The 138629-nt window shown below is 38.6% G+C and overlaps 7 protein-coding genes across 13 annotated transcripts in view; 5 read left to right on the forward strand and 2 right to left on the reverse strand.

Annotated features, from left to right (window-relative positions):
- The window catches only part of LOC127437280 (GTPase KRas), an 11634-nt gene extending 9969 nt beyond the window's left edge, over nt 1-1665 (reverse strand). Inside the window, exon 1 of one of the 3 annotated variants that reach the window (XM_051692116.1) lies at nt 1273-1665. The gene's annotated coding sequence lies outside the window, so the exon portion shown is untranslated. Of the gene's footprint in view, nt 1-998; nt 1214-1272 lie in introns of those variants that run through there. The other 2 variants (XM_051692118.1, XM_051692117.1) reach the window with 2 other exon arrangements.
- A 7824-nt stretch (nt 1666-9489) lies between these two features.
- Nucleotides 9490-44801, forward strand: LOC127437277 (ras association domain-containing protein 8-like). The gene is made up of 5 exons (XM_051692108.1): nt 9490-9741; nt 35818-36021; nt 38188-39152; nt 40357-40501; nt 44106-44801. The coding sequence occupies exons 2-5, from the start codon at nt 35919-35921 to the stop codon at nt 44225-44227; spliced, it is 1335 nt and encodes a 444-aa protein (XP_051548068.1). The 5' UTR covers nt 9490-9741; nt 35818-35918; the 3' UTR covers nt 44228-44801.
- Nucleotides 44802-44957: 156 nt separating this feature from the next.
- LOC127437279 (cytosolic 5'-nucleotidase 1B-like) lies at nt 44958-50700 on the reverse strand. Of its 4 annotated transcripts, XM_051692114.1 has the most exons (8): nt 50525-50700; nt 50247-50371; nt 49987-50118; nt 49756-49888; nt 49529-49651; nt 49200-49363; nt 48763-48976; nt 46594-46739 (listed from the first exon to the last, which is right to left on the reverse strand). In XM_051692114.1, exons 2-7 carry the CDS (start codon nt 50259-50261, stop codon nt 48767-48769), a joined length of 777 nt encoding a protein of 258 aa, XP_051548074.1. In that variant the 5' UTR covers nt 50262-50371; nt 50525-50700; the 3' UTR covers nt 46594-46739; nt 48763-48766. The 4 variants fall into 4 exon arrangements, with proteins under 4 accessions (XP_051548072.1, XP_051548074.1, XP_051548075.1 ...); XM_051692112.1 differs by lacking the exon at nt 48763-48976 and having other exon boundaries at nt 44958-46739; XM_051692115.1 differs by lacking the exon at nt 48763-48976 and having other exon boundaries at nt 46601-48301.
- A 5347-nt stretch (nt 50701-56047) lies between these two features.
- LOC127437278 (synaptotagmin-2-like) lies at nt 56048-73134 on the forward strand. Of its 2 annotated transcripts, XM_051692109.1 has the most exons (9): nt 56071-56181; nt 60377-60455; nt 60559-60826; nt 61063-61232; nt 64573-64740; nt 66095-66262; nt 70277-70394; nt 70626-70759; nt 72126-73134. In XM_051692109.1, the coding sequence occupies exons 3-9, from the start codon at nt 60703-60705 to the stop codon at nt 72387-72389; spliced, it is 1146 nt and encodes a 381-aa protein (XP_051548069.1). In that variant the 5' UTR covers nt 56071-56181; nt 60377-60455; nt 60559-60702; the 3' UTR covers nt 72390-73134. The 2 variants fall into 2 exon arrangements, with proteins under 2 accessions (XP_051548070.1, XP_051548069.1); XM_051692110.1 differs by lacking the exon at nt 60377-60455 and having other exon boundaries at nt 56048-56181; nt 60673-60826.
- A 3965-nt stretch (nt 73135-77099) lies between these two features.
- Nucleotides 77100-89122, forward strand: LOC127437312 (uncharacterized). Its single transcript, XM_051692161.1, has 6 exons — nt 77100-77235; nt 77839-77911; nt 78375-78463; nt 81822-81908; nt 84933-85114; nt 86254-89122. Exons 1-6 carry the CDS (start codon nt 77100-77102, stop codon nt 87124-87126), a joined length of 1440 nt encoding a protein of 479 aa, XP_051548121.1. The 3' UTR covers nt 87127-89122.
- Nucleotides 89123-99228: 10106 nt separating this feature from the next.
- LOC127437281 (troponin I, fast skeletal muscle-like) lies at nt 99229-108937 on the forward strand. The gene is made up of 7 exons (XM_051692119.1): nt 99229-99313; nt 105573-105605; nt 105790-105826; nt 105950-106078; nt 107436-107525; nt 107615-107791; nt 108560-108937. Exons 2-7 carry the CDS (start codon nt 105598-105600, stop codon nt 108653-108655), a joined length of 537 nt encoding a protein of 178 aa, XP_051548079.1. The 5' UTR covers nt 99229-99313; nt 105573-105597; the 3' UTR covers nt 108656-108937.
- A 529-nt stretch (nt 108938-109466) lies between these two features.
- Nucleotides 109467-120819, forward strand: LOC127437282 (troponin I, fast skeletal muscle-like). The gene is made up of 7 exons (XM_051692120.1): nt 109467-109556; nt 111492-111520; nt 112215-112251; nt 112376-112504; nt 112613-112702; nt 112783-112959; nt 118655-120819. Exons 2-7 carry the CDS (start codon nt 111513-111515, stop codon nt 118748-118750), a joined length of 537 nt encoding a protein of 178 aa, XP_051548080.1. The 5' UTR covers nt 109467-109556; nt 111492-111512; the 3' UTR covers nt 118751-120819.
- Nucleotides 120820-138629: the final 17810 nt, after the last annotated feature.

The raw sequence follows: 138629 nt of genomic DNA on the forward strand, positions 1-138629 counted from the left end.
CAGACGATAGACTATACAGGATAACAGTTTGTGACTTTTCAGGTTATATACCATTATACATGGCTGTATAACTTTACAACATGCAGTTTTCAAATGAGCTTGTAGCTATAACATAACGAAAACAATACAGAATATAACTATATTAAGGCGTTATATGCTCCTCTAACTGTACCATAGCTTCTTGTGTTACTATAGTATAACATATCGAAACCAAACAATCAAAACGAAACTGATTCAACAAATGATATACTACGAAAACCGTAATTTTGCACCCTTTGAAGTTATATACAATATTATATACTCTATTACTTTGTCAGCTTTTTCCTACAACTTTATTAGTGTAAACGAAATTCAATAGACTGTCAGAATCCTGTGCACTTTTATACCATGTATAAAGAGAAAGGTTACATTCATCATTAAATACTCTAAAACTTCAGCTCATTCCGTCGGTATTTTTTTCCCATGACTTTAACAATTAATCGAACCGATTAAACTGAATCGATTTCACAGATGATCGACTATATGACAGAATAACACAATTTGAGACTTCTTAAGTTATATGTCATTACATACAGCTGAATGACGTTACCACACGCAGTTTACAAACGAGATTTGCAGTTTACAAAAGTAGCTAAAAAAATAAAAATCGCGATGAGTTTATTTAAAGTCAATCGATTCAACAGACAATCGACAACAACACACTACCACGATTCGACACCCTTTATTTATTGTTCCCTCCGTCTCAAACACAAACGTTTGAAGGTAAAATCTATGTACGAAATGAAAATAAACTTATTTAGATTAAAATGTTAGTGTTATACAGAAACTCGAGCGCTATTCCGATGCAGGGCCTGAATTTCCACGGGAGTGATATGACCAGTAATGCACTGACATTTAAACAAACAACAGTTAAAATTGAATCGCTTATAAGCTTCTTCCTTTATATAAGCGTTTATAATTATCAGTATTTAGTAAAAGCGCTTTGCCATTGTTTTTACCTTTTGTGGTTGCAGTCAGTTCCGCGTCTGAAAAAGCCTCAAGCGTTTATCATGACCTTGCTATTATGTTATTATGCACATTTAAATATAATGCATAAGCCCTTATAGCCGTTGACAGTCACAACAAAATGGTGCAAATAATTTATCCGGTCGGAAAAAACCAATATCACAGGGAGTAAACATATATTCTTGTGCTCTTGGCCTCCGCGCGGAGGCTGCGCTTTACATATATATGGGCGGATACACGGTTGCGTACAGCTATATGATCACTTACCCCAAAATTTAAACGATTTTCAGCTGTTCACGAGTATTTTCAGTAGTTGGAGGAGGTTAAAAGGATTAGTGATGCGGAGTCAAGCAGCCTCTTTCGAGCATCAGCATGCATCTTGCATTATTAGAGTTGAAACATCTGTAGAAACAAACAATAAATCCAGATCGGCGTCCTTTCAATGAGACGTACAGGGCGGCGGGCTTGAGCAATAGCTATAGCTTATCAATAATAAACGCAGCTAATTCCAGACTGAATATGGTTATGAAACGCAAATATAAAGGCAGTTTAACTGTAGTGTGATTGAACACGTCAATGTGCTACGACATACTCAACACTAGACAATGACCGGCTTTTGACAAGCGCTACGGGCAGTTTTGGTACTGACTGGCTTGGCGTTTAAATAGGCCCTAAATATAACCGGAACGTGCACGTGCGTACGTCGTCACGTATGTGGATTCTTATTGGATGCTTCTCACGTCAATCTCACTGGGGGTGTTTGCATACCCTGTGCAAGTAGCCAATCGCCTACAATTATCGACAGACTATACAAATCACTTGCCCTAGATCTTTTCTGTTTGACCCAATACTTCACACTCCATATTTAAAGAATCATAAAAACACTGGGGCGTATTACGTGTGTAATCTGAAACTATAAATAGTTTGCCATGATGAGTAAAATACGTTTGTTTCCATAAATTCATGCTTGATGTTCACTCCCACAAACAACAAGGTCTCTAACAAAGTAAAGTTATGAAACTATCACACAAGGCCATTTACACAGATGGTGAAAAAACAACCTTACATAAAACATATTTTGACTAATAATTAATTTGGGATTATTTTAAAGGTGCGATTAGTCGTTTGTTTCCTCGTTTAAAAAGTTTCACTCCTAAAGAAATAAACTGTCGTTTTAAAACATATCAGTGACCTTATAAAAGTGGTTATATTCAACATGGAGAGGGTCTCCTCATTGGGGGCTGCCATGTTGGGATCACATGACCAGTCGAATGTTACTTGCTTAATCTAGAGACTATTTAGCAGAGATGGGCTACTTCTAAAAATCAATGAGAGAAATTGAAACACCCGAAGGTCAAAAGTCCCAACCTACAGTTAAAAGAGCCAATCACCTTTTAGATCCAGAAATCACCTGTCAATCAATTCGAGAACGCACATGCGCATTAGTTATATGAGCAGGGAAAATTTCATTTTTTAGCATGATCTGAGGAAGAGAAGCACAATTTATGATACCAGTTTTGTCAGATTTTTCTGCTGATCTGAAATATATTCTTGATCGTAATCTTGACCAAGGATGTAACCACATGTTCAGGATTGTGTTATTCTGCCATATAGTCGAACGTCTGTGGAATCAATTCAGTTTAATCAGTTTGATTAATCGTTAAAATTATATTATTGGAAAAAAATAGTAAGAGGAATGAGCTGATGTTTTAGAGTATTTAATGATGAATGTAACTTTTTTTAAAACATGGCATATAAATTAACACTATTATAAATATTTTTGGAGATTTTGGTCTTTCCCCATTCAAGCAGATAGGAGCTGTACATTTATGCCCCTTATTTGTATAGAGAATAGCTGCCCGGGAGCATTCCAAAGATGGCCGTCAAGTGACATGACTTGCTAAAAATACTTTGCTTAATCTCAGTAACCCTGTTATTGGACACTTTTACTCATGGAATAAATTAATTATGGCTAACTGTTGATAGTGATTTTTTTCAATGGCATTGGTAACTGAAAACTATTGCGTTTGAATGATGTTGCATCCACACCCCTCGTGTAAGTCCAAGATGACATAAACACAAAAATTATTTTTAAGTGAGATTAAAGCTTTAGGTAAAAAGTAAATTTAAGACACTAAAAGGCACTATATTCATGTGTTTGTGACTGTTTGTAGCTATTTTTTTCAAGCATTTTGACATCAATTTTTTTTATAAAGTGTTATCCAGATCTGAGCAGGCTTTAGGTTTTATTGGTTTATTTGTTTAGGTATAGACTTACAGAGCTGAGATATTCTTGCAAAAATCTTCTTTTGTGTTCAGCAGAAGACAGAATTTGAGTATCTGTTCTCACCCAAAATCGATTAAATCGCTTCAGAAAACATGGATTTAACCACTGGAGTCTTATGGATTACTTTTATGCTGCCTTTATGTGCTTTTTGGAGCTTCAAAGTTTTGGTCACCATTCACTTGCATTGTGAGGACCAACAGAGCTGAGAAGTCGAACACATCTGGGATGGCATGAGGGTGAGTAAATGATGAGAAAAGTTTCATTTTGGGGTGAACTATTTATTTAAATGTGAATATTTTGTGTGTATGTGTACAGTGAGGTTCAATAGTCTGAATATGCTTCTATTTTGTATTTTCTAATTTAACTTTTTTTTAATTATTATTTATTAATTAAATTATAAGCATAACAATTTGAATGAGAAGTTGAATTGAAATATTAACATGAATTTTAGAATTTCTTAAAGTTTAGTGTCTTCCTTTTTCTTGGTAATTATTTCAGATAATCCATGACCTTACAGAAACACTTAGCTAGAAATCTTCAACATTTCCTTTTTTACATTATAGCTTTGCTTTGTTAAAAACAAATTTAAATTCTAAAACTGTTTAATTATTTCTGAGTTTAAATGTGCATTTAAATCCTTGCTAACCAAATTACATGGCCATTACGTAACTGCAACGTAATTTGATGACCAAACTTTCGTCATGGCAATGTAATTGACTACATTGTGACAACTGGAAAAGTGAAATTCCTGGATTCGTTGGCACAGCGTAACTTTGAAATGGTGCCAGTCTGTCATGATGATGTTGTGACAACATTGAGGATCAGTAGTTGTTTGTTGGTAACCAGTTGGTCATTTTTGCTTTTAATGATTATTCTATGGGCAGACATGCAGTAGTCTAACCTTAATTTATGTCCTCATTTGCCCAACATTATTTTAAAGGCTATTTAAACATTTGAATAATGAATGCAGACTCAAAGTTAATGTAGAAAAAATGCAACAATAAAAGAAATTGAAACCTATTGCCACAGAATTGCAACGAAATTTGAAGCCTAAATGACTTTTGTACTTAGTCCAGTTTAACACCTAATGCCTTGAATTACATTTGTTAATTTAATTTAAAGCAATTTTAAGGATATTTAAAAATAGTAAATTACTTCATTACAATATAATCTTTAGATCTACATATTTATTGTCCAATAAATAATCATATTAAACTATAGCAAATATGTAAAATTAATCAGTTAGCAAAAAATTTAAAATGAATATAGATAGATAGACGATAGATAGATGGATGGATGGATAGATAGATAGATAGATATCCTGTATAATACACTTCTGTTAAAAACATTTTTCTTAATGTTAGCGGACATTTCAGTTGATTAAAGCTGCCAAATAATCACAGAACTTCAGAACTTAACAGAACTTCAACTAGAAGTTAATGATGTTAATTTTGTTTTGTCCCCTTTTCTCCCAGTTTGAAAATGCCCAATTCCCACTACTTAGTAGGTCCTTGTGGTGGCGTGGTTACTCACCTCAATCTGGGTGGTGGAGGACAAGTCTCAGTTGCCTTCGCTTCTGAGACAGTCAATCTGCGCATCTTATCACGTGGCTCGTTGTGCATGACACCGCGGAGACTCACAGCATGTGGAGGCCCATGCTACTCTCCACGATCCACACACAACTTACCAGGTGCCCCACTGAGAGCGAGAACCACTAATCGTGACCACGAGGAGGTTACCCCGTGACTCTACCCTCCCTAGCAACCGGGCCAATTTGGTTGCTTAGGAGACCTGGCTGGAGTCACTCAGCACACCCTGGATTCGAACTCGCGACTCCAGGGGTGGTAGTCAGCGTCAATACTCGCTGAGCTACCTAGGCCCCTGGTAATGATGTTACTGAACTAATCTAATGTGGTTGTTGAACTTTGACACGGAGGAGCAGCTGCTGTCTTCTCCAATTTGGGTTTGGTCTGGTTGCCATGGCAACTCCACTGCTAACAGTACAATATAAAAACACGTCTTTCTAAAGGTCAAGGAACATTTACACACACAATAATTCCATACGTTTTTAATAAAATTTGTTTATTTGTTGTGTGGTAATAAGTGTTTTATCTCAGAAAAACATGCTCTCCTGTCAAACGCAGCAGAAGTAAAAAAGTGCCTCAGAAACAGGCTACGCATTGTCCTGTTAATCTGCTGTCAGATGAGATTCTGTCAGGCTTTATGTAAATATAGAAATATTCTAGTGTTATTTTCATAACTTGGGACATTTTTATATTGTGTTGTGAAAGAAAACGTGTCTTACCTCCAAGGGCATAGATTCCAGGGGGGATGGGGGGGGAGGTAACCCCCCCAATAATTAAAAAAAGCTCAGTTCAGATGATGCGCGCGCACCAGTGCAGGTGGAGGCGCATGCTGTTATATTACAGTATGGGCGAATTCCATATGGAAGTGAGCATCCCTATGCCCTACTCCCTCCGAAGGGCTGAGCCCTTGAAGTGGGAACTCTGGAGGGAGCAGGGCACAAGCATCTCATGTATGGCCGTTTGGAACACCCCTGATGAAGGTAGTAATGAAAGACATAGGTCACTTCCATGAAAGACATACGTCACCATGACGATGCAGCACAGCTGTTCTAACAACAGGAATCTTTTATTTATTGCTGTTAATTTGTTGTTGCAAATAAATATACTTTTTGTAATAGCTTTTTTTTTCTTCAAACATTGCCTTTTGTGTATTATTTAAAATTGCTTACTGTTGCTGTTTTAATAATAATAATAATAATAATAATATATCTGTACATAAATGAATATAAAATACATGAATAAACATTTCCCGCCGAAAGTTATTTGGTGCAAGAGAGGTCTTAATAATAAATAAATAATAAACCACTGGGTTTTGAGTAGCCTACTGTAAAAAATGGACCCTGTTTTTGGAGTATCTCTCTGCTTATGGCTGTCTACTATCTTATGTATGAGGACGAATGTAAACTGCAGAGGAGGAGACGTATCTGTTATAAGAGGGCTATAGCTGCCCGAGTGTTTGAACATGTAATATGTTCTGATTGACAACCTTAAAATATATCCCGAGGACACGCCACCCAGAGTCATGTGATCATAAATGGTAAAATTACTTCCTCGAAGTGACCATCGCATGTACCCTTCGCTAAGAGCCTTGTGTAAGGGCCCTTCGTGGAGGGCTTGAGTTGATCACTTTCATTTGGAACACCCAACACCCCTTCCTGCAGTGCCCTTCAAGGGTGCAAAAATGCCATTTGGAATTCCCCTATGTGTATTTACCATCCATCACTATATTAAAAGATCATTGTTGATGCGTATCATGTTAAATATGTTTTAACTTTGCGAAAAGCAACACATTCTATCTTCAGAGAGATTTTCTTTTTCTACGTTGCGACTGGAGGCGTTTTATACATTTTAAATAACTAATTCTGGTCATCTTAACACATTGCAAAGTTATTGTGGTTTCAATTTGTTATTGTGTAAATATATAGGCACTTGATTTATGCACATTTTGTGGATGTCTCCCAACAGATCTAATTCAAATCACTGGTATTTTTATTTTTATTTTATTTGAATTTGACATGCAGGCTCTTATATTATGCAGAGGATTCAGAATATTAAATGTACAAATAATTATTCATCTGAGACTGTAAAGCAAACAGATATAAAAGCAAATGATACATGAAATACTAATTAGTATGTAAACATTTTGTTTTATAATGACACATTTTGAAAGATTTCATGTCCACTCAATCATCCAAATAAATTGTACAAAACTTGAATGATAGCAGTTATTATACTGCTACAATACAAATCTGTAATTGAAATGCAATTTTCCTGAGTTGCGACTGGACCTATGTTTTTTTTTTTTTTTTTTTTTGGATCACACAGGAGCAGGGCTGTAACCACCATAGACATTGAGGGGGACATGTCCCCCCCATTCTTCATAATAGTGGTCTACTGATATGGGTTTGTCCCATGTTTGATTATTAAATAATTACATTTACATTTATATGTTACGTAACTGGACCATTCTGGGTAAGCTTGCAACATTAGGAGAACGTAAAGACGACGTTGTGAATTGGTCATATAATTGTAATGAAATGACGGACCTGTGACGTTGCCTGTTTTTAAGTCATGAAATTACCAAAAAGGATGAATAAATTACGTAACTGGTACATCGTATGTTAGCAGAGTTGATTTGTCAATGTGGTCTCAGGCTTTTGGACCACTTTAAATAACTTCTTGTCTACCACAAAAATACACAAATTTACATACACTGACTCAGAAAGAATGTTGTTTTAAAATAGACCTTATTCACGCTAGCGCCATCTTTGATTTTTAATGGGCTGTGAGGAATAGACTTAGGGTGCGTTCACACTTGGTTCGATTGCTTGGACCGAACCCAAGTTCATTTTCTCCCCCTCCCCCTGCCCCCACTGGTCTCTGTTCAAATCATATTTTTTTTGGGTCGGAACCGCAGTCCGATTACTTCATCAACGTGAATACAAGCAGCAGCTGTTACAACTGTAACTAGGCAACAACTCAAGAAGACATCAGCTTCGCTGTGTTATTAAAGTATTCATCTCTTTGGATTTACCACCAAAACTTTACATGTACAAAATGACAGTTATGCTTGGCTGCCACGGATGCATTGAATGTGCAGTGATGTGAAGAATACTAGCGTTTGTCTGCCACGAGCCAGCGGATGCGTTGCAAGAGTGAAGAATGTGAGCTGCTCTCTGAAGGTGATTTAATCGTACACAAGCTGGTATAAGAAATTCATTAAACCATAACAATTGCGATCGGGAGCCTGCAAAGACGTGAATTATACGTAATTAATAAGGGTTCACTTCCACGATTTGGTACATTGCATTCATATTACCAGTGAACCACACTGGAGTTCACATGAACCGTACTCCAGACCCAAGGGCATAGATTTGGCTTGCACATTGGCGAGGGGGGTGGGGGGTGTTCTTACTTGTTTTGTTTCCCCCCATCCCCCCTGGAATCTATGCCCCTACCCAGACCACCTTTTCAAGTGGACTCAGGTGCGGTTCGCGGATGCGCACCTGAATTCGGAAATCAGCGTTCACACCACCCAAACTGAACTTTGACATCATTCGAACTCGGGTGTGCACCAAAAGTGCTAGTGTGAAAGCACACTTACAGTCTCTTTAATGGGCTTTACTGCAGTTTAAAGTGTTTTTGGATCATTCTGCAGACAAAACATTGATACAATATCTGTCCAAGAACAGTCAGTATAACTCCAGATAACATGAGTTGTGGAAAATCAGATGTGATTTAGGAGCTTTATACAGCTTTATACCGTTCGTGCCATTGAATAGATGTTAAGTCTATCCATCACAGCCTCGTTGATTCCCATGAAAAATCAAAGTGAATAATGTCTATAGCCCATGATTCCTCCATGAGCTGGAACAGTTCAGTTGTTTCTGTGGTGTTGTCCCCCACATAAATAAAATGAGGGGGTAGAGCGGCACTTAGCAAAAAAAATACAGACTTAAAATAGGCAGGGCTTGGCGACCCAGACGTTTTCTCTCATTGATCATAGACCATGGGTTTAAACAAATTGATGTGATGTTTTAAGTCTTCACAATGCATTTTCAGTGTAATGGTTATTAAAGTTTCTCAGAGGCATTATTCAGATTCAGACGTACTGTATCAGCTTTGCCATGTGTAACCTTTTACTTTTCTCACCGATTGTCACGATGGACCAATCACGATCGTTTGTGCTTACTCGCCTACTTTTTTTAATCGATTCTGCTTGGTTAAATTTGCATTTGTATGTCATGCACTAATCTTTTTAATTAACATATTTACATGACTATACATTTATCGTACACGTGTTTACAATAAGATAATAAAAAATAAAAAAAACTGCGATTTGAATGCACCCTAATGGAGGATTCGTCTATTCGAGCCGTCGTGCGCCCCCTGAAGGAAGACCACTTCGTGTCTCATAGGTAACATTGCAGCCCAATGTTTTTCTCACACCCGTATTCCGACAAGTCCCGCCTCCTGCAAACTGTCCGTGAATGGACAGTTGAGAAGCCCTTCAATGAGTGAGCAAATCATAGCAATTAGGGATCACATTGAGGGCGGGACATGTCAGATTACGGGTCGAAAATATCAAGGCTGATCAGATGGTCGGATTTTTCTCGTGTCGGATGGACTTACTGCAGCACTGCGTGAAAACTTTTTCCTGTGGGGCGGTAGGCTCTATACGGATGAAATCCGCGCATTTCCTAGGACTAACGAACATCTAGCTTATAGTTAACGAAGCTTTATTGTGAGAATTTGAAAACAAATGGGAATGCTACTAGCATATTAAAACAAACTTTAGGCAATGTAACGTCCGCTCGAGCGAAAGTGGACAAATTCACCGTTTTTCTACATTAAGATATAAAGGTAAGAAAGTAGCTTTTTTTGCAATATATATATATATATATATATATATATATATATATATATATATATATATATATATATATATATATATATATATATATATACACTATTATTTAGTGAGGAAATAAAAAAAATAAACAACAACAGTAAAAGTTTATAATCTGTCTATTATTAATCTTTCAGCATCACAAGCTGAAACATTGGCGTTTGATAATGAAATATGAAGTTTTGATTACATGTAATTAATGGATCACCGGTAGCGAAATCAGCGAATTATGTTATTCTATTGTAACTACTTTGTTATTAAGATTTTATAACTGCATTATAACAGTGTTTTTAGTTTCAGTATACAGAGCAACATACCAAACAACATCATCACGAAGCATTATGATTTGAGTTTAAGAGTGTAATCAAAAACGCTTGCAACACAACTGTGAATAGTTCAAAGTGGTTATCTCAATAAATCAGTTAAAATCGAACTTTATCTTTGATAATGAACTGTTAACCACTATACCTAAAAAAATGTAGTACATAAAGGTTATATACATTATAATAGATGTATAATCTGCTTTCTAATGTTCTTTTCAGTTTTTTATTGCCAGATAGCAAGGTTTACCAGGTTTGCATGTTTGTATTTAAAGGATCATTCCACTTTAAAGTATTACTGTCTATTTGTAGACGTTTTTACATACAATATGAAGTAATATGCAGTAATTCTGTGCAATGACCCAATTATTTTCGAGCAATTTGAAACATATTAATACTCTCTTAATTTTATTTTGTTAATAAGCATGCCATGTCAAATACAGCTATAGCAAGTTTAACAAAATATATATATTTTTTATATATTTTATATATATATATATATATATATATATATATATATATATACACACACACACATATTTTGTTATGAATAAGTTCCACTGAATTGAGTAATATTTTAATAACCTACATTATTATGAATTAGGCATAAAAGTGAAGCATTCACGTTTAATTAAATACTTCACATTATGCTTGATTCAATATGTACATTTTGTTAAACATCACTCAATTCAGTTTGATGGAAATTTGTCATACAATTTAAATGCGTAAATATGAAATATTTTTTTTATTGTACAGTGGTGCTAACAAAGAAAAGATTTTTCCTCAATTGTACTTTATATTGTTCTTATATCATATCATGTTCTAGCATTTATTATTTTGCCTACTGCACAATTGAAACGCTATTCAATTTTTATGTTGATTTTTGATTTTTGAGTCAATCCAACGAGTTGCATACTTGTAGTGTCTTTTTTTGTGCACTTTTTATAATGACTCCAAGTATGCAAACGCTTTACGGGGGAACGCGTCACAACTTCATTATGCTGTAAGTGGTGAGATGAGAGATGATTAATAAACCACTTAGTCACATTGACACTTCATCCAGTACCTCTGTAACTCTGTTTTTTGGCTGGTTCTTCAAAGCTAGCCTGCTAATCACAACCATGGCGACAGAACAAAGGCTGTATTATATCCAGTTAAACATGCCATCCAGATGTTAGCGATTCTGCCAGTCTCAACGTCCTAACTGTGGGTGTGGAGGTGGGATATGGGGAGGAGGGCTGGTGTCTATTCTCCAGTTTATTAATGCACCTCAGCTAAAACTCTACAAACTCTGACAAATATTTACAAGAGTGGGAACTATGTTTAAAACTTTTTTAGGTTTTATTCCCCTCACGGTTCCCCAAAAGGTTTGTCTTCCTAAGAGTACCTCCGATTAACCTAACGATTATTTTTTATCGATTAATCTAACGATTCTTTTTACGATTAGTTGATTAATCTAACGACTAATTTGCAGATTATTCTAAAGATTTTTTTATAATTATTACTTGATTAATATAACAATTAATTAACCCAAAATAAATAAAAAACTTGTCTCATTAATATTTCAATATTTTATTAAATCATCTTCTCTTAAACACAAACAAATGTACAAGAAACAAAGTGTGCACTGCAGGGCATTATTCTGCAACTAAAATAACCCTGTTTTAACTGGTAATCTCTATTTTACAGTCCAACATAAAATCTCTCCAAAATAAAAGTAAGAACTTGTTCAATTCATGTAAAAGGAAAGTGAAATCTACATTTAGCAATCCAACAACAAAATAAATGAAACAAATGTAAAATTCAAGTCACTTTCAGGAGGAAAGAGGATTTTGGTTTTCCAAAAATATTTATTTATAACATTCTTTTGAATGTCCATGTACTAAAATAAAATATTTGATGCCATGAGTGTAACTTCATTTGCTATTACTATTATTTTGAATGGCCATGGAAAATGAAGCAAAGTGATAATTTTACCTGGTCGCAAAAAGTAGTCCATTAATTTACCTGATGAACTTTCACCTTTTGCTGACCCTTTATGCTTCGCAGAGCTAATGTGTGCTTCTAAATCACTTGCACCTTTATTAGCAGCTGACACATAAGAGCCAGCTTTACATGTCATACATTCTGCTTCCCACGGATCTCAACCTGGACGAAAGCATGGGAATTTTGTGCAAATCTTCTGTAAATTTGCACTTTCGTTTGGGCATTGTTTCCACTCAGCTGTCATTTGCTGCTACTGTCAAGCAACTGTTTGATGCCGAACACAACAGCGCTTCACGCATTCGCGGAGAGATTGACAGGCAGGAATTTGGCCAATAGTTGCTGCAAGCCTCTTATAATTGACCAATTGGTGTGCGAGAAGGCAGGACTTACAAAGAGGGGTTAAAGTAATGCAAATATGTGCGCACACACAAAGTATTAGACCAGATGCACATCATAATGCAACTAAAGCCGAATCCCGGACATTTTCGCAAATTTAGAAATCCCGGCCGGACGCTTTTTTAAGGTCCGAAAAAGAGGACATGTCAGAGAAAAAGAGGACGTATGGTCACCCTACGTTAGCAGCGGTGCAGAAATTACTTTTAACATGGGGGCGATGAGGAAACATTTAGAAAATCAATTTAAAGTGACTACTACTAACAGAAACACGTGTTGTAATACTAATATGTCATGCTTGGGTGGGGACAAAAAGTAAACAGGACTTACGGTGCTGCCTTGCTGCCGTCCTGACAAAGTGCTCTGGGATGCTTTTGCTTCAAGTGTTCATTCATGGCGTTTGTACTGCTGTGATAAACCATTTCCAATTTGCATAGCTTACACAGCACCACACTGTTGGGTCTCTGGCTAAAATACTCCCATGCTTTAGATGACCGTTGGGCGAGTATTTTTTAGCTGCAGCTTATTTTTCGGGGTAATCCATGCTTAAACCGGGCGCTGCCATTTTAATTACTCCATTGCTACGCGCCGACGCATGTTATGCAAGATGACTTCGATTATGTCGATGAATCGTCCCAGCCCTAGTCTTCTTGTTACCGTCCATGAAAGCTCTACATTGTTTTCACACTTAGAGGCTGAATGTGCCAAACTATTTGAGGGAATCAAGCATAGGAAAGTACATTTTAGGACACCAAAGGGATTTACGAGCAAGTCTTTTAGATTTTACAGTGAATTGACTCACTTTTATGTAGGTTATTGTTTTACTCGGGTGAGGAGAGAAAGTTTGTTTTCCTTTCTCTGTTTCCAGATGGCAGGTTTGGTGATGACAGATATCTTCTGTGTTGAGCAGAACAGTATGTAGCATTGTTGTTTGTGGACTTTGCATTTGATATTCTGCTGTTTTGCACCTACAATTTCACTTGGGAATCAGTGGAGTACAAAAACCCTGCCTGCATTTGATGCCAGATTCTTTGAACTCCTTGTCCAGGTTTGTATTTTAATATAAACAAATTTAGTTTAAACCAGCTAATGAAAAGAATTCAGCAAACCTTTCCTCCAGTTTAGTCCATGATTGAGAAGAAAAAAATTTGGTTTTTGCTAAGGCATGCTCTAATTTAGGATTAGGGATCTTAACAAATTCTAAAGGCCGTAATAACATAGAGACTAGAGATGGGCTCTTTTGACTTGGGCCTGTAAGCAACCACCTAGCAACTTTCCAGAACACCCAAGCACCACCCACATTTTCGTTAGAAAGTGTAAAAATCTATTTTGTTATTTAAGTATTTGGATGTTTAATTCTAGAATTATTCAAACTGATTAAAGTTGGGCATTGATGGTAAGATTGCAGCCTGATCTTATGAAAATTACGTGACTGTGGAGACATTTTTTGCAAAATTATATTACGTGTTCATTACACGTATCCCAGCAGTTCCGAGGTGAAATGTCCACTGTGGCGTTAAAAGAGTTAAATGTTCTCCTAAACAGACAGACGGATCTAACAGTGAAATTGGAAACAGTAGGTTGTCTTTTTTTTGTGCTAAAATCGGTCTGTTTGCTGAAATGCGAAACACTGCCCCCAGTGGTGAAAGTAAACTGTACCCCCCAAACCAAACCCCAAACCTAAACCTAATGATCAGTGGATGAAAAAAGTAACAATATAGGAGAAAATGCAAACTCAGAATTGTGCTCGTCACAGATTATGCGAACACGATAACTTCCTGTTTTCAACATGGGATCCAAACTCGACAGGTCTGACAGTTGACAACACACAAAAAATGTCTGATATGATGCTTGTCAGTGGGTCGGATTACATGGTCAATCCTAGGGTTCTGGGAACTCTCAGAAACAACATGCGCACTTCCCTTGTGATCATGTAAAAACAGATGAGGTTTTTAAGGAAATTGCTCCATGGAAATAAACAAAACTGACCTCCCTACTTTAAACCTAATGGGTAGTGTCATAAAAATCAAATGTGAGATGGAAACAGATGACTTTTTTGAGGTTAATACTGTATTAAGTTTTAAATCAACAAAACCGACATCCCTACCCTAAAACGTTTAAAACCCTTAAACTTAAACCTCACGATATTTTCATAAAAAGCAAATGCGAGGTGAAAATTGCAATTGCTGAAGCAACCACGTCAATTTGTGGTACTTCTATGTCTCTTTTGGCTCAGGTGTCGACTCGCATGCTCTTTAGGACTTGTACCCTGGTCTTTTGCATCGCAAATGCAATGTTCTATCAGTTGAGCTACTGCACGGTTTTATCATGCTAGAACAAGCATGTAAATGTAGTTGGTTATGTAATGTAAACATTAAAATTTATCGCCCTACAAGTCATGCGCTATAGTAAAAGTGTTTAAATGTCATAAGATAGCATTGTGTGAGGAACAGGGTTAAATGTGTGTGTTAATGAACTGATAACCTGCTGTTTTGCTTATGATTTGATTGAAAGTGAAAAAAGTAATTGTTGTTGTAGCGCCTCTGGTGTTGTTTTCACCAGAAAACTGCCGGGATATGTAAAACCAGATAAAAATAATTTTTGAGAAATTTAGGTATAGTAGCATGAGACCAGGTTCCAAGTTTGGCGGAATGAAAATTCAGTCCTAAAATCAGGAAACTGAGTAGTTCAGAATAGAGAATATGAGGAAATATCAGAGTTCCTCTGATTTACACAAACAAATTTTAGCTTTAGTATCAAACCAGCAATGTCAAAATTACATTTAACTTACATAACTCTTTATCCAAGCCATATAAACCATTTTCTGTATGATAATCGTGAATTCAGGCCTTGCCAGTTAGAGAGAGGGGGCTAGAAATGTCTTATCTCATTCAGGGCTCACAGAATGCCCAGCTGTGTGGAATGTGTAACCTCAATGTTATCATTTTCCATGGAGTACAATCTAGGCCCATGTTGGATAACCTGCTGTATGCTTATAAGCCTCAACAATGGCTTAGTTACTAGCAAATCTGAGATTTATTTTAAGTGTTTGGGAAGCTACTTTGAAACTGTAGTTTGCCAAGCTACAAGTACGGTAGTTAATACAGTCAGGCTTAACACAGTCTCATGACAACTTGTAATAATTTGAACAAGATGGCGAAATCGTATGATACGAACGACTTGGCTCATACAAAAAGGACAACTTTTATTCCCATTGATAACAACCAATCAACACACAGAATTTAAAATTAATGCAATACAGGCATCAAATTTTAGCTAGCCTCCTATCCAACACTTTATATTAGAAAGGAAACGTCAGTGAAAAAAATTGGTTACTCATTCAATATTTACAATATATTTGCAATACAAACGACTAATGTAAAGTATGTCAATAGCTACCCTCATCTTGCTCCAAACCCAGATGTTTCTCTTTCTTCTGTAGTACACAAACCTTATTTTCCTATTAAAATCATAGTTAGGTTTAGGTTTTGGGTAAGGGGTTGGAGTTTCATTGGAATTTTGAATTACAGTAGGTGTTAAACTAAGAAAATCTTAATATTGTTTGTGCCATTTTTTCTTCCTGGGAGTAAAAGTTTTATCCATCCATCCATCCATCATATCTAAACATCCATTCATCAATCATATCTAAACATCCATCCATCCATCCATCCATCATATCTAAACATCCATCCATCCATCCACTCACTCATAGTGCTTCCTATCCATACATTTCTTCAAGTGCTCCTTTCACTCTTGGAACAGTTTCAGCAATGGCCTGCAACCAATTACTGCAGAGTGCATAAATTGTTAGTAATTACATGTAGCATGGCAGCTAGTACAAGCACAAAAGGAATAAAAGTTCAGTCCAAAATAGCTCTGCAACAGAAACACCACACCATCATTCCTTTAGAAATTAGCTAATTCTCTCTGGTTTTGAATAGATGCTTTTGTTTGTGCTGGAAATAAAATCTTGCATTATTTGTTTTTAATTTAATCCTTTCCCCCAAAGGCTTGTGGCTTTAGTCTTTGTCAAGAGCTCACTTGGTTCTAGACAACCAAAGTAAGTATTAGTTGGACACATGTTAACTGCCCATGTAAAGGAATGTTGTGAGGGTTTGTTATTCTATATAGCCCTTTAAACAGGCTTTGCTTTAGCCGAATCTTGAGTACTGTTTTGTATCACAGTAATCAATTACTAGATTTGTATTTTTCCTACATCTGAAAAAATGTGAATGGTGCTTTTTTTGTGCAAAAACTCACCACCATGATGCTAGGATGTTGTGGCTGGTTGATAAGCTGTTGCTATGCAGTTGCTAAGGTGTTCTGTGTGGTTGCTAGTTGGTTGCTTACTGGCCCAAGTCAAAACAGCCCAGCCAAGTCTTTAAGATATTGATGGTCTCTAGATATGGCTCGGGTCCTTCTTTCAAGTTAATAGAATTTTATTCACCCGTTTTATCATCCGCCAGGTGAAAACCATAGGTCCGATTGCTTAGAAAAGTCATCAAGTTGCACAATTTAAGGTATGATACATGTTTGTAGCACAAGCATACAGGATGAGTTACACTCCGTCGACACCAAAGTTCAGTACTTAGGTTTGGGGGTTTGTTGAAGTCTCTAACCCTAAGTATGAGCAATAGTAATAATGATGCTTGCCTTGCAAACATGAACAATGAGGATAATAATACTCAAATTAGTTCATTGTGATATGCTTTTAAAGTTCATGTATAGCTTTAGAAAATCTCACAACAAATCACAAGACCAAAGACAGTGGAATTTTACAAGCTTCTTGATTTCTGTCTGCAAACAACAGGCTCTGACACTTTTATAGCACAAGAGCCTTATCTTCACTCAGTACTGATGGTATGAATGCAACTAGAGTATAGGTAATCAGAATGAGCTTTATTGCCAAGTATGCTTCCACATTCCACATTTTGAAACATCGAGATAAGGAATCGGGCTTGATGTTTTTGGAGCCCAGGCGATACGACAGGTTGAGATAAAAAATGTGTAAAATACAACGGCCAGTGAGCCTGCTTAGAGTTAAGACGTTTAGCGTTACGGATGTACCCTAGGTTCTTGTGATCAGTCCAAACCACGAAAGGTATCCCTGAACCCTCTAACCAATGACGGCACTCGCCCAAGGCCAACCAGACAGCCAGTAATTCCCAGTTACCAACGTTGTAATTCCATTCTGCTGGTGTTAAGCGGTGCAAAAAGAGCACACACGGATGCATCTTTCCATCCAAGGGAGAGTGCTGTGAGAGGACCGCTCCAACACCGACCTCGGACGCATCCACCTACACCACGAACTGACTCACAATGTTGGGGGTAATTAAAATAGGTGCGGTGGAAAACTGCTCTTTAAGTTTAGAAAACGAGGCTTCAGCCCACGGAGACCAACAAATGTTAGTGTGCATGGAGGTGAAATCTGTCAGGGGCACGGTGAGTTGGCTATAATTTCTTATAAACCTCAGAAAAAGTTGGCAAACCCCAGAAACCTCTGATATGCCTTGCGAGAATCTGGGGTTGGCCACTCGGAGACGGATTTAACCTTGGACGAAACGATGAACCCCAAGAACGGAACCGACTGTGCATGAAAAGCACACTTCTCCGCCTTGACAAACAGCCGATTCTCCAACAGCCACTGAAGCACCTGGCTGACGTGCCGCACAGGGTCCTGCATATTCTGGGAGAAGATCAGTATATCATCAAAATAAACAAAAACAAAACGATCGACCATGTCTCTAAGCACGTCATTCATGAGCCCTTGTAAGATGGCGGGGGCGTTGACCAATCCAGAAGACATGACCAAATATTCAAAGTGCCCCCAATGGGTGTTAAATGCCGTCTTTCACTTATCCTCCTTCCTGATATGGACCAGGTGATAAGCGTTGCGTAGGTCCAACTTCGTAAAGATGGACGCCCCTTGCAAGAGTTCGAAGGCTGAGGACATCTACGAATAAGGATAACGGTTCTTCACCATGATGTCATTCAGCCCCCGACAATTTATGCAGGGTCTAAGCGAGCCATCCTTCTTCTCCATGTAGAAGAACCCCACCCCTGTGGGTGAAGAGGAAGGGTGGATGAGACCGGCTGCTAAAGAATAATTTATATACTTGTTCATGGCCTCCCTCTCGGGAGCCGAGTGTGAATACAGCCGTCCTCGAGTAGGAGAGGTGCCAGGAAGAAATTCTATAGCACAGTCATACAGGCGATGAGGAGGGAGGGCCGCAGCGCAGGACCGGCTGAACACCGCCCTTAAGTTGTTGTACGCCAACGGTACTCCGGACAAATCCGCCGGCTCATCCTGCAACGAAACACAAGACTGGACAGGGGAGACAGCAGAGTTAAGACAATGTAAAGAACAAAAAAGCTCCAAGCAAGGACTGTGTTGGTTGCCCAATCTATGTGTGGTTTGTGCATTACCAACCAGGGATGTCCCAGCACAATTGGGGTCGATGGGGACCAGATGAGATAGAAGAGCAACTGTTGAGAGTGGTTACCGGAGACAAAGGTGATTGGTTTCGTGGAATGGGTGATGACTGACAGGGGCATGCCACTAAGTGTGTGGGCGGTGATGGGCTCATCCAATCGGATCCTGGGGATCCGCCATTTGGAAGCCAAGTCTGTGTCAATGAAATTCTCTTCGGGACCAGAATCCACCAAAGCTGAAATCGGATGACTGTCCGTTCTATTCTGCAGCTGGGCCGGGAGAAGTATGCGATGTCCGGGGGCTTTGTCCAAGGGTGTCGTGCTTGCTAGTAACCCCCTTACAACTGACGAGTGTTGTCCTTTAACAGGCATGTTGCAGAGAGGTGGCCCAATCGGCCGCAAGAAAAACATAAAACATTAAGAAGCCACCGCTGCCTTTGCTTATGTGACACTGGAAGTCTACCCACCTGCATGGGCTCAGAGTCAAGACAAGAGTCAGGTGATATGGTAGAAGGAGCGGGTCGTGGGTGAAGATCAGCTGCCCGAGAGGGCGAAGAGCGGCATCGAATGATCACGATGCTGAGTCAGGTGTTGATTGACTCGGATGGCCAGGTCCATCAAATCGTTGAATCGAGGGGGAAGATCCAAAGGATAAATCTCATCCTGGATAGTATCAGAAAGTCCCCACAAGAACAGGTCCCACATAGCGTGATCATTCCAGTCGCTGGAAGCGGCCAGGGTGTGAAACTCTATCGCATAGTCGGCTACTGATCAATAACCCTGGGACAATCCTGATCAAATCTTCCCAGCCTCCCAACCTTGAGCTGCACAGTCAACACTCTGCGAAATTCCAAGGAGAAAGCTTCATAGGTGGAGCAGCACGGATGTCAGTTATCCCACATTGCCATTCCCCATTCTCCAGCCCTTCCGGAGAGGAGCGTGATTACACATGCAATCTTCATCATGTCTGAAGAAAACGTGGAGGGCTGCAAGGAGAATTACATTGAGCATCGTGAGTGAAAATCTCTAACAGATCCCTCACCTGAGAACGGAGCTGGAGGGAGGATGCACACCTCTGGACGCCATGGGGCGTGGGAAGCTGCTGTAGGAGATGGGAGTGTGTCCTGCACGGGACTGGTATCGAGAGGAGGGTGGAGCTGCTGGACCACCGCAGTGAGTTCTGCAAGCTGCAAAGCCATCATTTCCAGAGGGCGGTAAGAGGCAGAGATTTGATCTTGGTTTCATCCAAGTAGAGCTCCTTATTGTGAAAGGGTGGAGCAAAGAGTATTCTCCTCCGCTGGGTCCATGGTGGCCAGTTTATTCTGTCAGAGGGTGAGGGGAGACAAAGGGACCTAAACACAGAGGGAAACAGTCAATGAGTTTATTAACAACAATATTTGTAAACAAGGACAGGCGCACCAGGCACCGGCTGCAATGAGAAGCAGAGTCAAAAGCTATAACCACTCAGCAGGCTAAGGAATGAGTGTGTTAATATGATGAGTGCGTGCGTTGTGGAAGTCAGGAGCAATCCGAAGAGATTCAGTTGAAGTTAGTGTGGTGCGAAGTAAAGCCCAGGCGAGTTTCTCCCCCGACACGTGGGCAGAGACCGAGGAATCCTCCTCGAAGGTAACTGGGTGACAATACAGGCGACGGTGAACAGGAAGGTAACCACACCTCTAGAGACAGGCAACCAACAGACACATGAGCAATCTCCAACTAAACAAGAGAGCACGGTTAACACTTGACATAGAAACGCTGATCACATGTGCCGGCTCCACCTGTAATATACGAGGGAGAAAGAAAAACAAACAACACTATGAGCCAGCACAAATGCCGGATCCGTGACACACCTGTGGCAGGCTGAACTTCCTTAACTGATGAAGGAAGTACAACCTCTGCTGGGCCTTTTTCACAATGGAGTCAATGTGGGTCTCCCACTTTAGGTCCTGTGAGATGATAGTGCCCAGGACCTGAATGACTCCACTGCTGCCACAGTGCTGTTCAGAATGGTGAGCAGGGTCAGTGTTAGGGTGTTCCTCCTAAAGTCCACTATCATCTCCACTGTTTTGAGCTTGTTCAGCTCCAGGTTGTTATGACTGCACCAGTGAGCCAGCTGTTCAACCTCCCTTCTGTATGCAGACTCATAATCTTGGATGAGGCCAATGACAGTAGTGTCATCTGCAAACTTCAGGAGCTTGACAGAGGGATACTTGGTGGTGCACATCCCTGGGGGGTACCAGTGCTGATCGTACATGTGCTGGAGGTGAATTTCCCAGTCTCACTAAATGCTGCCTGTCCATCAGAAAGCTGGTGATCCACTGACAGATAGACGTGGGAACAGAGAGCTGGGTTAATTTATTCCATAGGAGAGCTGGGATGATGGTGTTGAAAGCCGAACTGAAGTCCACAAAAAGAATCCTTGCATATGTCCCTGGTCTGTCCAGATGTTGCAGGATATGATAAAATCCCATGTTGACTGCCACAGATCTGTTTGCTCTATAAGCAAATTGAAGGGGATATAGAAAGGGTCCAGTGATGTCCTTTAGGTGGGCCAACAACAGTCTCTCAAATGACTTTGTTACGATTCCCTGGTTTTTGTCTAGACTTTTATGTTGAAATTCTTGTTTAGTTCCCTGTTCCTGTTTCCTGTGTTTTGTAGTCCTCTGTATTTTTATTTTTTGATTGGTTCTCCCTGATTGTTTCCCAAGGTGTTCCTCGTTCCCTGATTGTTTCCCCAGGTGTTCCTTGTTTTCCCTTGTGCATTTAATCCCTTGTTTCCCCTTGTTAGTTTGTCAGTCTTCACATGTATTGTCATGTTCTGTACCTGGTTCCCTGTGTTTTGTTTTGTTTTCATTTTATTCTGAGTTACCTTGTTTATCTTTTGTTTACATTAAAAGCTGCATTTAGATCCTCCATCCTCACCTGCCTCGTTACAGAAAGACTGACCAAAAATGGATCTAGCGGCTGTCAGAATTCTGCTCCTTAAGCAAGGAGACCATCCAATTGAGGATCACGGCCATGAGTTTTTAGAGCTAGCAAATTTAGTGCACTATCCAGACCGCTCTCTGGTGGTTTTCTTCTGGTCCGGTCTGAATAGTGCACTGAAGGAACTAATGCCTCCGGCTGATCCTCACTGGACACTCTACGAATATGTGGAGAAGTTTCTGGAACTTTGCGAATCCCTTTACACAGTGGATTATGGTGGGAACTCTGGGCCAAAACCTGCATCTTCTTCTCCCTCGTCCAAGCCTTCCATGGCTCCTTGCTCTAAGCCTTCCACGGCCCCTATCTCCAAGTTGAATGATCTGCTACTGATGTCATTGCATAGGGCCATGAAGGGCCCTACCTCACAAATTTTCAGCACCTACGCCTGCCACAGCCAACAAGCCAGTGCCCACACCTGCCATGGCCAATGAGCCAACGCCCACGCCTGCCACGGCTAACGAGCTGGAAACCTTGTCCGTCCAAGAGCCAGCGTTGCCAGCCTCATCCATCCCAGAGCCAGCGCTGCCAGCCTCGTCCATCCCAGAGCCAGCGTTGCCAGCCTTGCCTGTCCCAGAGCCAGCGTTGCCAACTTCGGCCATCCGGAGGAGGAGGAGAAGAAAGGCTTCTGTTCCCAAGTCTCTTCCCGTGTACATGACCACGGAGGTCATTCCAAGTCTCTGCCCATGTTCACGACCACGGAGGTTGTTTCTGAGTCTCTGCCCATACCCACGACCACAGAGGTCGTTCCCATGTCTCTGCCAGTGTTCATGACCACAGAGGTCATTCCCAAGTCTCCGCCCATGCCCACAACCACAGAGGTTGTCTCCGAGTCTCAGCCAGTGTTTACAACCACAGAGGTCGTTCCCGAGTCTCTGCCCATGCCCACAACCACAGAGGTTGTTCCCGAGTCTCTGCCAGTGTTCACGACCACAGAGGTCATTCCCGAGTCTCTGCCTGTGCCCAAGACCACAGAGGTCGTTTCCAAGTCTCTGCCAGTGTTCACGACCATAGAGGTCATTCCCGAGTCACTGCCCATGCCCACGACCACAGAGGTCCTTTCCGAGTCTCTTCCCATGTTCACGACCACGGAGGTCGTTTCACAGTCATCCAGGACTCTTTGTCTCGAGCCTCCAATGGCTCCGCCTTCCACGGCTTCGCCCATCGAGCCTCCCATGGCTCCGCCTTCCACGGCTTCGCCCATCGAGCCTCCCATGGCTCCGCCTTCCACGGCTTCACCCCTCGAGCCTCTCCTGGCTCCGCCCACAGAGTCTTCCACGGCTCCACCCACAGAGTCTTCCACGACTCTGCCCGCTCCCCAAGAGACTATTCCTCCAGAGGCTCTGCCCGCTCCCCCAGAGACTATTCCTCCAGCGACTCCGCCCGTTCCCCCAGAGACTATTCCTCCAGCGGCTCCGCCCGCTCGTCCAGAGACTATTCCTCCAGTGGTTCTGTCAGCCTTACCAGAGACTCCTCTTTCAGCGGCTCCATCGCCTGACCCTGTCTCGGCCCTGCGGCTGCCTCCCAGGCCTCCTGACCCTGTCTCGGCCCTGCGCCACCCCCCAGGCCTCCTGACCCTGTCTCGGCCCTGCGGCCGCCTACCAGGACTCCTGACCCAGTCCCCACCTTGAGGTCATCTCCTGGTCTCCTGGCCATGCACCTGATCTGCTCTGTCTCCTTGGTCTCCTGGCCATCCACCTGATCTGCTCTGGTCTCCTTGGTCTCCTGGCCATCCGCTTGATCTACTCTGGTCTCCTTGGTCTCTTGGCTGTCCACCTGATCTGCTCTGGTCTCCTTGATCCTCACTCCCACCGGCTCTGCCTCGGTCTTTTGAGCCCCCAGCTCCACCTCAGCACTCTGAACCTCTGGCTCCAGCTTGGTCCTTCGAGCCTGCAGCGTCGCCCTGGCTCTCCATCCCTCTGGCTCTGCCTTGGTCTCAAGCCTCCCTGACTTTGCCTTGTTCCTCTGCTCCCCTTGCCCCTTGTGCCCCCTTAAACTTCCTGTTTGCCCTTGTGCCCCCCTGAACTACCTGTTTCCCACTTTCCCCCCACACCCCATGGACAATTTGTTTTTTTTGTGTAGCATCTGGAATCTGCTCTTTAAAGGGGGGCTCTGTCACATATTCCCTGGTTGTTGTCTAGACTTTTATGTTGAAATTATTGTTTAGTTCCCTGTTCCTGTTTCCTGTGTTAGTTTTGTAGTCCTTTGTAGTTCTATTTTTTGTTTGGTTCTCCCTGATTGTTTCCCTAGGTGTTCCTCATTCCCTGATTGTTTCCCCAGGTGTTCCTTGTTTTCCCTTGTGTATTTAATCCCTTGTTTCCCCTTGTTAGTTTGTCAGTCTTCACATGTATTGTCATGTTCTTTACCTGGTTCCCTGTGTTTTGTTTTTATTTTATTCTGAGTTACCTTGTTCATCTTTTGTTTACATTAAAAGCTGCATTTAGATCCTCCATCCTCACCTGCCTCGTTACAGACTTCATGACCACAGACTTCAGAGCGATGGGTCTGTAGTTATTAAGTCCTTTGATCTTGGATTTCTTTGGGACAGGGATGATAGTGTAGTGTTTGAAGCAACAGGGAATTTCACACTTCTTCAGTGATCTGTTGAAGATCTGTGTGAAGATGGGGGCCAGCTGGTCAGCACAAGAATTTATACATGTGGGTGAAACACCGTCTGGGCCCTGTGCTTTCCTTGTCTTTTGTTTCCGGAAGACCGGCACACCTCCTCTTCACAGATCTTAAGTGCAGGTTGAGTTGGGGGGGGGCAGGTAGAGAATAATAATAACTGAGTCCAGGTATTGTTCTGTGTCTGTGATCTGATCAGCCAGCTGTTGCAGTGCTACATTCACGCGCACATGTGGAGGAATATAAACACTCACCAGAATAAATGAGGAAAACTCCCACGGTGAGTAGAAAGTCGTACAGTTGATAAAGAGTGCTTCCAAATTAGGACAGCACATCTTCTTTAACGTTGTTACATCTGTACACCAACTTTCATTGATGTAAAAACACGTTCCACCGCCTCTTATTTTCCCCGTTAACTCTGCAGTGTGATCCACTCTGAACAGCTGAAAGCCCAGCAGATGTAACGTGCTGTCCGGAATGGCTTCACTCAGCCAGGTTTCTGTGAAGCACAAGACAGCAGAGTTTGAAAAGTCCTTGTTTGTACGGGTGAGGAGATGTAGTTCCTCTGTTTTGTTAGGAAGAGAGTGGAGATTCGCCAGATGAATGCTCGGCAGCGCTGTTCGAAAGCCACACTGACAAAGCTTGACCACTGTGCCAGCTCGCTTCCCTTGTTTGCATCTCATAGCGCGCTTAAACAACACAGCTGCGCCTCCCACTAAAATGTCCAACAAAACATCCAAATAGTCAAAAATCAGAAAAAGATTGTCTGGTATGTGCTGCCAAATGTTCAACAGTTCGTCCCTGGTAAAACTGATTGGAAAAAAATGACTAAACACAGGACAAACAAACAAAAAAATTGGAGAGCGCCACACCGAGGCGGCCATCTGCAGGCCATCTTCACTTTATATGCGTGTTACATGCGCGTTATAAGAAAAAAGAGTAGAGAAGCAGTTTATTGATGTCACATCATAAATAGAGGTTTTCACAATTCTTTAAGACATAGTTCCTTTTGACACTAGCATTCTACCTCCTGTGGGTTAGTTAGACAAATCCTGTATTTAAAGAGGCCTGTTTACACTTTGCCACTTCATGCATTTTCACAGATCAGATAGCTATCTGATCATGAAAAGACCAGGTGTAAATGCCCTCCGAAATGCATTAGAGATGGATTGCAATCCGATTGCTTAAACCACTTCAGGAGGTGGTTTGAGACGCATTCCAGATGAAACTGGTCAAGTGTAAAGGCATCTGGCTGTTCAAGACGCATATGCAAACTTTACTCCGCCCAAACAGCGCTACGTCAGCATAGGGAAAATGCGAAATATAACAGCTGCTACAGTGTATTTGCATAGGGCTCGCGTCGCACAATAAATAACAACAAATTAAGACATGAATGCACATTGTAGGAAAGACAGGACTTTTTTTCTTCATTTATTCGATGCAGATCGCTGAAGAAACTGAAACTAAACACTGGCAATGAGCGCAGCTAACTTGAATGACGCATCTTACCTACGAGAAGGCCAGAGGGGGAGAAACACACATCATGCACACAAACAGAGATACACACGCACTGTTAAAAATAAGTTGGAATCAAATAGTAAATCACATCTTTTACATTTTCTGCTCGACATAAGTGAACTCGTGTTATTTGCATATAGCTCAGTGGAGCACATTGATGTGGCTGAGTGTAAATGGAATGTGCTTTTTCAATCGGATAGCAATCTGATCAATAAAAATGGGTGTCAATAAAAAAAAAGTGTAAGTGGGCCCAGAGCCAAGTCTAAATCATGGACTAAATCCAATCTTGTCTCATAGAACAAACATACCTATAACTGCTTTTTTGCAAACTGATTTTTTCTGTCACAGTTTTCTGGAGAAATTAAAAATAGAGGTGCAACAATAGCTGTACGTTTTATTCACTTTCACACAAATCACGAGTATGGCTGAATATGACTCTCTAAACCCTTATTTTTTGCTCTAATACTTACACACTAGTATGTTGTTTCATCTTCAGGTCATGAAAGAAAAAATATTTAAAACTACATTGAAAACTGTCACAAGGCCTACATTGTTCTGTTATTTTGTGCACTTATTTTGTGTAACTTAAATATATAACACATTTTAATTATGCTTATATACTTTCAAAACATAAAAAATTAATAAATAAAAAGTGATCACGCCTCAGCAGTATCTATAAAGCATTTTTTAAATCCTCATTTAGCTATAAGAAACAACTGTGATTGGCCTATCCTGGCAAGCGCTGAGAAAAGTAACAGGTGTCACGTGACAGCATAGGCTGCGCACTCTTTTGGTAGTGGTCTGGAACTCTGAACTATATTTTACACATGATTAATGTTACTAAAAACACTTTAAAGGGATTGTTCACCCAAAAATGAAAATTCAGTCATTGTTTACTCACCCCTGTGTTGTTATAACCCCATTTGCATTCGGTAGGTGTAACATTCTCAGCCAAAATCAAGTCGTTTTTAACCGGCTTATAAGAAGCAGGCTTCAATATACTGTTAGGAGAAAGATTTTGGACCAGTGCCAGTTTACAGCGGATGCAGTTATATGATGCGTTGCCGAAAATAGATAACAAGCGATCGACAGAATGTACCAGCGCTCATCATGGCTGGTTAGGACATTAACTTTGATTAGCATAGAAAAGATACCTTTTATCATGTGCTGTTTGCCGCCAGGTTAGGACATGATGTGAATGTGGCTGCCTGTAGCCTCCTCTATGAGCACCGTTGGGCAGGGCCAAGGGTCTGTTGCCGAAAATGAGCCATTGATGTCTTCCTGAATAGGCAGTTAATGCAGATGTATTTGGTCCTTGTGACGTCACAAGTTCCACAAATTCCAAACAAGCCATTTATAGAGCCTGGTTTAAATAAATGCTCTTTTCTATTAAGGAGGATTTCAGTTCTGAAACTTTCAGTATGCTTTTATAGTACATTGACCTCTTATATGTCAAAAGATCAAGGAAAATGTGATTTCTCATGTCATGACCCCTTTAAGAGTGCATGTTTTGTTTTCCTTTTGTGTTTGCGTGAGCATTATGCACCCAATCTTATTTTTTTCCCTGGTTATTATTGTGATTTTGGTTGCACAATTAACCCACATCTGGGATTTTACTCATTTTAGACTCTTGTGTCTGTGTCTGTCACCATAAGGAAAGACTAAGAACATTTTTAACATTCAATAAACAGCCTATTTAAAAAAAAAAAAAAAAAATATGTTGAATTTAATTGATTAAATCTTATTACCCCTAATTTAAATAATTAATTTAATAACTTAATTATTACTTCTAAGGACTTCCTTGTTCATTAATTTAACAGACTTGAATCAAAGCTTATTTTATTTTGTAGGTATTGACACTATAAAAAGTGGTAATCTGCTGTTGTTCAAGCAAATTGATCCAACCCTTAAAATTGTTTTATTTTTATTTTTTTTTTGGTGTATACTAATGTATTCAGGTTGATTCAGTGGTTATTTTTTAATTTTTTTTGGTAGATTCATGAATGTGAAAAGAGCAAACCTCACTTTTAGAAATGTATGGTACTTAGTGTCAATCATGACTCTAGACATAGTGCATAGACATAGTGCACTGACTAAGAGGTTTTTAATGTCACACAAATGGAAAATCTGTACATGAGAGTACATACATTTATTACAATAATTACTATACAATAGTAATAATTAATTACAATAGATATTACTGCAGTCTCGGACCCTTCTATAGTCATACTTGTCCTTTAAACCGAAATGCACCGACAACTGTCCAATACCACTTAAAGGCACTACATGAAACTAAACTTGAGGTTGTGGTGCAAGGCGATAATCTGACGTGGTGTGAAGTCCTTGAATAATGTGCGAAGGAGGCCAGCCGGTGGAGTTTCTGGTGCCCCCCTTGGGAGTTGGTGCCCTACACAGATAATCCCTATGCGTAATATGCATATAGGGAGCTGCGGTACTGCATATCAGTGAACAAGACTGCAGTTGACAGCAATCTGTTTTGCACTGAGTTCGTCAATGTGTCCAGTTCTCACAGTATGCGCTCATGCATTCCGTCTGCGCTACTTTTGTCGCTCTGCGTCTCACTGGTATTCAACATTATAATATAATGGTATATGCCAAGATAATACTGACAAGATAATACTGATACTTGCCTTAAACAAACAGCAAATTACCTCCAGTGGCCACTGAGACACTGAGGTCAGCGTCAGTATCAAGTTAGTCAGTCTTGCCCTGAGCCTGGTGGCATAAGCTTGTGTAATAAGGCCTACATGGCTCAGGCAATGTAGAACTCCCATTGCTCCCTGCTTGAGAAAGCCTTAACATCATCTTCATGGGAAGATACTGCTTCTTAACTCTCTCCGCAATGTTGACTTTCCACGTTTATTGTCGATGATTAGCAGCAAAAGCATTTCAGCAATATCAGGGTGATCTCGTTTGTATTTGTATCTTAGATTGACATTGAAACGTACAATATCAACATACTGACTGCATTTTAAACTTAAACTGAAATTGTCAAAACCTTTGCTAGGGTACTGCTACAGTTGATGTAGTTCAATACTCTGAGTCCCACAGTGGGACTCTACTTTTTCAGTAAATAAAGGAGAAACTTTGTCAGTGAAAGACTTATTTAAAATGGCATTTTTTTATTTTTTATTATTGAATTCAGATGGCAATAATAAAAGTATAGTCATTTGCTGTCACAATGGTTCCCAGCATTCTGTACAAAAAACACAAAACTAATCCGTTGCAATGTCAAATTAGGTAATTGCGTTAACTGAGCGCTTGACTATATGTGAGACGATCTGGCTTGCGGAAAAATGAATTATACCCAATTCTTAATGCGTATACAGAGCAATGTCGTTAGTGACTATGTTAATATATAACCGGCCCACAAACAATCATGCTACATATTGGACTTCATTTACGAATCCTAGTTTTTAAAGAAGTAATTTAATTAATTGTTTTTATACCATTGATGGTTGATTTTTTTTATTTTTTTTTCTATTTTTTTTCTCAGTATATGCAGCAGAAGTTAATGTATCTGTTAACTGGGCTTCCTTGCCTGAGTGATCACTCCTGGAAAAATGTCAGAATACTGTGTGCTGAAGGCCACATTTGTGTTTTCATGAAGAGGATGCATAAAATGGCCCTGGCTAATGCCCTACAATGCCTCGTGTCTGACTGGGCAACAGGACTCCATCTGTTGTCATGGACACTAAAGGATAGGAAAAATTAAGGACAAAGCATATATCAGTTCACAGAGAGGCATAAATGACAAAAAGGAATGGAGTGAAAACTATTTGCAGCATAAAATACATTTACATTCTGGAATGGCGTGGGCAGTATATGAGTAAACTCATTATGGAAAAATTAATTTTATATCATGGTAAAGCTGAATATCACACTTATTTTTGCTGAGATATGAAAATGAAACAAAGCCTATTTGTAAATGATCCTGTAAATTAAATAATGAAATGAAAGGCACTTAATCTCATTCGATTATTTTCTCATTTTATTTGGAACTTAATGGATACAAACCAAAGGTTATCCATCACAAATTATTAATAAGCCTGGAATCAGTGCGAATACAGCTTTACATTATACAGCCGGAAATACTCTAAAAAAAAATTACATTTAACATATTACTACTACTACTTCTAACTAAACTAACTATATGACTAAACAGATGGATCTGATTCTCAATTCTGATAGGATGAGCCATATTTGAAGCCATTGGACAATAGGTGATATGTGCACACATGTGATCACACATTAATTGAATTTTATATTAATGTGCCAAGATGGACTTTGCTTTGCAATCGTAAACAACTAAGCTTCACTTTCTATTTTAGCATTATTCTTTGTCTTTTTTGTCACTCTCTTGTGAAAACAGCAAAAGAAAAAAAAAAATCGTATATCTTATATCGTGTGAATATATCCACCAATCTCAGCACAATCTCTAATGGATTACACATTTCCACTGTAACATTGTAAATACTGTCATATGAGTGTATTTTTTTGAGTCTCTCACCCAAAAAGTGTAGATGAAGATCAGTTCATGCCCTGTTATGGGGCTATTTCACATTCAGTTCAGCCAGTTGAAATTCTGAGTACAAATTTATGGGCCAATTTAAAATGTTATTTGAATGTTAATGCTCTCCCTGAATTGGCCGTAACAAATCTGAACTGTTCTTAACCATGTATAAATCAATAATTAGAATTTTGGCAAGACCCCATTTTGACTCTGGTCCATCCATTCGTTTGGGTTGTAATAAACCATCCTATTTTTTTTTTTTTTTTTTCATTTTGGCTCAGATTGGAGAGCACTCTTATAGGGGTTCCACTGCACCATATGTCTCTGTTGTGTACCAGAGACGTTCAAGTTATTTTACTACCTCTTAAGGCTGGCTATGAGGAGGAATTAGAAAGGCACTCAATTTTTGGCTTGAGTATTTGCATTTATCAAAAATAAGGTAGCATAGTTTCATGCAGGCAAATGACAAATTATTGTTTCATTGTGGCAGATTTCACAGTACTATAGCTGGTTAATTTATTAACAAGACATAATAAGATATCTATGAGATTTAAATCTGGGTGGTCAACAGTTCATTAAAAAAATATGCAGTTGGTTATTTTTGAAAATACGTGAACAGTAATACACAGCAAAATATATGATGGCCAGAGTCAGGCAGTTCTAAATGAAGAAGACAAGCCAGCTATTTCCTATAAACAACATCTTTGTTAAGTTGTCACAGTAATTTCTGTCATTTCTACCCAATTTTATGATTGTCTTCATCAATAAGTGATTTCAAAGTGGTCAGAAACGTGCAATGAACGTATAACAGCAGACTGCAACTTGCAACTTTGACATCGCTTTGATTTTACTCAAAATTTTAAGTCAGCAATTGATCTTAAGTTTTTAAATTTAGTGGCCTTAAAAGTTTTACAGTGCACTTTTATTTGTTGAGCTCAAAAATACATTATTAGTTTACCGTATATACATTATATACATTATAATTATACATATATAATTATATAGATTACTATGCACATATTTCCATTGTTAATCCCATCAAAGATCAGATTCCATAACTGCCTGTTTTTTCTATGCTATCAGTTTTTTTTATTTTATTTTTTATTACAGAGAATATTCTATTGAACATTTTAGTTGGAGAAACTTGGCAAGCCATTTGTTTGAACAGCCTAGTTTTCATGCTTGGAGAGAATTTTCCTTAGAGGACTACACATGTTTTTTTTTTTTTTGTTTTTTTAGTAATGCATAATTTTATGTTCTTGCAAATTGTATTAGTGTAGGACTGGAATAGTATTTCATTCAGAGTGAAAGTTTTGTTTTTATGCTGCGGTCTTTGCCTGCTGCTGGGCTTTACTTTTTCAGTGCAGCGTCCCATACAGTCACTTAATCCTCCCTGTCCCTCTTCTTGAGCCAAAACTCAAAGCTCTATAAACATAATGAACAGATAAAAAGAGTGGATCTGTATTGGTATTAATTTCAAAGAGCTGGAGACATAAAATGTATGAAAGCAGAATCCTTCAAACATTTTGAGTTATTAACAGATAAAATAAATTCTTTAAAATGTTTATAAAAGTCAACATTTTTATTATTCATAATCGTATTAATTTTGTTTTAAATTGCATTGTTAACATTCACTTTTGGTTTTTGCTCTAACTGATATTAACTGCAGATAGATATTACGCCAGTCTCGGACCCTTCTATAGTCATGTTTCCTTCCAAGTTATCACAAAAACTATTTGCGAATAAAGCAGCATTTCTATCCCATGTGTTTAAGAGAATTAAATCGACACTCCTGGGGAAATTAGCGCAAAATAGAAATGAAATGAAAGTTGAAGCCACTGTGGCTCTTTTATCAAATGTAAAAAATGACTTGCGGTTAGAGCATGTCAGAGGAACTTCATGGTTGCAAGTGCTCAGCTGCAGATGCCTTATGTCTGGTAGCGAAAGCATGTAAGACAGTTCTGGGAATGAATAATAACAAATTATTTTGAAAGCAGGGTTTGGCATTTCAGAATAACCATGATCATATTCTGTTTATTGATTGATGATAATATACTCGCTAAATGTGTTTCCATTGTAGTATATGAGCATGTCTTCTTATTGAATAAAAAAATGTATCCACCTCAAGCGAGTGTTTCTGTTATTTATGCGCCCTTTAGGGATTTTTTTTTTTTTTGTACCATGGTGTTTCCATCCAGCATTTTTTATGCAATATCCAAAATTAATAAAAAATAAAAATATGTGGATGGAAACCCTGTCTGTCACAGTACATGTGTAACATTCTCTTTGTTAAGAGAATAAACCGTGTTTTGTTTTTTTCTCTCTAAATAAAAAAAAGCTGAAGATCTGCTGGGGCATGTATTTTTGCAGCTTGGTGTCCTAAAATTGTACCTGTTCACAGAAGTGGGAGGAACATAATGCCAGGTCCAGCTGGTCTCACTGTATCCAGCAGGACGTACACACTGCGACCAACTGTTTTTCGTGTTTTTTTCCTCCTCTTCGCACCCTCACCACACACCTACACAACAGGCACAGATTCATGGCCAATTCATTTCTTGGAAAATATGCTATTTTAAGACCATGCATAAGTTGTTGTTTCAGAGTTACTGAACCGCTCTGTAAAAGGCAGAGTGTTTTTTTTGTTCAAAACAAAAGAAAAGCTGATTGTTCAACTAGAGATCTGAGGAAGGAAATGTGTCCATATGGAAACCCAGAGGTCTCCTGCTAGTGGCACTGTCATTTCCTTTTACAAAGCTGTCCTGATTAGGAAAGGCTCTCATTACAACACTCCTCTATTGTTCCTAGACAGATGCATTTTGGATTATTGAACAAAGTTGATATTTGTTCCCACAACAAAAAAGGTTTAGAATTTTGGACAGAAATTTTTTCCTGTTTTTCTAATCAGCCAGGCTCACAACAGGAGTGGGCTGGAGAGAGGAGAGACACAACTTTATGAGCGTCGTTGGAGCAGCGACTGATGAGGCACACCTGATGTTAATAGAGCCTTATCACTGCTGCCATTAAAACGCAGAGCACACCTCTCCTCGGGAAGCCGGCTTCTATTCTCCATATGTGCACACACTGATGTCCTTGCTTGTCCAAGAGCAGAACGGGGAGGCTACCGGTAGAATTAGATGCGCGTTGGACTCTCACCCTCAGCCACCCATGCGAATTAGATGCAATGCCGGAGGATTGGGAGCACACAACGCGGCCAACGGGCATGAATGGCGGTGTGCCTTCCCCTCACACTCGCCGCAGTGCCTGGGAAGACAGGCCACAGTGTTGGAGAATGCTGCACTTTTGTGGGCAGAGACGGTGCGGTTGGGCACCAACAGTGACGTCACTTGCCCTCTCGTTCGCCGGTTAGATGGAAAGCCTGGAGTGGGACGAGAAGAATCCACAGGGACAGCCTTCTAACCGCCAAAAGGGTAAGTGGCACTTAATAAGCATTTACCCTGCGGTCGATTGAGGCTGTCATGTTTAATCTGTGTTTTCTCTGTCTCCGCCCAGGTGCGAGCGAGGGGGTGAGCCTGGTTGAGGAAGTAGCATTCCCATGTTGGTGGTTAAAGAGTGTGCACGAGCGGCTCTGGATCATTGTTTGAATTGGATCATGGGCGGAGGTGCCACCAGGCCGCCCCTTAGGGCCGTCCTTCAGCCAGGCTCACAACGGGAGTGGGCTGGAGAGAGGAGAGACGCGAATTTATGAGCCTCATTTGGGCAGCGGATTATGAGGCACACCTAATATTAATAGAGCCTCATAATCGCTGCCATTAAAATGCAAAGCGCTCCTCTCCTCTGGAAGCCGGCTTCTATCTCCTAGTGTGTACACACTGGCATCGTTCGCAGGACCAGGAGCAGAGCAGGGAGGGTCCCGGCTGAATTTGATACGCACAGGACCAACACCCTCGGATCCCCCGGCCCGAGCTAGATGTGACGCTGGGGGAATTGGAGCGCACGTCGCGGCCTATGGGCATGGTTCCTGGGCCGCCTTCCCCTTCGGCCCTTGGAAAGACATGCCTGCCAAAGAAGCCGCCACCCCTCGTGCCACAGACCAGGGAGGGTAGCGCATGCGGCCGTCAAACCCATCCCACGTCCTGGACCATTCGCGAGAATGCCAGATTCCCCTTTATTTTGGACACTACTTCCCCATGGACACTTTATTCCCCTTTTTATGAACATTTTATCTTCATAATTGTTTATGTTATTATTTCCAATAAATGCCTCTCCGAGGCTTGACACCACACCCACTGTGTCTGTCTCTTGCCCACCCCACCACAGTGTCTAAAACTATATATAAAAAAAAAAAAAAAACATTTTAAAGACCCCATTAAATCCCTAATGTTTACTGTTATAAAACAAATATGTGTCAACACCAATCACATTTTATTTTGTGATTTGACTAATTTTGCCTGTTCTGACTACTAGCAGACATAAAAACTACACTGAAGCAAATAAAACTCTACAAAATCTGGCACAAAACAATAACAAATCAGAATGATTTTAAATAATTAGGGTGGTGACATTACATTTAACAAATAAATTCATACTAAATAAAACATACTAAATGCAACTAATAAAACTCACATTTTCGAAAACAGTGATAAACGTATGCAATTACAAAAATATTTCACTTAGAAGACTGCAGTAAATCAGTGAAACGTTTATTTGAACTGGTCCTTTTCAATCGTCCAAAACGAACCACTAAAATAATTTGGACTTCCAAAGGCTACATATAAGTGAATTGGAATCGTTTATTTTAATTAATAGTTTCTATTTTGGGAAATGTTTGGGAGAGGTGCATCCAATTTTTTGTCCAGTCTCTAAAATGGGAATGTTCCTCCACCTAATACCACCTGCCTCTGACTGGCAATTGTAAATCAGGGTTCACAGCAGTGATGTAAACTAAAGAGTTTTGGTTATATAAAAAAGAAAGGACAAACCCTTCAATATGTCTAGGTCTAGCATCCTTTTCCAATGGGAAATACAGTACGTCAGTCACATAAGAAAAGTGCGCTCATCAATGGAGTCTTTTAGAATCAATGTGGGGAAAAAAGACAATCATGGAGATCACTGTTAAAAATATTAAAAATATTTTTATTTTAGAGGAGAAATACATCTGTTTCAAAAGACCTTTTTGCCATCACACTTCTAGAGCATAACATTTTGGCAGTAAGATGCATCTACCACCCCCAAGTTTCCTAACCCTATCCTGCATTGTTTTCTTTGCTCCTTCCGTGCAGAATTGCTGGATGGGTTTGACATCTGTAGCACTGGACCCCTGGAGCAAGGAGGAATGATGTAGCAGACCAGCAGCCCCAGACCCTACAGAGTTTGACCCAGGATGGAGCTGAAGGTATGGGTCGATGGAGTTCAGCGTGTGGTCTGTGGTGTCACAGAGGCCACCACCTGCCAGGAAGTGGTCATTGCTCTGGCTCAAGCCATTGGTAAGGAGTCTCAGTATAACAAGGAAATAAGCTGTTCCTTCAATATAGTCCTTCATATTTTAAGAGGTTGTATAAAACAGCGTTGGAGAAGCTATTTTGAAACTATACTCTGCGATGAAGTTATTCTTTAAAAAAAATATATTGTAAGCTACACTTCAAGTTACTACCAAAAAGTAGCTAACAAGCTATTTAAAGGGATAGTTAACCCAAAAATATTTTTTTTTTCATAATTTACTCACCCTCATGCCATCCCAGATGTGTATAACTTTCTTTCATCAGCAGAACAAAAATGAAGATTTTTAGAAGAATATTTCAGCTATGTAGGTCCTTACAATGCAAGTGAATGGAGACCAACATTTGGAAACTCCAAAATGCACATAATCCATATGACTCCAGTGGTAAAATCTATATTTTCAGAAGCAGTATGATAGGTGTGGGTGAGAAACAGATCAATATTTAAGTCCTTTTTTGCTATAAGGTCTCCTCTTTGCCCTGTAAGTGGTGATCTGCACAAAGAATGTGAATCAAAAAAAAAAAAAAGAAAAAATGTGGAAGTGAAAGTGGAGATTGATAGAAAAAAACTGCCTGATATTGGAAAATATAATTTTAGTTACTGCCCAACACTGCCCAGACATCAGCCATATTTTAGAGTAGTTTCAAAGAGGCACAGATGTGTTTTCTAAGAAGTGTATTTCAGTTAATTACATCACCAGCAGGACCCAGAGCAATTTGTTTTTGATTCAAACCTGTCTTAGTTGACGTCACTGTTTGATTCTATTTTCAGCTGCACTCAGACTGTTATAATCTAAGGGCCCCTTCTTGTACTAGTGAGAAATGCTGCTGCAACCAAAGTGCCCACTGACATGGAAAATCTGACTCATTATTGAGACATAAAGAACACTTAGGAAAACTTCACTCCTCTTTTACTGTTTTAGGTGTGCTCTGTCTTTTTTACACTGTATTGCTCAAGCTTTTAGTTGCCTATTAGATTCGATTTGATTAAGGTGCAAAAACCATATGAAGAACACATTGTTTCTGTATTTATTTATTTTTATTTATTTTTGAGCCCTCTGGGTATACAAATTTAGGACAGGAAATGATAGGTAGAGGGTGGGCGAATTAGGATATCTGTGAGCTAGTTTTAAACCCAAACTAAAGTGTTGCCCACATGAGCACCGCAGCCTAATGAGTAAAAGCATGTGTTCTAACTGTTATGCCATGGCTCTAGCCAACATACTGTTATTTTATAGACTTAGTTTAGGGTTTTACAAAAATCCTTAAACCAAGACCTAAATTGTCAACTGTAACTCTTCTAAGAGCTTTCAAGCTATTTCTGCCAAACTCGGCACAGACCTTCAGACTGTTCTAACTTAGTGTGCAATGTCTTTTCTGATTGGGCTTACAGTTTTCCCATAGCGGACACCCTAGCAGCACCTAGCAACAAGCCAAAACAGCCTAGCAGCCATCCAGAACACCTTTGCTATAGCTAGCTAGAACACCATAGAAATGCCTAGTAACCCACCAAAACTCCCTAGCAATGCCTTTTGACAAATTAATGCAGCCTAGAATTTTCTAGCAACCAGCCAGAACTCCCTAGTAACACCTAAAAACCAGCTGCAAGACCCTAGAAATGACCTAGTAACCACTCTCGAGACCTTAGCAACCACTTAGTAATGCACTGTCTGCATGTCTGAGATTTGTCTGTCTACCTGACTCTGTCAGACTTTCTATTTGACTGTCTGACATTCTGTCTGCCTGTCTGACCCTCTAAGGCCTGTTTAACCTCCAAATTCAAGCTTGTAAAACTTTTTTAAGCTTTCAGACTTTGTTGTCTTGACAAACTTATGTCATCATTTATTCACCCTTAGGCCTATATTGTTTCAAAGCCGTATGACTTTCTGTTTTTCTAAGGAACAAAAATTTCATTTTTCGAAGAATCTTCATGATACGTTTTTCTACTCAATGAAAGCATACAGTGACCAGTGGCTGTAGAGCTCCTTAAAATTACTGTAGTCCCTATGGCTAGTGTGCTATATTCCAAGTTTTCTGAAGCTGTACAATAGCTTTGTGTAAGGAGTAGACAGTCTGCTGCAGTTCTCACTTGTCGTGTTAAGGTGCAGTTTGTTAAGTTTGCCATCACTGGTTTCTTTACTTCCACTTTTATAGGTCGCACGGGGCGCTATACACTGATCGAAAAATGGAGGGACACTGAAAGGCATCTCTTTCCTCACGAGAGTCCGGTCATCTCTCTCAACACTTGGGGGCAATATGCCGGCGATGTGCAGTTTATCATGCACCGCACAGGCCCCTCTCTGAATGAGTACCCCCCAGCCGAAGGTCTGACACCTCGGGGCCCAGAGCGTGGCTTGCATCGGCAGAGCCTTCCATTGATGGCCAAGCTCCGAGCTCCTGGCGACCGCTCCCTCCACCGTCGTGAGCCACGGCGCAAATCTCTGACCTTCACGGGTGTGCCCCGCAGCCTCCGGGACATCCTTAGTGGAGGCAGACTCAGCGACAGTAAGGCCAAATACCGGGTGGTTGTAATGAACAGTGGCCACAATACGCAATCAATGTCCCCTCGGTTATCAGGCAACCGAATGGAGGATCTTACCCAACTGGTGAAGCTTCAAAGGGAGACACTTACAGTTTTAGACAGCAGGGTGGAGGCATATGAGGCAGAGCTTCGGATGTTGAATGAGAAAAGAGTTGGAGTAGAGGAAGGCGATCCGTACGTGATGGTGACAGAAGAGATTGCAAGATTGGAGAAGCAGGTGCGAAAGAACAAGGTTGAGATTGAGGAGGAGGAATTCTGGGCCACTGAGCTCCAGATTGAGCAGGAGAGCGAGAGGCAGCTACAGGAGCGGCTGCATGAGTTGGCCAGTCGTCTACACAGCTGTGAGGCGGATTTGGAGCAGCGGCTGATGTGTATGCATGGTGTTGAGGCAGGGCTGGAGACTCAACGTCAGCATAAGGAGATCAGAGATACGCAGCAGGCCACCGAAGGTGAAGTGAAGGCAAGACTTCAGAGGGTGAAAGCAGAACTCAAGGCTCAGTCTCAGCACATGGCCCAGCTTGAGAAAAGCTGTAGAGTAGTAGACCGCTCGATGGCTGAGTCATGCAAGAGAATGCAGGTATGTCAACGTTAACAAACAAAAAGCTATGGGGGTCAATATGAAATACAGAAATTTTACATTTTAAATTGAAGTCAGCAATGTTTAAAATGTTATGGTATATGTTTAAAATTGATGTACACTTACATGAGATGAAGACTCATATCAGTCTTAAGGCCAAAGTATACTTCGGTTTCCCGCATGTTGCTATGTCACAGTGCACATGGCACAAATTTCGTCATCAGCACAGTACACACATACTGCAGCTCAGTTTTTCTAGACACACAGACAATCCACAATCTTTGCGCATCGTCAGCACATGCACCTTCCGTTAACTGTACTAAAGACTGTACATTGAATGCATCCTAATATGCTTGTGGTCGAAAGAGCCCAGATGGCTAAAAAATGCTGCGCTCCAGTGAGGGATGCTTAAGGAGCCAAAGTTCAGCGGCAGTGGTCAAAGACATCCATCAAGTGCATATTTACAAAGGAAAACAATAATAAAAAATAAAAAAACGCAGACAGACATAAAAACACATTCTGTGTGAACAGCCCCTTATTCATATGGAACAGCACTAGTTTCTCATAGTTACCTCTCAAAAGAGAAGCCATTTGCTTCAAATGACTGTTGGAAAATATCCACTTCATCCAGCAATCTGTTTGCTCTCTGTGTTTTTAGAATACCAATGCTGTTTTCTAGTGAATGAGCGGTCCGACTGAATCACGAATCAATTCAGAATCAGTTTTGCTAACACGTTTGGCCAGTTCTTAGTAAAGAACCGACTCAAAAGAATAATTCAATTGCGAATCACTTGTTCTGATTTTAAACAGCCAACAGAAATACAGGATACATGTCATGATTGCTGAAAAATTGTCAGGGAAAATGTTTCTCAGGTCAGTCAGAGTTGCGGGCGCCACTGGTGTTAACAGACCAAAGCTTGAACCCTTGGTTGAATACCAGCACAAGGTTTAAACCATCACAGAAATTCTAGTCTAAGCTGGTCTTTACAGTAGGGTTTTGTCAGAAGCATTATTACATTTCTTACTTGTTGCAATCACATTGAACCTAAAAATGTGTTTGCAAATATATGAGCTTATTCTGTGGAAGTACATTAGAGCATTGTTACTGTTTATAGGCATTTGACGTTGCGCAACTGCAGGCAGTTTGCCAGTTGCAGTACTGGACAAACATTTCATTAGCACCCCTCCACCCTCTCTTCCCCAGGAGAGTCAGTACGAGCTGGAACAGCTGACCAAAGAGTTGAGGCAGGTAAACCTGCAGCAGTTCATCCGACAAACAGGCACCAAAGTCACGGTTCTGCCCGTGGAGCCCAGCGATGAGGACACCAGCAACACAACAGATGATAAAGGTACCATTTTTTTAACAAAATAATTAAAGCTAAAATTGTGTTCTGATGGTATAGTGTATGGATAGTGATTGCACTCAAAAATGACAACAAGACCTCAACCAATATGAGTAATGAGTGTTTTTTTATTAGAGTCATTAACAGCAACACCACATCTGGTTTCAATTTGGTCCAGTGGCAAGATATGTTACTTGTGCATGTGCATTTACTTAAAAAAAACCAAAAAAAACAACTACATTTTGATCATGATAAAGCAATTTTGGATAGAAGTTTCCAACAGAGTGCAACAGTGACCGTCCACTTTGTCAGCAGCCTTGGTTCTGGTATTTCCCCCATTCATTTTCTCCATAGGCTTTAAAAAAGACTTCAGTAAATAGTTCTAAGCCATGAACAAAACCAACTCTGAGTTGAATCATTACAAACATGATTTTGAAGCAAAAAAAGAAAGTTATAAGACTGTGTACTTAAATTTTATTTATGAGGGACTACAATCCAACATGAACTACAATCTCATGAAGAATTTCAAATGATATAATTGAATATAAAACAATAGTACAAAATAAAACGACTTACTTTTAGTTGTTGTTTACAAGTATAAAACAGTATATTCTAAGTTTATTCTGAAGTATTCCGATACAAAAATCCAAGTACTTTGAGAGTGAAGGGAGACCAACTCGATTATGATGGTTGCAATGCTTCTTTTAGTGGGTGGTCGCTGCCTCGTTTCCATGGTAACAGAAACTTTTTTAATTAATGGATCTCTCTTCAGGGTAATGGGTACTGTAGTTCTTCATTGAAAATTTTAAATGAAGTACAAATCTGACTTGTGGCTTCTACAGAAGTATATAATATACATTAACAATCTCAGAGTTCATGGTAGGGTTGTCTTAAAAAGTTTATACATGATCAAAAATGTATATATGGGAAAGAAAAATTTGGGGGGGCAGTACAGAGTTAAAAACCTTCTCCTGTAAACCATAAAGGGCTGAGAGTCACTCAGAACTACTGCTAAGAGTTAAGGCCCAAACATACTCTACGTAAGTACGTGAACGCAGATGCATCTTGCTACGCAAGCTCGATTTCACGTGTCATTGCGTTGTGAAATGTGTCAGAGTGCAATTCATAACCGAACAAAGTACACGCTGTATTCTTAGTGTTGCCACAAGGGGTGCTACAGTGGGTTTTTTTTTTTTCAATCAACAACTATCAAGGCGGAGCTGCAATTTGAGGAGAGTCTTGCCGAACAAGTTAGATTATACAAATATATTTTTCTGTCATCTTTTCAGCAAATACAAAAGCACACTCCTCAACTGTCAACATATTGACTCCACCACATCCGGTTTCTTGGCACCTAAAAAACAGGCAGAGCATAACAAGACCGCATGTAATGTATGTACAACAGGACCACACGTTGGCAATGCGTTGGCGAAGCGCTCGCATCTGCGTTTGCGTACTTGCGTGAAGTATGTTTGGGCCCTTACATGTATTCTTGCTTCGTCACTGTAGTAACTGATTATTGTTGTATTGGTTGACTCAAGATGGTCTTGAAAAAATGTCAACCCGAGAAAAATCTAATTAAAGTTATAAGCCTTCTTTTCAGAAGGTGTCACCCAGTTCAAAACGTGGTGTTCTATTATGTTTTACAGTGCATCTGGAAAGTATTCACAGCGCTTCACTTTTTCCACATTATTTATGTTACAGCCTTATTCCAAAATGGATTAAATTCATTATTTTCCTCAAAATTCTACAAACAATACCCCTAAATGACAACTTGAAAGAAGTTTGTTTGGAATCTTTGCAAATTTATTAAAAATAAAAAACGAAAAAAATCACATGTACATAAGTATTCACAGCCTTTGCCATGACACTCAAAATTGAGCTCAGGTGCATCCTGTTTCCACTGATCATCATTGAGATGTTTCTACAACTTGATTGGAGTCCACTTGTGGTGAATTCAGTTGATTGGACATGATTTGGAAAGGCACACACCTGTCTATATAAGGTCCCACAGTTAACAGTGCATGTCAGAGCACAAACCAAGCCATGAAGTCCAAGGAATTGTCTGTAGACCTCCGAGACAGGATTGTATCGAGGCACAGATCTGGGGAAGGGTACAGAAAAATTTCTGCAGCATTGAAGGTCCCAATGAGCACAGTGGCCTCCATCATCCGTAAATGGAAGAAGTTTGGAACCACCAGGACTCTTCCTAGAGCTGGCCGCCTGGCCAAACTGAGCGATCGGGGGAGAAGGGCCTTAGTCAGGGAGGTGACCAAGAACCCGATGGTCACTCTGACAGAGCTCCAGCATTTCTCTGTGGAGAGAGGAGAACCTTCCAGAAGAACAACCATTTCTGCAGCACTCCACCAATCAGGCCTGTATGGTAGAGTGGCCAGACGGAAGCCACTCCTCAGTAAAAGGCACATGACAGCCCGCCTGGAGTTTGCCAAAAGGCACCTGAAGGACTCTCAGACCATGAGAAACAAAGATTGAACTCTTTGGCCTGAATAGCAAGCATCATGTCTGGAGGAAACCAGGCACAGCTCATCACCTGGTCAATACCATCCCTACAGTGAAGCATGGTGGTGGCAGCATCATGCTGTGGGGATGTTTTTCAGCGGCAGGAACTGGGAGACTAGTCAGGATCGAGGGAAAGATGAATGCAGCAATGTACAGAGACATCCTTGATGAAAACCTGCTCCAGAGCGCTCTGGACCTCAGACTGGGGTGAAGGTTCATCTTCCAACAGGACAATGACCCTAAGCACACAGCCAAGATAACAAAGGAGTGGCTCCGGGACAACTCTGTGAATGTCCTTGAGTGGACCAGCCAAAGCCCAGACTTGAACCCGATTGAACATCTCTGGAGAGATCTGAAAATGGCTGTGCACCGACGCTCCCCATCCAACCTGATGGAGCTTGAGAGGTCCTGCAAAGAAGAATGGGAGAAACTGCCCAAAAATAGGTGTGCCAAGCTTGTAGCATCATACTCAAAAAGACTTGAGGCTGTAATTGGGGCCAAAGGTGCTTCAACAAAGTATTGAGCAAAGGCTGTGAATACTTATGTACATGTGATTTTTTTTCGTTTTTTATTTTTAATACATTTGCAAAGATTTCAAACAAACTTCTTTCACGTTGTCATTATGGGGTATTGTTTGTAGAATTTTGAGGAAAATAATGAATTTAATACATTTTGAAATAAGGCTGTAACATAACAAAATGTGGAAAAAGTGAAGCGCTGTGAATACTTTCCAGATGCACTGTACATTACAAATCCAATGTGCCGCCTTGTGGTTGGAGTTGGTATTGCAAGTGCCATGACTGCAGTTAAAAGGTTGCAACACCCCAAAATGTTTGAAATGGAATGCTAGCGTACTAGTATACACTGAATACTTTAAGTACTCTTGGCAGTTCAATCAAGTAATGAGTCAATAATGACTGCTCTATCTTCCATGAGCTCAAAGTAAGCATAATGTCAGAGTAACATTATGCTTATGAACTTTATAAACTAAGTAAGCATAATGTCTGCTATCATTACAGAGATATTAGACAGAGTTATTTACCTTCCACAACTTATTTTATATGGAACTTAATTGTTGTTCTTTCCCCAGATTTCGCTTCATTAACGGGCTCATTGAAACGCACAGGTTTTTCTAGTTCAGTGGTTGGCAGTATTCGTGGACTACAGAGTTCGATATCATCAGCTTTAAATCCTGAGGGCATCTACGTTTGAGGATGACAAACCTCTTCGGTAGCATTAGCTTTATAAGACCTTCTACATTGAAGATTTTGGCTGAATATGATCCTTTACTACTCCAAGCACTAAAAGACAACAGACGGTAAACTTAAAGGTGAACCAATTCCAGTATTGAGCTGTGGTGAATGTTTATCATGGAAAATTCCATGCAGAAATCTGACATATGGCAATATATGTAAACATAAGCATGATGTTGGGCAAGTATTGTTTACACTGATATAAAAAAGTAACATATTTGTACAAATATGCAATTAAATACTACAGAAATGGCAGTTTTCATATATGTAACATATATTTGTATAAATAAGTGCAATTTGAATGTGTACATACAGTACATGGTGACATACAGTATGTGAACTATTATTTTATAAATGTTCATTTATGGCCATAAATCTGATTTGTAAACATCTTCCAAACATTTTTCCTGTTCACCACAAACAGCTGATCATTTTAAATACAAACCAATTTTTATTTTATTTTAATATATACTCCACTGAAATGATACCCTTAGGCTTGTCATTTCAATAACGTGTGTAGATGAAGGATTAATTACTTCAGAATCAAATATATTTTTGTATTATTTCATTCTGAGACTTTAGCTTCTTTAGCTATCTTTACACTGCCAAGGTGGCACAGATGCTGCATTTAAACTGGCATTTAGTTGCATTTACATAGACTGTGCAATGCTGCTCAGGGCAGGCATAGATGCATTTACACAGAAATTACAACTGCATACATAACACGAGATTAATGTTTTAAATATACAATTTTGAAAATAGAATTATGAAAAGAATGAAAATATGAAATGATACCTTAAATATTAAACGAAATTATGAAATATAAGCTCTAGCATGACAAAAACTAAGTTTAAGGCTGCTCTGAGGTGGGTTAGAGCAGGCTTAATTTAGACTGGCTTTTATGCTGCATTGCATCTTTCTTTACACAGAATTTTAAGCAGGCACAGAGCAGGATTAACTCGGCTGTGTAAAGACGCCTTTATTTTTGCCTCTTAAAAGATTTTGAATGAATGTACAACTTTCAAATTTGTGTTTACTCTGAGTGGAGAGACATCTATATATCATGTGATTTCAAACCTGTGAAATTTAGTTTTTTTGTAAAACATTTGTTTATCAGTCTGTACAAGTGTTACTGTTTTACTATGTTGAGCCAAAGATGAACACCTATTTTAGTTAATGTTATTGCATGACTGCAACGTAATATCTTCATAATCCTTGCTTTTTTATTTACCACTTATTTTGTTATTGTTGAGAAATGTGCATAGAAATTTTCAGTTATGGACAAATACAGAACTAATATTGCTTGGAAAACTTTCCAGCTACAAAATGCCATATAACCATATATGTTTTTTTTAATAATCTGGTTTCGCCAAATTAATAATAATTATATATATATATATATATATATATATATATATATATATATATATATATATAAAAACAGTTGTCCTGTAGCTGGAACTATGATATAAGTAGTGCCTTATTGAAACCTAAGCCATGATATCACATCTAAAAATGGTGCTGGCATGTTAGATATTGGTATTTCCCATGTATATTCGGAATCTGTTATCATGTTGTGTGCCAAGTCATTGCTCTTATGTCACTGTCTTATGCTTAGGGCTACATTTTATTTCAGTAGATTTTAGAGGTATTTAAAAAAAGTATGTTTCAGATTGTTTCTTACATCATGTGCAATGTATTATAAGTCATTGATGTCAACTATGTACCATTATAAAAAATTTAAAAAAAATTCATTAACTAATATTGCCAATGTTTTAATAAATAGTGCCATATACCGGTATTAAACTCAATATAGCCCACGTGGATTCTCCTTATTTTTCAACAAAACCTTTTCAAAAAAAGTAAAAGTGAATTACAGTGCAAGGCTTTCATTCAGGACATGTTCTTGTATTCAAATACAGCAAAAGTGACTTGACCAATAGTGCGAGTTTTGGGTGGGCCTATCTGTTTGTACAACCAATGGAAGACGGGGGGAGTAATTATTTTTGCAATTCCATGTGGTGACACTAGTGGCACAGAAATTACATCCTTAAACTAGACCAGCAATTACAATATAGTGCAGATGAAACCATAAAATGTGTCCTGTGTGAACTATTCTATAAGAAGAATTGGCACCTCATTAACCTTTAAAAAAGTAAGAAACACATTTTGTTTGTGTCCAATGGCACGACTATCTCTCAAGACTGGGTGGACATGTCTTTCAGGTTGTGAAGTCCACCGTCCCACAATATTTGGGGTTTCACTACAGCCAGTATGGGACTGCATGGAGCTCCGGCCATGCAAAACACCTCGTCTACATCCAGACCCCATTCTCGTAGCGTTTTCAAGGCAGAGGCACAGACGTTTCTAGAGCCCCATGCTGTTATAAGACAAGTGCAGAGAGGGCTGTTTTCATGGCCGAACCTCTGCCTCATCTCACCCATCAGAATGGTAAACTCTTTCATGCAGGTCTGCCAAGAGAGGGACAGGTTAATATGACATATGAGAAAACACGAGAAATATTAGACATAGATTTGTAGCGATAATGCTCCATAAACCTTCCTACCATAATCTCTGATATTATTAAGCGATTAAATATACTCTGTAGAAGCCTCAAGTCGATGTGATTTCAACCTCATTTTCAAAAAATCAAGTTTAATAGGCAAATTGATCTACACAGTGAAGAACTACAGTACCCATAATCCTGAAGAGGGCTCCACCAATCAGAGAAGTTAGTTACCAAGGGGACAGAAATAAAGTTGGTTTCCCTTAATTATCCTTAAAATCAAAGGGTAAGTCAACAGCTTTATATTGTACTATTGTTTTTTATTAAATTACATCATTCCCTCATGAAAGACATTAAGGACACAGTTTTGTCCCCGTCTTTACCTTTGTTTCATATACTTTTTTTAGTTACAATTCAAAGTTTGTCCTGTTGTGATTCATCTCGAAGCTGATTGGTTTGTTTCTATTTATTAAAAAGGATTATGTCTTAAGGCCTATTCACACCAAAATCATGACAGATTTGCAAGACGAACTGCTGACAAAAGGTCTATTCAAACTGAGACCGTGACAAATACAATGAAAAACAATTTCACCCCTGTACAGTAGTGGGCGCTGTTGCAGCTCTACAAACATATATTGTTTTCCTGCTCTGACCTTATTCAGCTGTCGATGCATAAGATTAATACTGTATATTTAATGCTGTTTAGGCATTTATTTACCTGGTTTAGCATAACTGTTTCATTGTTTTTCCATGTTTTTGATGCATTTTAAGAATTATGGAATCTGTGTTTTTTATTCGAGTGAGCGCTTCTGCATAAATATACATCCTCTTTATATTTAGGCATGTATTTTGCTATGAGAATACTGCAAACGGACTCCCAAACTGAACTTCTCTTTTGTTAATGCCTGGATTATATAATACAAGGTCCAGTGATGTAAACAGAATACTTTGTATTTTTTCTTGCAATAAAAATAGCAGTGAGTTTCTGCAATTCGTTTGTCTACACCTGTAGTAAGGTACCGCATGTAAAGAGTCTTTATTTGCTATATTTTATTATGAGCTTAGTCCAAGCGAATTGCAGAACCTCACTGCTATTTTTAACGCCAGGATAATAGGCCCATTAATAGCCTACACATATTAAATAATGTACATTAAGACAAAACACCATGTGTATTATAAAATATGGGGTATCAGCACATTACATAAATATACTAATAAGAAAGAATGTTTCCAAAGCTTCTATATTATTTATTTACCACATATTTGCATTGAATTCAGTGTTTTTGTGCGTGAGACGAGTCAAAGATCACATACACTCCGGTGTCTATGTTTATGAACAAATATATGCAAATATAGTACATGTAGACTTTCAAAATCAGACCAGATTTATGTTTAAAGTACAAAGGTTCATGAACTGCAACTATTTAGTTGTAATTTTTCAGGGTGTGTATAAGTTGTGCGTTCAGTGCCGGGGCTTGAAAGCTGATTAGCACCACCAATGAGCTGGATTGTGCAGCAACAGTGACTCTGGAAAAATGACAAAATGCTTTTATCTCATTGGTCAGTTAGTTTTCCTTGTAGTCCGGACAAAAAAAATAATTAAAAAAAAAAAAAAAAAAAAATGGACTGCTCTCCATAAAATAAATGTAAAAAAACTTTGGATTGTCAGTGGATGATTTGTCAGACCCAATGTGAATAGTGCTGTAGGAATTCATTGTTCCTATTCAAAAGCTCGCTGGGAGCGAACATTCATGATGAAAAAATGGACGGTGTAAATAGGCCTATAGACCTATGTGTAACCGGTCCTGCTCGTCCTGCTTCGAACAGGATTCGAACCGGCATCTCCAGCATGGGAGGCCGGCGTGCTAACGAGGAGGCTAAAGGCTACAGCCTCTAGTGTCTGTTGCTAGTGCGCCTCTTGAAGCCAGGGGAGTGAGGTTTACACACACACTGCACAGCACGTACCAGCTGGGTTCTGTTACACTCACCCCCCTAAAGCTCACTCCCATCCGGGTCATGGCACCACTGTAACCGGTCCTGCTTGAACCACTCAGAGCGGGATTCGAACCGGAGTCTCCAGCATGGGAGGCGGGCACGATATTGAGGAGGCAAAAGGCTACAGCCTCTAGTGTCTGTCGCTAGTGCGCCTCTTGAAGCCAGGGGAGAGAGGTTTACACACAATGCACAGCACGTACCAGCTGGCTACCGTTAAATAAAGATTAAAGATTTTTTAAATACGTACAGAGAAAATGAATGCAAAAAATACTTTGTTAAAAACGTGTCCGGCCACAGCAATGTTCTGTCAAAATGAGTAAATATGCACGATTATTATCTAGAGTTCTATCATTTAATTTAAACATAAATACTGATAAACATTCACACAAAATAGCATTAGATGTAGAAATTCAAATCTTTCATGATTTACCTTTGCAGTTTTGAATGTCTGTATTTGTGTTTCACTGAATCCAAAATCTGTAAGACTATCAAGTGAATCCTCTGAGAATCCAATGATATCACCTGAGAAAATGACCTTTAATTGATCACTTGAATGTTGATCTGCTTGACCGTATAGCAGAGCAGCAGGAATTCCTAAAAGCAACAAAATAGGCAAAGATTAGTTATATAACCAGCACCAATCGGCACAATTTATGGACTAGCCTAATTCTAACAATAAATCCTCAAAATCAATGCAATAAAAATCCATTTCTTTGAAATAAGAAGATGTGATTCATGCAAAATAGGGTTTTTTTAAACCTGTATGTAGAGCTCTATAGATATCATCCCCGTCAGTAGAGAGGAACAGCTTAACTTTGTGCAGCTGAAGAGTATTCATGAGTTCTTCCTTTTTGCAAAAGTAAAATTTGCCTATTTCTAGACCTGGTGATGGAAAAGCAGTGTCATATAAGTACTTGGCATGCATCATTAATCACGTTTCAGCAATACTTGCATATTAAAAATAACTTTACCAAAAACAGTCTTACCATAATGCTTTACGCTCTCAACTATCTTCCTTTTGATTTGTTCTGAACACTCCTTTGCATAGAGGATCACTTCAAAAAGCAAAGATTCTGTCTTGTTCTGGCTCACAAGTTTCTCATTCACTGTTTGCACAGCCTGTACTCCATAAAGAGATCACACACTTTCAAAACAATATTGAGTATGATCATGCACAGATTATAGCGCCTGAAAGCATTCATGTTGATCGTGCCTACCTTTATAAAAGTGAATGCTCTTCCTTTGGGTAGTGGCTCTGCATCTGTGTTTGTCGAGGTTGAGACTGAGACTGAATGCAGGTCAAATATGTCGTTATATTGCAAAGCAATTATAAGTGGACCTTTGAAATTCTGCAGAAACAGACACAATCAATCATGACTGAGTGTGAATACAACGTTTTCTTTAAATCTCTTTGAAGCGATGGATCGAAACGCTGTCGACGCTGTCGAGGTCGACGCTTTTTAACTTTTGCCTTTACCTTGTTATCTTCCATACTCTTCTAAATCTCTGTCCTTTACCAGACGCGGAAGTGCAGTGAAGAATGCGAGTAACTACAGCAAAGAGACCCGCGCGCTGTTTGGCATGACATGGATAAATTCGCTCCTAAAAACACAAGTACACATAAGAAGTGTTAAATTAATACCATATTTGTCGCTTGCGTATACATTTCCGTGACATTTCGCGGCACATTCATTTCCTCAGCTGCCACCCTGCGCTGTGGAGCGGCACAAAGCGTGTCCAAATTCAGTATATTACCTTTGTTTTTATTAGGAGTCCAGGTACCGAAGGTGCAGGACCCTATTGTATTTGTTCCGATTTTCTTATTATTATTATTATTATTATTTTTCCGCCCTAAAAGTATTTGGATGTCAGAGACCGAAAAGTCGTAGAGATTCCAAACTTGGCAGGATGGTTCCAAATCCCTCCCACTACTCAGGCGTACAGACACACATCCTTCAGACACTAGGTGGCGCTATTGCGAACAAAACAAACAAATATCACATTTTGGGCCTTAAAAAGGCAGCGGCTGTGGCTCGTTTTGAAGGATGCGTGCTCCGGAGGTCACATTTGTCGACCGCATACGTCATTGAGGCTGTTTTTTTTTTTTATTTTATTTTTTTATCTATTGTCAATATCTTTTATGTATATACACTTACATTTATACAACTGTTAACCTTTTTTGCATTCCCAATAAAAAAAATAAAAAAAAAATAAATAAAAAAAATACAAACAAAATTAAACGAGACAGTCTCGATGACGTATGCGGCCGACAAATGCGACCTCCGGAGGACGCATCCTTCCAAACGAGACACAGCCAGTGTTTCACCAACCTTTTTTCTTCCATGGCACACTTTTTACAACTAAAAAAATTCTACGGCACATCACTATCCCACATGGGCTAACCATTGTCAAAATGTTTCCTTTTCAAGAACTTGTCCATGTTTTCTGTCCGTCTTAGTAGCCTGTTACTTGTAATGTTTGAAATTTGGCTATGCAAAACAAAAAACAAAAAAACAAGTCACATAGGTAGGCTACGCTGTGTGAGGTCACAGGTGGCAAGAGCGCTAAATGGGTAATGAAAAAACAACAAATTTGCTTCTTTTCTAATTTGTAGATTTGTTCTTACAATGCCACAACAAATTACAGGAATTCAAACTCAAGAGGGGTGAAAAAGGTAAGACAATCACTGGTCCACGAACATTTTTTTTTCTGGGGATATTTGTTTTTAAAGAATAAGCTAAAAGCACCAATTCCAGTTATTTTAGTGATTCAAGTTTACAGTTGTGCAGAATTAGCTGCAAAATAAAGAGGATTTTGGTGAGGCTTGCTTCTGTTTCACAAATTTGTTCAATTTTATTAACTGATTAGTTCAGTGACCCCTTCTGGAAATGTCACTAGGTGGCGACAAATGAGCGTCTTATGTGCAATTAGTGAGTCAGTGAATCATTTTGAGTCGTTTATGACCGAAATCTACCAAGAGACTTAATAGTGTTTGAGCATTAAAAGAACAAAGCAGATCTATAGTCTTCCTTCAGTCTGAGCATTATTTTTCATCCAAAAAGACAACAATAGTGAGTTTCAATAACGTCCTTACCTTCTCCTTTATTAAAACTTGCATGGCTACAAATCTACTGACTTCAGTATAAGAATTATAAACACAAAGCAGATCTACAGTATCATTTTCCTACAGTAGCCTATTTAAACAGCTGAGCATGGCTTTTTATCAGAAAAGACCGCAATAATAGACAAATAATAATCATTTTGAGTTTCAATAATGTTCTTTCGTCATTTCACATGAGTTGAGTGGAGGCGTCAATGCTCTGTTCAACGCCAGTGTCAAGCGCCGCATTGCCCTCCACATGACAAGAGGTCACAGAGGGGCGATTTTACGAGTTTGCCACGTAAAAAAGTGGGAGGTGTGCACAATAAACATTGAAAACATGTATTTGGAAGAGAGAAAAAAAGCTTGCAGTTGCTTTGATAGCAGAAAGTAATAAAAGGACTCGTTTATGTTTAGGTCTGAGCGTTTTCTTGGTGAATTTAAAGTAGTTCAATAACTGGGGTCTCTGATATTCGTAAACGATAAGGTCATATTTAATTAAAAGAAATGAGACATTCAATGTCTCTTCACAAATTTGGACAGTTTTTAAATATTTCTTGTTGCTTAGTACTCTCAAAGACATTATTGGTGAAGCAAAAACGTGTGTGTGAAAAACACTTTGGTGTAAAGTGGCGTCACTTCATAGAATCCAATGTGACGCGAGTCATGTGAAAGACCCTTAACGTGTTTAAATATCAGTCACTTTTGCACATTAATCATTGCTCTTCACAATCACAAAATTGACCGATTATGGTTTCAAAATGGCGAATTTCTCCAAAAGGTGAGAAGTTTGGATCCCTGAAATTATTATTTATTTTTTCATGCATTTATTTATATTGTGGAATTTGATAATTTTCCATGGCACACCTGACAATCTTTCGCAGCACACTACAGTGGTTGGGAAACACTGCCGTAAGGGCTAGAAACAAAATTATTTTTTCCTCTGATTCCTTGCGTCATGCCAAAGAGTTTTACCTCCTGACAGAATTTTGCTCCACCCCTTCGTTTTCCCGCTATTTTGGATTGTTTGAAAAAAAATTGAAAACGAACTCATCCTAGGTCGTTTGCCCAATCAGAACCAAACCAGTGCAGAATGATTCAGCAGAGTCCCAATATGAAAAGTTATGAAAGGAATTTTGAAATTCTGATTTGTCGTCAAACGTAACGTCAAAACGTTGGTAAGTGGGCGTGTCCATTTTACTAAAACAGTTATAACTTTTCAACGGATTGAGGTATTATCACCAAATTTGGTAAACTTATGTATGGGCTCATGCTGAGGTCACACAAACAATATTGCACACCTTTGCCTCTTGGTGGCGCTATAATAATTAAAAAACTAAAAATGGCTCTAACTATGGAACTGTTGGTCCGATCGACTTGAAATTTTGCATGCACTGTCTTTGTCCAAGGTGCCATAAAGGTCTATGAGCACAGTCACATATCTTTAAAAACATGGTTGCCATCGACCAATCAGCTTTCAGCAGTTTTTATATAGGGTTAAATAAGGCAGATCGGAACTAAACTTGGTATGCCTATTTGTCTCTTGGCCCAAGAGGTCTGTGCAAAATTTGACAAAAATTGGCCACTTGAAGGCGCTATTGCATTTTGCATGCATGTAAATTGTTGTATATATCGCTGTGTTTAAAAAAAAAGAAACATGTTATTCAGACCATGCTGTAAACCTCCTCATTCTAAACAACTTTGCCTTAAGCACCATTGGTTTGAAACAAAACGTTCAATAAATACTTGAGATTATTTTAAAAGATTACTTTTTCGAACTAGTCGTAGGCTGTTTGCCTGTTTGGAACCAAACCAGTGCAGAAACATTCTCTGGAGTCCCAAAATGAAAAGTTATCAAAGGAATTGTAAAATTGTAATTTATCGTCAAACGGTATGCCAAAACGTTCATAATGGGTGTTGCCACTTTTACTAAAATGGTTATAACTCTTGAACAGATTGAGATATTATCACCAAATTTGGTACACTTATGTATGAGGTCATTCTGAGGACACTTACAAATATTGCGCACCTCTGCCTCTTGGTGGTGCTATAATGGTTAAAAACAAAATGGCTCAAACTATGGAACCGTTGGTCCGATCGACTTGAAATTTTGCATGCAGTTTATTTGACCAAGGTGTTATCAAAGTCTATGAGGACAGTCACATATTTTGAAAAACATGGCTGCCATCGACCAATCAGCTTTCAGCAGCTTTTATGTAGTCAATTTGTTTAATCTTGAATCCACTGGATCATTTCTGTCAATTCTGATTATTTTGGTTATATCTTCAGATGTGCTTTGACCATGATGATTGCCGCTTGCGGCTATATTTTTATTTTATTTTAGTTCACTAATATATATCTAGGCAATATTGTTCGTATAGTGACTTTTCATAAAATAGACAACTTATGTGGTAACTTGAAAGGGATTAAAATGTTTTAAATTACTATAAACTATGAAAATGATAGTCTTAGTTTAACTGTTACCATTTAACCACAGGTTTGGTTTTGAGCTAACTATGGTTTCAATAAAATAATAAAACAAATATTTGTTCTGAAAATTTGCGTCCTAAGCACATTTAGAAACAATGACTTCCTAGTGGTAATAAAATTAAACATAGGTCTATTTCTCCCCTGAAAGCTTACTGATCACGAATCTTTAAAATATCATAATTACAGTTACAGTTAGTCTTACTATTGTAAACCCATGGTAGCCTATTATTTTAAAAGAATTCAAACTAACAAGGATTTAAACCCAAAAATGAAAATTCTCTCATCATCTCCTCACCCTCATGCCATCCCAGATATGTATGACTTTCTGTCTTCTGCTGAAAACAAATGAAGATTTTTAATAGAATATTTCAGCTCTGTTGGTCCATACAATGCAAGTGAATGGTGACCAAATGTATGTATGGCTGATGTCAAGATTTCCAGTGAAAAAGGGGTTATATTTTGGTCTGTTCTCACCCCAGAATCGATTAGATAGCTTCTAAAGACATGGATTTAACCACTGGAGTTGTAAGGATGACTTTTATGCTGCCTTTATGTGCATTTTGGAGCTCCAAAGTTCTGGCTACCATTCACTTGCATTGTATGGACCAAAAGAGCTGAAATATTCTTCTAAAAATCTTCATGTGTGTTCTGGAGAAGAGAGAAAGTCATACACATCTAGGATGGCATGAGGGTGAGGAAATGATGAGAGAATTTTCATTTTTGGATGAACTATCCATTTAAGTCTGCAAAAGACAGAGACATGGATGGATAGATAGATAGATGTCTTTAATTACAGTGACAGGTTATCAGATTGATATTTACACAGTGATGCAGCCAGACTGGTTTCTGTTCTAATTTGCTGTCATATTTGTGTTCACTGGGCATCCCAGCATTTCCAAGAAGCAAGAAGGAACCTGCTTGTTCATTCCTTCTTACATTTGAATATAATTTTGAGATCTTCCTTGAAGATGTATTTTGATATGTTATGTTTGACTACTTGTCATTCTTTCTCCTCACCAGTTCTACTTCATGTACCTTAGATGTGCATAAGTCCCATAAGAGCATATGAAGTTTTGTGTATTATTGAGGTGTGGCAGGTATCGTTATGTTCTTTCCGTACTGAAGGAACATTTTGAGAAAAGCTGTCTAAGTAGCCCAGGCTTTGTTCACAACTGATTTTTGGATTCCTGCGAAGTAAAAATGACTTAACTGTACACAACTGGACAAGAAAACCTAAGAAGAGTGTTGAAACTGGGTGTGAAGTGTGACCTACTGCGTAAGGCAAGTTCAGCTATGCTCTTTTGTTAATGTCAATCTATCCTCTGTGGATGAGTTTCTGCTGGGTCCAATGTAAGATAAAGTTCGAAACCAGTCTATTTTAGTTGTCACAGATGTCAAACTTACTAGTAAATAGTGTGAGAGTTTGTATTGAGCAAACATTGAATGACATTTAGCAAAATCAATAAAATCATCAGTTACTTTTTAACACGGCAATATATCAACGGGAACTGATCTTGTAACTGAAAGCAAGATATGCTAAGTTAAGCTTTATGCGATCTTTTTATTTCAGTCTATTTTTACAGAACTGTCAAACAGATTTAAAAAAAATATAGAATATAATTTTTTTTATCTATTTATTGTTGGGGTTTCAGCAGAGGGCAGTGACTTCCTTCCTCTCTCTGTGGCTGGTATACATTGGATCCCTCATTTGGATCAGGAATGTGTTCATACTTCTTGGAATATTTATCGTCTTAATTTTTTCATCCTCCAACCAAGGAGTCAAGATCCAAACTGAACTAATTCTACAACAGCGAGTGTCACTGTGATTATTATTATTATTATTATTATTATTATTATTATTATTATTTAATTAAAGTTTTGGTTACACTGAAAGAAAAAATATTTTGTGGTGAAGTAAATATAGTAGAAAAGCTTAAGTACTTTGTACATTGAACTTGAAAATATTAAGTTAATTCTACATTTGTACTCAACTCAAACATGTAAAAATGAATGCTGCGCTTATAAGTAAATGTTATTTATGATTGTTTGTTATCTTTATGATCCGTCATCATGTATCATTTTTAAAGTAGAAAACCTTGTCATATTAATTGGCTAATTTGAGTAAATTTCACAGGTACATAAAATAAGTACATTTTACCTAATTTTTCGAAGCTAGTAAATTACATACCATGCATTAATCTAAGTATGAATGTGTTACATTGCTTGAGTAAAATGTACAAAGAAAGAGTGAGTAAAATTGCTAAGTAAACTTTACTTAGAATTTCTAATTAAAGCCACCAAGAATAGTGTGTAGCCTTTACTTGAAAATATGTTCTTTTATATTTACTAGCACTTTCTGCTTGAAAATAGTTTCCTAGGTTATCACAAGTAAACCCTACTCCAAATGTTTTTCAGTGTATTCCTTAATGTGTATTTATGTATTGGTCCTAAAAGTATTCGGTCACTTGAATCACTTATAAAAGTTTATGAATGTCTTTGCATTATAGAGCAAAATATCAAACTAAGTGGCATCTATTTTAAAGAAATATAGCACAAACAAACTTTTAAAGTAAAGAAATGGATATTTTCTTCATAAAGACAAAACTAAGAAGTATGTGGATGTATCTGGATGTAAAAGTTTGTAGAACATATTCATGGAGTAGTTAAAGGTTTAGTTCACCAAAATCAAAATTTTTAATTCTCTCATGATTTACTCACCCTCATGCCATCCCAGATGTGTATGACTTTCTTTCTTCTGTTGAACACAAACAAAATTTTTTAGAAAAATATTTCAGCTCTGTAGGTCCATACAATGCAAGTGAATGGTAATCAAAACACTGAAGGTCAGCATAAAAGTAATCCATACGACTCTGGATTCTGAAGTGCTATGATAGGTGTGGGTGAGAAACGTATCAATATTTAAGTCCTTTTTTACTATAAATCTCCACCTTTGGCCAGCCCTGACCAGTAGGTGGCTGAATGTGAAAGTGTTGATTTTCAGTGAAAAAAAAAAAAAAAAACTTAAATATTGATATGTTTCTCATCCACACCAATTATATAGCTTCTGAAGACATGGATTAAACCACTGGTGTCATATGTATTACTATTATGCTGCCTTTATGTGCTTTTTGGACCTTCTGAGTTCAGGCTACCATTCACTTGCACTGTATGGACCTACAGAGCTGAGATATTCTTCTAAAAATATAAATTTGCATTCAGCAGAAGAAAGCAAGTCATGCACAGCTGGGATGGCAAGAGGGTGAGTAAATGATGAGAAAATGGTGATCTTTAATGTGACAAACTACACCTGTGGTTGTTATGCTAGCACACTTGTGTGAACGTGAGGGGAGCTGACTTCGTACATTCACTGAAAATCACCTGGACAGCAATTGGTTAATAGTAATTGGAAGAAATAGTTATGAAAAGCTAAGTTAGTTCCAAGAAAAGCTCTAATAGCTTTTTGCAATGGCCTGTTGGTTTGATCTAATGACAGTCAGACATTTTTAAGTGTGATTTAAGAATCCAAAAGTGTCCAAATACCAGTTTTATGGCCACTGCATGTTTTCTTTGCATCCCTAAGGTAACATTGCTTCATATTTATTATATTCATTGGAAAAGAATGTTATCTGTACACTTTTAAGCACACCCTGTTTTAATGGACTGCAGAGGGCTGTCAACACTCCTTAGTTGTTTAACTTTCGTGATGATGAAATTTCCTCTTTTTTGTCATGCAACCAAGTACTTGTGGTACTGTATACAGTTAAAACCTTATGGCAGACCTGTAAAACCTTTGTAAGACTTGTTTCTTTTGTGACTGGATATAAGCTGTCCCTACATTTTACATGACTTTTCATTTTTCAAAAATGAAAATGTCTTCATTTATTCATCCTCATGTTGTTCCAAACCTGTATGACTCACTTTCCTCTGTGGAACACGAAAGGAGATGTTTGGCAGAATGTTCATGCTGCTTTTGTTCATATAATGAAAATTAATGTGGCTGTCAACTTGAAAAATGACAGAAAACAACTTTTTTTTTTTTACTATAGGTATATGTACGCATGGTCAAACGGACGTTTTTGTCCATTGTGGCACGAATAGTTGTTTTTTAGTGCCTAGCTGCATGAGCATTTAATTTTTACAACAGCATGTCAAGTTCAAAATAGTTCAACTTTTAAAAAATGCCTCAGTTGTGTTCCATCTATAGCTGTTTTTGAACTAAAGAATGTGTCCTGTGTGAAGTGTGTCCATGAGGTGCTATTTTATTAGTCTTGAGAAGCCAAATGATAGCTTTGTATGATGAAAGGACTGACATTTAAGTAGTTCTCACATGTTATTTGCCTTCATATTGATTCAAATATGACGTGTCAAGACTTGACTTTTTTTGTCAGCACCAAATTTGACGTAAATGATGCCAAACTCCATATTTGTTCATCTGTGTGTCATAACTGTAACATGTGTCTTCCCTAGTGGCCAGTAAGGGGTGTTAGTTATGTTGGACTTTTATTTTGAAGTTACTTTTAGGTTCTTGTCTCAGTTCCTGGTTCCCACCAGATTGTTCCCCAGCTGTGTCTTTTTACCCTTGTTTGTTCTTGTGTATTAATAGCCCTCTTGTCTTTTGTCTGTTTATTGTCTTTTTCTATTCATAGTCAAGTTATAGTCATAGTCAAGTCATGTCAGTGTTTTTCTAGTCTTGCTTTGTTGTTTAGTTCTTGCGGTTGTTTTGGTCACTTTGGATTTATTAAATACTGCACTTGGGTTCACCTATATCATCTTTGTCATCGTCTCCTGCTTCCACTTTACAGTAACTAATTATGTGCGAATGAAAGATGAGAACTACGGCGGAGGCGAACATTTTCAATGAATAACTATTTAGTCTATTCCTCACACAAAACTATCATGTGTGTTTGAACATCCATCCTAACCGACAACGCCAGGAATTTTAGATCCAGTCTCCCGCTTGACCTCTCTCTCTCCATCAGAACATATCCAATTATCAGAGTTTTGTCTGATATCCAAACCCAATCAGCAAGGAAATGGTAAAAGTGATGGTAAAAATTAGCAGAGTAAGGGTTAGAGTTAGGGTTAGGGTTAGCCTAATCCTAACCCAATGCTAAATTCAACTAAACCTGACCAACACAAGTTCAACAAGACAATGGAAAATGACTGCTTCACCACATCGTCCTGTGACGTTGAAGACCTTGATATGGAGACAACTCTTTATCTCTAACTTGTTAAGACAAGACAGCACAGAACATAAGATTAAACAGAAAGAATAATGAATAGCAAGAGCAAGAAACAAAATAAAAAGTAATAAGTCAAATTTAATATATAAAATGAATATAAAGAGTAAAATAAATATAATATAAAATAATTAAAGAAAAATATATATGAAGTACAACACAGGTGTATGTTTGCATACACATTCAGGTTGCAGTTCAAAGTCTAATTAGATGTTTAGATCCTTAATGTGGCTTCAGATGACTGGGAATAAAGTGCATGAGTAATATGGACCACTTTTATATTTTGTTTTGTGTGTGTTCCATTCTTTAAAGGAATATTACAGGTTCAAAACAAGTTAAACTCAAAACCCTGGAATCCAGTTAACACTGGAAAATTTTCCTTAAAGGGATATTTCACCCAAAAATGAAAAATCTTGCATCATTTACTCACCCTCATGCCATCCCAGATGTGCATGAATTTCTTTCTTCAGCAGAACACAAACAAAGACTTTTCTGAGCAGACACACATACAAAATTTTTTTTTTTTACAATAAATTATCTTGCCTTCGAAGACTGCGAATAGCCAAAAACAAAAGAAGAATGTGAAAGTGGAGATTTATAGTAAAATAAATAAATACATTTAATATTGATCTGTTCCTCACCCACATCTATCATATCTCTTCTGGAGACATGGATTTAACCACTGGAGTCATATAGATTACTTTTATTCTGCGTTTATGTGCTTTTTGGAGCTTCAAAGTTTTGGCATCCATTCACTTGCATTGTATGGACCTACAGAGCTGAGATATTCTTCTAAAAATCTTCATCTGTGTTCTGCAGAAGAAAGAAAGTCATACACATCTGGGATGTCATGAGGGTGAGTAAATGATGAGAGAATTTTTATTTTTGGGTGAACTATTTATTTAATTTATCCCATTAAACTCATGTTAACACGTAAAATGTTTATTTTTTTTTTTCAGGCTGTCAAAAATGGTGCTATATCACTCTAACCAGTAGAGGGCGATATGAAACAACACAACTCAACCATTACAAACTAGACTGCAACCAACTTTCTATTCTGTATGTATTTTTAGTGACCTACTGGTCATCTCATCCATTTCACCATGACTGCAAGACCTCCATTAAATCCTGCAAGACCAAAGACAAATTCGACTTTTGTGACTAACACACACAACACACCAACAGCTGCTCCGGGGTTCCTGCCCTATTTACTGGACAGGATTCCTTGTGAGTATATCATATGAACTCTTGTCTCAGCACCTGCTTTGAGGGGCCTATCTAATTCCACCCCTTGTGCACATTTCTTACTTCTCAGTTTTCACTTGTTACAAGTTTAAGTTCCCTTAATTCTCCTGGCTGTGATCTTGCCTCATCTTTCAGATGTGTCATGGTGCTATACTGGACCACGGCTCTCCTACTTTGATGTAAAATGGAATATTGTTGTTAATTTGTTTATACAACAGTGCCTAGATGGGCCATCTATACAATTTTCGCGGCCATCATCCTGGTCATTCTAATCTGTGTGCTATGCTGCTGCATAAAATGTTGCTGCAAAGGAAAGAAAAAGAGGAAGAAGAAGCTGGACCAGAAGATCAGTATGAAAGGGATGACAGGAACTACAACTACAGCACTGGTGAGAGAGTGAATCACCCACTGCTTGTAGATTTGCAAGTTCAGATATTCTGCTTAACCCTTGTGCGACTTTCGGGACATTTTTTTCTTTTTTCTTTTTTTGATCATTTTGGCTGTGTTAATGCCAACGGCATACATTTTGCCAAAGGTGTGTATTTTTTGGGGAATTTTGATATTTCAACCTCAGTTCTTATAATACATCTATAATACACTGTGTACACAAAATAGTTACACGCAGGATCTTCAGGACAAAATTGTCCCCATTGAAACCCATTAAAACTGCAGTATTTGATCCCAGTGCCATTAAAGCATAAATTCAAATATTATGCTTTCATTCCGGAGCCCTGGCTTCAAAATTTTTTGTTTTATATTTTCCACCAGATGGCGCCATTTTCTCATGTTTAGCCTATGGAGCAAATACATGCTTTTTTCCTATTTTCTGTTTGCTGTATTATAGAGCACTGCAGACCAGTTGAATAAATGATACAGCTAAAATTGTGTGGGTGTGCTGGTATGGATGTCAGAGTGTGTTTTGAATGTGTGTATTGAGAAGTGTGTGTGTGTGTGTGTGTGTGTGTGTGTAAAAAACAACAGTGGCATTATGTAAACAAACTGGCATTTAAAAGGTTAAAATCCTGAAAATGAATGAATATTTGGTAGTTATGATCAGGACTGATGTTGGTTAAAAAAAATTAACTCATTGAAAGTGAAAATAATATTAATATATAATATTATTATGCCAGTTTTTTGGCACATACATTTTTGTCCTCTAAGAACCTCTGAGTAACATTTTTAAATTAACGTACAAGGGTTAAAAGAATAGTTCACCAAAAAAAGAAAAGAAAACTCACCCTTGCTGTCTCAAACTATGACTTTCTTTCTTCTGCGGAACACAAACAAAGATATTTGAATGGAGATACAATGTTTATATGCATACAAGTCAATACGGTCCAAAACTTTAAAGCTCCAAAAAGCACATAAAGGCAGATAAAGGTGGTTTCTGGTGAGAACCGGATAAAAATGTAACTGCTTTTTACTATAGATCTTGAAATCTGCGGTGCGATCATGATTTGAAGCTCGATTACACTTCCTTGTGTTTGATGCATCCAGAGAGCGAGATTTATAGTCAAGATTTATAGTGGATAAGGACTTAAAGTTTGGTCTGTTATACACCCAAAGCGATTGTATGACTTCACAAGACATGGATTATACCAGTCGAGTCATAAGAATTACCTTTATGCTGCCTTTATGTCCTTTTTGGAGCTTGAAAGTTTTGGACCCCATTGACTTGCATTGTATGGACAAAAACACCTCATACATCCTTCAAAATATCTTTGTGTTGTGCAGCAGAAAGAAAGTCATACGAGTTTGAGACTAGACAATTTTCATTTTTGTGTGGACTATCCCTTTACATCCCCTGAGGTATGAGAAAGCAACCTACAGTATGAGTTATACAGTTTTCTTCTGACTGGATTTACTGGATATATTAACAAGTCCAGCCTGAGTCAGACGATGTGGAGTTCAGTGCAGCTGACCAGCAGAGAGGAAGACTTCTGTACTCTCTGGAGTTTAACACATCCAGATCAGAGGTGGCAGCTCACAGATCATTACAGAGCTTGTATTACATTCCCTGATTTTACAACAGCTCCCTCAACTGACCGATTTACAGCGTAATTAGTGCTATAGAATTGCGGTCATTCACTGATTTAGGGGAGACCAGGGAGTCTTATAACACATTTACTTTCAATGTCTATGACTCAGTGTTTTTTTTTTTTTTTTCTCAAACTTTTATACTCCCATATTTTTACTCCCATATTTGTCTGCTACAAATTTAAGTTAAGAAATCTACAACTTGTCCCTAAACTATATAAATTACTGTTAAGTGCAAAGATTGCTGTTTATCTTGTGGGTTGTATCATTAACAGAAAACGTATACATTTAAAAAATTGTGCATGAATATATTAGTAATCAAATGTTAAAATTGTCATCCATCATTTATTAAAATGATTGCAAATCAAATTATAAACCATACATGAAATATTAATTTCTTACCTCAAAATGTCTTTTTGTCCTGTAAATCCTTCATATTTTTACATAGAGACCTTCACGTTTTACTGTCACCTTTACAATTTTTACAATAGATTTACAATAGTGATTACACCCTGAACTTAATTTCTAATTGGTTAAACTGATTAGAGATCGAACAATATTGGTTTTTAATGACCAATACAATACTGTTTATTTGTGTTTAAGTGTCCAATAACTGATATGCATAACCGATTTTTAATTCTCTTTATTTCTGCTTAATAACAATCATTTATCACTAACCTCCTGAAGGTGAACTGATTTACAAAAGTACTGGTAATATTGTGCACAAAGTAAGTTGATTCTTTGAAGACACAATATTAACTAGTTTTAACTAGTTTTAGCCCCTCGTTTTAATTAATATTTAAGATTTAGAGTCTTTTGTGTCCAGCATTATCGGTAAACCCAAACGAACTGATAACCAATTAAGTGGAAAAGTGTAAAAATTGGTTAAAAATATCGATCTCTTGGGGGGCCTGGGTAGCTCAACGAGTATTGACACTGACTACCACCCCAGGAGTCGCGAGTTCGAATCCAGGGTGTGCTGAGTGAATCCAGCCAGGTCTCCTAAGCAACCAAATTGACCCGGGTTCTAGGGAGGGTAGAGTCACATGGGGTAACCTCCTCGTGGTCGCAATTAGTGGTTCTCGCTCTCAATTGGGTGCGTGGTAAGTTGTGCGTGGATTGCAGAGGGTAGCATGAGCCTCTACATGCTGTGAGTCTCTGCGGTGTCATGCACGATTGCGCGGATTGACAGTCTCAGGAGTGGAGGCGACTGAGACTTGTCCTCCGCCACCCGGATTGAGGTGAGTAACTGCGCTACCATGAGGACCTACTAAGTAGTGGGAATTGGGCATCCCAGATTGGAAGAAAAGGGGATAAAAATAAATATCTCTAAAGCTGATGGTGTTACAACTCAGCCCATTTTACAACACTACATCATTTTAAAAGAGGTAACAAATATTACACAGTTGCTGCAAATGTCTCGAGGACATAATCAGAAGTATTTAAATTGCACAAACAGGATTTGTAATTTTTTCCCCCAATATTATGAGAAACAATTGTAGAAAAGTACAGTATTCCTATGTTTACATTATGTGGCATAATAACCTGAACTCCCCTAACAAATACTGTAGTTTGTGGAATTTAATTTAAAAAGTGATTTCAGTTTCAAAGTGTTACATTCACTGATCACAGTTTCAAATCAACACGTATTAAAACCACTTGAAAAATTTTTCCATCATCCTTACCTTTAGCTGACTGTAGGAGTAAAAGAAGCTTCTGCTTTGAAAGCGATGGATTCAGGAGGGACGTCTGACCCATACGTGAAAGTCTACATTCTCCCCAACAAGTCCAAAACATTTGAGACCAAAGTCTTCAGGAAAACTCTTAACCCTGTGTTCAATGAACATTTCAAATATCAGGTAAACCAGAACATTAAAGCTGAACTTTTTCAGTGTTCAAATGCTTTCTACTATCCCAGCTTAATATGCAGAGACAACTATAAGTGAGCCATTCATAGGTTATTTTTCTCAAAAATTGTAAGCACTGTGTCTCTATAGCACTATGAATATCCTCTGTTTGTTTTAAGCGACCTGTCTCTACAAACATAATTGCATTGACCTGACCAATGGCATGAATTGGGGGCGGGACCATCTCTTTGTGTGGCCAACGGCAGAAGGGACATATTCAGAAAGTTGTTTTGAAAACAAAGTTTATTTTTGCATTTCCATTTGGTGGAGCAAAATTGACATACTTTAGCTTTAAATGTGTTTTTATTTGAAATGACAATGGATTTATGTAGGAGTCTACCTGTATATCACCAACGAACACTTGAAAATATACTGTTAGCTCTGAAGCTACAAAAGCAATATTGTCTGTAATAACATACTGTTGCCCCATTATTTGAACACTTAAGTCACACTTAAAATGCATGAATTTCATTGCTTTATGATATTAGACAAAACACCAAACCAAGTATCAGCAAACCCATATGATTCTACCCTCCCTAGCAACCAGGCCAATATGGTTGCTTAGGAGACCTGGCTGGAGTCACTCAGCACGCCCTGCTACCCAGGCCCCCCATTTAATGAATTTTTTATTTTATTTTTTTTCCTCCCCTTTTTCTCCCAGTTTGAAATGCCCAATTCCCAATGTGCTCTAAGTCCTCGTGGTGGCGTAGTGACTCGCCTCAATCTGGGTGGCGGAGGACAAATCTCAGCTGCCTCCACGTCTGAGACCGTCATTTTATCACGTGGCTTGTTGAGCGCGTTACCGCGGAGATATAGCGTGTGTGGAGGCTTCACGGCATCCACCGAGGCATCCACGCACAACTAACCACGCGCCCCACCGAGAGCGAACCACATTATAGTGATCACGAGGAGGTTACCCCATGTGACTCTACCCTCCCTAGCAACCGGGCCAATTTGGTTGCTTAGGAGACTCAGCTGGAGTCACTCAGCACGCCCTGGGATTCGAACTAGCGAACTCCAGGGGTGGTAGCTAGCGTCCTTACCACTGAGCTACCCAGGCCCCCACCCAGGTCCCCTTATTAATGAATATTTAAGATTTAGAGTCTTTTGTGTCCAACTTCCAGTAAACCCGATTAAAACGAACCGAAACCGATTAAGTGGAAAAGTGTCATTATCGGTCAAAAATATCGGTCAAAATGATTATCGGTCTACAGTATCTCTAGTTTACAGCATACTGCTTGATTGAGCTCATTAAAATGTAAAGCCTATGTACTGTAACTAAGCTGCACTGTTTTATCCTTTGTAGATCCCTCAGAAGGAGTTGATTGAGTCTACACTGGTGATGCAGGTGTATGACTTTAACAGATTCTCCAAACATGACATCATCGGTGAGATCAGAATGAATCTGTCAACTGTCGACTGGAATCATGTGATTGAGGAGTGGAGAGATCTGAATGAAGCATCTAAACATGAGGTATGCAGAGGTCACCTATAGATCAAAGGCTTGGTAAATCTGGCTCAGTTCAGTCAATTAAGTTAAACTATTTAGTTTTAACCATCCAAAGTGAATATAATTTTTTATAAGGTTAACGTATCTGTACAAACAACTTATACTGATCCCTGCAATATGCTGAAATGACATACTAAATTGAGCTCCATCCTACAAGTGTATCTGCTAAATGTCACTCATTAAATTAAAAATCAGCAAGGGCCACTCTCAGAAATTAAAGAAATATTCCGGGTTCAATACATGTTAAGCTCAATTGACAGCATCTGTGGTGTAATGTTGATTACCACAAAAAAGTATTTCGACTCATCCCTTTTTATTTTATTAAAAAAACAATTGAGGTTACTGTGAAGCACTTACAATGGAAGTGAATGGGGCCAATTTTTGGAGGGTTTAAAGCAGAAATGTGAAACTTATTTTAAAAAAGCACTAACATTAATTCTTCTGTTACAACTCATTATTTAAGCTGTAAAGTTGTTTAAATTGTCATTTTTATAGTCATTTTACAGTTTCAGGGTTTGTTGACATTATAATTATATTTATTTATCACACATTATACATTTACACATATACAGTGAAATTCTTTTTTTTTTTTTTCACATATCCCAGCTAAGCTGGGGTCAGAGTGCAGGGTCAGCCATGATACGGCACCCCTGGAGCAGATAGGGTCAAGGGCCTTGCTCAAGGGCCCAACAGTGGCATCTTGGCGGTGCTGGGGCTTGAACCCCCAATCTTCTGATCAGTAACCCAGAGCCTTAACCGCTAAGCCACCTAGGTTAGTTAGTGATTTTATCACACTAAAATCATGTTAACACGCATACTGTTTATGTCTTGTGGCTATACTTTTGTAACAGTGAGTATTTTAACGTTTACAGATTGGCCCTCATTCACTTCCATTGTAAGTGCCTCACTGTAACTTCGATTTTTGCTTTTTTTAAAGAAAAGGAGGGATGAGTCAAAAGTAATTTTTGTGGTAATCAACATAGAACACCATGATGAATAACAACGGCAGTATTGCTCAATGGTTTACTATTTTTGCTGGTGTCACAAGTAATGACCATTTACATTAAAAAAGATGTGTTTCGTGGTATTCTGATACAGGATAAAGAAATTAAGTGCACACAGTTAGCTGATGACACAACCCTGTTTTTAAGAGACCATACAGAAGTTAAGAAAGCAATTAATTGTTTGAAATCTTTTTCATCGATATCTGGTCTCACTTTGAATATTAACAAATGTGAACTAATGGCTTTAGGATCTTGTATTGTCACAGCTATATTTAATATTCCTGTGAAAGAAGTTCTTAAATATCTTGGTATCAAGATATCTAAAAACAAAGAAATTAGAACTGAGCTGAACTTTTCTCCTGTCATTCAATCCTTTGAACAAAAATCGGAATTCTTGGCTGTTGCGAATTCTCCCTAAATGGTCGTGTGCTGTTAGTTAAAGCTAAGGGCTTATCTCGATTGGTTTATACTGCAAAAGTGCTGGGTGTTCCACCTACACTCATTAAGCTTTTTAAATTAATCTGGAAGAACAAACCACATTATATTAAAAAAAGAGATAATATGTAGGTCAAAAAGTGAAGGAGGATTGAATGTTTTAGATTTTAAGACTTCCAATATGATATTTCAAGTAAAATGGTTGCAACATTATCTAAAAAATAAACAAAGTATATGGTATATAGTACCAAATCTTATATTTCAGAAAGTAGGTGGCATAGAGTTTTTATTGAAATATGATTTTGATATTAATAAGATTCCCATAAAACTTGCAAGTTTCCATAAACAGGTTTTACTTTTTTGGACACTAATGTACAGTCATATTTTCTCGCCCTATAAATTCACAATTTGGAATAATAGTTATATAAGGGTTAGAAACAAAACACTTTTTTATGATAATTGGTTTAAAAAGGGAATTATTTGGGTTAAGCAATTGATTAAAAATTAGGGTATCTTACATAGTTATACCAAATTTATCAATATGTATAACTTTCCAGTTGAACCTAGTCAGTACTTAAGGGTATTGTATGCAATTCCCAGGGAAATTGAGACTTTTAGGGTGTGTTCACACTTGGCAGGTTTGGATCGATTAAAACAAACTCTGGTGTGATTGCTCTGTTAGTGCGGTTCATTTGAACAAGTGTGAACGCTGACATACGAACCTTGGTGCTCACTAAACAAGCGGACCAAGACCCCCTGAATAGTGGGTCTCGGTCCGCTTCCAAACGAACTCTGGTGTGTTTCGACTGATATATGAACACAGCATGGACCAAAGACGTCTAAACGGACCAATAACAGGAAATAATTTGCCATTAGGGTATGACAATAATCGTTTATTAGAATCAGTTGAAGAGTTTACTTCCTGCATTAGGTTGCACAGCAAGGATTTTTTAAGTTATGGGTGTAATATTTTTTTTTTTTTTTTTTTTTACATTCCCTTTTTCAAACAAAAGATATCCATGCTGTTACAGCTAAATGGAACTTTCTGTTTGACTGGAGTACAATATGGTTGACTCCTCACAAGTATTGTATTACAAACAAAGTAAAGGAGGTTTCATATAAAATTGTACATCGAGTATACCCAGTCAAAACACTTGTGGTAAAACACTTTAAAGTTAGAATGGATGATAATTGTACATTTTGTAAATATGCCCCTGAGACTATTAATCATTTATTTTGGGAGTGTCCTAAGGTACAAGTCTTTGGGAGAGAGTTTGAAAATTATTTCCAAAAAGCTAATATTGTTGTTAATTTTTAAGAAAGTGATGTGACGTTAAAATGTGTCTCAACTGATCAAGATAACAATCTAGTATTTATAGGTGATTTAATCATTATTATGGCTTGTTATTATATACATAAAGTCAAATGGATTGAAAAAATACCTCTCTCTATCTCTAAAAGTGGAAATTTGAAAGCAATACGAACTATACAACTGTTTACTATGCTTATGTATTTTTTTATGTAATTTTTCCTGTAAGCCCCTGACATGTCTTTGCTATATGTACGCTTGTTTGTACTATTTGCATTGTTCTAAATAAAAATAATAATAATAATGAAAAAAAACAATCCATGTTAAGTTTCAGACCTGCAACCTCCAACCACTAGGCTACACCAGTTTAATACATATTACAAGGGCATTGCCCATCAGTTGATGGGCAATACCACTTGTTTTCTTTTCGGTATGATACCAAGTACTTTTAGGCCAATATCGCCGATATCGATACCAATACCGATACCTCTAATAAATTGAATTTTTACAAATGTTTTGGATAAAATTAGTAACAAATTATTACTTAATTTTTTTATATATTTATAGGCCTAAGCAGAAAATTATTAGGCTTTTGTTTCCCTTTAAAAATGAGTATAAGCCACATATAAAACAACAAAATTAACCATAGATATTATTATATGGTTACTATTACTAAAACCAAGTTACCATATGAATACTACAGTAATGCTGTAGTAAAACCATGGTTAATTGCATCAAAACCTTGGTTACTGCCAAAAAAAAAAAAAAAAAAAAAAAAACGGTTACTACAGTCGTGACCTCAAGAAAGCACTACTGCCTCTTTGAACAAGCGCTATGACTGAAAGGGTGAGCACTGTCTGCTTGTGTATTTTAGCATTTCTGCGCGTCAAGATGAGTGGAAGAAAAAATTGTTCCGGTGCCATGCAATGCAACTATTCACTAATATAATTATTTTTTTCCACTTCGAAGCTTATGAGATGCATTAATATTCATGTTATCTAAATAATAAGATGACTAGTTAAAAAAAAACCCGTCAGAATCAATATTTTTATGTGAGGATCGATATTCTTGATAGCACATCAGTATCGGAAGTACTGATACTTTAGTATCGATCCGCCCATCCCTACTCAAGAAATATGTTGCTAAGACATGAGCTGAGAGCATTCTCTCTATGTAAGGTTTCATCATTATTTGTAAGTCTGTTACCTTCTAAATGTTTCCATTCTACAGCAAGAGCATCTGGGAGAGATCTGCTTTTCTCTTCGCTATGTCCCGACTAGCAGTAAACTCACTGTGGTCATACTGGAAGCCAAGAATCTGAAGAGTATGGATCAGGGAGGCTTTTCAGGTTTGATTCATACTGTAAATTACCCTACAATTAAATGTCCTCAAATGTCCAGTTTGCAATCACTGCAGCAGCAGGACTAATCCTGTTAAAATGCCCTCATTCTTTTGTGTTATGAACCCTACAAGGTTTGCTTTTAGCAGTTGCATCATTTTAGGCAGTTAAAGATATAACGCTTATCATGAATAAAATGTTAGTTCAGATTTTTAATTTTTTTTATTTTTTATTCTGTAGACCCTTATGTGAAAGTTCAGTTGATTCTGGATAAGAAGAAATGGCAAAAGAAGAAGACATCAGTGAAGAAGCAAACACTGAATCCATACTTCAATGAATCATTCACTTTCGAAGTGTCTTTTGAGCAGATTCAGGTGAGTGATGCCTAGAAATTACATTTTTTGTCACACTTGCCAATGTCAAATGAATAGAGAAAAAAATTTGGCCATGAAAGTGTATTATGCAGTATGTCTTTTGTCTCTATGACAGTAGAATTATTTAACAGTTTTTTTTCCTTGTGTAACTGAGGCAAACTCGTAGGGCTGTTTGATTCCAGAAATTTTGGAATCGACTCTGATTCCTGGTTTCAAAATCGATGGAATCGATTCCAAGGGTTGACTCCAGACTAATTTTCTCCATTCTTTTCTGATTCCCAAAAAACAAGAGGCAAAGTTAAATCCCATAATAAACAGTGCAATATAAAGCGTACTTTACACTGATAGCATGAATGACAAAAGAGCTTGACATTTTCTATAAATAGGTCTATTCTTAAAAAAAAAAATGTGTGTGACTATATGCACATCTGAACGCATAACACTTCAATCACATAGGATAAATTTGAGGAAGGTTGGCTAAGGAGATTTGCCTGTATTATGAAGAACTAGTGCAAATATTGTTAAATGCACCATTTTCCCTACAGAGGAAATTGCCTGTTACTGTACCTCTCATCAGCTGTTCTTGTTTAGATAGAGGTTTTTCATTAGTGTGCAACTGTCCCCTACCTTTTGTACACTGAATAAAATGTCCAAACAATAAACTTTAGTTTGACGATTTTAGCCATACATATTTTTCTTAACGTCTATTTGAATATAATTGTATTTCATAGAAGGATTTTAATGTAAAGGTTGTGTAAAATGTAATGAAAAATGGATGGATGGATGTTTACATATGGTGAATGGATGGATGGATGTTTACATATGATGGAAGAATGGATGTTTAAATATGATGGATGGATGTTTACATATGGTGAATGGATGGATGGATGTTTACATATGATGGAAGAATGGATGTTTAAATATGATGAATGGATGGATGATGGATGTTTACATATGATGGATGAATGTTCGGATGGATGGATGGATAAAATGGATGGATGGATGCTCAACTGATCAACGTGACTCTTTTGTAGTCCATCAGCCATCAATAAATCTGCTCAGTTTGTTCATCTGAATGAAGTAAATCGCAAAAGCACGTCAGCACATTTTTTTTTTTTTTTTTTTTAAAAGGCAAACGCCAGATTTGTGGATGGATGGATGTATGCATGTATAGATGGATGGATGAATGTTCAGATATGATGGATGGATGGATGAATTAATGTTCAGATATGAAGGATGGATGGATGGATGGATGTTTAGAAATGATGGATGGATGGATTTTCAAATATTATGTATTTGTAATATCTGTTGTTTTCCACATATCCTTGTTCTGTGTATAACTGTTTGTTGATTATCCTTTCTGCAGAAAGTCCAGCTGGTCATCTCCGTGTGGGATCATGATAAAATGAGCAGGAATGAAGCAATTGGTAAAATCTATCTGGGCTGTGATGCTACAGGAAATCAGCTGCGTCACTGGGCAGATATGCTGTCTAATCCACGCAAACCGGTGGCCCAGTGGCACACGTTACTCTCCTCTGAACAGGTGGACACAACTCTAGCCTTAAAACACATTCTGAAGATCCCATTCACAAATAAAACTTTGAGAAACTTCACTAACATGATAATGTGATCACACCATGTGTAGCTGCCATTCCTTTATGTTGTTAATACAACGTTTAAGTGAATTTTAGCAGGTTGCTTGGAGGTGCAATGCTCAGACGACGTTATAAAAAATTGTTGTACAAACATAAATATTCCCTCCTTCCTATATGCTGGTGACTGTTTTAAGGAGAATTTAAAAACAGTTTTTTTATTAAAATACTATTGAAGATATTTTTAAACACAACAGAAAAAAAAAAGGTTACCCAATAAGCTGTAGAATTCCAAATGCAGAAGACTGCAAAAAACTTCTGTTTTGAGCTTGAAATAAAATGAGCATATGTATAGTGTTGGGGTTTTAAAAAGTTGTGAGCTTTAGCTGTGTTCATACACACATGAACACACACCGATTTCTCTTGTGACTATAGTAAGCACAAGATAAGGGTGTGAATTTCAAGGTGTCAGCACAAATGTGGGCCAATTACAGCACACTGTTTAATTAGGTTTCTATTCATTTGTGCAAATGTTCAGAATGTTTTAAAGGATGCCGAACTCAGTTGCTTTTGCACAGTCATGACTTAAATGCTCAGGTACATTATTTACAGTACATCTGAGATCCTGTATGTTACGAATGCAACAAGTACTCTAGAAAATGGTAGAAAAGTGGGGATAATTTACCTTCAAGATGTTCACTAATTGAATGTTATTTTTGTTTAAAATCTGTAGCTGAATGAATCTAAATCATTTAAATCCATTTCAAACAAATAAAACTTGATTTTTACATTTTACTGACAATTATTTGATTTATTTGATTCTATTTTAAAGCATTTTGTTGGCTTTACCTATTAAAGCTGCTTGTGAAAGATGCTTTTAAACATTTATCTTCTACCTTACAGACCCAATTACTAGCCCCAGTAGCAAAGAACAATCTAGACCGCTTACAGCTGATTTGGGAATGATCTCTATTATCTCCCATAACCATCACAACAGATCTGTGATCTGCAGGAATGGTAAACACAGTTGGCATGACCTTTGGAGTCTCCCTTACTATGAGGCATCACAGTGCAGCTTTGATCTAAAATCAAAGGAATATTCCTACTGGTGTGCCATGCTGTGTAGTATACAAGTGTCTGAAAAGCCTGTATTTACCGGATTAAAGGAATATTCTGGGTTCAATACGAGTTAAGCTCTATTGATAGCATCTGTAACACTATTTATTACCACAGACAATAATTTCGACTTCGTCCATCAGTTTGTAAAAAAACAAGCAAAAATTGCATTTACAGTAATGCACTCACAATGGAAGTCTATGGGGCAAGGTGTATAAAATACATACTGTTTTGTATATATAGTCACAAGAATTAAACATTATACATGTTAACTAGAGACTATAGTGTTATAAAATCATTCACTAACATTGTCTGTGCAAAGTTTTGTCATGACAATTAAAAGCCATAAAACCTGTTAACTAGGGCTGTCAATCGATTACAATTATGAATTACATGATATGCAGATTAATTAATTGCATACATAAATATTTGCTGAGAAAGGCCCTCGGATAACAATAATTCAATATAAATTATAAAGACTGAATAAGTATAGTTATATTTAAACAATTATAAATATGTATTATAAAAATAATAATTCAGATAATTAAAATGCATTACATTATTGTGGAAGACAAGTACAGCATTCATAAGACAATTCAAAAAGTTTCTTTAGAAAGCAATATATTGTTTATTTCCATATTATTGAACATAAGCCTATCCACTACAATCGATTTTGCATTTGAATTCGTCAATTTGTCCGAGATAGATTTATTATATGGACTTTTCGGAAGTGTCAATGAACAAAGGTCTGACGGACGCATTTGAAACATCTCACTTTGGTTACATCGCATCATAAAGGCCAAAGTTTTTAAGACCAAAGTATACTTCAGTCATCCACGTTGCTGATTCTTCCGCGCACAGTACGAGTGTCGCAAATTTGATCATTAGCACAGTCTGCGCGAACTGATCGCATGCGGCCCAGATTTTCTCGACATGTGGACATTCGTAATCTATGTGCATAGTCATAGTGCGCATGCGTTGAACGTGTTCGTATTCGCTCGTGGTCAAAAGAGCATGCTTTGAAAGGCAATGCGGTCCACCTGTGGAAAAACAGAGTATACCCGGCCCTTTAGGTCTATGTATACTTAGAAATACATGTCTCAAGATCCCTGCATTCGGAATTGTGCTCTGTCCAGCTATGTTTGAACACAAGAACACGTCCTCATCTTGTGCTGTCTGTAGTGTCAAGCAAGCCTGAGTTTAGTTTTTCTCTGTACATCTGTGCGTTGCTTATACAGCTGGAATTTTGCTTACTACCCCCTGCTGAAAACAGGTGGTACTTCAAGCTTGAATTGGTAGGAATATTCGGTATTACGGTCTGGGTGACATGATTAGTTGTGTTATCACACTGAATTAACCTGTTAAATCGAAAGTCCTACAGTTAACTTTTAAATGATACATGATAAATGATACCAGAAAAGGATTTTTTACATAAAGTGGAAAATCCATCATCAGCTGGTAGCTGTGTTTTGGAACATGGTAGCTGTGTTTCTAGCTGGTCATGAGCTCATGACAAACTTGGACCAGCTCATGACCAGCTTGAAGCAGCTTCGGACCAGTTTGAACCAGCTACCATGTTCCAAAACACAGCTACTAGCTAAAGCTTTCCAGCAGGGGAAGGATCCGACAGGAATTATGTCACTAATGGCCAAAGTATGTTTTGATTTTTTTGTGCCGCTACATCTCTCGCAGACTGCATGTGACACAAATTTTCCTTATCAGCACAGTATATGCGGATTGTTGGTTTGCGGTCTTATTTTTCAGGACATATGGACAATTCATATCTGTGTGCTTCGTCTGCGCATGTTTATTGAGTATCTGCATCGGCTGACGGTCAAAAGAGTATACATTGCAAGGCTGAGTGCTCGACTGCTCACAACATTGAGCGGCATGTGGAAAAATGAACGATAACCTGGCCTTCACACATAATCAAAAAATTACAAGAAAGATCTTTCTGCTCTCTGAAATTCCTTGCCCCTTAGACTTACATTCCAGTAAGTGCTGGACTGCTAACATGATTTTTGCTTGTTTTGAACTGATGGATGAGTCAAAAGTATTGTCAACCTGTCTGATCACACTGTGAATTCAGCGACAGAGGATCGAAATTTCTGCACTACCAAAATAAGAACCACTGCCCCCAGTGGCCGAAGCTGGAAGTGCTCTTTTGGTGAAATGTCCACAGAGTGGCACCAAATGTGAGTTTGGTTGTAATACAGTCAACAGGAATGCATACTGTATTTTATTAACTATAACCCCAAACCATCAGTGGAGTAAAAATGTAATCTTAGAGCAAAAATGCAACCTCTCAATCACACTCATTGTTTATGTTAACGCGATAACTCCCTGGTGTTCACGGAACCAGAACCCATGTCTCTGAGATTTTTTTCATCAACACCATAGGGAAAGGTAAACACATTTCAATTGAGGTACTTGACAATCATTTGGCGGAATGGTCGATTTCAGGGTACATAAACATTCAGAAGCAATATGTCCATTTCCCGTGATCATGTTGTGTCAACAGCACGCCACAGATGCTGCCACAGTGTTAACACTTTTTGGCAAATCCACCTCTAAATGGTTAACTTATAGCTGTCTCTGCATATTAAGAGGGGATATGAGAAAGTATTTTAACACGACCATAAACGGGAATAAAGATGTGACGACTCCTGTTATTAATGATTCAGTCCTAAGCACAATTACAAAACCCATATTCTCATTTGCTTGTCTCTAATTGAAATCTTGTCTTTGTGGTCAGGAAACCCCACCTCTGAAACAGAGTGTATGGCCAGACTTAAGCAGATGAGAGAATCAGGTCATAAGTAATTCAGATCTTGTCTGCAATTGAATGGCATAGGAGCATCAACCATCCCTTTGTTATGCAAATAAAGCATTATACCACCCACTGGTCCTAGTCCACATCTTAATCCTGCATTCTTGGGGGTTCATCATTTGCTCATTGCTCACAATCTTTATGGACACCTAACTCTCAAATTACAGTAAGCCTACAGTACATTTTGGATGGTTTGTTTCTATTTTGAACAATAATATGTAGTTGTACTTGAAAGGACCTTGGAGGACACTTGCTGTAAATTACTAGTGTAGTATTGCTACTAAAGAGAATCATGTGACATCACTGTCCAGAGGGGTTTCTTGGATACTAGCAGCCACCTGTACAGAGCTGTTCAATTCCACAGTGCAGTATGAGAAAGTGTGTTTCAGAGCAGACAAGTGATTGTGTGCTCTGCTTGTCCTGAGGGCAGAAAACAAGCCATCTGCAACAGCAACAACATATCTGAAGGTAAGAGATTTGAATAAATGGATATTTGAAGAAATGTTTAAAGAGATTCAACTGGGAATTTTGGCTTCTTTAGCCTAGAGCTTTACTGGAATGGGGTTATGAGTCAAAATGAAAAGTACCTTGTTTTTAGACAGTGTACCATGGCAATACCATGGTATTCTTTGAAGTAACTTGGAATACAATTGTTTCATGCAGTATGAATGGTAATTATTCAGAACTACGGTAAAAGGGAAACTGGGGCTAGTTGTCATTTTCTACTCGATTGGTTTAAGTCAATTTCTGACTAGAAGTCTTGGTCAAAAAAAGCTACCGAATATATCCACCGTTCGTCACCATGGCCGGGAGCTTTGGCAGCGACTGGGGATCAGGAAACTTACTGTGCTCCCTTCTCCTCTGGACAGTCAACACCGCAGTAGGAATGGCCGCCGCCTCCTGCCGTATGGCAGCGGAAACAGCCAGATCCACTGCCGGTGAGGGAGTATCATTGACTTCGGGCTGGGACAAAGGAAGTCCTCCAATGCACAGGCTAATATAAACTCATTCCATTTCAAGGAAAACTTGATTGAAGCCCCAAGACTCCCCTACCCCCTCCCAAAACATAAACTAGAAAAAGGATAACAAAGACCAACTGGGAACAGATTGACTAGTAACAAAACTCTCAAAAAAAGGGCCAGCTCATGCAATTTCTTATGATTTCACCAACTCTCATGAGACTGGGTTTCAGAACTTTCCCATACTGCCAAGTAGACCTGTTGCCAAATGATTCGGTCACTATACAGTGCCATGGTATAACCAAATTCCATTTATACAATGGTTATAAAGAAGAAGAAGAAATAGAAAAAAGCTACATGTTTGTGCTCAAACAATTAACCAAACACATTAGAATACAACAAACAGGCAATATTATTTAAGACTAATTATCAACGTGATCTGTGGGATAACTTATTTATTTTCATTTCAAGTAAACTTATGTACTTCAAGAGTAATCAGTAGCCTTAGCCAACATTAACATAGTACGCCTCACATTAGCAAAACAGGCTGCGCATATGGACTACATTTCCCATCATGCGTAGCTCGTCGCTCCCGTGGCGTCATTTCTCCATGTGAGCTTCATTCAGCTGAGCGCTGCAAAGATGAATGGCTGGGGTTTGTGTTTAAACATTATTCTTTTCGTGTGTTTTCTGGCTACAATTTTTATAGTTTTACTGTATATATATTTTATGGTCGTTACATTTTGGCGATTTGAAACGCGTACGTGCATTGACACAGAAAACCCATCTACATTACCACCGGTGGATAATGGTGCTGAACAGACACATACGAGACATAAACGCTCATTTATTAACGCAGCGATGATTTTATCCGAGTCATTCACTGCGTTTGTATTAGCGTTTCTGTAATCCACTGCATGAAAGCAGCATTTTATCGTGAAATCACCTCATGCATTTCTGTAACAGTGGCTGTTCAGAGACTTAAGTCCTGGAATGCATCAGTGCGGGGGTGTTTGTCCTCTCCTCTCTCACTGCAGACACAGATACCTCAACAACATATGCATGCACTGATATTGTGATCAATATGATTAGTTATGTATTCTTCTCATTCTTTACAGGGGGTGGACGATGGAGACCCTGGAGAAATGGAGCAAAGACTTCAGTGCACATCATCAGCTGGATAAGAAAGAGCATTCCAAACAAAATGGTGAGATGTGTCTTCTCAGACATATGTTTCTCGTTCTCCAGTCTATTCAAGATTCCCAGGTAATTGGCAACATGGACAAATCAGAGAATTTTCAAATTGTGGTTTTGTGACAAATTCATTAGATTTTTTTCTTTTTCTAGAAATGCTTAGCTCTAAAAAATATTTTTGGCTAGAAATAGCTGTTTTAGAATACAGTCTCTATAAAATTATTTTTTTGAAATCTTTGTCCATCACAAACTACTTGAAAGTCATGGAAAGGTCATTGACAAATAAGGTTGTGTGAATTGATAAAAATGAGAAACCTTAATCACAGTACATTCAGGTACTCAGCTGATTTCATTTTATTGCCGCATAACGTTGCTGAGCTTAGACCTGACCAATAAAGCAACCCTAGATCAAAACACTATGAATGATGGGTGCTCCCCTTCTTAACCTGATGCACGCATCACTTTGGAATAGGGTAAATCCACATGACCTTTTTTTTTGTGTGTGTGTGGATTTTTGCCCTTTTTCACCCAATTTGGAATGCCCAATTCCCAATGCGCTTTTAAGTCCTCATGGTTGTGTAGTGATTCGCCTCAGTCCGGGTGGCGGAGGACGAATCCCAGCTGCCTCCGCGTCTGAGACCATCAACCCGCGCATCTTATTACGTGGCTTGTTGAGCGTGTTGCCACGGAGACATAGCGCTTGTGGAGGCTTCACACCATCCACCGTGGCATCCACGCTCACCTCACCATGCACCCCACCAAGAACAAACCACATTATAGCAATGACAAGGAGTTTATCCCATGTGACTCTAACCTCCCTAGCAACCGGGCCAATTTGGTTGCTTAGGAGACCTGGCTGGAGTCACTCAGCATGCCCTGGGATTCGAACTAGCGAACTCCAGGGGTGGTAGCCAGCGTCTTTTACCACTGAGCTACCCAGGCCCCCTCCCACAGTCCAATCTTTATGCTCCCTAGAAAATTGAAGTAATTTTTTCCGTTTAGCCTCACTAACAACAGCTGTTTAGTCCCAATCCTGTAAATTCTCGTTGTACTCTGTGTGTGGAAATGCTCTTACTTTCAATATTAAACGTAGCTGTGAGCTCTACTGTTGATTTTTTACAATGTGACTTCACCAAACGTTTTAGTGATCTCCGATCAAGATCATTCAAGATTCTTTTCCGACCACATTTCTTCAGTGAAGCTGACGGCTCCCCACTATCCTTCCAGGTTTTAATAATGCGCTGGACAGTTCTTAACCCAATTCCAGTGATTTCAGCATTCCCCTTAGTTGTTTTCTTTGCTTGATGCAGGCCAATAATTTGCCCCTTCTGAAATACAGTATCTTTTCCACGACCACGAGATACCTCTTCCGACATGATTGTTTAAAGATTGAGAAGCTACACACTGCATCAGTTAGGGTTAAAATAATTTTTGCCAGCTGAAACATTAATCTCTGCAATAATGATCCAATCATAGGCTCTTAAGTATCTGCTTATTTAAATCCAAATGGAGACTTTTTTTTTTTTGTCAAGGCAGTGTATATCTAATAATCAGTAATCTGATAAACAGAGTAAAGAGTGTCAAATATTTAAGTAGTTTCATTTAGCATTAAATTACTTTTTTTTAATGTTTTATATTATAATTTTTTTAATGTTTAATTGCTACTTTTTTTAATTTAAATATTTTGTATCCCCTTTTTTCTCCCCAATTTGGAATGCCCAATTCCCACTACTTAGTAGGTCCTCGTGGTGGTGCGGTTACTCGCCTCAATCCGGGTGGCAGAGGACAAGTCTCAGTTGCCTTTGCTTCTGAGACCGTCAAACCGCGCATCTTTTCACGTGGCTCATTGTGCATGACACCGTGGAGACTCACAGCATGTGGAGGCTCATGCTACTCTCCGTGATCCATGCACAAATTACCACACACCCCACTGAGAGTGAGAACCACTAATCACGACCACGAGGGGGTTACCCCATGTGACTCTACCCTCCCTAGCAACCGGGCCAATTTGGTTGCTTAAGAGACCTGGTCGGAGTCACTCAGCACGCCCTGGATTCGAACTCGTGGTAGTCGGCGTCAATACTCGCTGTGCTACCCAGGCCCCATTATTTGCTACTTTTGCTGAAAAACGTAAAGCACTGTTTACTGTGTTCTCTATTTAATAACTGGCTCTTGAATAATTCCTTTTCAAGCTTGAAGCAAGATTTACAAGAGAAACACTGAAGGCCTCATTGTTTTAATTTGAATTGTTAATATTTATAAAAAAATAAATAAAATGTGTTTTATAAATGTGTTTTATTGCATATTTGCTTACCAGCACAACACCAAGTTAATATAGAACTGTTAATGAAGCTTTTTTCTGCTCGTTTTGCTTTTTACAGTTGAAATCCCTTTTTTTTTTTTTTTCTTTTTTTTCAATAATCACAAGGTGCTGTTTGGTTTATAATGTATTTGTTGCGCCCTCTTGTGGACTTAGGACATTTAAAATGTATATATTTGATTTACAACTTTATTGCATCTTTGCATAGATTGAAGCAGAGAACATTTAGTCAGAACCTCTAGTAAATTACATGTTACTTTGTTTATTACCCTTATGTCCAGTTTTGTAAATCACTACAAATCACTATCTTTATTCTAAGCAAAAAAATCTTGATTCTCAATTTATCCAGAATCGTGCAGTTCTATAATTATGTGTGACTTGATTGTTTTTTTAATCTATTTTTGAACAACTTAATAGCCTGTACTAATAATTTAATTCTTAACTAATAATTATTGTGTTCCTTTCAGCTCTTTTCACACTAAACAACAAACTATGTGCCTTGTAAATGCAGGATTCACATTTTAAGATAAAAAAATAAAATAAAAAAAACATATGGATGTAAATGTAAAATTTAGTATTGATTGCTCAAAGTGAATCAATTAGAACCTTAGATTCTGGCGAACTTAAGATGAATAAGACTATTCTCACCTGACATCTGGATACCTTATTAATATAATGATGCATACTTGATGACTGAGGAGAACTTATTACAAAACAGTTTTCACAGTACAGCATAAAGACTTGCATCTTATCATAATGAGCTGTAGATGTGTGACAATTATTTGCAAAAACAGTTTTATTTACCACCTTGCTACTAATTACTGAACATGTAAGATGATTACTGTCCATTACACAAAAATACTACTACTTGTAAATTATATGAATTAATAAATGAAATTGTATTGATCTTAGACTAGGAGTTTAAGCTAAATCTACAAATATTCAAATATTAGCATAATGCTTGATGATAAAAAAATCATGATCCAACCTGGGTATGGTTAACATCAGCTATTTACTATTATTTATTCATTTAATTCTTTGTTTAATTCAGGCATGATTGCAAAAAATCTGCTCAACTCTCTCAAGATTCGCAATCGTTTGCAGCTCCAGCCTATTTCTCATTCAGCATGTGCCACTGGTAAGTGCCCTGCTGCAGTGTGTATGTTTTGATTGTTTAGCATATTGCATTTTGCGTGTTGTTTACATTCATATACAGTATCATATGTCACAGCTTGACAAATATTTACTTGCCTCTTAAGTTTGTAGTTATTAAAATGTACTCTCAACCTGGCTATATATATATATATATATATATATATATATATATATATATATATAATTTTTTTTTTTTTTTAACATTTTATATTAAAATAAATATGATAAAATCTGGAGTAATTAAAAAAAACACATTTAAAGAAAAATACAAATAGATCTTTTTTGCGTTTTTCATTGTGAGAATTTGGGGTACAAGTTATGTATGCTTGTAAAAACAAACTTAAAATGAAGAACTTATTAGGACTGTTTTTAAATGGCTAAACTCTCAATTGACTATTTCATAAGTCTGAATGGCTTTGTGCCAATGCATAGCTTATTTTTTTTCTGTTTCATCTGTGTCTCTGTCAATTACCCATTTTATTAAGTATATTACACCACCAGCTGATTGTGGTGATCAGCTCCTTTAAATTCAGTCGCAGCTGGACGAATATCCAGCTTGAAATTGTTACAACTGCTGCCTAGTGTTGCGTTGTGTTAACAAACATGCGCATAGTCAATCAGCTGAAGTGTAAAATGCTGGAATGGCTCTCTAAAGTGAGATATGTGGGAGTATTAATGCCTGAGTCGTGTTGCTGTAGATCAAACACACTCTCAGCTCCATTAATGAGGGTCCTCATTGAATCACACTCACTGACAGACAGACTGGTGCTTTATAGGGAAAACCTAAAGAACAGTTTTTCATCAGCCTGTTGACCACTGAGGGCCATGGCTGGAGTGAGACTCTTTTGCATTGGGAGTTTTTAGAATGTACTTGGCTGCAACGATCAGTTTGTTAGACCTGCTAACCTCTTAAGTTTAAACCAACATGTAAAAATGGCCGATTATGAATCTTCAGTCTGCAAAAGTAACCAGAACAAAAGCTGATTTAAATTGGTAATTGACATTTATTGCGGACAAGAATGTATCATTAGTTTAAACTTGTGGAGTGGTGTAGTGGACTAAAGCACTGAACTGGTAAGCAAAAGGTTGTTGGTTCAATCCCTACAGCCACCACCATTGTGTCCTTGAGCAAGGCACTTAACTCCAGGTTGCTCCAGGGGGATTGTCCCTGTAATAAGGGCACTGTAAGTTGCTTTGGATAAAAGCGTCTGCCAAATGCATAAATGTAAAATGTAAATGTAAACTATTATATAAATAGAGAAATAAAACTACTTTATAAAATCGTATTTAATTGCTGAATTACTGGTGAAGTACTACGCTACCCATAATCCTAAAGTGAGATGCACCAATCAGAGAAGTCTCTGTTTCCATTAAATTCTGGAATTATATTTCCTATTTGGATGACTGTTCAAATGACGAGCAGCACACAGGAATCTTTCTGATTTTCCTGAGTAGCAACTCTTGCTTTGCTTAAGGGGACACAAATATTCTGTTCAGTTTTCATAACATTCCTTTTTTTTTTTTTTTTTTTCAACTTTAATTTTAGTACTAAAAGTTCATAAATTTTGAACTTGAACTTACCAACAGTAATGACAGCATTTTAATTTGCATACTTAATTGTGATCTAACTGTGGTCTTCTTTTTTGCATTTATTTGTATACTGAATTGGGATTGTTCAAGTGCTGCAACAATTAACCTATAAAATCAATAATAATCGATAATGAAATGAATCAACACAAATTTCATTATCAATTATTTGGATGTGTACGCCATGCACGGAGAAGCTCTGTCAGTGTGGTCACTGTACAGTAGTGAAATATGCGTTTGCATGAAAACTAATTTTCAAAATGGCTGAGATGAATTGAAGTGGGAAAAAAACACTAACTTCGTAAACTCATCTTCATTTCATTTACTGAACCAAAACTAAAACTTTAACACTCCCCCCCCCCCGCTAACTACAATGTATACCTGTTTTTGACTGAAAACAGCTGTCTAATTGTCTTAAGTCTTAATTCTTGTTTAAAGGCCTATTTACACTTTAAATTTTCACCGTGAATTTTCAGAAAAGTACAAATGTTTCCCTATAGACCCAAGCAAATTAAAGCAAGTAAAATCTGAATTGTCAGATGGGTTGTATTTTGAACATAAACTGGCATAAAGCATGAGAATGAGTGTGTTTTCGTCCCGGTGTGTTAACTCTCAGAGGCTAAAGGCAATTTGCGTGTGCTTGCTGTGAAGTTGTTTTTTTGTTTTTTTTTGGGGAAAAAAATTAAAATATTTGCTGTTGATTTCCTCCAGTCTGAATAGGCCTTCACTGAGGTGTTATTCATAAATCTGAAGGCCGATTTATACTTCTGCGTCAAACCTACGGCGTAGGCTACATACCCCTCTCCAAAAATGTAACCACACGATGCATCAATGCAGACCACAACAGCTGTGATTGGTCCGCTTTGTAACCAGAGATGGTCCCCAGGATGATTAAACAGATTTTTGAGGTAGCATCGTATTTTCACCAAGATTAATTTAAGATCTATGCATTGTATTTAGACTCAGGACCATTGTATTTGTTGTATTCTTCTCGAGAACTTTCCGATCTGTCTGATGTTTTGAGTTGACCTTATGTTTGACAGTATGATGTAAAGACAATAATCATTTTTCATAAGAAATAAAACGGAGCATGTCTAATTTGTCAGCAAATTAAAAAGCACCTGTTAAAAGTTGGTTCTACTGCCTATATGCATTGTAAAGTCCAGCTTCCAATCTTTAAAATAATGCCTGTTTTGTGTTGGTCAAGCCAGTAGCTTTTAAATCTGATGATTACAAATTACATCGCTTTTGTTTATTCATGAAATGTATAAACGTGAACCATGAACCCATAGAACGATGCAGACACACCAACACAGAGCTATAAATGCATACCACCCCATTGGCCACTACGTGGAGCCTACAGCGAAGGTTTGACGCATACGTATAAACCAGCCTTTACTGTGTCTAATGTGTGTCTAAGGCTCCTGCCCAGATCTAATGAGTAGGAACGAGCAGCCTGACCCCCGGCCGCTTGCCATGGCCCTGACCCCCCAGCTGCCCCCCAGGACCCACCGGCGTCTGTGTCTCTCTGTGTCCTCTGACAGCAATGGACGCTTCAAAGCTCTGGAGACACAGGAATGGAAGAACAACCTCAAAGCTCAGGTAAGGGGAAGTTGTACCTAGTTTTCTGGATTTAACAAGCAGTGAGTGAAGAGGTCCAGAAGTCAAGGACATTTCTTGCTTTTGCCGATTATTTTATCCATTGTCAGCATTAATTATATTTGTAACCATTTAGTATTGCAATATTTTCTGTTGGTGTGCTGACCTCAGCTGGCTACCAGGTTGGCTTCCACTGGTCAAATGGGGTTAGTGTTGACCCTAAACCTACTTTGATGGTTTTGTAGGGGGTTTGGGGTAGAGGTTGACCAATAGTGGCTTTTTCTGATACAATTTTTTATTTTTTATTTTAAATCAATCTATATAATAAAACATATCTTATTCTTTCCCTACTATGAAGGGTACAGCCATTGAGACTGCAAAATGAATAAAATCCCAAAAACATTTTTTTTTGTGCAAGCAAAATCCCAATAATAACCAGAGAAATGAAGATTTGGTGCATAATGTGGGACTTTTTACTTTAAACAAGCTCAAAATACACCTGTGACTCTTATTTTGAAAATACAGAGATTTGGCACTGTTACAATGCTCTGTTTGTGAGTATTTACCAAATTAAGCCTTTTATAGACTTAGATTCACCAGATGAAGAGTTTTGTTTGTGTGTGTGTATGTGTGTATGTATATATATATATATATATATATATATTATTATTATTATTATTATTATTATTATTGTTTATTATTATTATTATTTTTTTCACCAGATGAGGTTTATCGATGAGTAATAAAAAAAAATAAAAAAATAGGGGCAAAAAGGAAAAGAAATGGTCAACCATCTTATATATACAGTGTGTGTGTGTGTGTGTATATATATATATATATATATATATATATATATATATATATATATATAGTCATTATATTTTTTTCAGATAACTGATAGTCACAAAAATCAACTATCGGTATTGATTAATCGGTAAAACCGATATATCGGTCTACCTCTAATTTGGGGACTTGTCGTCTTACCAGCTGAACACCTTCTTGGCTAGGTTAGGAGACAAGCAAAGACCAGAAAACCTCCTTAGGCTGGTTTAAGCTGGACTTTCTGTTAGGGAAATGTGATGTTGCCTCAAATTTTGACTAAATAAAGCATCATAGAAAATCTGTATGTTTGTTTCTGTCAGATGGAGCAGGCCCATAGTGCCGGGGCAGCCAGCAGTACAGGTTCCCTGGAGAGGGCATCTCTCTTTTGCGCCTCTGGCTCCACCACCACCTCAAGCTCTGGGCTCTCCAGTCCAGTGGAGCACCTCACCAAGAGCAAGTCCTCCAGTCGCTTCTCTCTCTTCTCCCCTCCATGGAACAGCAGCTCCGAGTCCGACTCCAACCCACCTTCCCGCTCCGGATCCAAGAAAATACACAACTATAGTCGCAGAGCCGTTCCTGGCAGTGCCAAGACGGGGCCCGAGACACCAGAGCCTAAGCAGAGTGTCTCTGAGCACTTCCAGTACTCCGATCCAGTCATTTCCAAGGTTACAGACTATATTTACGTGGGAAACCTAAATGCGGCTTATAGCGGACGTACGTTGTGCCGCAATAACATCGACAGCATCATCGACATGAGCAGCCTGCCTGGGGAAACATGTTTGAGACTTATTCCTTGCACTTGCTCAAGGGGGGTAAAGCACACTTGGTCTCGTCTCAAAGTGGACATGAGTGATCTCCCGGACTCCGTCCAGGAAGGGCTAGCCCTCAAACATCGCTGCTTCGAAGACATCAACGAGTGCATCGATGCTTCAATGGAGAAGAGGAAGCGTGTTTTGGTCCATTGTCGTGACGGGTTTTCCCTTGCCCCCACTTGCATTATTCAGTACCTCATGGTCAAGCAAAATATGAGACTAATCGCCGCCTATGAGTTGCTCAGAGCCAAACACCCTGTCAATATTCGCGAGTCCCATCAGAACGTTCTGGTGAGTCTTGAGAAAGCCCTGAGACCAGGCGGGAATGTGGACCCGGAAGGTTTTAAACAGGCAATCTCCCGCAAAGTGGCCTGGACCTGATAGAACCTCCCCGGGAAAGTTTTTGTTTTTGTTTTGTGCTTTTATTTTGTACATTATTTCCTCTGTTAATAGTGAAAGGCAGCTTTTATTTGTGTTGTAACTGAGCTGGATGTCATGGTGTGAGTACTAACTGTGAACATTTTCTGAAGTTGTTGAGTGGCCATTTTAGAAAACAAAGCCTGAGAATTTGGGTCATTTGATTTGTCTCAGGCTAAACAAAAAACAAATATACTTTGTGCAGCTGCTAAACAATGGGATGTGTCCGGGAATATATCTCCTAATTATTGTTCTTCGTGTGGGTACATAGCCATGCTTTGCAGGTTTATGTTGAGGGAGAATTTTTTGGGAGCGCTCAGGAGTCCAAACGATGTCATGTATGACTGCAAAACATTTATATTGAGACTGAAACGTCACACTGGAATACTAATAACTAAAAAGTTCAGACATATTCATAACAGATTAAAGCAATAGTTCACCCAGCAATGAAAATTCTTTAGAATTACATTTTTTGTGTAAACTATTCCTTTAAGGTTTGAACATGACTAGTCATGGCATCTGTTATTACTAAGCACAAACTTTGTTGGCTTCATTATTCATTGGACAATTGGTTGATATTTCTCTGCGTGTAACAAGGGTCATATATTTCGAAAAGATGCACAATAAGAGTAGTCCTCTGTGAGGAGTCATTTCATTAAGTGTCATTTCCAATGTAATATACAGCATATTTGGTTAAATATTCATTTATGTGCTTGAAAAAATTTGAATTTTGTGATCGTGTAAGCATTGATATTGGCCCACTTTTTACGTTTTTAGGAAGGGTTGGTATTTAGATTATTTAAGCATAGGCTATGTTTTGTTTTTCGCCTGCTACTAGGTCTTTCGCACAGTTGCGTGTTCTAGTCCTCGCAGTATACTCTGCTGACCATGAGCGTGTACGCACATGATGCATGCTCAGTACAATGATGTGCTGATGACAAATTGTATGTCTTGTTCGCTGTGCTGTAGAGTAAACGGCCAACGGAAAACCAAAGCATACTTTTCAGGTTTAAACTGAATTGTGGAGCAATGCTCAAAGGCAAAGGTTTGATATTGCACTAACTACAAGGAAATGCGCAAGTAAAACATTTCATTTTGCTGACATGTGGCTTAGTTTGATTTAATGTTGTGCAGTGATATATCAAATTATTTTTGATTACGATAATGTTTATGCTTACTTATGATGATTGTTGTACATGGTTTCTATTGTATTTTGATTTAGCCATTTAGAAAAATGTATGAACCCTGATAGCACACATATCACCGAGACATCTATTGGATGCGTGTTTTCATTTTGATGTCATTTTTCGAGCAGTAGCTCACCTGCAATATGTCATTTAGATGTTCATTGTTGTATGTTCCACCTATTCTACACTGGAAGCAAGCAGCATGTTGTAACGCGACAAAACTAGATGGCTCCAGTTCTAATCAATGAAGCTGTCTACACTGGATGCAAGCGACATGTCATAATGTGACAACTAGATTGCTTCCATTATAATCAACAAGCCTGTCTACACTAGAATTAAGTGCCATGTTGCAACACAACAAAACTATCTTGCTCCCATTATCATTAATGGAGCTACCTAAATTGGAAGCAAGCGGCACATCGGAACGCAGTAAAAGTAGCTAGCTTTCCAGTTATAATCAACAAGCTATCTGCACTGGAAGCAAGCAGCATGTTGTAACGGATCAATACTAGCTTGCTCCATGTATAATCAACGGTGCTACTCTTTGGAAGCAAGTGACGCATCATAACGCAACAATTAGCTAGCTCCCGTTATAATTAACTGAGCTATGGAAGCAAGCAGCACGTTGTCGTGTGACAACTAGCTAGCTCCCATAAATCATCAGTTGAGCTATCTATATTAGAAGCAAGTGGCACATCCTAATGCGACAAAACTAACTAGCTCCTGTTATAATCAACTGAGCTATCTACACCGATCAGCCACAACATTAAAACCACCTGCCTAATATTGTGTAGGTCCCCTTCGTGCCGCCAAAACAGCGCCAACCCTCATCTCATAAGAATAGCATTCTGAGATTATATTCTTCTCACCACAATTGTACAGAGTGGTTATCTGAGTTACCGTAGACTTTGTCAGTTCGAACCAGTCTGGCCATTCTCTGTTGACCTCTCTCACCAATAAGGTGTTTCCATCCATAGAACTGGTGCCCACTGGATGTTTTTTGTTTTTGGCACCATTCTGAGTAAATTCTAGAGACTGTTGTGTTTGAAAATCCCAGGAGATCAGCAGATACAGAAATACTCAAATCAGCCCGTCTGGCACCAACAATCATCCATGCGATTATCTAATCAGCCAATCATGTGGCAGCAGTGAAATGCATAAAATCATGCAGATACGGGTCAGGAGAATGGGGAAAAATGTGATCTCAATAATTTGGACCGTGGCATGATTGTTGGTACCAAACGGGCTGGTTTGAGTATTTCTGTAATTCTGTACAATTTTGGTGAGAAGAATATAATCTCAGAATGCTATTCTGAGATGCGGGTTGGCGCTGTTTTGGCGGCACGAGGGGGACTTACACAATATTGGGCAGGTGGTTTTAATGTTGTGGCTGATCGGTGTACATTGGAAGCATGCGGCACGTTGTAACATGATAAAACTAGCTAGCTTCCGTTATCATCAATGGAGCCACCTATACTGGAAGCAAGCGGCACGTTGTAACTCGACGACTAGCTAGCTTGTCATCAACTGAGCATGGAAGCAAATGGTAGTGATGGCCACTTTCGAAACACTGCTTCATGAAGCCTCGAAACCTTTACAAATAATTTATTTCAAACCAATGCTTCGGAGCATGTAGCAAACTGGCCAAGTCATGTGATTTTAGCAAATGAGGCTTTGTTACATAATACTGTTTCTAAATGTTTCAGTGTTGGATACCAGAGGGCATTGATTCCACAGTGAAACCCAATGTTCTAGTGTTACAAATGCTGCATAGTGTAGAGGCTAACAAACTCACCTAATAACCGGACTGTATGTTTAAGTTCAAATCCCATACTGACTGAGTGTAAATTATTACCCAGATGTCTCATTTTCAAATGTTTATTGCATTTGTGTAAGCATAAAAAAATTTGTAAATTAGTTTTTGCAAAACAAAGTGTTGTTTTAGAATAAAAAAAATACAAGTATTGTTTGGTATTTAAAATAATTTTAAAACAGTAATCATTAAAAGGCTAAATTATATATATATGAACTACATATTCTGCAAAGATTCAGATCTGTTTATTCCAGGATATTATAGATGACCAAGAAAAATATATGACAAATACAGGGCAGTAAATAATTCTGAATCCAATGTGTCATTATAGCTGCGTTTGACCAGAGTATTCCCACTGCATTTACCTGCTAAGACCTGCAGATGTCCTCAGTGTGCTGTGTTTCAAGCGCTTCGAAACAGTGAATCATTTTCAGAAGCCATTGGTTTAATTGATTTGAATTTTCGGAAAGCTTCGTTTCTCCCATCACTCGCAAACGGCACGTTGTAACGTGACAAAACTAGCTCCTTTTATAATCAACTGAGCAATCTACACTGGAAGCATGTGGCTCGTCATAATACAAAGCTAGTTAGTTCCCATTATAATCAAAAAATCTATCTGCACTGGAAACAAGCAGCACGCCGTAATGTTTCAAAACCAACTTGCTCCAATTATAATCAACTGAGCTATGGAAGCAAGCAAAATGTCATAACATGACAAAACTAGCTAGTTCCCTTTACACTCAACTGAGCTGTGGAAACAAGTGGCATGTCCTAACGCAACAAAGCTAGCTTGCCCGTTATTATTAAAGGAGATACCTATACAGGAAGTAAGCCGCACGTTGTAATGCAACAAAACTAGCTAGGTACCATTATGATCAACTAAGGTGTGGAAGCAATTGCCATGCCGTAACGCCACAAAACTAGCTTACTTCCGTTATTAACAGAGCTATCTACACTGGAAACATGCAGCATGTCGTAACACGACAACTAGTTATCTCCTATTTTAAACAGTGAAGCTATCTACACTGAAAAACCTTAGCTAGCTTTTAATCAACTAAGCTATTGAAGCAAGCAGCAGGTCATAACATGACAATATAAGCTAGTTCCAGTTTAATCAATGAAGCTATCTGCACTGGAAGCAAGCGGCACATCGTAACAAGCCAAAACTAGCTCCCTTTTCATCAATGAAGGTACCTATATTTGAAGCATGCTGCACACCGTAATGTGAAAAAAAAAACAGCTAGCTCCTATTGTCAATGGAGTTACCTATGCTGGAAGCAAACGACAAGCTGTAACACAGCAAAACTAGTTAGCTTATTTAAGTATAACGGAAGCTATCTACACTTGAAGCATGCGGCAGTCACAACACGACAAAACTAGCTAGCTACACTGGAAGCATATGGCACATGCTAACGTGACAAAATGAGCTAGTTCCCGTTAAAATCAACAAAGCTATCTACACTGTAAGCAACTGTAGCGATGTGGACAGCTTGATCATAATGGCAGCTATCTGGGTTTGCTGCGTAGCAATGCGCTGCTTGATTCCAGTGTAGATTGCGACATTCAGCAGATGTATTTACAATGATTTTGATTTAATTGTATGAGAACGCGGTGCTTTCCAGTTGATGATGTTTCGGTTACGTACATGTGCTTTCTGGGAAATCACTCTCAAATATTTGACGGCTTATGCTTGTCAGCAGTAATTATTATATTTTAATATTTAGTGATCAGTTTGGTAAAGAAAGAACCTCCTGAGTTTTGGTGCCTTTTGGTTTAAATTGTCCAGTGTGATTATTGTGACATTCACACGCACACACTGTATGCACACATCAGGTATAGACAAAATGTTGTCTTTATGCTTTGACATGTTCAGGAAATGCTCCATGTTGGTGTAATTTTGTGATGTTTGGCAGAGATCAGTTTCATTTGAAAATAAGTTCTAGTAAAAGGTTTCATTGCAGTGCTCACAGTGAACGATGCCTGTATTTCAGTCAGTGTGGTGGTGACGTCAATCAGTGTGATCATTACCTATCTTCAACAGGCCTGCTAATAGCTTAGAACATTAGAAAAGCTATATTTAAATTCAAATGGAATTTATTGTTGCTTTATTTTTATTAGCCTATTTAAATATATTTTTGGTTGGTCTCTCCCTGGAAAGGTCTAACAATATGAACTCTCAGGTTAACTTTATTGGCCTAGAAAATATTCTCATTGTGTTAGAAACCAGAATAATGTGAGAGAGTTTATTTTCAGTTTCATGTTTTTGAAGTAAAATGCATTTGTATATGTTGATATTAAAGAGAAGTTGATGCACTAATTACTTTCACGTGATGTCTCATTTGCTCAAGCTGTTAATTAAAGATGAGGTACCTTTGTAGGGCGGGGTTTTTAAAAGAGGGGCTAATTCAGTGGCTTAAGATGGGTGCACACTGTAGATTTTTACAGTCATTTACGATTGTTGCTTGTCAGACTGGACGATATAATCCTAGTAGGATCTTGAGGAAAAGCCATGGCACATTGGGCAACGTTTTGTCAGACTGTACGATACACATCATAGCCAAGACTGATCACATCGGCTATCGTTGAACATATTACACTATGCGATCAAAAACAGACAATTTTGTCCTGTGACATGAGAAGTCTTTTACGATGACCGAAATTTGTCTCGAACTGCAAAATCGAAATTTGTCTCGGACAGCAGTGTGAACCCGGCTGAAGTTTGGCAGAAGCTCCAGAACAGACTACATCACTTACAGAACCTTTAAAGGAATATTCCAGATGAAATACAAATTAAACTCAATCCATAGCATTTGTGGCATAATGTTAAAGATTAAAATTGACTTTCGACATGCCCCTCCTTTTTTCTTTCAATGACAGTTAATGTGGCCAATCCATAAATGTTAAAATACTCACTGTTTACATGATATTAGTGTGAAAAAAAATCTATCTGTGTAAAGTTTTACAACTTCATTGCCATGACAACGTAATGCTGTAAACCCTAAAACGACTGTAAAAACGATAATTTAAATGACTTTACAGCTCAAATAATACATGAGTTTTAACAGAAGAATGTATGTAATTACAAGCGTCACATTTCTGCCTTTAAACCCTCCAAAAATTGGCCCCCATTCACTTCCAATGTAAGTGCCTCACGTTAATCTTGATTTTTTGCTTTTTTTTTGGAGAAAAGGAGGGTCGAGTCGAAATCAACATTGTCATAAATTCTGTCGATTGAACTTAACTTGAATTAAGTCATGGAATTATTGTTTGCACAATTCAATAAAAAAAATTACCATGTTTCTGTCAAATCTCTTTAGCTTATGTTTGTAAAGTTAAGAAACGGACCACAGTTTTTTTTACAGGAACCACATGCAATCTTTCATTCTCAATGTAAGTCCACCTGCTTCTTAATTTTCTCCAGGCACGTGCACACATAGACATCAAAGTAGGCTTGAGCACCTGCCCTTTTTCTTCCTCGAGAAAAAGTACCCTTTTTTCTGGGGTGCTTTTTAAAAAAAAAATCTTTTTATTATTATAAATGAATATATATATATATATTCCTGTTTGCGCACAGCTTCCCTATCAAACAAATATATTTATTGAATAAAAAAATCAAAATATCAGGTCGGAAGATGAGACTTTGTCGAGTTCCGATGGCCTCCCTCCGTGTCTCCGTGCAGCAGTGCAGCACACATCGGCACATCAGACATATAGACGGGCAGGCGGCAGCCCCTCCCAGCTGCTATCCCAGTTGTGTTTTTCTTGGCTTGTGTGGAGGTGAGTGGTGATGAACAAAAGACTACCAGTATGCTACCAGTGCCTCGACTTTACAGCTAATTAGCCAAAAGACAAATATAGTTAACTTGTGTCTTGCTAACATGCATGACTCATGAGCCACTAGCTAATGTAATAAGTCAGCTAAAGTTTAGCTAAGGCAATATATCATGGCCATACAGCTAATGTACTGTAATTAATGGAGACACTACAGGTGAATACAGTAAAATTTGTGTCTAATAATGTCATCACAATCACCACATTGATATGCAAATTAGGTGTTCACTAATTAAAATGCGCTAATTTGCATACATTTGACAAGGCACTGCAGGTGAATAGGATAAACAAAATAACTAAAGCATATCACCACAGATCTTCCCCAGTTAATGACTTACATCAAGAGTCTTTTCCCCTGAAATGTTTAAATATGCAGATTAGCTTTTTGGTTAATTTAGAAGAAATCTACAGATGCAAACAGACGGAGGGTAGTAGGCTTAAAACAAACACCATCTAAATGTGTATTTTGGAAATTTTCTTTCCATTAGAGATAGCAAAATAGACCAAAATCTCAAAATTGAATGAAAAAAGTGTCCTGCCTTAAACAGTAACTTCATAATTTTGATCGTAGGCTCCTCATCTAATAACTATCCATTCTGTTAGTTTGTTGTATGCTGATAGATCTTTACATGATACAGACAGCCCTCCCTCAAATGTGAAACTATGTCCTCGTCACCATCAGTTATTGTGTGTGTGTATGCGTGTGGCACTTGTAATTATAATAGCAATAATAATAATGTATTTGATCAATACATTAATTAATTATCACACATTATACATATACAGTGAAATTATTTTTTTACACATATCCCAGCAAAGCTGGGGTCAGAGTGCAGGGTCAGCCATGATACAGCACCCCTGGAACAAATAGGGTCAAGGGCCTTGCTCAAGGGCCCAACAGTGGCATCTTGGTGATGCTAGGGCTTGAACCCCCAACCTTCTGAGCAGTAACCACTGAGCCACCACTGCCCCTGATGTATTCAGGCAATTCAGTATTCTGTTGCTTGGCTGCACAATGCCCAAAAAAAAAAAAAAAAAAAGAAAGGATACAGAAAAGGAGTTTCCACTTGAGCCCCTGCCCCCAAAATGTCTGTGCACGTCCCTGATTTTCTCCAATTGCTCCATTCTTGTCCTTTAATTAAGTGCCACATTTTCACATTCCCTTCAGTTCCTCCTCCTCTTTGCTTAACAGCTGTGCCAATTATGCAACTATATTTGAGTGTCTGGGGTGGGATACTCCCAGGTAGCCATCAGCACTCAGACCGGCCATTTAGAAACAGAAATAGTACAGTTTGAAAGCTGCCGCTCCTTGTGTATTCCGTTTCCCTGTAGGCTCATGTACTGAATGAGCCAAATTGTTTCCACCAGATACTATTTAGCCAGAGACAGAGAACTTTAAAAATGAATGGGAGAAATTGGAATACCCAAGATGGCGCAAAAACTGTGAAATTATTATTTTTTTTTAGTGTGATCTGAGCTTTATGATACCATTGTTATCAGATTTTACTGCTTATTTGAAATATGTTATTTCATCTTAATCTTGACCAATCGTTTCTGAGATTTTACTGTTTTCTCATTCAAGTAGATAGGAGCTGTACTTTTATGTCGCTTGTATCCATAAGATGGCAGCCGAGTAGACTGATTTGCCTTGAAAGAGCCTATGTTTCCACTCTAGACCTGCCTGGGATCTCTCTGTTTTAAGAGACATCTTAACGTTGCTAGTTGCACAATGTAATATGAAATGAGTAGATGACGGAATGGAATTCGATCACACTTAAAATTGTATATGAAACAGAAAACAATACACAATGATAAATGTTTCACACAGCATTATGCTGCATTGTTGTCACATGACCTTAGCATGTTGCATGTTTAATTCAACAGGTGGCATCCAGTTATCATTTTGGTAATAAATCTATTTTGCATTTTTAATCCAATTTTGTGTGAAAATGTCTGATCAGATCAGTCGGATCAAATAATAAGTCACAAGTTTTATCCAAATGCACAAATATGTTCCTGTTTTGAGAAGAACATTGGTAATTATGCAGCTGAAATAGTTAATGATACCTAAAATTAACCATTTTACCTAATGTTTGTGTGTAGTAGAGTATTGTGTTGTTAGCTTAGCAAAATGCTAATGTCAACTCTACTGGATTCAAATTTTGGGAAATGCCCACCCTTCAGTTGAAATGGGGGATTCTGATTGGTTGTGCCACTCTGTCTCTGACGAATCATATTTTTTTGTTTTTAAATACACATTTATTCATTTATTTATTCGATTTTATTGTGCAAATTAAGCTGCAACTCAATCCAGTTCTGGAGCATCAAATTAGCTGCTTCAAACGTGCTTTATATTTATATCTTTAATATTTTATACATTAAACATTAATTAATACTGCATTATACAGGCAGTTTTTTTTTCTTCTTATTACATCATACAAAACTTCTGCGAAACCCTTATAAATTGCTTATGTTCCTGGTTTTGTAAGTCGTTTCAGATAAAAGCGTCTGTTAAATGAATTGTAAATGAGAATGAAACCCAGTAAATGCATTTTTATTAAAAAGCAAAATAACGGACACCATGCAAGAAGCAGACGTGTGAGCAATGAGCTCTGCACACTTTGCTAAATTTTTTATTATTTTCATGTTATAATCTGTTGAAATTTGATACACCCAGTTACTCATTTGCTCTTTGTGGCAAAACATGGCAAAGAAGTCAAAATCCTCGGGCTCTGGAGACATTAAAAGACACTTACATTTTCAGGATGAAAGCCCCGACAGGCCTACAGACCGGGGACTCAATTTGGATGGCGTGGCAGGAGAAGTGATCCAGCGTCAGTTGTCCAACATGTCGGTGATGTTGACGAAGGTTCTTGCTGACTTGGAGGATCTCGCTGTAATACGTCGATCAATTACGGCGATGGAAATAAAATTCTCTGAGTTAGTTACAAGAGTGACTGATGTTGAGAGACGAATCGATTGTCTGGAATCTTCGGAGAGGGAAATAACCGTTAATCCGCCCGCGACCAAAGTTGATTTGGAACATCTCCTTGAAAAGCTTGAAGATCTTGAGAATAGAAGCCGCAGGAATAATGTTCGAATTGTTGGAATTCCTGAGCATGAGGAGGACAGAGATATGGTGAAATTCCTAGACGAGCTTTTCCCGAGTCTGTTCGACATAACAGGCCACAAGCTGGAAATCGAGCGAGCTCACAGAGTCCCAGCTCACAGATTTGCTGAGGGAGATAAGCCCCGACCGATTCTGGCCAGATTTCTGAGATCATCCGATAAAGATCTTGTGTTGCGCCACGCGAGGAGCAAAGGGAAGCTTTCTTGGAAGAACCATAATATTTTCTTGTTCCCAGACTTTGCGAGTTCGACAAGAGAACCTACTAGATCTATGCCTTGTCTCCACAGAATTATTAATTCCTTTTCTAAGTTCTCAGGATACAAAGTTAATTGGTCTAAATCCAAAGCTTTGGCTCTGACAGCGTACTGTCCAGTAACGGCTTTCCAGCCGGGCGCCTTCCAATGACCCAAACAGGGCATTAAGTATTTGGGATTTTATTCCCAGCAAATTTGTCTGATTTAGTTAGTGTTAATTTTGACCTTTAATTTTCGAGCGATGTGGGCAGGTGGCATCATTATATTTATCGATGATTGGGAAGGTTAATGTTATTAAAATGAATTGTATTCCAAAATTTAACTACCTGCTACAATCTCTCCCTGTAGATGTCCCCCTCTCTTATTTCAAGCAATTTGATAGCATAGCGAAGTCCTTCATTTGGAACGGTAAACGACCAGATTGCATTTTAATAAGTTACATAGGCCGACTGACAAAGGAGGGCTAGGCCTACCCAAGATTTTGTTTTATTACTATGCGTTCAGTCTCAGACATTTGGCTCATTGGTCACTTCCACCTGAGAGAGCCCCTCCCTGGTTTGTTATAGAACAGGCAGTTCTTGCCCCTATTTCGCCATTACAAAGCATCTCTATCAAACTAATCGGAAAAGTTAAGTTACACCCCATTATTTCACATTTACACTCGGTATGGACTAAAGTGTCCAGGCTGTTTAAAATGGACACTTATTTAAATGTTGCCTCGAGCATATGGCAGAACCCAAGATTATGTATTGGCAAGTCCCCTTTCTGCTGGCCAGAGTGGATTGTGAGGGGGGTTGCTACACTCGGTGACCTATATGAAAGTGGAGTGTTGAGATCATTTGAAAACTTGGTCCAACATTTTGGGATCCCCAGACCTCAGTTTCATAGGTATTTACAATTGCTCCATCTGCTTTGTACTATTTTTGGGAGTAGCACACACCCCCCTAAGGAGGCAGATGCTTTGGGAGAGGTGATTGCGGCTTTGGAAAAGGTCATGAGGCATCATTGTACTACTCCCTGGTAATTCAGAGTATGGAGGATGGAGCTTTAATATCTATTAAAACCAGACTTTGCATTTTGGACGATGGGGAAGTTGTAAATTCGGGGGACAAATATATAAAAAATTGGGTTCAGACTGGCGTGATGATTGGCAGACAAATTATTTTAAGGGGATGGAAGTCAGACGGAGCGCCACCATTTCCGGAGTGGTGTGCGGAGATGGGGAGGGTGGCGGCTTATGAGAAGATGATAGATGGAAGGCTGGGGCTGGAGGACTTATTTTTCAGGAAGTGGGGTAGGTATTTGGCAGTTTTGGAGGACTCTAGGGGAAGAGATGAGGAGGGAGATGTTTAGTTTAATTATGCATGTTTATTATATATTTTATTTTTTATTTATTTTTATTTATTTTTATTTTATTTTATTGTTTGTGTGTTTTATTTTATGTGACCACAGGGGTGTTCTATGGGGTAGGGTGGGGTTGGTGTTTGGGGAGGGATGTTAATGAGGGTTAAAAGTTAAATGTTGATTCGGTGTGTATATGTTGTGTTTTTCTCTGTTGTGTTTTTTCTTTGAATCAATAAAAACATTTAATAAAAAATAAAAATAACACTTTGATTTCTCTCTGGTGTGTATTTCTCTTTGATTTTTATCACTAACAGCCCTTTCTCTCTCCTTTGTGGTGTGCTGTACTTTGATTAAAAATAAAAATCACAATCTAGAGGGGTTATTTATATGGTAGGGGCTGTGGGGTGGAGATGAAGGATTTGATATTGTGTTTCAGGTGTTTGTAAGCCCATTGGTTCTCTGATGGCATCTACTGCCAAAAAGAGAAAGAAGGGATTTCCTTGGCCATAGGGCAATGCAATATATACTAATGTTGCCTGCAAAGACACTATTCTCCCTCCAATCTTACCACTGGTTCTGCTTCAGCTCAAAGGTGAGACCCCCATATTCTCTTTTCTGGCTTTCCTTCTGCATTACTCTCTTGTTCTGGCTTTATCCTTTAGGATTAGCACATGGTGTTTGTCTCCATGCATCTTGACCAGCTGCATTGTAGCTTGTAAACAAAAAATTGATTTTGGCAGATGATTGATTTTAATGGATTTTCAGATTTTAACTGAAATTTGCTTTTGTGCGTATCTGGGTGGTTTTTTATTGTTGTCTTTGTAAGCATGTTGTGCATCATTTGTGAGAACTGTCTGTACATCATAGAACATTTTGATCCTTTTAGGAAATCAAGTATCTGGCTTTACAATGTTCTCTGACAAATTTAATTTGTCATGAGACATTAATTCCATGTCCTTAATAGGAATAGAACATTGTTACTAGAAAATCACTATTGTAGAGCTATTTTGGGGTACACACTTGGCATTTAAAAGATAATGTGTTGATCTGAATTATGGAAACTTGATCCTTTTCGGCTTTTAGGTTTGGATGGTGATATGCCAATGTTTATCTTGGTGTCAAGGCAAATCTTGAAAGAAATATTACGCTTTGGCTGGTATGTCTACAATGGCACACAGGGATCTCTTTAGTCCTTTGTACATAAATATGCTATGGCTTAAATTTGGAGTGTGTGCCAAAAACATTAAATGAAAAACCCATAACCACATATTTACTCACATTATCACAATGATCTTTGTAGACAAAACTTTAAACCTGGCATTGCAGAGGGCATTCTGAAAGTATAAGAATAGATTGGAAAATAGATTGTTATGCAATTATTGTTTTCCATCCTTCTATATAGTGGATTTTGATCAAATTTTGATTTGAAAAAATCAATATAATACTTTTATTGATCAGGAGGGAAATTCATGATATTCATAATGAATTCATCTTAATGTAATGTAAATATAGATTTACAATGTAAAAATGTTGTGTCAAGTAACCTTAAATTTGCTTCATGTAACATCTAAATTAAGACATAATCTAAATTAAGTCAAAATATTATTTAATATGACTGAATTAATTGGACTACCTTTGATTACACAAAATAAAATCATTTTAAGTGTTAGATTTTTTTGATAGAAATAGCTCCTTACAGTAACAACTGCCCATTTCACCCTTTACAGAGATCATTCAGAACATACATTGTTTTATGTTTTTATTATTATTATTTAGTAATCTATTTTGTTCTCCAAAGATATATCGCAAAACAATTTGTGAGTATTTATTTTCTTACCTGAATGTCTTTAAATTATTAAACATCATGTTTGCATGTAAAACTTTTCCAATTTGTCATCATGACTCAACTATGAGATCACCCAGAAACAGACTAAACACAAAAATAGCAGTCCATTATGATGAATTTTGACCTGAACACTCCAATGCCTTTTAGAACATAAAGTAATGACATTCAGCCAGTTACATGATTACATGTTGTTTAACAGTTGGTTTTCACCCATTAAAGACTTACAATTCAAAATTATACAGGGACCGCCTCCTTGGAATTATGTCAAGTTATATACTATATATATATATATATATATATATATATATATATATATATATATATATATATATATATATATATATATACAGTTGAAGTCAGAAGTTTACATACACTTAGGTTGAAGTCATTAAAACAATTTTTTTACCACTCCACAGATTTCATATTAGCAAACTATCGTTTGGCAAGTTGTTTAGGACATCTACTTTGTGCATGACACAAGTAATTTTTCCAACAATTGTTTACGGACAGACTGTTTCACTTTTAATTTACTATATCACAATTCCAGTGGGTCAGAAGTTTACATACATTAAGTTAATTGTGCCTTTAAGCAGCTTGGAAAATTCCAGAAAAATGATGTCAAGCCTTTAGACAATTAGCTAATTAGCTTCTGATAGGAGGTGTACTGAATTGGAGGTGTACCTTTGGGTGTATTTTAAGGCTTACCTTCAAACTCAGTGCCTCTTTGCTTGACATCATGGGAAAATCAAAAGAAATCAGCCAAGACCACAGAAAAAAAAATTGTAGACCTCCACAAGTCTGGTTCATCCTTAGGAGCAATTTCCAAATGCCTGAAGGTACCACGTTCATCTGTACAAACAATAGTACGCAAGTATAAACACAATGCGACCACGCAGCCATCATACCGCTCAGGAAGTAGACGCATTCTGTCTCCTAGAGATGAACGTAGTTTGGTTTGAAAAGTGCAAATCAATCCCAGAACAATAGTAAAGGACCTTGTGAAGATGCTGGAGGAAACAGGTAGACAAGTATCTATATCCACAGTAAAACGAGTCTTATATTGACATAACCTTAAAGGCTGCTCAGCAAGGAAGAAGCCACTGCTCCAAAACTGCCATAAAAAAGCCAGACTACAGTTTGCAAGTGCACATGGGGACAAAGATCTTACTTTTTTCTTTAGAGAAATTTTCTCTAGTCTGATGAAACAAAAATTGAACTGTTTGGCCATAATGATCATCGTTATGTTTGGAGGAGAAAGGGTGAGGCTTGCAAGCCGAAGAACACCATCCCAACCGTGAAGCATGAGGATGGCAGCATCATGTTGTGGGGGTGCTTTGCTGCAGGATGGACTGGTGCACTTCACAAAATAGATAGCATCATGATGAAGGAAAATGATGTGGATATATTGAAGCAACATCTCAAGACATCAGCCATGAAATTAAAGCTCGGTCACAAATGGGTCTTCCAAATGGATAATGACCACAAGCATTCCTCCAAAGTTGTGGTAAAATACCTTAATGACAACAAAGTCAAGGTATTGGAGTGGCCATCACAAAGCCCTGACCTCAATACGATAGAAAATTTGTGGGCAGAACTGAAAAAGCATGTGCGAGCAAGGAGGCCTACAAACCTGACTCAGTTACACCAGTTCTGTCTGGAGGAATGGGACAAAATTTCAGCAACTTATTGTGAGAAGCTTGTGGAAGGCTACCCAAAAAGTTTGACCCAAGTTAAACAATTTAAAGGCAATGCTACCAAATACTAACAAAGTGTATGTAAACTTCTGACCTACTGGGAATGTGATGAAAGAAATAAAATCTGAAATAAATTGTTCTCTCTACTATTATTCTGACATTTCACATTCTTAAAATAAAGTAATGATCCTAACTGACCTAAGAGAGGAAATGTTTTCTATGATTAAATGTCAGGAATTGTGTATGTAAACTTCTGACTTCAACTATATACAGTTGTGTTCAAAAGTTTACATACCCTGGCAGAAATTGTGAAATTTTGGCATTGATTTTAAAAATATGACTGATCATACAAAAAACTGTCTTTTATTTAAAGATAGTTATCATATGAAGCCATTTATTTCACATAGTTGTTTGGCTCGTTATTAAACCATAATCATAACAGAAAGCACCCAAATGGCCCTGATCAAAAGTTTACATACCCTTGAATGTTTGGCCTTGTTACAGACACATAAGGTGACACACACAGGTTTAAATGGCAATTAAAGTTTAATTTCCCACACCTGTGGCTTTTTAAATTGCAATTAGTGTCTGTGTATAAATAATCAATGAGTTTGTTAGCTCTCACGTGAATGCACTGAGCAGGCTAGATACTGAGCCATGGGGAGCAGAAAAGAACTGTCAAAAGACCTGTATAACAAGGTAATAGAACCTTATAAAGATGGAAAAGGATATAAAAAGATATTCCAAAGTGGAAAATTCGGGGATCTCTTGATACCAAGCCAAGGTCAGGTAGACCAAGAAAGATTTCAGCCACAGCTGCCAGAAGAATTGTTCGGGATACAAAGAAAAACCCACAGGTAACCTCAGGAGAAATACAGTCTGCTCTGGAAAAAGATGGTGTGGTTGTTTCAAGGAGCACAATATGACGATACTTGAACAATAATGAGCTGCATGGTCGAGTTGCCAGAAAGAAGCCTTTACTGCGCCAATGCCACAAAAAAGCCCGGTTACAATATGCCCGACAACACCTTGACATGCCTCACAGCTTCTGGCACACTGTAATTTGGAGTGACGAGACCAAAATAGAGCTTTATGGTCACAACCATAAGCGCTATGTTTGGAGAGGGATCAACAAGGCCTAAAGTGAAAAGAATACCATCCCCACTGTGTAGCATGGTGGTGGCTCACTGATGTTTTGGGGGTGTGTGAGCTCTAAAGGCATGGGAAATCTTGTGAAAATTGATGGCAAGATGAATGCAGCATGTTACCAGAAAATACTGGCAGACAATTTGCATTCTTCTGCACGAAAGCTGCGCATGGGACACTCTTGGACTTTCCAGCATGACAATGACCCTAAGCACAAGGCCAAGTTGACCCTCCAGTGATTACAGCAGAAAAAGGTGAAGGTTCTGGAGTGGCCATCACAGTCTCCTGACCTTAATATCATCGAGCCACTCTGGGGAGATCTCAGACGTGTGGTTCATGCAAGACGACCAAAGACTTTGCATGACCTGGAGGCATTTTGCCAAGACGAATGGGCAGCTATACCACCTGTAGGAATTTGGGGCCTCATAGACAACTATTACAAAAGACTGCACGCTGTCATTGATGCTAAAGGGGGCAATGCACAGTATTAAGAACTAAGGGTATACAGACTTTTGAACAGAGGTAATTTAATTTTTTTCTTTGTTGCCATGTTTTGTTTTATGATTGTGCCATTCTGTTATAACCTACAGTTGAATATGAATCCCATAAGAAATAAGGGTGCTTTCACACTGGCAGTTTTGTTTGAAACACAGCACGGTTCGCATGAAAAATTGGCAATGTGAAAGCTGTCATGTGGACAGGGGAGCGTATCGCGGTACCGAACCCGAGACTACCTGTAGGAGGTGGTCTGAGTTCGATTGCAATGGAACTGTAGCGTGATTTGCGTGAATGTGAAAGCAACTCGGATTCGGGTGCGCACTCGTTCAGGAAGTAAAGTAACCTGCGCATGCGTTTTAGCCGATGACGATATCTATCTATCTATCTATACACCTTATAAATACTGTATATAAATACTATTATAGGTTATAAATATAGGGTATAATAGGAGATGACAGTGGCGATAACTTCACCTTGGACACGAGCGTAAGCGTGCAGTGTAAACAAAGATGCAAATTAATTCCTTGCAATCAGCTGTCTCCTCAAAAAAACGCCATTTGCGAGCAGCAGCAAGCCGCATTCCCCTGGACATCTGATGAGTTACACCATGAAGCGCACATATACGCAGTTGTCGTTCACTCTGCTGTGCATAATGGCACCAAAATAACAAAAAAACTAAAAGTATGATGAGTCGCGTTGTGTTCTCCATGCATGTTTGTGATGACGTAAGATGAACGCAAATGTATCGGGGTTCGATAGAATCAAGTGAGTGTGAAACCAGACCAAAGCTGCGGGGGGCACCGGGAACAATCGCACTCGGAATCGGACCGCAGCAAACAAAGCCCCCTAAAAGAAATGTGTTTTGCCTGCTCATTCATGTTTTCTTTAAAAATGGTACATATATTACCAATTCTCCAAGGGTATGCAAACTTTTGAGCACAACTGTATATACTGTGAATATATATAGCCTACAATATATACACAGTACTGTGCAAAAGTTTTAGGCACTTGTGAAAAATGTTGCAAAGTGGGTCTTTAAAAATAATGCCATAAATAGTTTCATTTATCAAGTAACATCATACAAAGTCCAGTAAACATAAAAAGAAAAAAAAAAAAAAAAGCTAAATCAATATTTAGTGTGACCACCTTCAAAATAGTACCAATTCTCCTAGGTACACCTGGTTCTTGGTTGTTGGCAGATAAGATGTTCCAAGCTTTTTGGAAAACATGCCACAGTTCTTCTATGTATTTAGGCTGTCTCCACTGCAACTGTCTCTTCATGTAATCCAGGACTGACTCAACGATATTGAGTTGAGATGTTCTATTTGCAAAGGGAATGTTGAAATCTAAAATGTATATTTCCTACTGATACACTAAAAGCAGAATATATAAATTAACCATCTTAAGACAAATGTTTTTGTGAAAAATATAATGTGCCTAAGACTTTTGCACAGTACTGTAGATGATATGAATGCCATTGCTGGCAGTTTTGATGTTTTGATGAACTTTACTAACTTTTTTAACTACTTTTATTAATACACCATTTAAGCATAAAAACTGACAGCTCTTTGTCTAATTGAGATTTTGTATGCACATGCATAATATCACATTACTATTCAGTCATATAAGTACAGTGTTTATGTTTTATTGTGTATTTTATTTCACAGGTGTTACAAGCAAAATACAGTCAAGATGTCAGAGTGAGTAAATCTTTGGATTTATTAAGATTATCATTTTATCATCTCTAAATGGAACTGGATGTTGTGTGGATGTGTATTTATGTGTATATTGTTTAGAATGAGTTCTGTTTAGAAAAATATAACTCTATGCGAGTTGAATGAAACTGTATTTTCATGGTCAATCTCAACATTTCAAAACACCCAGGAAAAAGATGTCATCCAGTCGCAAGCATCATCTAAAGGTATGGCTGGGTATTATTATAAAATGTCCCCAAATTGAATCAATCACTTCAAATTGTGAACTGTCAGCTCCAGTGATTAGTTCTATGTGAGCAGTAATAAAACCCAGCCCCTCTGTCTCTCAGAGTTTGATGCTGTCCATCGCTAAAGGTTTACTTGAACAGGAAGAAAAGGACAGAGATGTGGAGAGGAAGAGATACATGGCAGAGACCTGCCCAGCTCTGTCTCTTCCAGGATCCATGCAAGCTTTGCAGGTATCAGACAGTAAATACAGTGGGGGATCACAGAGCTCAAGCCCAGACCTATGCTCGAGCCCCTTTGTTATGGACAACATGCCTGATAAGTTTACCTTAATGCGCTCTGGGACTATATACTGTATTGTGAATTAAAACCAGGTCAGAGCTGTGACACACAGGCTGTGCACATACTTGGGAATTGACATGAGCTGTTGGCTCACAGGACCCGGGACTGAGTCTGGCCTGGGTCATGTTTAGGTCCCATTGCCTCTCTTACCCCTACTTTCCTGTCTACACTCCACTTTTCTCTAAACTAAATGCAAAATGTGGAAATAAATAAATGCACCCATAAAATTTATTGTAAATGGATCTTGAGACTTTGAATGTTTAGATTTTATGGAAAATACTGTAACTACTGAAAACAAAAAGGTTTATTAAGGTTCTACAGGCTATTTGCCACTGCAGGAACTAAAGCCGTTTTAGGTATTTTAACTTCTACTTTTTGTAAATTTCACACATGAGGAACTTAAGAGGGACTTTTTTGCTCCACCTCGGTCTTTGTGTATGCGAATGCATGAGGGAAAATTAGTGGGACTGTATGTGGGGAAAGGGGATAGGACCCTCGGATTGTTTCTGCAACTCCAGAAATATCTTTATGCCAAAAAGATTCTATTTAAAAACAAAGATCTGTTTTGGAACAAAGGGTTCTTAAAGTAATAAATAAATAAATAAATAAAATAATTCACTTAAGAAATATTTTAGCCTATTTTTATTTACTTAAATTATTGAATTGTGTAATTTTGTTTTAACAAAATTAAATTTATAAAACTTAAAAATTTATTTTTTAACCCACAACAACACATCGATATGTTGTTTGTTCAGAAATGCTTTTCTGCATAGAACTGTTGTAACATGTGGTTATTTGGGTTATTGTCATCCACCTGTCAGCTTGGACCAGTCTGGCCATTCTCCTCTGAACCCTGTCATTAACAAGCCGTTGTCATCCACAGAACTGCCGCTGGATGTTTTTTGTTTTTCGCACCGTTCTCTTTACATTCTAGAGACTGTTATGTTTGAGATTAATTTTTTTTTACCCATTCTGATGGTTAATGTGAACAATAACTGAAGCTCCTGAACTGTATCTGCATGCATTTTTTGCATTGCACTTCTGCCACATGATTGGTTGATTAGATAATCGCATGAATAAGTAGGTGTACATGTGTACCTAATAAAGTGGTCAGTGAGTGTAGACCTTTTCATTTTAAGAGTGAGGGGAAAAAATGGAATTGCTGAAATGTTTTTGCATTCCACAACCAATGGAAGTATTTGAATACTTATTGTCACTACTAACGTCTTTAATGTTTTGGATATATAGGACTTGTGTAGGGAACTTCATCACAAAATAGAGGTTACTGACGAAGAGAGATACGATCTGGAAATAAAAGTAAACAAGTGTGCAAAGGAGGTAAGACAGCATCTACATTTTATTACAATGAAAATTGCTTTTCTTTTGGCTTTTGTACTGATGAAATGGACCTCATTTACTGGCTCTAGATTGAGGACATGAATATCAAAGTCATTGACTTGAAGGGAAAATTTAAGAAGCCAGTTTTGAGGAAGGTGCGCATGTCTGCCGATGCTATGCTTCAAGCACTGCTCGGCTCCAAACACAAAGTGTCTCTGGATTTGAGGGCCAACTTGAAACAAGTCAAGAAGGAGGTCAAAGAGGAGGTGAGCTTTACATCTTCAACAGCATCTCAGATACAAACAGCATTTTTGTAATTTCAGCCTGATTGCACTGTAAATTCAACAGTAGGTCAAAATTTCTTCAGCTGAAAACGCTCTGTGCTTACCAAAATTCGATTCACTGCCCCCATTGGCCAAAGCTGGAAGTGTTGTTTGAATGGGCACGTGTGAGCTCCAGTTTCTGGGTGAAATGTCCACAGAGTCAAAAGCAAGTTGTATTTTTAGTGGTAAATGATGTAATATAGTCAATAGGAATGCATATTTTATTAACCCTACACCTTAACTCAAACCCCAAACCTGAACCTAACCATCAGAGGTGTAAAAATGTAATTTTAGAGTGAAAATGCAACCTCCGAATGACGGTCACCATTGTTTATGTGAACACGATTACTTCCTGGTTTTCATGGGACCTAAACCCCTGTTTCTGAGGTTCGTTGCACAACAACCTATCAGTAGCGTCAGAGGAAAAGGTGATCACATATGATTTAATGCAAAAAAGTCTGATGGGGATGGCGGTTGTCAGTAATTTGACAGAATGGGGTCAATTTGAGGGGTACAAGAACATTCGGAAGAAACATGTCGATTTCCTGTGTGATCACCTAATTTCCCTTGAATTTTTTTGTTCTTCGAAATTCTTTTGATGCAAAGACCTCAGAACCTTCCAAATTCTGGAATATGCTGATTTATAACCTGTAATCTATTGTCTCACTGTCATTTACCCTACCAACTAGAACATTTATTTACTCTTTATAGGATAAGGAACTTCGTGATGTTGGTGACTGGCGCAAGAACATTGAGGATAAGTCTGGCATGGATGGCAGGAAGAAGATGTTTGAATCTGAGGCTTGAATTTTATTAGTTTTAAAGTTAATTTGTCTGCTCTGTAATCCACCTTAGAATTAGTCTTTAGCTTGTTTGTGGTTATTACATGGATACACTGTAAACATTTGTGTAATTGAAAGCATAATAAAATAAATTTGGTTGTTCATTTAAATTTTGTATTCTGAGAGATTAACCAGCGTTAATATGTACCACATATAATATCTGTTCAATATCCAAATCAAAATGAGAATGCTTAAGCATATGTACAGCTTTCTTACACAATAAATCATCAAAAATTAATGATGCAAGAGACAAGTCCTGTTTTAATCTTTACAAAGAAGAAAAGAGACCAAATACAAAAGATACTGGCTCTTTTGATGATAATTTGGCCACAATCTTTGGAACAAGTAAGTATTTGTTTACAGCTTATGTTATCCATTTGGTTTATGGCTAAATTCATGCAGACAACATCTATTTTATTATGTCTGAATATAAACAGGTAAAATATAAACACCTTTCCTGGCTCTGGGCACCTACGTGAAAGAACTAACCGGAAATACTGAGGATGCTGTAAAATTGTAACAATGATTTCAATAATATATAGATAGATAGATAGATAGATAGTACAACTAAAATTTCTTTGTAAGACAGTCATCCTCAGAATAATAGACATTCAAGAATAACTATCTTGAAGGACAGGATATTTATAATTAAGGAACAGCGAAGGAGGGATAGTGCTGTATTTCATGACCTTGTCAGCCCATTGGTTTAGTAGTTAATCCACTTCCATAAAGAGAAACCAAGGATTTGCAGAGTGATCAGAGAATGCAATATATACCTTCTTAACACGTCTGCTGCCTGTCTCATTTTGACAGCCATCTTTCCTCAGAAGATAGCCTGAAAGAAGTTCCTCTGTTCTTCTTGAAAGGTGAGAGCTGTTCCCTTGGTTCAGCATCTTGTTTTTTTAGTTTTTGGAAATTCAATGCTTGATGGAATTTTTTAAATATTACATTGTTTAAATTGTCGATTATAGTAAGAATTTGTGCAGGTGATAGGGCAGGACTGGGATTGGTTCTTGTATTGCTTTGGTAAGAAAGCTTCTACTAAAAAAATTAATGTAAATTAATTTTGTGTTCAATGATGGATTTGGACCAGCTATGTGCAGATTTGAGAACGATTTGATTAATATTTAGAAATGCTTGAAGGTATGCCCAATTCAACATGAAATTATTAGAGGTTTTGTTGTACCAATTCATTTAAAATGTCTGTTTTTTGGATCTAACTTGAAGTCTTTTCTACCAGAACGAAATGCTAAGAAGTAGAGAAACCTTTTTGAATGGCAACCTGGAAGGAGAGGTCAGGGTCGATTGTTGATATGGCCATTTGAAAGTGAACACCAACACAAGCAATAAATTTGAGACTGATCCTTAAGTCTTGCTCCACCTTTCAACACCTTGTTTTGGGCCTTAATAACAGCTAATTTACAATACTGTCTCATAAAGATGGATTTACAATACTCTCTCCACTGAAAGACAATGCTATCTATTCAAAAAAGACCTTCTGATCAGTCGTAACCATCTTGTCTGGTGGTTTCCAATGTGTTGAGCTTCTTGAATCTAAGTGAAATGTTTTATTTTTTTTTTCAGAGAGTTGATTAGTCCTAACGTTCTTCCTGCCTCTCACGCTAGGAGACACAAGGGCCCTCCTAATATATCCCAAGCAGTTCATTCCAATTCTTTGGAGATCTGTTCTGCTATGCGTTTTCTTCAAAATATGTTCTCAATCTCTCCTTCCATTGGTCCTTATAATAGTCCTTCTTCAAATAGCCTTACATGACCTGACTGTTGTCTTCACAGCTTCCTAAGTATGTCATTTAGGAATTAAGTGTCCATTTGAGTGTACTAAATCAGTCAATCAGTTTGCCATTCAGTCATCACTTAACCAGCTTGTCCTCTCTGTCTCTCAGAGCGGGGTGTATTAAGATGGACATTTGAGACAGTTGTTTAGCAGGGAATAAAGGGAAGGCAGTTATATCAGAGCTGTGTTGTCATTTCTTTGACATCTCAAAGATGTTCTTGAGGACTGAGTGTCTGCAGCTGATGTACTGGCCTTCAGATCATATTGCAGTGACCTCTCAGAGGAAATTCTCTCGTGTGAGTCAAAGCGAGTTGGGAAGAAGTCGACTTCTTAAAATGCATACATTTTCCAGACATTGAGTGAGATGCGCAAAGGTCACATGATCAGAATGTTAATGGATTAGATGCTATGGAATGGCATGTGGTGTAGTGGTCAGGAATTGAAAAGCTGTAGGCTTTAACCCTGCAAAAGGGTGATCCCTTGAGTAAGGGGCATAACCTTAGGTTTTTATTTTAATTCACTTGAATAAAAGCATTGGCTAAATGAATACTTAAAGCTGTAGTGTGTAATTTCTGTGACACTAGCATCACAAAACAGAATTGCAAAAAATAAACATAGTTTTCAAACAGATTTCTGAATACACGCTCCATCTGCAATTGGTCAAATAAACAAAATGTCCCACCCCAAACTCATGCCATTGGTTGAGCTAATGTTGCTGTGTTGGGCTGGATGGGCTGCTTAAATCAAACAGATCAATGTTTGAAAGTGCCAAAGAAACATAGTGTTTGCATGTTTTGAGGAAATCAGGATATAGTATTATGTAGGATAGTTGTCTACATAATATGCTGGGATTGGAGAAAGTATTTTAACATCGAAAAACTTATATCTGCTTTAATAGTCAAAATTCTGTTATGCAATGTATTATGAATGGTCTTCCAGTCATAAGATTTATTTATATACTGCAGATCATTTTTAACTCTTTATTCTCTTTTCTTCCTGTGAAAAGGTGCAATAGAAAATCTTCAACATGTCGGAGTAAGTATGCCATTGGCACATAACATTCAATTTTCTTGAAAAAAAATTATTAGTTGAGAAGGTAACATTTTTTCTTCTCAAAAAGTGAAAAGAAACTGTATTATGATGAAATTCCATATCTCTTGGTTGGGGATAAAATGATAATATTTTATTCTGAAGAATATACCAGTGCTTGCAAGGCAGCTAAAAGCATATTGGTGACACAGGCAAAAACTCGCTATAGGGACGTATGATTATGATAGCGTGTTCCTCATAAATATCTTCAACTCTTATTTTCCCAGTTCTGTCCACAAGCCCCATCCTTCATGGTGTTGGTTGACATGCTATCACAATTAAATCTCCTCCAGTGACATATGTGTGAGTTTGAGTGAGAATTAATTTGGTGATCGTAGCTTCAGTCGGGGCGAATGGTTTTGTAGATGACACACCCAGTCTGTGTTGGTCTTGCGCCAAAACAAAAGACAATGAATCGTTACATATGCATAGGGTACCAACATGTTGTGCACTTGTCTTTAGATGCTCAAAATAAACCCCTAACTAGAATGTTGTAGAAATATCAATACAGTGCTGTCTTACAAGCATTGTAAATATTGTATGTATGTGTAAACAAAGTACATTTGAACTACAATAGGTAGCACAACAAAGAAATTAATATCCGAATGTAATACATGTTTTTGTTTCTCCTTTTAATTAGAAAACGGATGTCTAGTAGTAAAAAACACAGCCTGAAGGTAGGAGCTCTTGACTTGGTAGCTGTTTAGTCTACAACCAAAATAACAACAAATAATTCATTACAAAAGTATAACTACAGTAAACATATGATCAAGGTTCTCACTAAATCACATCTGCTTGTAGAGCATGATGCTCGCAGTTGCAAAAGATTTACTGGATGCAGAGGAGATTGAAAAGAAGGAAGAAAGGAAGAAGTACATGGAAGAACACTGTCCTGCATTGTCAAACCCAAGCTCCAAGGAGGAACTGCAGGTCTCGTTTAAGTCACATTCAGTTACTACTACAATTCAAAGAAATTTGGTGAATGCATATTGGAAATGTAAAGCTTGAGACTGATTTTAAACACTTTTCTTTCAATAGGAGCTTTGCAAAGAGTTACACTCAAAAATCAGTGTTATCGATGAGGAAAGATATATTCTAGAGCACAAAGCCAACATGGTTGTCAGTGAGGTAAACTGTTTCTTGGTGTGTCTCCTTTCTTTTTGGTCCATTAGCGAGGCCATTTTTAGATTCTTGTTTATGCATTTTAGGTCAAAGACTTAAACATCAAGATCATCGACTTGAAGGGCAAGTTCAAGAAACCTCCTTTGAAGAAAGTGCGCATGTCCGCTGATGCTATGCTTCAAGCTCTGCTCGGCTCCAAACACAAGGTGTCCATGGACCTGAGAGCCAACCTGAAACAAGTGAAGAAGGAGGTCAAAGAGGAGGTGAGTGAGATTTGAGTGTAGATGGTGACCTTCTGGACTCTGGTTTGAAACATCATTACTTTGAATTTTGTTTGCGAATGGGCTAGTGTGGCGTTATTTAGAATTTCCAAGCTTCCAATTTCAGTCTGTTCCTCACACAAAGCTTTCGTATAGCTTTAGAAGACATGAAATACAGCCTGTGATTTGTAGGTAACTGTGAATTTTCTAAGTATCACATGTTCCTGGATTAACATCCTTGTTTGGTCTTGGAACAACATTCCTATTAACCAATCAAGTTTTAGGGTTAAGGATTAGGAATATTTTATGAAATATTCAGATAACAGTGAGGGTTCACAAATGGTTATGTGGTTATTCGTTGGGAGTCGGGACTCGGAATAAAGAACGTTTATTGCAATGGATATGCATCAAACACTACTCAAAACATTGTTTTTCGGATCCTGTCGGGCTCGGGTTGGGTCGGGTTGAAGACCTCTATTGCCCGTGTAGAATAACCAAATAGTGATTTTGTTATTCAAATACAGATGCGTGGAATGTTTAACTGAATAACAACTATCTTTGCACATCCCTATTAAGGATAATATTAGGGTTAGGGACCGTTCACACTGAACACATTTTTGCATCTGTCCGCACTTTTTTCAGTTGTTTTTCTATGTAAATATGTACTTGACGGACGTCTTTGACTGTTGCTCCACATCTCGTTTTCTCACCGTCACACACAGGAGTGCCTTAAATAGACAAAGAACTTCAACTTATAACAAACGTCATGAGACACCTGCGTTCTATTTGATGCATGGTGCTGAGTCTAGCTTTTTTTTAATGCAAGGATGCATCCAGTGTGAATGGCCCCTTAGGATTAGGGCTAGAGTTAGGGGCTTGTACATCAATCTTATCAACCTACTTTATAATTTCCCTCTAATTTTAGGGGTAGGATATGGTGAGGGGCAGGAGTAGGGACAGGGTTAGGACTCAGTTTCTTTTATGGATGCAATATATATGGATATATATGGATATTGTTCCAGGCAAAAATACAATAAGGAAGGGACTAAAAATGTCATGGTAACTTGCATAACATCCGTTCCCTGATGGAGGGAACGAGACATTGTGTCAATGTATTGACACTAGGGGTCACTCTTGGGAGCCCGAAACACCTCTGGTCTTTGATAAAAGGCCAATGAAAATTGGCGAGTGGTATTTGCATGCCACTCCCCCAGACATATGGGTATAAAAGGAGCTGGTATGCAACCACTCATTCAGGTTTTATGCTGAGGAGCCAAGACAAGGTCCAGCCATTTCAGCGGGTAGTTCAGCGTTGTGGCAGGAGGGACACAACCTCTCGTTCCCTCCATCAGGGAATGGAGGTTACGCAAGTAAACATGACGTTCCCTATCTGTCACTCACTCGACGTTGTGTCGATGTAGTGACATTATGGGTCCCTATACAAAACGCAGCAACTGGCTGAACTGTGTTACGTAAACTGGCGGTGTGTGACGGGCAGACAACTGTGTGCCCCATAGCCAGCGCACCAGGCTGACACGTAACCTCCCCCAACATAGTTATGAGTGTCGAACGGCCTTTGGGGACAAGTCGACTACCCAAAAGATAGAGACAGGCTAACCCAGTCGTGGCCTCTTTTTTAATGGCACACATCTTCAGCTCAGAGGAGGTGAAAGGTGCTATGTACAAGCGATACACCCAGCCGGCAATCCCGGGCTTATCTGCTTGTATTGCATGCCACTACCTGGGACGAAACCGGTTCCACCCGGAGGTTGTAGAACCTTGCAAAGGTGTTGGGTGTTGCTCAGCCTGCTGCTCTGCAAATGTCTGTTAGAGAGGCACCCCTGGCCAAGGCCCAGGAGGCTCGTAGCCCTACCGGGGGCAGCACGTCCTGGGCGTGTGCCATAGCTATGGTGTCAATGAGCCAGTGGGCGATCCTCTGCTTGGAGACAGCACTTCCTTTCTGCTGTGCACCAAAGCAGACAAAGAGCTCTCAGAGAGCCTAAAGCTCTGCGTGCAATCCAAGTAGATGCGTAAAACGCACACCGGACACAGCAACGACAGGGCTGGGTCTGCCTCCTCCTGTGGCAGCACTCTCAGGTTCACCACCTGGTCCCTAAAAGGGGTCGTGGGAACCTTGGGCACATAGCCCGGTCGGGGTCTCAAGATTACGTGAGAGTAGCCTGGACCGAACTCCAGGCATGTTTCGCTGACAGAGAATGCTTGCAGGTCTCCTACCCTCTTGATGGAAGTGAGCGCAGTCAGAGGGCAGTCTTCAAGGAGAGTGCCTTAAGCTCAGCTGACTGCAAAGGCTCAAAAGGGGCTCTCTGTAGACCCTGAAGAACTACAGAGAGGTCCCATGAGGGAACGAGGTGCGGTCTGGAGGGGTTCAGCCTCCTGGCGCCTCTCAGGAACCTGATGATCAGGTCATGCTTCCCTAAGGACTTACCGTCCACTGTGTTGTGGTGTGCTGCAATAGCAGCAACGTACACCTTCAAGGTGGAAGGGGACTGCCGCCCTTCCAACCTCTCCTGCAGGAAGGAAAGCACCAATGCACATCTCTGGGGGTCTTCCCGTCGGGAAGAACACCACTTAGCGAACAGATGCCACTTAAAGGCATACAGGCGCCTCATAGAGGGGGCCCTAGCCTGAGCGATCGTATCTACCACCGCGGGTGGTAGACCGTTTAGGTCTTCCACGTCCCGTCCAGGGGCCAGACATGGAGATTCCAGAGGCCTGGTCGCGGGTGCCAGTTGGTGCCCCGTCCCTGAGAAAGAAGGTCCTTCCTCAGGGGAATTTGCCAGGGGGGGCTGTCGCGAGGAGCATGAGGTCCGAGAACCACGTCTGGGTGGGCCATTAGGGTGCTACCAGGATGACCTGTTCCTCGTCCTCCCTAACCTTGCACAGAGCAGACAGGGTGCGGGATCTTGAGCCACGCCGGGGCAGGATATGCCAGATAGCCTCCGTCTGCTGCTTCACCGTCGAGAACTGCTGGGCAAAATCCTCAACGGTGTCGCCGAATAGGCCAACCTGGGAGATGGGGGCAGCAAGGAAGCGTGTCTTGTCGGCCTCACCCATCTCGACCAGGTTGAGCCAAAGGTGGCGCTCCTGGACCACTAATGTGGACATCGTCCGCCCGAGAGACCGTGCCGTGACCTTCGTCGCTCGGAGAGCGAGGTCAGTCGCCGAGCACAGTTCCTGCATCAGATCTGGGGCGGAACTACCCTCATGCAGTTCTTTTAGCGCCTTGGCGTTAGAGCCATGGCGTGCAGGGCAGAGACGTGAACCTACAGGGCTTGGACGGGAGCTTTGGGTGTCCGTGCCAGGTGGCGTCACTCTGCAGGCATATGTGCACTGCGAGCACCTTATCCACCGGGGGAATCGCCGTATAGCCCCTGTCCGCCCCGCCATCGAGGGTAGTGAGGGTGGGGGAACTGAGAAATCGGGACCGGGCAGTAAAAGGTGCCTCCCACGATTTTGTCAGCTCCTCGTGCACTTCCGGGAAGAAAGGCACTGGAGCGGGGCATGGCTGCTTTGAGCGGCGCTGCGAGCCCAGGAACCAATCATTGAGCCGCGAGGATTCAGGGGAGAGCGGAGGGTTCCACTTTAGCCCGACGCTCGCTGCCGCCCGGGAAAGCATGTCCGTCATCTCTGCATCAGCCCATGACTGGGCAATCGACCCCGAAGGGTGGAGCCCAGCTGATGATTCTGCGTCTGACTGGACAAGCCCGCTCTCTGTTGTTGCGCTTGAGAGCTCATCAGCTTCGCGGGCTCCGAACAAGAGGCCGAACTCGCCATGAGATGAGCCGGGTGACTCATCCGGAAGCCCGATCGGGGCAGACAAGTGTGCTGGGGAATGGGAGGTCCGGGGGGGGGATACCCGGCAGAGGCGATCCCATTGGGTTCCCCAAATCGCCCCCAGTGCTAGCTGCGCTGGCCTCAATCCCGTAGGTAGAAGGACCGAGTCGGGGAGCCGCTGGGGTGGCTTACTTTCTTATGAAAGCAAGCCGCGACCGCAACGTTGCCATGGTCATGTTCTCACAGTAAGAACATGAACCATCCACGAACGCTGCCTCCGTGTGTTTCGCGCCCAGACACGAAAGACAGCGATCGTGACCATCTGAAGTTGAGAGGTAACGACCGCAACCAGGAATAACACACAATCGGAAAGGCATCTTTAAAAAGACGCGTCTTTGAAAAGATGTTCCGTGTGTGCCACTCTTTTAGAGAAATATACACTTTCAGGAAAATATACTCTCTTTTTTCTGCCAAAGCACCCAGGGGCGTTCTCTGCAGTGCACCAGTGCAGAGGAGGGAGAAGCCACTGAAATGCGCCATCAGATCCAGCAGAGGTGAATGAACAGTTGTGAGAATTCAGCTCAGTGAGCATGACCGTTCGGCTCCGAAGAGAAAATCTGAATGAGTGGTTGCATACCAGCTCCTTTTATACCCGTATGTCCGGGGGAGTTGCATGCAAATACCACTCGCCAATTTTCATTGGCCTTTTATCAAAGACCAGAGGTGTTTCAGGCTCCCAAGAGTGACCCCTAGTGTCGACACAACGTTGAGTGAGTGACAGATAGGGAACAAAATGTTTTTTAATCATTTCGGTTTGTTCTGAGCAAAAACGTGGTTTGTTTTTTTATTTTGGTTCAGAAGTTCCGTAGCCTCCTTTCCAAAAGGTTACCAGTTAGAACAAAATAAAAGAACAGTTAATAACATTCTGTTTAAAATGACAGTACTCTGTGCTAAGGGGTGGGTGAAATACCAGTTACAGTGTTGCCAGATCTAGCAAGAGAAACAAGCAACCTGGTCTGGGAAAAACAAAATAAGACACTTGCATCACCAAAATAAGTGAAAATATGCAATATGTATTTTTTTCCCTTTGTGGTGAAATTATCAGCATAGAAATCACAACAAGCATACAGTTATTTAACAGTAAAGTATAATTTTAATTACGGATCTGCTTCTCTGTCAAAACCCGGCAGCATCAAAACTGTATAAATGCATCATATCTAACAATAATTCAGTGAAGACTTGGAAAAAAACGGAGAAATTTACTTTTTACCACTATATTTTTCCTTATATCTGGATTAACCATACATGTATAAAAAGGTCTTCATTCACAGAATGCAAAATTCAAAACAGCAATTAGGCAAAGAAATGTATGATGCAGCAGTTTCCTTCAGGATCACAGCACATGTTTCATTTATACGGGCAACATGAAGTGGTTTAGTTACAAAAATGTCCTATGACAAACCCTTTGGCTTCATGAAAAAACTGTTGGAACAAAATTAACCTGTTATAACAAGTTACCAGCATCTAAAAAGTGACGTTTTCTCACCGGAACCAATTGAAAATCACTTTGCTCCCGTTTTCAGTTAGTTCTGCTATAAAAAAATAAAATACAAATTATTTTCGGTTTTCATTCCTTGAACCATTTTTAGTCCCTGGTTCCAGGACCATCAAAAGATGTTGATCCACATGTTTTACTTAGGAATCACTGTGACCTAATTTGTGCTGACCAATTTTATGGTACTTTTAATCCTTTTCAGAGCTTGACTGCCATAGTTACTATTCACTTTTGAATAGTTGAAAAGTGCAACTTGGATATTCTACTTTGTGTCAGGGTCATAAAACTTTCAGGTCATGCAAAGCATACAAACCTCTATCCGGTCCCTCTTTGGTCTCTTCCTTACAGGATAAGGAACTGCGTGATGTTGGTGACTGGCGTAAAAACATTGAGGATAAGGCTGGCATGGGTGGCAGGAAGAAGATGTTTGAATCTGAATCTTGAAGACTATTGTTATTGGCAACCGATGATAAGTGTTTTGCCATCTGCAGTACCAGTCAAAAGTTTGGACACACCTACTCATTCTTTAGTATTACTATTTTTTTACATTTTAGAATAAAAGTGAAGTCATCAAAACTTTGAAATAACAAATGGAATTATGGGATTTATGCAGTGACCAAAAAATCAAAAGTGTCAATGATTTGTTGATAATCTACTACATTTTAAACTCTTCAATGTAGCCACCCATTGTGCTGTATTTTCGTGACTGTGCTAGACACAGTGCTACGTGCAACATCTGTGCGCTAAGTCTTATCTAATATTCGTGAGTGTGCTAATTCCATGTGCAATGTTCATGCCAGTGCAAAGCGCAAGTGGGCATGGGTGGGAGTGTTTGTGCTATCTGTGGGTGTATTGTATGTACGGAGAATAAAATGGCAGAAAGCATAATTTGCTATTTTCCTGAGAAATAGGTCATTGCGCTAAGACGTTTGAGAACCATGTATAATCTCAGGACAAAGTGTAAATTCAGTTCCTGCATTTGCAGTTTGAGGATTCCACCAGCAGATTATCAAAGAACAATCAATCACTTTTAAAACTAGCTATGATTTGTTTGTCAGTAGATCAATATAATTAATAATAATAAAAAGTTTACTTTGTTTAATGCCTTTCCAAAGCTCAAAGACACTGTAAAGAAATTAAACCTTAAACAGAGAAAGATATGACAAATTTATATTACAAAACAATGAACAATGGGAGAGAAAAAAAAAAATGTTTCAAGCATCCCGTAACACCATCAAGATCACAGATGAGACAGGCCGACAGAGGACACATCGCGGTCTGGATTTAGGAGGAAACACAAACATCCTCTGTAGTATTTCACCTCTAAATCCCATAGCACTACAACGATGGCAGACAAAACGGCAGAGAGTTCACAGCAAGGATTTAGTTATTGCACAATAGATTGTAAGACACAAATGGTCCATATTTCTATTCTTCTAATGCATTACATACAGCCTATTTTCACCACCAAATTCTTATGAATGGGCTGTCTACATTAATATCGACATTGCTTGACAGGGAATGGAATATGTAATATGACGCAGATGGTGCAATAACCTCAGAATTAAATTGCACTTGACCCAGCCCATTAGCACTTTTTGTGTGCGGTTTCACCAACCCACTTGTGTTTAGACTTGCACGAAAATATCATCATTTCAAGGCCATGTCCACTGAAATCATATAGTGCTGCGCTTATGGCATAGTGCTCTTAAAATAATGCCCCAAGTCTAGATTTCAGCTCTGCACACTCTGTTCATACTCAACCAACTTTATGAGGCCCATCCTGAGATGCTTTTTAAACAGCACTGAAGGAGTTCCTAAGTATGCTGGACACTTGTTGGCTGCTTTTCCTTCACTCTATGTTCCAATTAATCCATAATAATAATAATAATAATAATAATAATAATAATAATAATAAATTCAGTTGTAATTTTTGCTTTGTAAAGAAATTCATACAGTACATACAAGCATTTATTTTATATTTGTCTACAAAACTAATTTCAAACATTTTAGCATAGGCCTGCATTTTAAAAGGTCTTTGAGATCCTGAGAAACATTCAGTCAAGTGTCCAAACTTTTGTCTGGTACAGTAGATCCAATTACAGTATGTGAAATATTCTGATTACAAAGTAATTAGTTACTGTAATCTTAAGTAATTCTTAAACACAAGTCATTCTAAATACTTTTTTTAGTCCAAAAAAGTAGTGTAATATATTAATTCTCTATTAAGATTACAGTTACTGACTTTCAGTTACTTTGAAGTACATTACACCACAGTACATTTAAAACATGAATTATGTCCATATGTACATCTGTTTGTTTCTGTGACAGCTAAAGGCATAGCAATAATGAACAAGGAGGAAATATAGACATTGTTTTGAATTTGTTGAGCAGAAAATAAACATTTCTCTGAAAATTGTTTAAGAAAGTAACTTTTTTTTTTATGTATTTTTTTTTTTAATGTGATGACTTTTTCCATGAAGCAGTCAGTAATGTAATTTGATTAAAATGTTTATATAGGTAATTAGACATTTGTAGTGGATTACTATTTTTGATTAACTTAGTAGGTGGCACATACAGACCCAACACTTACAGTGCAGTATTTATATATTACAGTATATATTAATATACAAGTATGATATAAGTATTATATTAATATATACATATTATTTAATTTTAATATTTGTAGTTTTTTAAAGATTCAAGTATTGCAAATTAGCTGCAAAATAAAGGGTAGAGCACTTCCTTCTGTTTCACACAACAATAAAAGACTGAGCACAAGCTGGTCCTGAATACATTAAATATATTTAATCAATTTCATTAATGATAATTGTGCATGTGCACAATTGTATTTTTTACTCTGTGCTTGTGCATTGTAGGATTTAAATGTATCCAAGTGGCTCGAGTGTTTTGACTACGTACACCAAAATTCATTCAGATCCATTTAATGATTCAGTGACCATTTCACTGAATCATTAAATGTGATTCCAGAAGGTGGTGACAAATGAGTGTCTTGTGTGAAATGAATCAACGATCAAAAGAAAATTTGAATCCTTTAAAGTTTGTATTTCTACAGACCTATAAAGAGACTTTAGAGGTTTTAAGCATTATAAGAACAAAGCAAATCTATCATTTCCCTACAGTTTGTGAGCTGCTGAGCATGACTTTTATCAAAAGACAACAATAGTCTTATAATAATTATCAATAACATCTGTACGTTTTCTTGTATAAAAAAAAGCGTGTCTACATATGTATTGACTTAAAGTAAAATGCAGAAATGTTCTAAGAACACAGCAGATCTATCTTTTTCCTACAGTTTGACGACTGCACACCAACATAGAAGTAAAAAAACAGCTGATATTAAAAATAGCTTTACATATTTAACACAGATCTAGTAATCTGCTTTAATTGGCAAAAACAACCGATCAAACTATTACCTCACAAACATAATGTAAAAAGCATAACTTAATGAAGTCTCAGGCACTCATATAAACTCCACTTACAATGTGTGCTTAAAAGAAGGAGTGTCTTTTGTTTTGTTTTTCTGCAGTGCATTTCATGTAATGCTGCCAATCAAGAATGATATGCCTATAAATAACTCTCGTTTGTGTGTTCCTCATATCTAGATTATTAAGTTAGATCAACATCAATGCCGATAAAAAACATGGATAAATGAGCACTGTTGCAAGCAACTTTGTAGAAATGAATGGAGCTGCGCTGATTAGACTGTCCGACTGACGGCCTATTACGTCAGGGTTGTTTCGGCTCATGAAACTCACCTGTGATTGGCTGGATGGTTGCTCAATCAGCCCAAAGTAACAAAACGCAAAGAATACTATATAGAAATCCACCATTTGGACTCTGTATGGGTTTAGCTTGGAAAAGTGCGGGGGACAAAAATCACCTTTTTAAAGAGTGCGTGGAGATGTGGCTGCTACGCCCTTGCTAATGACAACACATCAATGTCTAACTGAAGTATTATTTTCTCTAACCCTCCAAAATGAATGGTTCTGTTTTAGCTGTATGAAGTTTTCAACTGCTTTGTCAAAATCATGCCTTTTTGTAAATAAATAACCCAACAGTGAGTAATTGTTGCAGTTTTTTTAACAACTTTACTTGCAAACATTTAACTTAAGTGATCTTTCTTCAGTTGCTTAAAATTAAACTACAGTACACATGGCATTTTCTTAACTAACTTACCTTTTCAGTCAGCTGCCAAATGTTGTTTTATTAGAAAGGTAAGGTTCTTAATCTTGTTTTTCCAAATGTGTCTCTAAGCTATACAGTTAATATTCAGATTAAGGTTCAAATATGATTACAGTATTTTATAATTCTTGCAGAATGATGTCCCATAGTTATATTTCTCTATGGAGTAAAGCTAAGCTAAGACCCAAAATATCTCCCATATCTCCCACCCAAATGTGTCCTCCCCCTTATTAATTTACTCTCTGGCTGTAGACATTACTATATAAGATGAAGTGGTGCATTTTCAAAAGCCACCAACTTGATAAATAAATGAACAAATAATAAGAATAACATCTTAAAGGTTAAGTTATTTATAAGAAGGGAACATAGAAGGTATTTGTGGCTTGAATTTCAGATGTGTGCTATGATCCACTGGGCTTAGCAACCCAGCAGTTCCTTAAAGAGAAATCTGAGTTTTGCTGAGCCATCAAAGAATGCCATTAAAAACCCTCATTGCCTTTCAACAGCATGTACAGTATGTATGCTTCTCGCCACCATCTCCTATGGGTGAGCACCTCAATCTTTCCTTGGATCTGAAGATTTAACACGCTCTTTCTGTGCTGAACCTAACGGCAAACACCTGCTCCGGGATTAAACCTGTAATTCAGCTATTAATCTATTGAACACCTCTCAAAATCGACAAAAGGCAAATTTTGCCATGAAATCTGAGCAAGATTGCTTCAAATCGTGTTTGTCTACTGGAGTAGTAAATGTTTGGTAGGCCTGTAATGATAATATACTAATACTGCGATAATAAATGTACTTTATTATTGCCATTGTAATGATTTTTGTCGGGACCTCTATAAATGTCATGCAAATGTGTGTCTGTTGTGGACTTAATGTAATGTTGTGTAGCTAATTGGCATTGTTTAACATACCATTGTGACAATTACTTATTAGTTATGAATGTAATTATCATTTACATACTCTATAAGGAGTTTGTTAGCATAAGCATAAACTAGTTCAGTGTAGCTAATATTGTGTTGCTCGATGACCTGAAATTATGATTTGACACTTAGAAACCAAACCCCTCTGTGGGGAGCTTATTTTGGATATGATTTCATTGGTTTCCATTGCTCAAAATGGATGTAAGCAGGTTTAAATTTAGCTTATTTCAAAACATTTACAAAAAGAGAAGGCACGACATGTGCGACTTGGATAATTGATTGGTTCCCAGCAATATTAAGTGGATATCTTTCGTCCATAGTTTTACATAGCACATTAAGCCATGCACAACTAAGCCAGGCTGTCATTTACAGTATATTGTTTAATATACAGTATTTGTTTATGGAACACACATTCATTTAAATACAGCATTGATGATGAATCCACAAACTGAAAACCTTATTTAGTCTTCATTAGGGAATTTTCAAATCCAAAATGCATATTGTCAGCTAGTTTTGTCATTTCAAAGTAATCAAAGAGTTAGTGTTTATTATGAAAGTCATTTTTCTCAGTGTTCATAATGGTGGTTGTTAGGATATTGCTCTCCATGCATTAACAAGTTAAAAGAAAGGTTAACATCATCCATATGGATAGCTTGATAGGTTTAGCTAAGACCTCTTCAAAGCTGTCAAAAGCTGCCATCAAAGCTGTACTTGTCATGTCACATCACGGAGGTTAAAGGGATAGTTTAACTAAAAATGAAACTACTCTCATATTTACTCACCCTCATGATATTCCAGGTGTGTATGGCTATCTTTCTTCAGCAGATCACATTTGAACAAAAATAGAAAAATATCTCAGCTCAGCAGGTCCTTAAAATGTAAGTGCATTGTGATTCGACTTTTGAAGCTTAAAAAAATCACACACAGTCAGCATAAACTTCATCAATACGACTCCAGATGTTAAATTAATAGCCGCTTTTCCACCATTGGGGCAAATGGTTCTGAGCACGGTACGGAGCGGTAACAGTAGAATTTCCAATTGAACACGGTTCGGCGTGGCACGATTATAAACCGTTCTCGGCGTGGAATTCTTGGCATGTTTAGCTAACCATTCTCAGCCGTGCTGGTGAATGGCTTTAGTATGTGGCGACTCGTTTAGTGTAACTTCGTGATTTTATTATGACAGTTTAACTAGTTTTGTAGCCTTCATTTTTTTTCTACACAACATTTTCCTCAGGGAAGTAGATTCCTAGCTCATTTAAACTCAAAATACTTCGATATATTCTCATATACTATTTTAATATAATCCTTATGTACTATTTTGTCAATAAATATCCTTTTTAGCTAGTCTGGAAACTTTGACCTTTCTGTATGTTCGTATCCGGTGGTACACACAAGCCTGCAGCAAATGACGAAAAACCTGTCTCCTTTTTCACTTTAATTTCCTTTTGCGCGACATGGTCCGTGTCTTTGCCGTTTGATAGCAGAGTGTAACAAGGGGGAAAAAAGCAGTCCTAAAAACTGGAATATGCGATCATCCTCCATAGCGCACCGCACTCACTCCCTCTCATGCTGTCACCAACAGGCGGATATGTTATGGACATTCTCCTTATTTCACTGCACCACAGTGGAAAAAGAAACTGTAACCATGCTAGCTGGCCCGGATCAGCACGGAACAGTACGGTATTGCGATGATGTTCGGCTCAATGATGGAAAAGCGACTAATGTCTTCTAAAGTAATACGATTGCCCAACATAGATGGGAACTCCTTCAATACTGTTTAAAAAGCATTCCAGGGTGATACCTCAAGAAATTGGTTGAGAAAATGTCAAGAGTACATGTCTGCAAATTCTAGGCGAAGGGTGACTACTTTGAAGATGCTAAAATATAACACAGTTTTGATTTATTTTGGATTCTGTTTAGTCACAACATAATTCCCATTGTTCCATTTATGTTATTCCATAGTTTTGATGACTTTACTATTATTCTAAAATGTGAAGAAAAAAAAAATTATAATAAAGAATGTGTTTCAAAACTTTTGACCGGTAGTGTATATACAATTGAAGTCAGAAGTTTACATACACCTTAGCCAAATACATTTAAGCTCAGTTTTTCGCAATTCTTGACATTTAATCGTAGAAAACATTCCCTGTCTAAGGTCATTTAGGATTGCTACTTTATTTTAAGAATGTGAAATATCAGAATAATAGTAGAGAGAATGATTTATTTCAGCTTTTATTTATTTCATCACATTCCCAGTGGGTCAGAAGTTTACATACACTTTGTTAGTATTTGGTTTCATTGCCTTTAATTTGTTTAACTTGGGTCCAAGGTTTTGGATAGCCTTCCACAAGCTTCTCACAATAAGTCAGGTTTGTAGGCCTCCTTGCTCGCACATGCTTTTTCAGTTCTACCCACAAATGTTCTATCGGACTGAGGTCAGGGCTTTGTGATGGCCACTCCAATACCTTGACTTTGTTGTCCTTAAGCCATTTTGTCACAACTTTGTAAGTATGCTTGGGGTCATTGTCCATTTGGAAGACCCATTTGCGATGAGCTTTAACTTCCTGGCTGATGTCTTGTGATGTTGCTTCAACATATCCACATAATTTTCCTTCCTCATGATGCCATCTATTTTGTGAAGTGCACCAGTCCCTCCTGCAGCAAAGCACCCCCACAACATGATGCTGCCACCCCCATGCTTCATGGTTGGGATGGTGTTCTCAAGCTTGCAAGCCTCACCCTTTTTCCTTTAAACATAATAATGGTTATTATGGCCAAACAGTTAAATTTTTGTTTCATCAGACCAGAGGACATTTCTCCAAAAGTAAGATTTTTGTACCCATGTGCACTTGCAAACTGTACTCTGGCTTTTTTATGGCAGTTTTGCAGTGGTTTCTTCCTTGCTAAGCAGCCTTTTAGGTTATAGATATAGGACTCATTTTACTGTGGATATAGATACTTGTCTACCTGTTTCCTCCAGCATCTTCACAAGGTCCTTTGCTGTAGTTCTGGGATTGATTTGCACTTTTCGCACCAAACTACGTTTGTCTCTAGGAGACAGAATGCGTCTCCTTCCTGAGCGGTATAATGGCTGCGTGGTCCCATGGTGTTTATACTTGCATACTATTGTCTGTATAGATGAATGTGGTACTTTCAGGCATTTGGACATTGCTCCCTAGGATGAACCACAATTTTTTTTTCTGAGGTCTTAGCTGATTTCTTTCGATTTTCCCATGATGCCAAGCAAAGAGGCACTGAGTTTGAAGGTAGGCCTTAAAATACATCCACAGGTACACCTCCAATTGTCCCCAATTAGCCTATCAGAATCTAAATTAGGCTTGACATCATTTTCTAGAATTCTCCAAGCTGCTTAAATGCACAGTTAACTTAGTGTATGTAAACTTCTGACCCACTGGAATTGTGATATAGTCAATTAAAAGTTAAACAATCTGCCTGTAAACAGTTGTTGGAAAAATTACTTATCATGCACAAATTAGATGTCCTAAACGACTTGCCAAAACTATAGTTTGCTAATATGAAATCTGTGGAGTGGTTAAAAAATGAGTTTTAATGACTTCAACCTAAGTGTATGTAAACTTCTGACTTCAGAGAATGTGAAGAATGTGTTTCAAAACTTTTGACCGGTAGTGTATATACAATTGAAGTCAGAAGTTTACATACACCTTAGCCAAATACATTTAAGCTCAGTTTTTCGCAATTCTTGACATTTAATCGTAGAAAACATTCCCTGTCTAAGGTCATTTAGGATTGCTACTTTATTTTAAGAATGTGAAATATCAGAATAATAGTAGAGAGAATGATTTATTTCAGCTTTTATTTATTTCATCACATTCCCAGTGGGTCAGAAGTTTACATACACTTTGTTAGTATTTGGTTTCATTGCCTTTAATTTGTTTAACTTGGGTCCTGTGGAGTGGTTAAAAAATGAGTTTTAATGACTTCAACCTAAGTGTATGTAAACTTCTGACTTCAACTGTATATATATATATATATAATTTTTGTGGATATATACAGTAATAAAACAATGGTATTATTTGTAATTCCATGTAATACCACAGAATGTGATTATGACAATCATTCAGTACCATGATATGTAACAAATACCAGGATATTACCATCTGATAACATCTTGGTAGCATCACCGTACCTTTTGTTAAGGGAAAAAAGCCATCTTTACAATCCTCTGAGCTAATCTGTTTGTAAACTAAAATGTAACATGCACTGATCATCATATCACTAATCACGTCTAATGCATATTCTGTGTATTTGTTAAAAGCAGCTGTTTTTTAAATACCATGCCTAAATGTCCCTTGTACCTGACAAATATCACTGAAATAGTTGTGCTGAGGAATCATGTGACACACCTGGGCTCTTTAAACAGCAAAAGAAAGGGAAGAACCTCGAATGTTAGCCAATGAGATGGCTCTCTGCCAACCTCAACCAATCGTGTAAGTTTGGGGCAGGGCTATTTAAGGAAAATTTGTCCGAAAACTTAATTTTTTTACATTTGTTTCGAAATTGCAAACAGCAGCTTGATTATAAAGAGTTTTACTTAAAACATGAGCTGAAAGCTGTTTTTGTCAAGCTGTAAACTACTCGAATCTTGAAATGCAGCTGTTTGAATGTGTATGTCAAAGGAAACCACCATATTACCGCATGCCGCATGAATGTTAATTTGGACGCATTTGGTTTGGGAAGTTTCTGATGTTCACGCTTGATGCTTTCATGTAGGGAGTTACTGTACAGTGCAGCAGAGAGTGCAGAAGTCTACTGGTCATCGATGGAACTGCAGGTGATTCTGCATGCGCTTCTTCCTTATCAGTGAAGTTTCACACTTGCACCTAAATTAGTTAACACCAATCCACAGTCATGACCGTGTGTGTTGCATATTACCGAAGAACTGTTTCTTATATATAAACTCAGCAAAAAAAGAAACATCCTCTCACTTTCAGCTGCTTTTATTTTCATCAAACTTAACGTGTAAATATTTGTATAAACATAAAAAGATTCAACAACTGAGACATAAACTAAACAAGTTTCACAGACATGTGACTAACAGAAATGGAATGTGTCCCTGAAAAAGGGGGGGGGGGGGTCAAAATCAAAAGTAACAGTCAGTATCTGGTGTGGCCACCAGCTGCATTAAGTACTGCAGTGCATCTCCTCCTCATGGACTGCACCAGATTTGCCATTTCTTGCTGTGAGATGTTACCCCACTCTTCCACCAAGGCACTTGCAAGTTCCCAGACATTTCTGGGGGGAATGGCCCTAGCCCTCACCCTCCGATCCAACAGGTCCCAGACGTGCTCAATGGGATTGAGATCCGGGCTCTTCGCTGGCCATGGCAGAACACTGACATTCCTGTCTTGCAGAAAATCACACACAGAATGAGCAGTTTGGCTGGTGGCATTGTCATGCTGGAGGGTCATGTCAGGATGAGCCTGCAGGAAGGGTACCACATGAGGGAGGAGGATGTCTTCCCTGTAACGCACAGCATTGAGATTGCCTGCAATGACAACAAGCTCAGTCCGATGATGCTGTGACACACGGCCCCAGACCATGATGGACACTCCACATCCAAATCGATCCCGCTCCAGAGTACAGGCCTCAGTGAAACGCTCATTCCTTCAGTCCGTTCATCACCCCTGGTGAGAAAAAAACCACGACTCGTCAGTGAAGAGCACTTTTTGCCAATCCTGTCTAGTCCAGCGAAGGTGGGTTTGTGCCCATAGGCGACATTGTTGCCGGTGATGTCTGGTAAGGACCTGCCTTACAACAGGCCTACAAGTCCTCAGGCAGTCTGAGCACTGATGGAGGGATTGTGCATTCCTGGTTTAACTCGGGCAGTTGTTGTTGCCGTCCTGTACCTGTCCCGCAGCTGTGATATTCGGATGTACCGATCCTGTGCAGGTGTTGTTACACGTGGCCTGCCACTGCGAGGACGATCAGCTGTCCTTCCTGTCTCCCTGTAGCGCTGTCTTAGGCATCTCACTGTACGGGCATTGCAATTTATTGCCCTGGCCACATCTGCAGTCCTCATGCCTCCATGCAGCATGCATAAGGAATGTTCACGCAGATGAGCAGGGACCCTGGGCATCTTTCTTTTGGTGTTTTTTAGAGTCAGTAGAAAGGTCTCTTTAGTGTCCAAAGTTTTTATAACTGTGACCGTAATTGCCTACCATCTGTAAGCTGTTAGTGTGTTCATGACCGTTAATGATTTTAACAAGAAACAAGATGATTTTAACAAGAAACATAAATGTATAGCCTATAAGAACTATAAGTGAGAAAAAGATAGTGTAACAGCGATCAAAGATACTCCTGTTTTTATATTTCTTAATAATAGTAATTCCTTTGTAATTAATGTGCCCCCTCAGCCAGACCACTGTATTTGTTGTATTTGAACCAAATTTTTATAATTTAGTTATCTTTTAAATGTCTTTTACTTTGCCTAAATATTCACCAAAATTGTAAAATAAATTAAACAAATAAAGCAAATTAATTTTTAAACTATTTGTAGAGAGTAGAGAATGATTGAACATTTCAGGTGGATGGTGGGGACGAGAGTTACGCTGTCTGGCCAATTGACTGCTCTCTTCTTAATTAGAAAAATTTCTTCATTTCAGTCAGAGCTCAGAGGCTCAAAGGCTAAAAGAAGGAAATGGATTTAAGAAAAGGATTTTACCTAGGATAAGGATGAATGAATGATGTAAATGATGTAACAAATGCAAGAAGTGCAAAAAATGCAGGCATAAGTGGAGAGATGCAGTCCTCAAGACAAAAGTTTTAACACCAGCACTCGATGCTTTCAGTTGCTCTAATTGTGAGTGCAGCGGTTTACTACCTTTTGCTGTTTTTTGTTAATTAATATACAGTAAGTAAAGTTGTTTTAAACATTATTTAGGTTGATAAATGGATAGAATTTCATTCATTCAAACAAACAAAATTCATAACAAAATTCCATAAAAATTAAATAAATAAGATTTATTAGGATTTATTAATTTAATTTTGTTTAAGTTTACTCAATTAAAGTTCATGGAATTTTGTTTTGAAATTGAAATGTGTAAATCTTAAATATAGGCAAGTTTTTGGAGTGTGCTCTCCAGAGGATCATTTGATTAGACATTTATTAAACAAAATTGTTTTTGTGAAATGTAATTTTCAGCAAAGTTAAAACTTATAGTAAAGTGGCAAATCTGTGCCCCCTTCGAAATTTAAAATGCACCCTCGGATAAATTATTCTGGCTCCGACACTTTATGGCCTTGTTGTATTTTGGTCATTAACTTTCACTTACAGTGATGTGCACAGACCTTAGCAGAGACAGGGGCGGAAGGATAAAAAAGGTGATGTCACGGTCCTGCCACTCTGTCAGTCTGGGTTTTTGTGTGGCAGGACCATGACATCATTGTTCTATGTCTGTCTTGCGTTTCGTTTTCTGTCTTTGTGTGAGCGCACAGCTTCGGTTGTGATTTCCCTGCCATGCACTCCTCAGTTGGTCTCACGTTTCATGTTCGGAGCATGGTGTCTGGATCCTGACTTCCCTGTCTGGTTTGGTTTCAGGATCCAGACATGCATGCTCCATGTTCTGTCTGCTATTGGTGTGAATGCATTGCGCTTATGTCATCTTGGCGGCATGCACTCATGTCAAACGTTTATGTCTGTCTTTTGCTGCACGTCCTGGCCATTTTGGAGCAGAGTAGGTATGGGAATTTTTCTCTACCCAGCTCCCGGCCAGAAGGAGCAGGTTTCTCGTGGTACCACCTTGTGTAAGATTTCCCAAGATGGCTGCGGCTTTGGTATCTATGTTGAGGAGTTGGTATGGGAGCCCCACAGGTGGTGCTATGATGATACCTGTCTCAAACATCTTTTTCTGTCGGGTCTGGACAGACCGCACAGTCTCGAGGAGCTGGTTGAGATTTTTTTTTTTTGCCCTTTTTGGGATCTGGTGGACCATGTCCACCGTATTGCTGAGGTGGAAAGCATGCTGCAGAGATGGAACGCCAGATCCATCAACCCCTCTCAGCCCATGCCCTGTTCCCCCTCGGGCACTTCTCGGGCTTCACGTCGCCATAGGAGGAGGAAGCTCGCGGCGGACTGCCAGGAGGCAGAGGAGCCCGCTGCTGGCTGCCAGGAGGCAGAGGAGCCCGCAGCTGACCGCCAGGAGGAAGATTTCAACGTGTCTCTCAGTCTTGCGTCATACCTGTCTGTTAACCTGATTGATTTCCTTCCCAATTTTAGTCTCCTCATGTGTACTGTCCAGTGCCAGTTCGTCTTGTTTCGTGTCCATGTCGGTGTTGAGTCTTGAGCATTGGACTATGTTTTTCCCCCTTCGGGGCAGTTTATGTTTTGTTTTTTGTTTATTTTTTGTATTAATAAAGCCTTTTGTTTTTTCACTCTGTGTTTGGGTCCTTTGCTGATTCGTGACACACAAATAATAACCTATTCTGTTATATTTCTCACAAAAAGCATGTATTACACTTGTTTATTTATTTATTGTCAGGTATGGTCTGTGATAACCCCATGTTTTTGACGTGTCATATTAAAACCATGGTATTGGTTAAAGTATGACAGTATCATGAAGTATGAACATGATCAATCATTCAGTACGATGGACACCTGGTGTCTCATCACTCTTTTCACTTTCTCTCATCTCTGCTCCCTCAATTCATCCTACCATCGCTGCTGCTTCCACTCTGATCTCGTCATCACCTTTATATAACTGACACTTATATAACTTTCCCTTCATTTCTTTTTTGTTATTAACAATTTTTATTGATTCCATTCACAAATTATATAAACATAACAGAAAATACGGAATCAAATTATATACACTAAGCCCCTCCCCCCGAACATTGAGTGTCCAATACGTCACACATAAAACTCTGAACCCTCAACCAAAAATCTTGGACCTTAACACACCACCAAAAACATGGGTTGTGTTCCCATCCTCTGATTGGCATCACTAGCAGATGGGTGTGTTTTTAAGTCCAAGCCTATACAATCTAGAGGGGGTCCAATAGAATCAATTTAAAATCTTAAATTGCATAAGGCGCACCTTGCATCTCTAGATGTAGACTTGATGTTTTTTAGAGTCCTAGCCCACACTACCTCCTCCAATACCAAGTTTAAATCTTTCTCCCATAATCTCTTGAGAGAAGTTGAAGCTCCATCCCCCAGACTCTGAATTAGCAGGGAGTAATACACTGATGCCTCATGACCTTTTCCAAAAGCAGTAATCACCACTCCCAGAGTATCTGCTGCTTTAGGGGGGTGTATGCTACTCCCAAAAATAGTACAGAGCAGGTGGCGCAGCTGTAAATACCTAAAGAACTGAGATCTGGGAATCCTAATATGTTGAACCATATTTTCAAAGGATCTCAACAATCCACTCTCATATAGGTCACCGAGCGTATTAACCTCCCTCAAAATCCACTCTGACCAGCAGAAAGGGGACTTAATACATAATTTTGGGTTCAGCCATATGCTTGAGGCAACATTTAAATAAATGTCTGAATTAAACACTCTGGACACTTTTGTCCATACCGAGTGCAAATGCAAGATAACGGGGTGTAACTTAACTTCTACAATTAGTTTAATAGAAAGGCTTTGCAATGGTGAAATAGGGGAAAGAATTTCCTGTTCAATACAAAACCAGGGAGGGGCTCTCTCAGGTGGAAGTGACCAATGAGCCAAATGTCTGAGACAGAATGCATAATAATAAAACAAAATCTTGTGTAGGCCTAGCCCACCTTTATCAGTCAGCCTGTGTAACTTCTTGAAATGTAATCTGGGACTTCGCTATGCTATCAAATTGCTTCAAATAAGAGAGGGGGACATCTACAGATAGAGATTGTAGCAGGTAGTTGAATTTTGGAATACAATTCATTTTAATAACATTAACCTTCCCAATCTTAGATAAATGTAATGAAGCTCACCTGCCCACATCACTCGAAAAGCTTTTTATTAAGGGATCAAAATGAACTAACTAAATCACACAAATTTGCTTGGAATAAAATGCCCAAATACTTAATGCCCTGTTTGGGCCACTGGAAGGCACACGGCTGCAAAGCCATTACTGGGCAGTATGCTGTCAGAGCCAAAGCTTCAGATTAAGACCAATTGACTCTTTATCCTGAGAATATCTAGTGGGGTCGGAGACGAATAATAAAATATCATCTACGTAAAGCAAAAGCTTATGCGCCATACCTCCCACCACCACCCCTGGAAAATCATCCTCCTTTCTTGTCGCAGCTGCTAATGGTTGCAGGGATAACACGAGATCTTTATCAGATGATCTCAGAAATTTGGCCAGAATTGATTGGGGCCTGTCTCCCTCTGTGGATCGCCAAGCCGGAACCCTGTGAGCTCACTCGATTTCCAGCTTATAGCCTGGTATGTCGAGCAGACTCGTAAAGAACCCGTCCAGGAATTTCACCATATCCTGACCCTCTTCGGCCTCAGGAATTCCAACAATACGGACGTTATTCTGCCGGCTACGGTTCTCCATGTCCTCCAACTTCTCCAAATCCACCTTGGTTGCTAGCAGATTAGCAGCTGATTCCCTCTCTGATGACTTCAGATAATCAATCCATTGCTCGACATCCCCCACTCTTGTAACCACCTCAGTGAATTTTGTCTCCATGGCAGTGATCGATCGACATATTACAGCAAGATCCTCCAAGTCAGCAATGACCTTCGTCAGCATTGCCGACGTGTTCAACATTTCTCACCGAATTTCCCTCATTTCTCCAACAAAATCGACTCCCGGGCTCGGGGCCTCCATGGGGGTGCCAGCTTGAGCATGTAAGTGTCTTTTAATGTCTCCAGAGCCGAGAATTTTGAATTCTTTGACATGTTGTCCTCCTAGAACAGTTATGGAACAGAGTGTGTCGAATCTCACCAGTTTATAACATTAATAGTGTTAAAAGTGCGCAGAGCTCGCCGTTCACATGTCCAAACCTCAAATGGTGTCATGTGACTCCCTCCTCTTCATTTCTTTTAATATTCATATAATGTTATTTTCTGTATTCTGTCATTATTATTTATAAATATACAGGACCTTAACTGAATAATATGGCAGAGTCATGGTATGGTGAAGGTTATCATGGTAGCATACATGTCCAAAAAATGGTAATGGTATTTTCTGAAAGTGATTAGTTGAATGGCTTATTAGTTTCAATAAAACCAAACTGGCTTTGGCTGAACCATACAGCTCCTTCAGTTTATGTCAATATTCTATAAAAGACTAATTTTATTATTTTATATCACTGAAAGTGACATGACCGCTCCTATTATAATTAATAAATCTGTCTACACTGCAGGTGTGCGATGTCAGAAATGCGGTAGCAATCATGTGTTATTCTTTTGATGAACTTACAACACAATACATGGAGTGGACTTTTTATCTGACCTGCTACTTTTCTGAGGTAACAGCATTTCGATGCTCCGGGGCGAATTCAAAACTGCATTTGTTTCTTCATTGAAGGGCACTGCTACAGAGGAGATGCCTCTCGAAATCTTGTTCAAAACGAAAGTTAAAAAAGATATATTTTCTCGAAGGGCCCTTCCACAAGACTGTTAGCGAAGGGTACATTCATACAGTAATGCCATGTTTCTTTCAGAGTACACACTTCAAGGGCTCTGCACTTAGGAGTGAGTATAGGGCATAGTGAGGATCACCTGAGATTGGAATCTGGACTTCGATCTGCTGTAGCGTGTGCTCTTAAAGGCACCTCAGCTTAATTTTCTTTAATACACCCGTGATTTACACATTATTACTGTTTTTGTGAGATTATTATGAGATTTTAATTTTTGTTTTATTTAATTATTTTAATTTAATTATTAAAATGTCTCCCCTTTTAGTGGATGACCAAAAGGGCACCTTTAGATTTGTGAATGAAAGGGGCAGGAGCATCAAAGTTTTGGTCACCATTCACTTGTATTGCATGAGCCTACAGAGCTGAAATTTTCTTCTAAAAACTTTCATTTGTGTTCTGCAGAAGAAAGAAAGTCATACACATCTGGGATGACATGAGGGTGAGTAAATGATGAGAGAATTTTCATTTTTGGGTGAACTATCTCTTTAAGATTGCATCAGACAATAATCTACACAGACACTTTTGAATATATCTAACATGTTACTTTTCATAGAAATATCAATGTTAAGCAATGTTACTTTTTATAAAGCCAAGCCCACACTTTAAGACTTGCAGTCATCCAATGCAATGCTGTCCTCTTGCGCTCTATCAGAAAGAGTTTTGCTTATTGCCGGTCTTTCACTAGTATTAGTTTAACTAGAACACACACCTGACGATTCATCAGCCAGATTTCAAACAGGCTCAAAATCCGTCATTGACATCTGTGAATCGTCAGTTGCAGAAGTATGCCTCGAGTTGCAGAAGTGTGCACACTACATGACCATCAGCGATGGGCACTTGCTGCAGTCTGAGACTTCAGATCATCAAAGGCGACAACCTTAAATTGTGTAGTATGCGCTAGGCTTTGTGAATTTCATTGTTCTTTGAAAATCTACAGTCATTTAAAATCAGTTGATTGTGACACGCTCCAAAAAAGTTGAGACAGGGGCAATTTAAGGTGAGTTGAAATAACAAAGTGATGTGAAACAAGAGATGTTAAACAGGTGAGGCAATTGTGTCATAGTACTGTATACTGTATAAAGAGCCTCCAAAAACAGCCAAGTCCTTCAAGAGCAAGGATCGTTCAAGACTTGTCAATTTGCCAACAGATGCATCAGCAAATAATCCAGCACTTTGAGAACAATGTTCCCCATAGTCAAATTGGAAGGATTTTGGACATTTCACCCTCTACAGTGCACAATATAGTTAAAGGATTCAAGGAATCTGGTCAAATCTTGGTGCGTAAAGGGCAAGATGAAAACCACTTCTGATCCCTCAGACGTCACTGTCTTAAAAAACATCATTCATCTGTAATGGATATCATGAGCATGGGCATGGGATTACTTTAGTAAACCTTTTTTAGTCAACATCATTCACCACTGCATCCACAGATGCAAGTTAAGACTTTACTATGCAAAGCAGAAGCCCTACATCGACACCGTCCAAAAGCGCTGCCAACTTGTCTGGGCTCGGTCTCATCTTAGATGGAAAATAGAACAGTGGAACTTTGTTTTTTGGTCCGAAGTGTCCACATTTCAAGACGTTTTTGAAAAACAGAGCCGTCGTGTTATCTGGGCCAAAGAGGAAAAGGACCATCTAAGCTGTTATTAGTGTTAGGTCCAAAAGCCAGTGTCTGTATGGGCCAGGGGTGTGTCAGTGGCCATGGCATGGGTAACTCGCACATCTGTGAGAACACCAGGAATGCAGACAGATATGTACAAATTTTGGAGCAACATATACCGCCATCCAGCACTGTCTTTTCCAGGGATGTCCCTGCATTTTCCAGCAGGACAACATCAAACCACATACTGCCTGGATTACAAGTGCATGGCTGTGTGAGCAGAGAGTGTGGGTGCTAGACTGGCATGCCTGCAGTCCTGACCTGTCTTCAGTTGAGAATGTGTGGCGCATTATGAAGCACACCATACGGCAACGAAGACCCAGTACAATTGTACAGCTGAAAACCTGCATAATGGATGAATGGGGGAAAATTCCACTTTTTAAACTTGACAAACTTGTGTCTTCAGTGCCTAAATGCTTAATAAGTGTTATTAGAAGAAATGGTGATGTTCCACAGTGGAAAACACTCAAATGTCACAACTTTTTTGGAGCATGTTGCAATAATCTGATTTGAAATGACTGTACTGTTCAGGGTGATGCAAGTGTCCTCCGCTTCGCACCGGGGTCCTGATCATCCTGTCGGGGTTTATTGTGCAATAACAACCGACTGACTGTACATTATCCATTACATATCACACAGTTGCTTATTGCATAGCTACCTACCAAAATAAATAAATAAATGGACATTAAATATTGATGTGTGTTGAAACTGTTATTATGTGAGAAAAAAAGTCTCCAGAAACAGATGAATCCCACCTTCAGTTTGCGTCAAGAGATCTGTTGGTGTTTATTTTGCAAAAATCATGTCTGACTCCTCATTATCCAGCTTATTACATGATTTCTTGCCAAATAAACAAATAAATGCACATGAAACATTGTTTTGAGTTTAAATTATTTTATCAACTTACTAACTAGAGATCGCACAGTGATACAAGAAGTATGAAAGATGACTCGCATTACCCTGATGGCCGGCCTGAGATCACTTAATCCAAAGATGTGCGGTCTTTAATCAGAAATATCAGACTGCAAGATGGTATGATTCACCAATCAGAGTCAAGTATTCCAAAGAGTGGTGAAATAAAGTTACTTAGTGAATCCTTAAAGCAGCATACCCTTACAACTAGCTGAGTGCTGTCTAAATGTAGCAGCTGCTGTCTTTATTCACTCATCACTGCTTTTACCCAGTAGCCATCAGCACTAAGGAATGGGTAACGAAAAGGAAGATCATCAAAGGAATGGTACCAGATTAACCACTTTTCCTCTTCTATTGTCATGTGAAGTCCTGTAAGACACTTTGAAGCTGATGGTAAGTCTAAACAGTCTAGTTCTACTTGTTTGTGATTTGAAATCTATTCAGATGTATTCAAAGCTAACATTCAAAGCTAACACCCATGCTGTTTATTGAAGAACATTTTAATTAACTTCAATTTAACTGGACTTAAAACACATTTTACCTTTTTATCACTGGTGATTAAAACAGATGATTAAAACATGATTAAAGCAGAAACTACTTAAAATTGTTTTTCTCATGTATCAAACTCAGGAATCGTTGACAATGCAAGGATCCACTTATGTCATGAAAATAATTTAAATGTGACAAAATTATCTCATGTTAGATACAGAGCAAATAAACTAGGTAATAGAATTCAGTTCAACATGCTTTTATGTCATTTATATTTATTTACTGAGGTTAAAAAAAATAATATTTCCCAGCTGAAAATAACTTAAAAAGAACTCACAAAATTGCACATTGTTGGTAGCTGCAATTCCACTTCCCAAAATAGGAAACGATAACACCTTGTGATTAATATACATGTCGATATATATCATGTCCTATATTCGGAGGCTAAATCATCACTATATCATCACAATAACTAACTTAGGGTCCCATACACTCATATGAGCTTTCTGTA

This window comes from Myxocyprinus asiaticus, chromosome 48 (genome assembly GCF_019703515.2).
Source record: "Myxocyprinus asiaticus isolate MX2 ecotype Aquarium Trade chromosome 48, UBuf_Myxa_2, whole genome shotgun sequence".
Lineage (NCBI taxonomy): Eukaryota > Metazoa > Chordata > Actinopteri > Cypriniformes > Catostomidae > Myxocyprinus > Myxocyprinus asiaticus.

Coding starts and splice junctions, on each gene's coding strand:
- LOC127437277 (XM_051692108.1), top strand. CDS start 35,919: ATGGAGCTGAAGGTATGGGTCGATGGAGTTCAGCGTGTGGTCTGTGGT. Junction 36,022..38,187: donor TGCTCTGGCTCAAGCCATTG/GTAAGGAGTCTC, acceptor CCACTTTTATAG/GTCGCACGGGGCGCTATACA. Junction 40,502..44,105: donor CAACACAACAGATGATAAAG/GTACCATTTTTT, acceptor TTCTTTCCCCAG/ATTTCGCTTCATTAACGGGC.
- LOC127437282 (XM_051692120.1), top strand. Junction 112,252..112,375: donor GTAAAAAACACAGCCTGAAG/GTAGGAGCTCTT, acceptor ATCTGCTTGTAG/AGCATGATGCTCGCAGTTGC. Junction 112,703..112,782: donor CCAACATGGTTGTCAGTGAG/GTAAACTGTTTC, acceptor TATGCATTTTAG/GTCAAAGACTTAAACATCAA.
- LOC127437278 (XM_051692110.1), top strand. CDS start 60,703: ATGACTGCAAGACCTCCATTAAATCCTGCAAGACCAAAGACAAATTCG. Junction 61,233..64,572: donor GAACTACAACTACAGCACTG/GTGAGAGAGTGA, acceptor CCTTACCTTTAG/CTGACTGTAGGAGTAAAAGA. Junction 70,395..70,625: donor GGATCAGGGAGGCTTTTCAG/GTTTGATTCATA, acceptor TTTATTCTGTAG/ACCCTTATGTGAAAGTTCAG.
- LOC127437312 (XM_051692161.1), top strand. CDS start 77,100: ATGGCCGGGAGCTTTGGCAGCGACTGGGGATCAGGAAACTTACTGTGC. Junction 77,912..78,374: donor TGCAAAGATGAATGGCTGGG/GTTTGTGTTTAA, acceptor CATTCTTTACAG/GGGGTGGACGATGGAGACCC. Junction 78,464..81,821: donor AGAGCATTCCAAACAAAATG/GTGAGATGTGTC, acceptor TGTTTAATTCAG/GCATGATTGCAAAAAATCTG.
- LOC127437281 (XM_051692119.1), top strand. Junction 106,079..107,435: donor GATCCATGCAAGCTTTGCAG/GTATCAGACAGT, acceptor TTGGATATATAG/GACTTGTGTAGGGAACTTCA. Junction 107,526..107,614: donor TAAACAAGTGTGCAAAGGAG/GTAAGACAGCAT, acceptor TACTGGCTCTAG/ATTGAGGACATGAATATCAA.
- LOC127437279 (XM_051692112.1), bottom strand. Junction 49,889..49,986: donor GAGCATTCACTTTTATAAAG/GTAGGCACGATC, acceptor TATGGAGTACAG/GCTGTGCAAACAGTGAATGA. Junction 49,364..49,528: donor CTATAGAGCTCTACATACAG/GTTTAAAAAAAC, acceptor TGTTGCTTTTAG/GAATTCCTGCTGCTCTGCTA.